This window comes from Desmodus rotundus, chromosome 10 (assembly GCF_022682495.2).
Source record: "Desmodus rotundus isolate HL8 chromosome 10, HLdesRot8A.1, whole genome shotgun sequence".
Taxonomy (NCBI): domain Eukaryota; kingdom Metazoa; phylum Chordata; class Mammalia; order Chiroptera; family Phyllostomidae; genus Desmodus; species Desmodus rotundus.
Genome location: NC_071396.1, coordinates 20,397,554 through 20,539,066, shown reverse-complemented (window position 1 = coordinate 20,539,066; position 141,513 = coordinate 20,397,554). Strand labels below are relative to the sequence as shown.

General features: G+C 54.3%; 1 protein-coding gene across 1 annotated transcript; it reads left to right on the top strand.

The window, feature by feature from the left end:
- Nucleotides 1-53,096: 53,096 nt before the first annotated feature.
- On the top strand, nt 53,097-129,765 carry SLC35F3 (solute carrier family 35 member F3). The gene is made up of 7 exons (XM_045196659.2): nt 53,097-53,463; nt 68,823-69,138; nt 114,788-115,007; nt 122,840-122,965; nt 124,747-124,939; nt 125,699-125,788; nt 128,329-129,765. The coding sequence occupies exons 1-7, from the start codon at nt 53,388-53,390 to the stop codon at nt 128,562-128,564; spliced, it is 1,257 nt and encodes a 418-aa protein (XP_045052594.2). The 5' UTR covers nt 53,097-53,387; the 3' UTR covers nt 128,565-129,765.
- Nucleotides 129,766-141,513: the final 11,748 nt, after the last annotated feature.

Here is a 141,513-nt window from a genome sequence, read left to right as displayed (position 1 = left end):
CCAGAGGAGAAGTCCCCATACCCCTTTGGAGAAAATAAACAAACGAGTTTGCACACGTCAGAGCTGACAGGAGGAACAGCATGACTTTGCCAGCATCCCGCCCCCTGCCCCCCACAGGGCGGCACAGTGTAGGGCAAAATAAGACTGTGCACGATAGCTCCCATGGTTTCTCCCGAGGGGGAAAGGGGAAGCCAGTGAGTGACACCTGGTGTCCCCAGCTGTGCAGGACTCTGACATGAGGGACTCAGTTCCGTCTCCCCTGGTGTCCAGAGGATTAAGTTCGGAGCTCCATGGCCGGGGGTGGGGGGAGGGCGGTGGTGGAGCAGGAAAGCGACAGTAAGGCATTAATTCCCAGCAGGCATTAAAGGGACACAGTTCCTGCTGGTGGCATTCTGGACTCCACCAGGAAGCCCGCCCACGAGCCCTGGGGAAAATCTCACCCATGGGCCCTCCCAAGCAGCCCACGGGCACCCCAGTGCGCCACAGGCCAAACCCACCCCTTCCCGCTCTGCACTGGCTCCCTGCGTGTGCTTCGGAGGGGGCTGGCAGGAGTGAGCTCGGGCAGGCAGAACACAGAGCTCATGAATAAAGCAGGCGGGGTCTGCAGCCCAGGAAGAAGCCACACACTTGAGCTGTAGTGCCACCCTCAGGAGCATGGGAGAAAGGCTCTCAGCCCCGACCCGGAGCCCTGGTTGAGCAGGGAGGACGCCCCCACTGAGGGTTCTGCCGCAAGAGGGGTGGGCAGTGCGCCTGAACGAGGCTTTAGACTAAATGGACCTAATGGACCTTTCTCCAGCGTTCTGTTCAGCAGCATCAGAACACACGTTCCTCTCCCAGTGCACGTGGAGTATTCTCCAGGATGTGTCCTCCGATAAGCCACAAAGTAAGTCTTAGCGGACTTAGGACTGAAATCATTCCAAGTATCTATTCTCACCACAGTGGTATTAAGCTAGAAATTGATAATGAGGAAACCTGGAAATTCTAGAAACGTGGAAATTTAACAGCGCACTCCTTAATAACCGATGGGGTCAAGAAATCAGAAAAAGAAAATGTTTTTGAATATCAAAATAAGTGAAAACAGAAACACAACATACCAAAACCTATGGGATGCTGCGAAAGCACCTCTTTGAGGAAGTTTGTAGTGATCACTGCGTATATTAAGAAAACTATTCTTACCCCGGCTGGTGTGGCTCAGTGGATTGAGTGCCAGCCTCCGAACTAAAGGGTTAGTGGTTTGATTCCCAGTCAGGGCACATGCCTGGGTTGTGGGCCAGGTCCCCAGTAGGGGGCGCAGGAGAGGCAACCACACACTGACATTTTTCTCCCTCTTTCTCCCTCCCTTCCCCTCTCTCTAAAAATAAATAAATAAAATCCTAAAAAAAAAAACCTATCTCAAATCAACAACCTAAATTTATACCTAAAGGAACTAGAAAAAGAATAACGTAATCCCCAGATTAGCAAAGGAAGGCAATAACAAAGATCAGAGCAGAAATAAGTAAAATAGAGACCATAAAAACAATAGAAAAGGTCAAACAAAACCAAGAGTTGTTTTTCTGAAAATATAAGCAAGATCAACAAACCTTTAGCTAACATGAGAAAGAGAGAAGACTCAAATAAAAAATCATAACTGAAAGAGGAAACGCTTCAACTGATACCAGAAGTACAGGTTCCGGCAGAAGTAACAGCTGCTCAAGTGTGGTTGGTAGGGTAATAACATAGGTGTAATAATTTATAGTTTTAATTTGAACATTTCACCTAAAATGTAAAAGGTGTGCTTGAGTGTGATATTGTTATGTTACAGAATGGCATGCTTATGATTTTGTAATAAAAGATTTTGTAATTAAAAAAGGAACGTTATTTGTGCCAGATCCTGTATATAGGATCGTGAGAGACTAGTATGAATAATTATAGGCCAACAAATTGAATAACCTAGGAAAAACAGATAAATTCCTAGACACATACAATGTAGCAAGCAAGACTGAATCATGGAGAAAGAGAAAATAGAAATAGAAGAAGACCAATAATGGGTAAGGAGATTGAACTAGTAATAAAAAACCTCCCAACAAAGAAACGCCCAGGACCAGACAGATTCCCTGGAGAATTTTAGCAAACGTTTAAAGAAGAATTAACACTCATTCTCCTCAAACTTTTCCAAAACACTGGAGAGGAGGCAGTACTCCCAAACTCATCCATGAGGCCAGTGTTACTCTCATACCCAAGGCAGTTAAGGTCAGTCCGAGAAGAAAACTATAGGCAGAGATTCCTAATGAACATAGATGCAAAAATTCTCGAGAAAATGTCAGCCACCTGAATTCAGCAGCACATTGAAAGGCTCTTACACCACGACCAAGTGGGATTTATCCCTGGGATGCAGGGATGGTTCACTATTTGCAAACCAATAAATGTGATAAACCCCATTAAAAGAATGAAAGGTGAAGATCATATGATCCTTTTAATAGATGCAGAAAAAGTGTTTGACAAAATACAACCTCCTTTCATGGTTAAAACTCTCAGCAAACTGGGTGTAGAAGAACACACCTCAGCACAACAAAGGCCATGTATGACGAGCCCACAGCTAACGTCGGATTCAACGGTGAAAAGCTGGAAGCTTTGCCTCTGAGATCAGGAACGAGACAGGGGCTCCACTCTCACCACTGCATTCAGCACTGTCCTGGGGGTCTTAGCCAGAGCAACCGGACAAGACCAAGACAGAGAAGGCGTCCAAATTCAAAAGGAAGAAGTAAAATTGTCTCTATTTGCAGATGATATGATCTTCTGTAAAGGAAAGTCTCAGGCTCCACCAGAAACTGTGAGAACTAATCGATGAATTCAGCCCAGTTGCAGGATGTAAAACCAACGCACAGAAGCCGTTGTGTTTCTGGCTCTAACAGTGATGGGTCTGCGCTGAGCCTGGTGGGCCGCCTCTGCTTTGGGCTCCAAGTGTCCGGGACTGGCTCAGGGCTGTGGGCGAGCACACACAGGGCTCCACTCTCCTGTGTTCCCCTAGGCAAGTGCTCGTGTCTAAGGAAGCCAGGGGCCAACCACGAGTATTCTAACGGGTTGGAAAAGTACACTCCACCCCTGTGGGGCGGACGCTGCAAAGTTCCAGACAAGCAGCGGGGAGGGAGGAAGTGGGACCTGCAATCCGATCCACCACGTCACCTGTAGTGTTACCTACCACCTGTAGTGTTACCTACTGAGGGAGGGGAGCGTCTTGGTTGAATCAGTATCATGTACATGACTGTGAAATTAGCACAGCCGAGGAGAAGGAACTCAGACCTCCGATTTAACGTAGACCTGGCTCCGTGGCATTTCTAACTCCAGGTCCTCGGTCGTTTCATTTCATCTTTGAGCTGTTTTCTTAGTTATAAGGGAAGATTTACAAATCAAACGAGAAAGCACAAGAAGGCAGCTTGCACATAGTAGGTAAGCAGGAAAAACTGTCCCTCTTCCACTGTTTTATTCACGGACGCAGAGTATAGACTGTAAGTGAACCGGACTAGCCTGAGTGAGCAAGTTCTTCTACCTTCCCTGCACGTCGTAGTTGGAACGTCTGTGTGCCTGCCTGGGCGCCTGCCTGGCGGAGCTCGCTGCAGGCAGCAATGCCTGCAATTGGCTCTCTTTTCTCCAGGTGTGAGGAGCAAAGCTCTCTAAGAAAAAGAGGCTGCTTAAAGGCTATTATTTACTGAAGCAAGCTACTGAAAAGTCTTCTATTCTGAATCTTGAGTTAAAAATATTGACCACTTCTAGTAAAAACCTCACATGCCCAGAAAAATCTGTTGCTTTTTTCTTTTTTTTAAAAAAAATACATGTTAAAGTACAAAACACGAATGAGGTCCCTGATTGCTCTTTGTAACGGTGCGTTTTGGTCTTTTGGTTTCCCTAAGTCTCTGTGTCTCGGATGATGGCTGGAGTTACTGGACTATGGACACCGATGTTCTCATCACTTACATGCTTTGTTTCAGGCAGCGGGGGCCTGACAGAACCTCTTGCTCATGAAGGGTTTGAAATGCCTGGCAGAAATCGTGGGGGGCCCGGGGGGACGGTGAAGAACATGCCCCGTGTGAAGGCCTCTGCTCTGACCTCACCGCACCAGGCAGCCCCACACAGCACCGGCGTCTCCGCAGCAGAGAAACCGCGGTGAGCAATCTTCTTGCAAACATTACTTGCGGTAGGAGTGAGTCAGGCCTTTGGCCCCGGACCAGGATCCAGAAATTCTCACATCACCTGGAGACTTCTGGAAGCAACCCTCTGCTAAAGATCTTTCCTCAGAGTCTTAGGGGAGGAAGAAATTGTAGAGATCGGCGAGCAGTAGGGAATACAGATGAAGTAGATGTCCTTTCTGGAATCTTCGCTTTAGAGCCACATAGGTTAAACCTAGATCCTTGCCATCCTTAGTCTCAGAGAGGCAGGGCGGAAAGTGCCTGGAAGCGGGGACACCCTGGAGCCGTCCGCAGCTCATCCCCAGGGCTGAAGGTGGCAATGCAGCCGGGTCTCAGATTCCCGGGGGACAGGCCCTGAATGTAGGAGGGGTGCCCTTGCCCTCTCTCATCGCTGTTTCTCTGTGCTGGTGGTTTCCTTCTTACAGATCACACTGACCTCTAGCGCTTTTATCTGTGTGTTTCCTAATTCATTTCTCATCCTAATAAACATTTACTGAGGGACAGCTGTGTGCCAGGACCGGTCTAGGCACCAGGATTCCACGTGAGCTCGTCATTGTTGGCTCTGAGCAGTGGCCTGGGGAGGAGGACAGGACTGGACGCTGTGCCCTGGACACTGTAGGAGGGCACAGTGGACAGCACCTGGGCTCTGAAGTCAGGAGGTGGCAGCCACACAGGACCAGGGCAGCTCCCCAGGGACGGAGGTATTTGAGCGTGGCTCTGAACAGGGGTGAGGAGCGACAGGCAGTGGGGTGGGGCCAGAGGCCTGGCCAGGCTGGCAGGCCGACGGCGTGAAGAGGAAAGTCATAGAAATAAGACTGGAGAGGGAAGTTGGTTTCAGAGGCTCGAAGTTCCCAGAGCTCAGGGTAGGGAACTTGAGGAGAAGGCGGGGAAAAGGGGGAGGTTTCTGAGTAGAGGAAAGATAGAACATTCCGGCATGTAGCTTATAGGTTGGGTAGACAGTAGGATATCATTTTGGATCCCGTAATTCTGGCAGAGCTCTCGGGTGCCTGGACACGCCTTGGTGGCCACAGGAATACCAAGGGGAGAGTGACTCTTAGAGACATTTCCAAGGTGAAGTTCATGCAGTGTGGCGATGGATTGAAAAGGCCATAACAACCACACCGAGTCCTCAAGTCAGCTGACGGGGCCCTAACAGGAATGCCAGCGTCAGAGAGATGTGTGCCCGGGGCAGGAGCTGTCGGGATTTGGGTTCCAGACAACGTGTTAGGTTTTAACACAATATCTTACACATAGTAGGTGCTCAATAAACATTGGCTGAATTAATTGACAGATGAATGAACTTGTATTTGAATACATAGTTAATGCAAAAAATATGATAAATTCAATCTTTCTAGTAATAAAAAGAATCGAAAATACGATAACCTCATACAGCAGGTTCTCGAATAACATTGTTTCCTTCACGGTAATTTCAGCATTGATGAGATGCTATAGGAACTTAACTCCGGGTAAAATTGGTAACATTGGTTTCGTTATACATTGTTTCACTTAAAGTCACAGTACCTATGAGGACATTAAGTGAGGACTTGTTGTACAATTTTTGGACAAATAGTGCAGTTAGAATAAAAACGCTAGCTAGGACACGGTGAAACAGCTTCAGCAAGCTGTATTCCTAGGACAGAATTGTGTTTGAAAAGATGGAAAGACTCTTATTTTTATGCTCCTGGGGACAATCTGGTCTCAGCTCGATCGTGTTGACAGTGACGATCTCTGCATGGTCTGCATTTACAGCGTCACAGGAACCTGGGGAAGCAGAGAAGTTCAAGGTAGAAAGTATGACATATTTTTATAATGAGAGGAAAGAAAACCACTATCATTTTACAGAGAGTGAGTTTCACTTTGGGAATTGAGCGCCTGCTCCGAGTTCATATGGGCTTGTTCCATTGGCTGGTGGGAAAGGCTTCTGTGTTTTCTGAGGGCTCCTCTCTGCTGAGCCCTCAGAGTGGGGGTCGGGGGGGGGACACTAGAGACCCAGGCACCCTCCCCGGGCCTCAGAAGGTACAAGTGACCCAGTTCCTCCTCACTCCTGGTGCCTGCCTCTTCCAGCAGCCTCCGGGGAACCGCGTGCCCAGATGAAGCCCCAAACCTGAGACGGGAGCAGCTGAGGATGCCTCCAGGGAAAGAGAAATAGAGGAAGCAATGTGATGGGGCTGTGAGGACCAGGTGAGACATTTAGGGGAGGCCAGGCTTGTGGCCTTGTGGCTCCGTGTCCCACAGAGTCCCCGCCAGGACTCTGGGGGAGACAGGCGGGTGGGAGTAGCGTAGCTCTCCTTGAAGCAGGGCGTGAGCTACAGGTAGGTCTCCCCCATCCTCGCCTTGGCTGTCTGGTTGAACTTGCTTAGACCCACGAACTTTATTCCTATCGTGAAAACAATGCACGGAACTCCCCATTCCTCTCACAAAAATCGTGCAGAACTAGAAATGCTCTTCTACACCTGTTTGCTGGGGGGATCTCAGCCAGCCTCTCTCTTGCATTGTCTTTGAAACCCTGCCCAGTCTTTTGGAGAAGTATATAACTTGATTCTCTAATGGCTGGTTCTGGGAATAGCGGTATCTGCTGCGCTGAAAGTTTCAGAGGGAAGCAAGGAAGTCTCACTGTGATTCCCACACTCATCCTCTCTGTCCAACTGCAGATTAAACTGCCCCGGTCATCAGAATACGCATTTGGCCTTGGACCCAAGCCACAAAAGAGTTAGGAGGGAGCCAGGTAAAACCTGGCAGTCCTTCTGGAGATGCTTAAATGTTTGCTTTCTGCTTGCCTTTCCAGGAAATTTCCTTTTTGGGGGGGCCGAGGGGGAGCTCTGAATACACCCACTACAGGCTAATATCTGTGTGATACGTCCCATTGAGTCGGCTCCGACTCCTGGTGGCCCTGCGAATGAGTGACGTCCACAGTGTCCGGCCCTCACAGCCCCACCCGGCTCCCAGAGGCTCAGCCTGTAGCTTCTGTCATGGAGTCAGCCAGCTCAGGTTTGGTCTCCCTGCCGCCTGCAGCCTCCTGTGTTTCCCAGGATTATTGTCTTTTCTAACGCAACTGCCTCCTCATAACTGCCTGACGTAGGACGGCTTCAGTTCTGTCATTTTAGCCTCCAGCGATGTTTCTGCTCAAGTTTGGAAAGGAAAACAAATTTGAAAAGTGTGCACTTGAATTTCAGGGAGAGGCTTAGGATCCTTTTTTTTTTTTTTTTAAGAAAGATTGCTTGCTCTGGCTGGGTGGCTCAGTGGGTTGGAGCATCGTTTCTACACCAAAGGATGTGGGTTTGATCCCCGGTCGGGGTGGGCACTGGAAGCAACTGATTGCTGTTTCTCTCTCTCCCTCTCTCTCTTTCTCTGTCCCTTCTGAGGATTAAATATATATATTTAATTATTTATATATATTAATATATATATAAATATATATATATATTTGTTGTTGTTGTTTATGTGCTCCTTTAAATGCGAAGAGAAGGAAGTGAATAACTACATACTCAGTATGACTGATTTATCTTTAACTATAAACTGACACATTTATAAGAGGTTTTATTTTAATTGAATATAGTTGGAGGAGAGCGTTGCCCAGTACTATATGACAGCTAAAATATCTGTGAGGTGTGACAGACTTGGCATGGAAAATAATTTCCTTGTTTGTGGAGAATGTAAGTCCTTGCTTTGATGTGCTGAAGAAATGTCAGCCTCGGAACTAGAGATTTACCCATCCCGGAGCGTTTTCGGTGGGAGCGAGAAAGGATGCCCTCTCTTGGACATTAGAGAGCTGCGAAGGGGAATTTTTCATCACTTAAATGTGCCGACACAAGGTGGCGCTACAGGAGTGTCTTTCCAGCCTGTTTTCCTTGTTTTATTTAAGTGTTCAGAAATGAATCATTTAAAATGTGTTGGTGCTTGTCTGTGTAAAGGATCATTGCACGGGAGACAGGTGCTGAGCTCATACAAAAACGTGGCAGGAAAGTGTCCGCACGGTCTGTTAAATGGCACCCTGACCCCTGGCCCTGCAGAGGCACGGTCACTTTGCATGCTCTTTCGTAGCTGCCTGGTGCCTGGGCTGGTTTTTGCTCCAGTAAGGAAGAGGGTAAGAATCTTGACCTTGACAGGAAGGACCTTGACTTTGTTCTCGGGCTGCTGTATGTACTCAATGGGCTGCCCAGAGGACCAGAAGGGTGGCTGCTTTCTGATCGCCCCCCCAAAACATATCCCTGGAGGTGTCCCTCTCCCACATTCACCCCTTACTTCTATTTCCGCCTGTGTTAGAGTTTGGAGCTTCAATTTGTTGCCCTAACGTGCCACTCACTCCTGAAGTCCAAACAATGGGGAATGAGGCAAACCTGGGAGCAGTCACCGTCCCCCCCTTGGCAGCCGTGAGAGGTGTGCAGCGGAAGAGGGAGGAATGAGGAGGCCCAGGCCCAGGGAGGCTCCGAGACTTGCCCAAGGTCGCACTCCAGTGCTCAGAGGAGCTGGAACCCTCCAGACTGAGAGCTGTTTCCCTGTTTGCTCCTCCTTCAGTTAGAAGGGAACAGTGTTTACTCTTCATTGGAGGAAGGTGAGGAAACTGAGGCTGAGGAGCTTGGAGTGAACTGTCTACATTGCAGTGTGTCGGTTGGCTTTGCCGGGGGATCAGAGGCAAGAGTTGGCAGAAACTCACGCTACCACGGGAAGCTTCTGCTGGGCCGAGGCCCACGCGATCTCCACGCACGCTGCCGCAGCCCACAAGTTAAAAAAACCCGCCAGGTAAAGGCACTCTGCAGACTTTCTACGGAAATGCCATTTTGGACACACTTGTAATACAGGACATACGTGTTTTTTATATCATCATTTGATGCCAATCTGCCCTCCTTTCAATGAATAAAAAGGAATAGTGATGCCCTGGCCGGGTGGCTAAGTTGGTTGGAGCATCAGCCCCATACACCAAGAGGTTGTGGGTTCGATCCCCAGTTGCAGTGCATGCGGGAGGCAGCTGGTTGATGTTTCTCTCTCACATGGATATTTCTCTCTCTTTCTCTCTCTTCCCCCCGCCCCACCCTTCTTTTTCTCGCTCTAAAATCCATCAGAAAATCTTCCCTCGGGTAAGGATTGAAAAAATGAAAACAGGAGGGTGTGTTTGGTGGAGGGAGCTAGTGAGCAGAATCCTGCCTTTGTGCAGAGCCTGCCTCTGGGTCCCAGATGCTCAGCTCAGGCAGGACGCTGTGCGGGCACAAGGAAGGAACGGGTCCCAGGCCGGCAGCAGGGGCCCACAGCGACGGCCTAGGTGCCGTGGGTCTCAGGACTGGTGGGAGGGCCTCTGCAGTGAGGTTTCCGGGTCCCGAGGTGGGTGCGGGACTCCGGCACCGCTCCTGGGTGCCTGCTCTAGAGGGTAATCTGTTTTTAACCGAATGGGAGTATTTATTGCCAACGGCATGTGGGGAAGAAGAGTCTGGTCTTGGGAAGTGAGCCCAGGCCTGTAAAGAAAGCAAGGCCCTTGGTGTGGGGACCCTGTGGCTGGAAACCTGACAACTACCCTGTGGTCGGCACGCTAGACGTGGTCCCTTCTCCACCACATTGGTCGCCGCAGCACTGATGGTGTTCACCAGTCTGGGTGCCTGACCTCAGCGTGGCTGCTCAGGTCTAACGTGTTACTCTGATGAAAAGATCCATGTGTATACCGGATATGGAGGGACCTCTTGCTCACTGCGGTGATGGGAGGACATCTGCGGTGTCCTGGCGCTGTGGACGTGCTTCAGCAGCTCAGTCTGAGGCAGCTGAGAACAAAGGGTCCCCTGCCCTTCCACTGGGCAGTGAAGGGTGGACATGGCACCCCAGGGATCGAGACCCTGAAGGGGTGTGACTGCGCGTGGCAGGAGGTGGCCCGGTACACCTGAAGCATGTGCCCGTTACAGCTTCACGAGTATAAACACCCCTTACGATTCTTCTCTGTCCCCCCAGCGCCCTGCTGCACAGGGCGCACCGATGCCCGTGACTCCATGTTGAGTGTGATGCTGTTGGCTGGGCAAGCTGCCGGCTGGAGTCTGGTTTCCCCAGGTGGCCGCAGGTGCGGGGTGGGTGAAGCTCTGCAGAGCCTCTCCCGAGCACACAGCTCCCCGAAAGCACGCCCTTCAGGCCTTCCCACAGCAGGTTGCTGCTGTGTTCTGTGATTCTTAGCAGCATGCTTGTGTCTGAGCACTGGCTTCCATCCCTGGATCCCCCAGGTTGTGTTTAGGTATCTATGGCCTCTGGTGTTTATGGTTCAGGCATATATTTCTCCATAGGAGTGAGTTTTAGCGTCAACCGGCTGACTATTTCCACTCCTGCAGTTCTTGTAGCAGTTAATTTACAGAACTTTTCTTTCCTTAATTAGCTTCTGATTCCCTTAATAAATATTTGCTAAGATTCTTTGCTAGAGTCTAGGGAGAGAGAGATGAGTACATCAGGGCTGCCTTTGCCAAGGAGCTTAGAGTATAGTGGAGGAGACACGTGGAGAAATCAGGGTAACAGCTCAGTAAGCATAATAATGGGGGGTGCCCAACTGACTGTCCAGTGAAGTGATACAGAGAACGGAGGGACGGTTGGCCAAGAGAACGAGGAGTACGTGGCGCTGGGGACAGGTGGGGCGGGGGGGCATGTCAGCCTGTGGAATAGCATTTGGAAGGCTGAATCGCACTTACTTTATAATCATCCCAGCGGTGCTGGGCTTCCCGTGTGATGTTATTCACGGTGCTCTCTTAGAAGGAGACCTGTATTCATGGTATCCTCCAGGTTGACGAAAGAAAGAAATACTAAATGGCACCAGACTGGGGGCCAGCTTCCCTCATAGCAGCCTGGGGGTGGGCGGTTCACTGTGTCCTGGGGCGGGGGGGAACACTCGTCTCCTGTCCTTATCACACTGCAGAGCTGTAAGTGGGACACTAGGGCTCTTCAGTACCACCAGGGACAAAACCCGCTCTGGATCCTACCTTGTTGATGGAGTTGAGGAGCTCAGTGGGTCAGACTACCAGGCAGTGCTGGTGTGTTTGGAATTTGTGGGTCAGCAGACAGTCTCCAGGTCCTCACTGCATCCTACTTTTCCCCTCGCGGTCAGGGCCTGAGAGGGCGATTGTACCGTCCATCCTTCATTACGAGTCTTTCCCCCCGTGGTCTGGTCTGCCGCTGCTTCCCCTGCGTGCAGGTTGCCTTGTCAGAGGTGACATGTCTGGGTGGCTGCGTCATCCTTCTCTGGGCTCCTCTGCCACCCCGTGGTCCCCTGTTTGCACCTTACGACAGTTTTGGTCTTCAGTTATACTCAGCTGCCTACTGCAAGTGTACCCCAGCTTTCTTTCTAATGTCATTTGCGCGGGGTCTGTTTTAACAGCTTTTACTCTCCATTTACTTACGTCACTTTGTTTTAAGTGAATCTCTATAGACATGGAGTTGAATCTTTCTTTCCCCCTTCTGGTGGTTTCTAGGTTTGTTTAACCGTTTACATGAATGACAATAAGTGTAATTTTGGAGCAGGTGTCTGCGATTTTATTTTACATTTTGCATTAATGCACTTGTCTCCTGTCCTGAGTTCCACTGCGCAGATGAAGTTTTCTTCAGTGTGTTCGGAGGAGACACGTTCCTCTGATGCTGTCACTGAACTTAGGACCTCCATTGTTTGGGCTCATCGGCGTCACATCCCCCCAGTGAAAACGCCTCTGTTCTAACGCCCCTTGAGTCTCTCCCATCCTGCTACCCGGACCGTGCTTTTGCCATCGCCAGGATTTTTAGTTCTGAATTTTTATGGATATACTTTGTGTTTTCTTCGATCCTACTTTTTCATTCTTAGAGCTGAAATAAAAGTTACCAAAGTATTTTTCTCATCTTCCCTCCCAGGTTTTTTATAGTGTCAATATGGTTTTTTTCCTCTTCTTGTTTGAGGGTTTTCTGTAAGTGTGTTTGCGTTGGGTCTCAGCTCCCAACACCTCGTACGCCCAAGGAGACTCTGCCTCATAATCAAACGGCAGCTGGGCTGGGTATAAAATTTCAGCTCAAGGGCCCTTAAAGATGCCCCTCCACTGTGTTCCTAGTGCTGCAGCTGGGGGTCCTGGAGTCATTTTCTTCCAGTTTCCTTGTAGGTAATCTGCCCTTTTTCTAAAGAGACTAAAATTTTCCCCTTGTCTTTAATGTTAAGTTTCAGGATGGACTTACCCTTATCTCTCCTGTTTGGCACTTTTAAATTCTGAGAAATTATAAATTTTGCCCTTTCTGGGTTTGTTTGTTTTTTTTGTCCACCTGGAATGTGTATTAGCAAATATTGGTATTTCTACTTCTATGTTCCATGTGTCCTAGCTTTTGCATTTCCTAATTCTAACTTGCTTTGTATCCCGTATATTCTGTGTTTATTTAAAGTGTTAGAATATGAATAGCTAGTATTTTTACTTAGTTCTGTGTGACGGGTCCACATTGCTGCCTCACATTTATCTTCTTAAGCAGAGTTATTATACTTATTTTAAAGTTTCCCTACATCTGTTTTAGTAACACTTCTGCTTCGGGGGCTGAATATTCAGATTTTTGTCTATTTCTGGTGTTTGTGCTCCTGAATTAGGGACTTATTTCGACCTGTGAGCTCATGTCTCCTTTGGGGGATCAGTTAGTCTGGTTAATTATGTTGCTAAAGCGGCAAAAGTCGGTTTAGTCTGGGGGAGTTTTAGGGTGGGCCCTGGCGTCACGGGGCCACTGCCCACCCCTCCCAGGCGCCCCTCCCCTGCTTAGGGTCTCACTTACAAATCCGCGGGGCGGTGGTTCTCAGACCTGCACGTGCGCGGATTCACTGGAGAGACAGCCGGGACCGGTGCGGCGGCTGGGGCTGGGCCTGGGCCTCTGCGTCCGGCGCTGCGTCCAGTCCCCCAGCGGTGGGACCAGGCCAGTCCCCCAGCGGTGGGACCAGGCGGCCCCAGGATGACACTTTGAGAAGTGCTGGGCTGGGGAGGAGGAGCGGGCAGGCTCTCTGGATTGTCCAGCGCTGGTCCTGAGGGCAGGAGGGGAGAGGAGGAAGGAGCGATTTCCCAAGGGCACCTGGAAAGTGCTCACCGGTCTTCTTCAAACGTTCGCCCCAACAAGGTCCGGCACCGCCAAGCTGTCGCCGCGCACACCCCAGTGGCCTGGCCCAGGTGGCTGATGTCTGCAGCGAGGCCGGGCAGTGACGCTGTCCGAGGCGACGAAGGAGAAAGGCAGAGGCAAGGGAAGGTCCTTCGTGGCCCTGGGCCCTGGGCCCTCGCTCTGCCACCTCCAGCTGCCCCTGCAGGGCCCCGCACAGGGGCTCCCGCAAACCTCACACCCTTCCGGGGGTTCTCCACGGTTTGGGCTGTGAATCCCTCACCCTGGCTCCTCCAGGGCTGATTGCAGCGAGGGGCAGCCTCTGTGGAGCTCTCCAACGGGAACTTCACTCAGAAACCCTGTTCAACGTTTCCTTCTCCAAGTTTGGCCTGAGGCGGAAAAGCCACACGTTAGAAGGAGCAGGAGCAGAGTGACCCCATCAGAGAGCCTCCTGCTCTGGCCTCCCTGACAGCAGGGCCTGCTCCCAGGGTGTTGGGAAGCCTGACGGAGGGAGACACCGCTGGTTCACATTTTAAGAAGGTCACTCTGCAGATTTGTAAGGGATAAATGGTGGTTTGACAAAAATTAAAGGAGGAAGGCCAGGGCAGAGGCTCACGTGATAACCCGTGTGACACAACAGTGCTTCAGGCGCCGGTGGTGAGGAAGACAGAGAGGGAAGAACAAATCTAAAACATATTTTGGTGACCAATAAATGATGCTTATCTAAACAACGGAATAATTTTCAGTTCTAAAAGGAAATGAGCTACCAAGCCTTAAAAAGACATGGACGTGCCCTGACCGGTGTGGCTCAGTTGGTGGGGCATCATCCCACAAAGCGAAAGGTCGCTGGATCCATTCCCAGTCCCGGCACATGTCTGGGTTGCGGGTTCGGTGCCCGGTAGGGGCACGTGCAAGAGGCAACCAACTGATGTTTCTCTCACACACTGATGCTTCTCTCTCTTTCTGCCTCCCTTCCCCCTCTCTAGAAACAAACAAGTAAAATCTTTTAAAAAAGACATGAAGTAACTTAAATGCATATTACTAGAGAAAGAAACCGATGTGAAAAGGCTACATACTGGATGGTTACGCTATAGGACGTTTTGGAAAAGGCAAAACTGTAGTGATGCAACGCAGTCCGTGGTGGCCAGAGGTGGGGGGCGGGAGGAGGAACGGGGAGCACCCAGGGTTTTTAGGGCAGTGAAAACACCCTATGGCACCGTCATGGCGGACACGCGTCATTGCACACCTGTCGGGACCTACGGAATGCACGCCCAGATGAGCCCTGATGCAAACCACGGGCATGGAGGGATGGCGACGACGTGTGAGTGTGAGGTCCTGCGTTCTAGCGCGCCCCGCTCCGGCGGGGGCGTTGCGGGGGTGGGGGAGCTGCCTCTGTGGAGACCGGGCGTATGCATCTCTGCACCTTCTGCCCGGTTTTGCTGAGTGCCTAAAACGGCTCCAGAAAAACAACGTCTCCTTAAAACACATTTTGGAGGCAGATAGAGTAGGAAGAACTGATGGACTGGATACGGGAGTGGGAGAAGGAGAGAACCCAGGACGCCTTGCTGGTCTGGGGCCTGCGCACCTGGAAGGAGACTGGTGCCATTGGCTGAGATGAAAATCTGGGGGACCGTGCAGCAACGTGAGGAGGGGTCAGGGCTGGTGGGGGGGAGACTTGTGGTTCGGTTTCATACAAGCGAAGGTGTTCAGCGTTCATGTGGAGGGGCCAGGTAGGGGTCAGCAGGTCGGAATCATCTAAGGAATTGTGGGGGCAGGAGGGTCGGGGCCTGGGACCACGTCCCCAAAACAGTTTCCACGTCTGCTAATGTTGGAGCGCAGCTGGCGAACCACCGTGAAGGCACGGGGACAAGATTGCAAGGTGAAGTGCGAAGGTGGACCCAGTGAGTTTCCGGTCCCAGCTTCCGAGGGTCTTTCTGTGCCAGAGTCTGATCTGCCTGCTTAGTTTTCCCCACAGCTTTGGCATTTTTAGTTTCTATGTGCCACTGAAGGCCCGGGGTGGTCTTGAGCGTGGCGAGGTGCTGTGACATATACGTGGACGGCTTCCACGCCCTTCCACTCAGTCCCGAGATTCCCTGACAGCCGTACTCCCATCCATCTGCTTGTCCCTGACGACTTCCTCCAAAACCAAAGTACACATCCCTGAACCTGTGCATCTCAGGACACCCACGTGATGTGCTGTTCCCCGCCCCCCGCCACGCCGCAGCACCGCCGAGGGCCGAGCCCATGGTGGGCACGTCAGGAGGAACGTGGGCTGCCTCCCATCACTGCCCGAACCGGAGCTGCCCTTTCGTGCATTTAGAGTGTGGGGAACTTTCCTGCAGGAAGTCAGTGCAACAGACACACACTTAAAATGTCAGTGAGGGAATGAATGCTTTCTATTTTGCTGCATAGAATTCATTGTAACTCCCCAGAACAGCCCAGTCTCAACCTAGAAACCAAGTCCTTTCATCAGGCTGAGTGGCAAACAGGCCGTGGGGGGGGGGGCGGCATTTTCTGCCCCCATCCAGGGAGAGTCCTGGTGCCGATTTCTCTGCCGTAGAAAGTTCCAGGCTGCCCCATGCCTGCCCGTCCTGAGCCTGGGGGCGCGGCCCTTGTGCAGCCCACCTGACCAGAAGCGAGCCAGTGCTCGACTCCCCCACACCTGACACCCGGCCCATCTGCACAACTGCATTAATTCTCCAAAGGCTCGGCTGGCGCTCTGCGTTTACACCGTCCTCAGATGTAAGCGGTAATTCTCCACACTTCCTGAGGCCGAATGTGTACCAATGGAAACTCCTTGTGAATACAGTAACCAATGTGCTTTGAGCTTCTTAAGGACTAGCCTAATTAGTAGGCTAATGAGTTAGTAGGAAAAGGTGGTACTAGCTTTAAGACTGAGCAGTTGGAAGGGCTCACTGGCGACCTTGACTTTCTCTGGGCTTCTCTTTACCTCCGGCCAATGCTACACTGTTTCCTCCTACGTGTTTGCCGGGTTCATGTGTCCATGCCTTGTCTAACTCTGTGTTAGCTGTCCTTAAATGACCTCTGTGCGATCCCACGATGTTAGAAAGTGTTTGTTCACTTGCTTTTTCATCCTTCCCCCTCCCGAGTCTTACTCCATTGGATAACCTCATCAGAGCACATCCCACACCTGCCAAACGAAATCTGCTCTGCTATTTAAAGCTCTGCCAGGTAGGGAGAGGATTCCAGAAAGATGACAGCAGTGGCCCTGTATCTTGTCAGTCTGTGCGTATCCTCACATTAAAGGGACAAAAAACCAGATATCAATGACCAAAGCCCACAGACACTTATAACAAACCCAATGAGAAAATATCCCCAGGACCTGGGATACAGGCAGGTGGGCAGGCCGTCCACACGCCACAGGTCCTGGGCACTGGTGTCTGGGAGGGAAAGAAAGACGCACTGGGGCGGCTGCTGATGGGGGCGGGACCAAGGGGACCCTCCAAAGCCAACAGGCGTTCTCTGTTAACAATAGGCCACTTTAAGAACTGCGCTAAAACAGGGCGGGGTTCCCTCCCTCCAGCCCCACCTCACTGCAAGGAGCTCGGGGCGGGGAAGGACGGAGGGTCTGGGACCTTGAAGCCCTATGGATGCTTGGAAGTGACCTGCAGGGTCCCCACCTAGGGCAAGCCCGCTCAGGAGGGACAGCTGGGGACCCACAGGGAGGAAGAGGAGAGAAATTCCACACCACGGCTGGGGAGGGGCAGAGCCAGGAAATCCCCGAGAACCAGCCGCCACGTGACTACACTGCACACGCTCAGCAGGAGTAAAAGCCGGAGGAGCTAGAGAAACATTCCTGAGTTTCATCTCGGTCTAAAAACTCAGAAGAACAAACGTTACTGAGAAACGAGCAATAGAAACGCATTAAAGGCAAATCACGTACAAGGTTATTTTCAGAAAAAAAGAGGCTAAGGAGCAGAATTAAAAGCCTACATGGTAAAAAGTGTGACAGGCCCACAAGCAAAACCAAACGGTAACCCAGCATTTCAAAACAGGAGAAAGTTACATAAGCTACAAAAGAAACAACGAATCGGGATTAGCAACACGCGGGATGAGGCGACACGTCGGGAAGGCACTGGAGATAAAAGAAAAAGTCATTTCAGAAGTTAAGATTACTCTGGAAGGCACATAAACAAAAACATAACATAGAGCCTTAGGAGAAATAGCAGGTAGAAAAGAGAAAAGTTGAAAAGAAGAGAGAAAAAGAATTTGATAGAAAATGGCAAATATTGAAGATGAGCAAAAAAAACCCCCACAAAAAACAAAAACAAAAAAACCCCACATGGCTAATAGCCATGTTCTTCAAGGAAAACACCGAAGCAGTGGAACAGAATAAACACTGAAAACTATAATTCAGGAAAACTTTCTTGACATACAGAAAAATCGGAACTACATTTGAAAAGAGCATTCTGTGTATGTGAGAAGAAGGACCCCAGAATGATTAATGCAGTTTACGTTTTCTTGTAAAACAAGTGGATTTTAGAGAAAAAGGAAATAAATCCTTTGGGCAAGTAGAATATAAGGGTATCTGATTTAAAAGGGAAAGAAAAAGAGGAATACCTTTTCAAAACGGATACCAGAGATACACAGAGTAACATATTAATCCCCCGATGGAAAGGAAGTCTGATCGAAGGATTACCTACAAGTATAAAGGTCATACACGCTTATCAACATGAAAGAACCCGGGGATATCGCTCCCATGAACACTTCCGGAGGGATCCTCCAGGCACTAGCTCCAGACAGCCAAGAGACTAGAGAGAATTGGCATAAGAACTGGCGCCGGGGTGAACTTGGAGGGTGCAGCACATCTCTGACAATCCGGGAGCGCACCCAGAACTCGAGAGCGTCTCAGGCGTCCTGCAGGTGGCAGCACCGGGCAGGTTGTTCAGGCCCTGGCGGGTGTGACCCAAGACGATGCACGTGAGCGATTACCATGCGCTCTGTTTTATCTGCCATCCCCTGTAAGAAAGGAGATCAGATATTACAGGCTACCTTAAATCAAATCCCTGAAGTCTTGGGTTCGAATTGGAAGTCTCAACGCAAACTCCTGCGTTTTTCTGTGCGTGTCCATCTATCTATTTGCATTAAAATAAGTTCTTAGTTCAGTGGCCAACCCAGCAGCCGTGAGCATCCCGCATGCGCTAACAGAAGCCAGGGCCTCTCGGAGAATCAGCTGGTGCTGGGTCTGGGAAGGGAACGAGTAGGCAGGGTGAGCCCCAGGCTGCTGGCAATGCGGGATCGGATCTCGAGGAAGCGGCCCCGGACCTCAGGGGCCCTGCAGGGGCGCCACGGGCAAGTTTAGGGAGGACAAAGTCTATGTGTGACATTGCTCCCCCCAAATCCAGCCATCAAAATTAAAATGTTAAAAATCAGACTTTTGTCAGATTTTTTATACTTTTATATCAGCCAATTTCGTTCTAATACATGGGGGCGGGGTGCCACCGTGGTCGTTTTAGCGCCCAGTGTTTTGAAGGGTTTAGCCCTACCTCCTTCGGGCTGTCCGAGGGCCCCGGTCCAGCATTAGAGGGCCCTGCCCAGGTCCTGACAGACGGACTCCACCAGGGACGAAATGAGCAAGTGATGTGTTTGATTGTTTTCCTGAAACTTTATTTCAAGGAGAAATAGTGCTTTAGGACAGGTTGTCTGCTAAGGGCTCTTCCCGGGACTAGTTCCTTGACCCCTTCTTTTGAAGGGTTCCGACAAACTTCCTGTCCCTCCGTGTGAAAACTGAAACTGCCGTTCACTTTGCTGTTATTTTACGTGTCGAATCAGGCCGCTGGCCGACCCCTGCACCGTGGCCATCCCGAGCACGTGTGCACTCAAGGCCTCCGTGTTAGCGGTGGAGACTTGGGCAGAGAAGCCTCCGGGGCTGGCCCAGGGCACATGCTGCCCCCTCCTGGGGACTCTCAGGGACTCTCCACGGCTCTCACCAGACACACCTCGGTGTGTACATCACACCAGGGTGTCCTATCTGGACTCTCAGCTGACGGGTGCATCCTCTCTCTGCCTGTCCCCCACTGCCCATCCTCAGGGCAGCCTCGGCCCACCGGCCCCCAGGACTTGTCGACTCATCCCTGGCTCTACGGGGCCCACACCTGCCTCTTCACATTCTTCATTCTGTGGGCAGGATTCCATTCCCTGGAGACAGGCTCCAACACCCCCCCGCCCGCAGCAGCACCCTGGGAGCCCCGTCCTTCCCTGACAGGTGCTCATGGTGCCTGTGGTGCAGACTGACAGTGACATCACAGTGAGGGGAGCTCAGAGTGCTGGCCACATGTCCTCCCTCTCCTACTTGCTCAGAGGGCGTTGTCCTCCCGGAGGCCCAGGAGAGGAGGGGGCTTCTCGGCTTCCGGGAGCACAGCTGGGCCTCTGGCCTCACAAGAAACCTTCAGCAGCAGGAGGAGAGGGTCACGAGGACCCTGGGCCAACACACTCTTGAATCTTTTCTTCCTGCAGGAAGACTGTCTCTCCTGTGTCCCTGGGGTGAGAGACAGGACTGGGTACAGACTGCCTTCTCCTGCCTCCGTCGCCTGGCACACTTCCATCCCCCACTCACTGCCCCAGCATCATGCAGAGCTAAAGGGGGTCCGGGGTCCAGGAAGCTCGGAGTGCGCAGCGAGGCCACGTCTCCCCAAACCTCCCTTTGGGGAAAAGACCTTTTCCCTTGGGGCTTCTCTCCACTTGCCCTTTCCAGCCACCGAAGCCTTAATACCTCAAGGCTGTCAGTGACGAGGACCAGGGGTGTCAGAGTGAGAAGTCAAAGGGATCTCGAAGGCTCAGTGCAGCCTGCTGGGAGGGTGGCAGAGCAGGGGGCCAAAGCTTTATGTCACAAGGCACGTCTGTTTGCATATGGCCCTGGGGAACCTGTGTGTGGTGTGAAGGAGGCTTACTGTGGCCGTATTCTTCCTAATAGTGATGAGCCCGCATGCGTCTTCCCGGGTTTCTATACAGTGCTGAGCGTAGTGACTCTGTCCAAAGTGGACTTTCTAGGATATAAGTGGTAAAGGAGCCAGGGCCGCGTCCCCACGACGGACGGCCACCTGGAAACTCTGGGCTCCGCATCGCAGCTGCCGGAGGGGCCTGCACCCCGCTTGGCTCCCTGGGGGCAACCGCTCTCTGCCTTGCAGGTTGCTCGATGCCTTTGCCCAGAAAGATGTTCTGTTTCTCAGGCCTCACAACATTTTGAACTTTCCCCGGGTTTTTTTCCTTGCAGTGTTTGGTATTTCTAGCACAAACTGCCACCTGTAATGGGATGGTGACATTAATACAGTCATTCTCTCCTGCCCACCATCATACGTGGTCCTGCAGCACACGGGTTCTTTGCTGGGCGCTGGATCTCAGGGAGGAAGAGGAGGGAGCCCTGTGGCAGCCTGCACAGGGGACAGTGGCAGGCAGGTGGGGAGAAGGAGGCAGAGGCAAGGACGGGAGGAGGGAAAGAGTTCGAAGAGGGGACTCAGGTCTTGGTTGGCGGACAGAGAAGGACAAGCACAGGTAGGCGAGGGGCAGGTGCATTGGCAGTGCCCGGTGGGCAGCTGCCGTGCGGCAACCTTGGTCCGCTTGCCGTGGGACACGTGCATCTCACTGGGTTTCCCAGAGGAAGCTCTTTCTGTAGGGGAGGACCGGGAACCAACAGCTTTTCCAGGGTCCCGCAAACAGGTGGACAGTCTTCTTTGTAAACTCGTCCGCTGAACTTGGCCCTGCCTCCCTGCAGCTCAGCTCCTAAGAGGGTCCCCTCTGCTGTCCACGTCCCTGAGAGTCACTCCCATCTTCCCTTGGCCCAGAGCTGGGAGGGGAAGAGCTTATTCAGACACCGTGAGCTTTCTTTTCTCAAGTTCAAAAATAAAAGCCCTATTTCTCCTCAAAAACAAAGAGAAAAATCTCTCCATCCTAAAGGGGAAAAAACTGATTAGATGCAAGAGAGACTGTAGGGAAAGGCCCTGAATTATAGAGATTTTCCCCGCCAGCCACTCTCTGTGAGTGGGGAAGAAGGAGGCCACCCGTCTGCTCGCACGGAGGACCAGGTGGGGCCGTGGGCACTGCCCTCGGTGACAACATCCCAAGGGTGCTGCTGGCGCCACCCTCAAGGACAGCTGTGTGTAGCCATTGCCGAGACACAGAAAGACATTTTCCTGACATTTTGCAGGAAGATACCATGATACTTTGAAACAGTATCTTTTTTATTTTACAAAAATAACATGTAGGAAAAGTAGCAATGTCTTTCTGAAAAAAAGAAAAGCCAAAGTCTCAGCTTGCCTTCATCATACTATGTGTAAAGAGACCAGTGGCTGAGCTGTTGACAGGACCCTGCCGTGTGGACCTGTGGCCCCAAAGTACTGAGCCGGCACCCTGCTAGGAGGGGCCCCTTTCCTTCTGCAGTCCGCTTAGCTCTAGCCTCCGTTTTTAAAATAGACTTTATTTCTAAAGCAGTATTAGGTTCCCAGGAAAATTAAGAGGAAGTTACAGAAAGTCCCCGCATATACCTCCTGCCCCCACACGGTCACCCAAAATCCGCAGTTGATACTAAGGCTCACTCCTGGCGGTGTGCATCCCCGGGGTTCTGACCAATGTACAGTGACGAGTGACCACCGTCACCGTGTGTCCTAAGTAGCCTCCGTTTTAATAAAGGAGAAAGTGAGGTTCCATCTCCACCACCACGTCTTGTCCTGGCAGTTGGGCAGCACAGTCCTGGGTGGAGCTGTGTGCCTGTCCCCAGGGGGAGCCTCCGTCTAGGAGGGCATCTGGCAGGGATAGGCTGCAGGGGAGGCACAGCTCCAGGGCCTCTGTGTCCTCGAAGTTCATCGGGAGGCAGGGGAGCCCCTCGACCCTGGTCAGGCAGAGAGTTGGGTCAGCTGCACTAAAATGGGGGACTCTGGCATTTTTAGGTCTTTTCATGAAGTTGAAAACCCTCCCTCTTGCAGGCCCTTTCTTTGTGGTTCTGTAGTGGGGCTTTCATGGGGTTGAGGAGACCATCAGCAAGAACATGAAGCCTGCCGGGCTTCCCCTTGATTCCACGCCCTGCGGAGGCGGGATGTGAAAGCACGCGGGCCTCCTCTGCTTAGCCTGGCCGTTGCCAGCCTGCAGTGAGGACAGGGCGGCATTCCCTCTGTCGGCCACTGTTCCAGGGCACCCAGGTGACTGACACCTCTCTCCGGACCCAGGTTCGGACCCACAGACCAGGCCTGCTCTTCGCTGAGCTCTCCTGCATCTCCGACCCCTCGGCTCCCACTCCGGCTGTAATGGAATTACAATGAAGGTGACAGCCAGCCTTTCAGAGCCTCCTGGTGCCCCTGTTCCTAGGTCCTCACGTCTCATTATGTCCCCGCAGCACTTCTCTGGGGAAGGCATGCCTGGCGTCGATGGTTCTCACATGAGGCCAGAGAGGCCCCAAGAGGCTCAGAGAGGTGGAGGAGATGCCCGGGGCCCCACAGGCCACGTGGGCCGGAGCCCTGCCAGGAAGGCAGCTCCTTCAGATGCCCGGGCAGAAGGCAGTGGGCAAGTGACCACATGCAACACCCGGCCAGTCCACGCCAGGCAGACTTCTCCACCCAGGTCAACCAGTACAGCTGCCCCCCTTATCCGAGGTTTCAGTTCCCCTGGTCTGCAAATATTAAATAGAAAATTCCAGAAATAAATAATTCATAGGTTTTCAGGTATACACCCTCCCGAGTAGCGTGATGGCATCTCCTGCTGTCCCGCTCCGCCCTGCTGGGACGTGAGTCATCCCTCGGTGCTCCGACGCTCCCACCTGCTGGCCGCTCAGCAGCAGCGCCTGGGTTTTCAGACTCCCGGGAGTGGAGCATCATGGAGCGTGTGTTCAGGAGCCCCTGCTTACTTAGCCATGGCCTCCAAGCGCCAGGGCGGTGGGGCTGGCCGTTCGGATCTGCAACAGAGAAGCCGGGACGTGCCTCCTTGCAGGCAGAAGGTGAGAGCTGTCACCTTAAGAAGGCGTTTTGCCACCTCACACCTTCACAAGAAGGAGGGTGAGCCCAGGACAGCAGGACATGGTTGGAGAGTGAGGGAGACCACATCCGCGTAACTTTTCTTGCAGGATGTTGTCAGAAGCGTTCTGTTTTATTGTCAATTATTGTTGTTAATCTCTTACTGTGCCCAACTTGTAAGTTAACCCTCACCGCAGGCGTGCACGGATAGGAAAAAGCGTAGCATGCGTAGGGTTTGGGTCTGTCCCCTGGGGGACTTGGAATGGACCCTGTGGATACGGAACTGTTCTGACTCCCCCTGGTGTGTGGCCGCAGCCGTCTCATCCCTGGAACAACCCCTGCCGCGGGCTCTCGGGACAACGGGACACCTGTCACTTCTCGAGCACTGACGCAGTCACCGTGGAGCGAGGACCTCTCCGTGCGGCGGGGGCGTGGCCGTCACAGCCCCGTTTCCCAGCAGGCAGAGGGAGAGGGGGATACTGACGATGTCCCTGTGCCCAGAATCCACCTCATTTAACCCCCACACTTGGCGAGGTAGATGTCGCTGATGCCATCGTCGAGGTGACCACGCTGGGCTGAGGCTGACTGGCCTCAGGTCCCCTGGGGTGCTGTCCTCCAGCCCAGCCCATGTGTGGTCCCCAGGTGCAGAGGTCAGCAAACATCTGGAAAGGGCTGGCTGGGAAATCTCTCAGGCTTTGCGGGCCACGTGGTCCCTCTCCCCACTGCTCGGCTCTGCCACTGTGGCCCTAAGCAGCCATCGACCACACCTAAGAACGGGCTGTGGCTGTGATCCCCTGAAACTGTACTTACAAAATAAATGGTGGCCAGATTAACTGCTGGCCCAAGGTTACCAGCCCGGCCTGGCCCACGAAGCCCCTTGCAGTCAGGACCCCGTGACATCGCCAGCCGCCCTTCCCTCAAACCCTGCCGCAGCCGAGGGCCAGGCCCTGTGCCTCTGCCCCGAAGATGAGTTTCAGGGGATTTCGGAGGATCTGCGTGACCTCCACCTCCTGCTGCAGGCTTCTCAGAGCGCCTTCAATGGTCAGGGGTGCTCCCCCGGGGTCTGCATGGCTGGGGGCCCTGCATACCCCTGCCTGCCCCGATGTGCAGACTGCCCCACACACACCAGCCTGGCTGCCTCCCCATTAATCTCTTCCCAGAATTAGTGAGGCGAGCTGCAGAACTGATCCCGGCCAGCGAGGGTATGACATTGTGGCCGCCACACAGCTGTGATCCTCTCTGAACGGCTGTTCCAAGTGGACAGGACAGGACAGCCTGCCAGGGGTCACCGTTATTTACAGCAGTGGCTGTTAATGGCTCTTGGCCTGTGGTGCAGTGTCTCAGATTCTGCTGAGCGCTGCCAGGAAGGCCGAGTGAGAGTTCAGGGCCTCGATTGGCCATCCCTGTAGGCGGTGAGGCTGGAACAGTGGCAGGGGGCGCCCCTGGACCCCAGAGACAGCTTTGGGATCTCAGGAAGCTGACCACGTCATCAAGGGAGACCACCCACGGGGACTCCCTCTGACAGCTCACTGTAGGCTGAACCAGACGCATGCCAGACCACCCCACCCCTGCCTGCTGCGAGCCCGGGGGTTGGTTGGTTTGGGCACACGGAGGAGCGGCCTGAGGCTTGGCTGTTGTGGGGCAGCTCCTTGCCTGGTTCAGGGTCACAGCTCGGGGTCACAGGTGCGTCTACCACGTGGTGTCGCAGGTGTTGCTGCGTCTCGGTGTAGCAGCTGCAGTTAGGCTCCGGGGTCCTCACCCCAGGTCCATAGTCAGCCAGCCACGTGACATCAGCAAGCCACTCCCCTCCCTGGGCTCAGCGTCCCCACTGGCTCCTCTGGGCCCCAGCGTTCTGTGGTTCTTCAGCGACAAGCCGCTGAAGGAGCACTGGCCTCTGCCCAGAAGCTTCGCTGGGTCCCCAGTGCTCCTGACTGCGATGTCCCTCAGCGTAACGCCTTGTGTCCTTCCCGCTCACGATGCCTCGTTGACCACGGGGCCTGTAGTCCCACTGCACGGAGCAGCCACACACCAGCTTCCCGGGGCGTCCAGGTTCAGAGGCCACCGCCCCTTCTGTGGTCCTGTGGATGGTCCCAAAGCCCCGGATGCTGGTAATGAAGGGGAAGCGTGTTCCCCCAAGGGGCCACTGTCAACCGTGTGAGTCCCGCCAGCCCTGCTCTCCCTCAGCCTCTACGGTTAATTGTGTATGTCCACTTGGGTGGGTGTGGTGCCCAGATATTTGGCCCAACACCAGTCTAGATGTTGTGAAAATACTTTTTAAATGAGACCAACATTCAACTCAGTAGACTTGGAGTAAAGCAGATGGCCTTCCGTAACATGGGTGGGCCCCATCCAATCAGTTGAAAGCATTAGGGGGACAAAACTGACCTCCCCAAGCAAGAGGGCATTCTCCCGCAGACGGCCTTTGGACTTGAACGCAGCATCAGCTCTTCCCTGGCCCTCCAGCCTGTTGGCCCGCCCTGCCAGGTTTGCCAGCCCCACCATCACGTGAGCTGGTTCCTTAAAATTGCTCCCGATAAAGAGGTAGATGGACAGACAGACAGACATCCTGTTGCTATCGGTTCTATTTCTCTAAAGAACTCTGACTAATAAATACCTCCTCCCACCTGGGACTGGACAGAAGGACAGAACTCTGAGCGGCCAGTCACACAGCCCCTGTGTGCTGGGCGCTGTGGGGACTTCCCGTGTCCCCGTCTCACTCTGTCCTCAGGGGCGCCTCCAGAGGCCGGCGACCTGTTGCCACAGCAGAGGTGCACCGTGAGGCTGCAAGAGGTGTGTCATGCGCTGGTGACATAGTTCAGGCTCACTCTCAGCCTGGCTGGTGCCCGTCAGAGCTGTTTCTGCTGCCTGTGCATGGGAGCTGGTGGCCAGCAGCCGGCCCGGAGGGGAGACTGCAGTGATAATAACACACACACAGTGGCCCGATGTCCTCAGAGGCCACTGGCAGGCAGGCGACCCCGGGTGTGGTCTCGGGATTGTTCAGGGAAGTGCGCAGGAGCAGTTCCTGTGGTTGCTGCTGCCTCCCCTTTCCTCCCCGTCACTTGTCACTTGGACATGGCCCAGCCAGGGGACAGTTGCCCTCTTGGGATCTTGGCCAAACCAGTCCTTGTTGGGTGAAGCCAAGAATACAATCAAGAAATTTAATTTGCAAACTCATGCTTAGCTCACTGAGAAGTTTCTTCCTTCCTGTAATAATATAAATAGGTTAGGTGTCTCCCAGCCACGGGACTCTTCATTCTGCTCACCCTAACCTGGTGGTCCTCCAAGTGTGGTCTCCCCATGGGGAGCCTCAGCATCACATGGGGGCTTATTAGAAATGCACGTTCCCAGGCCTCAGTCTCGACCTCCGGAGTCAGACACCCAGGGGTGGGGCCCAGGCACCGGGTCGCAGTGAGCCCTGCAGAGGACTCTGCCACCTGCCTCCCAAATTCAGCTGCGCACCTAGGGACCTCTGAGGAGTGCCGATGCTCCGGGCCAGCCCCCAGGTCCTGCTGGCCTGGAGAGAGGGAGAGAGCCTGGCCTTGGGGACCCTGTAAGCCCCCTGGTGATTCTCGCACGCAGCAGGCTGCTTTGCATAATGGGGTGACATGATGTGACGTATGTTGAGGTGGATGTGAATGCCTTAGCAGAGGGGAGGGTCTGGGCAGCGCCCAGTTCTGTCCGCAGCACCGAGGTCGGGCTTGGCACCGCATGCACCGTGCAGCTTAGCTCAGGAGGGAACAAGTTGGTGCTCTGACTAACGACCCAAACCACAGCTTCTGTGCTGGGCCCTGGTCTCCCATGTAGAGAACAGAGTTACGGTCCTCAGAGAAAGAAGGGGTGTAGGGGGCCAGCCCCCCCTTGCCTCGTCTCCATCTGACGGGGGTGGGTTCAGCGTCCAGGTTAACGCAGGATTCGGGTGCCTGTGTGTTTACCCCCCACGGCTGATGAGCGGGCCCCAGGGAAGCGATCTGACAGTCTGGGCTTCTGAGGACACGGGTGGGTGATGAACGCACCATCACTCTGAGGTGCCCAGAGCTCCAGCAGAGGCAGTGGGAGCCCCCAGCCTGGCAGCTGCCAGGCTGCGGTTCAAATCCAGCATCATCAGCGTTCTTGCTCTGTGGCCCAGGGCAGCATGGTTGTCTCCTCTGAAACTGTTTCTCCACGGAAAACACGAGGCTTCCTGTCTCCGCCTCGCACTGGTGTTTTGTGATGTGTTGCGTCTGCGGAGATCCCAGGGTGCCCCCGCAGTGCTGGAGCTGACGCGTTGCTCGCTCCCGGTGGCTGTGGGTCGAGCCTTCATTCGCTTCTTCAGCTAGAACCCACTCCACCCCAAGCTTGGTCGCCTGAACAAGTCCGCCCTGCTCAGGTCGCCCCAGCGAACGTGCACGAACCTGAATCTCAGGATGTGTGAAGTTGGGGTCCAAACCCTGAGGCAGCTCTCGTCAGACTCTGCTGTCTGTGACAACTGCCCGGGAAGCCTGCGGGGGATGGCTGATCCTGTAACGAGGGCCTCTGGATGCCCGAGATTCCCGTTCTGTCCACGGGCCCGGGTCCCAGGACTGTGCCTTCCAAATGCATTCTGCTTGCAGGTGACTGTGAAGTAGATGGTCTGCCAAGGTCCACCCGAGGAACAGGCTCAGAACAGCCACCCGCCCTCCTGCAAACTAACTCTCATAGCGCACAGAACGTGGCATGTTTTTTCCCACGAAAGCTGCAGGAAGCCCTCTGCGTCTTCCAGTGGCTGTTGTCTGCAGGCCGACTGGGCCCTGGCCGTGAACCCCAGTGTCTGACTCTGTCTGCTCTCGGCCGTCTTCCTCCACGTCTGTCTGTCTGTCTGTCTCTTCTCATGCTGTAGAGACACTGGTCATAGAATTGGGGCCTGCCCTCCTCCAGCATGACCGTGTCTTAACTAATTCCATCTCTAACCACCCTGCTTCCCAACCCAGTGGCACTTTGAGGCACTAAAGGTTAGGACTTCAACATAGCTTTTAGGGGCGCAGTGCAACCCCAGCAATGGGCCAGGCCTGAGGGAGTTCCAAGTGTTCGGGTGGGAGGGGGTGTAGGAGAGGTGGGTGGGGAGGAGGTGAGGAGCCCGAAGCCCCCGGGAGGCACAGGGAGGTGCTGGCAGGCAGTGGCCCCATGGAGGCACTGGGCCCTGTCTACACACGCAGGTTCCTCTCCTTTCCCTCCAACCCCATTTTCTCCCTGTGGAATCTCTTGGTATTTCCCTCACGTCTGAGGACAGACAGCCCTGCCAAGCAAGAGAACAGAATGACACGGACTTTTGTCTGGTCAGGTTTTTTACTGAACAACCCAGGCCACTTCGTTCCACCAGAAGCCACGCCTCGCGGAGCTGGGAACCGCTGCCGCCAGCTCAGGCCCGTGAGGAAGGGCTGGTGCCATTCCCAGGGCAAAGCTCTGCACGTGCACGCGGCCGCACCCACACGCATGGCGCCCCCTGCAGGCACCGAGGAAAGGGGGCCCAGGGCCTGGGCTCCATCAGCAAGTGGGCGCCAGCCTCCAGGAAGGCAAGGCCGTTTCTCCGGGAAAGCCCTGCAGTAGCAGCTGCTGTGGCAAGCATCCGGCTCTGGCTGCCATTACCATTCCTGCTGTTTCCTCCTGAGAAGTGGGCAAATTACTGTTCAGCTTCCAAGCCCGAGTGGTACTGAGTGTCAAGGAGGCCAAAGGTCCAAGTCCTGCCTGGGGACCCCTGCTCCGTGAGAACGGGGCACAGCCTCTCCCGGGCCTCCGGGCCGCCAGCGCCTCTGTCCCCTTCTCGGCCAGCCTCGACAGTGCCCAGGCTGCGCCCGGAGGCCCAACTTGGGGTGAGGGTCTGTGCTCTCTGGCCTGCCACCCCTCTCTGTCTTCCTCCAACCTCACTGTGAGTCACCGAAAAGGCAACGCTTTTTCACTCAGCAAGTGTCTACCGAATGCAAGCTTTGTGCAAGGCAATTAAGTATTTGTTCCCGGGCTCTTCCCACTCCCGTGAGAAAGTTCTAGACTGGAGTCCTGACCTCCTACTCGGCCACCTCCTTGGGAACACAAGGGACATTTTGATTGTCACAAATGGGGCTGGGGGTGCTAGCGTCTGCTGTAGAAGTCAGGAGGCTTCTGAACGCACTGCAGGGCACAGACCAGCTCCCACAGCGAGGAGCATGGGCCCTAAGGCCGGCGGTGCTGCGGTGGAGGCGGCCTGGTGGGAAATGCTTCTCCCATCCACCTCCACCCCTGCTGCCACCCCAGCTGACCCCTCGTCTCCCCTCCCGCGACACGCCTGCTCTACTCTGGCCCAGTGGCCTTCACTGCCGTCCTCGATGCGACCATCCCAGGACCCAGGCACCCACCGCGCCCTCTGTCTGGAGGCCCACTCTCCAGGAGAGCATCCCAGAGCTGTGTCTTTCTGTCACCCGGGTCTCAGGTTAAGGGCCACCTCCTCAGTGAAGCGCCCAGGTGCTGTCATGCCACCTGCTATGCTCTCACCTGGCAGCCAGCAGTCTGACCTTCATTATTTGTGCTCACATCAGTGGCCCTGCTGTCCAAGGGATGGACGCTCCAAGAGCAGACCCCCTGTGGGTCAGTGACGTTCCCTGCCCAGCTCTGGGTAAGTGCTGAGAGACTGAAGCGACCAGTGACCAGTTGACATCCGCCTAGTCCCCGTGTTTAGGATGGACTGGTCCTCCTGTGTCCCATGCAGGCGCACTGCGATGTCCTGCAGACACACTGGACCAGCCCCACCTGCGGCATCGCTGTGCTTGCGCTCACTGGCAGGCTCAGAAATCCCTCGTCCCATAAGCTTCTGCCACCTTGCGCCTGTGGACCCAGCTCTCTCCCCACCCCAGCTTACCCCGCACCCAGAAATGAAGACAGACCTTCCCTGGTACAACATCTTCCCTGGGCACAGGTTGGCATCTCACAGCTGCCCGCATGGATTTCCATGTCCTTACCTCTGCTGACCTCCAGCCTCCGTGCTGGCCACGAGCCCCCACCTTCCTTCCAGTGTCCAGACTCCCGCCTGCCCTTCCTCAGGTACTGCCTGCCCTTCCAGCTGGTTCCCAGTTGAGACCTCATGATGCCTTGCAACGTGGTCAGTGCCACAGCCCCAGGAACACACTGATCATCTTTAAAATCTATTTATTTGGAAATTTAGACTCACAGAATATTGCAAAAAGGAGTATGAGGCGGTCCCGTCCGCCCCTTGTCCAGCTTCCCCCAACAGTGACATCTTACCTAACCGTGGTACAAAGCCGAAGCCAGGAAACCATTGCTGGTAAGAACTGTTTGCTAGGTTAGGACCTCCTTCAGATTCCCCAGCAACCATGTCCACACTATTAGGGGCCTGTGTCCCACTACCTAAGGGTTACGGTATCCTCCTCACCAAGGAGTGGGGCTCCTCATCCGGCAGTCCATCAAGAGCTGGGAGGGGAGGGAATGGGAACTACATTTTCAGCTCCTGCTTGGAAGTTCATAAAGGAGAATCACGAAAATAGGAAACACTCAATGATATTGTTACAGAACAATGGCATTGTTCTCGGTACTTTGTGTATCTCAGCTCATTTAGTCCTTGCAGAAGTGCCGTAAGGCAGGTACTGCTGTCAGCATCCCAGGATTACCAGTGAGGAGCTAGCGGCACAGAAGGGGTAAGTGACTTACCCCAAGTCACACAGCAGTAGGGAGGCAAGCCAGAATCTGGGCCAGCAGCCTGGGGTGGGGTCTCGGCGCTTAGTCACTGCCCCCATCTCTCCTTGCTCTGTGAACCCACATTTCCTAATGCGGGTGCACACAGCCAGGGGCGCACGCAGACAGGGGCGCACACAGCCAGGAGCGCACGCAGCCAGGGGTGGCAGAACAAAAGCGCTGACTCAGCACAAGGCCAGAGCTGAGGAGAATGGAACAGCGCCACAGCAAAAGCAGCCGTAATAAGGACCAGAATGCAAATCCTTGGGAACCATCAGGATAAATGTGGAATCGAAAATACCTTTGGCTTGATTGTGGCTCATTCTGACCACAGCGCCAGTGGGTGGGAAACCTGTGGATTTGCCCACTTCACACACACCATGATTGAAATAGCGACTATTTATGGAGCACCTGCCATGAGTCCAACATTGTTTGTGCGTTCCAGAATCCAGTGGATGGATTCACCCCGACATCTCCATGGGAGGTGGCATTAGCTCCTGAGGTTCAGGACGGCCTCGGGGGCTGAGCACACCCATCCCAGCCCGCGGCACTTGGTGTGGGGACACCGTCATGTCTGCAGAAACCCACGGCCCAGCCCGAGGTCCTGCAGGGTCCCCGAGTGTGTACGACAGGAGACTGCCGGCCCCTGTGGGGATGGGCAGCCTGGAACCCTCTGGATGGCATGTCATCAGCGAGGCGCCCTTGGACCTGACCCAGCAAACAGCCCCAACACTTATCCACCGAGAGCAGCACTCTTCACCAACCACGGGAAAGCTTTCGCCGAAAACGGCGTCGGCACCAAGAACGCTGTCAAGAAATGTCGGGTGGGAATGAGGAGCAGAGGCCCAGACCCTCGTACCTCGGGGTCGGTCCTGGTGCAGACGGTGGGCAGCTCCAATGGGCTGCGTGCCGTGGGCAGAGACACCAGCAGACTGGTGGGAGGACTTCGCTCTTTCCCACCCTCTGCTCTTTAGAGATCTGTGAATTTCAGGGTTTTCTCGGGCTCCGAGTCGGGTGTGCAGTCTCTGCCTGCAGTGGGCTGTCGCCATAGTTACCCATCCAACAAGCTTTTCCACTTGTAGGCTCTTGCTTCAGTGTGCGATTTTATTAAACTCTCTCATCAAGGAGGCACTGCACTGTCTACTCTGGGAAAATCCTCTTCATTTTGATTTTTTTTTAAAAAAAAACAATCTTTATTAACTATTTATTCTCTCACCATGTCCAGACAAAGAGGACAAATAATTGTTATTTTTCATTCTTAAAATTCATCTTAATCACCTCTTATGTACAACGAGCATGAAAAAAGACATTTTTTTTTCATCCTTTGGTAAAGAAAAGCAGACTGGAGCAAGAAAAGGCGGTCAGCTGGACGCACCCTGCACCCCCACCCAACTCATCCCAGGTCTTGGCCCACACCGATTGGCTGGAAGGCGGGGTGAGTCAGCAGGTCTGAAAGGCCATCCTTGGTTTCCAGGCCGCGGAGGATGCGGCCCAGAGCTCAGCTGTGTGCAGAGCGCAGATCCAGGACTGGATGGCTAAGTGGGCAACAGGTCTCAAAGCCAGAGACACCAGCACAGCCACTGGGCCCCCAGCAGGACAGCCAGGTCAGTGAGAAGGGCCAGGTCACAGGGAGCAGACCCTCTGCTCGTCCACAGTCAGTGCCTCAGGCCACACTCTTGCACTTGGCCTCTTCCTCCCTCGAGTGTCTCCCTGCCCACCCTGCCAGACCCTCTCTCTGCTCAGCTCTGAGCCCATCCCTCCCTTTGGACGTTCCCAAACCTCCTGAGCCCCTCCTGCCAGAGAGGTCGGGGGACCAGGAGGCAGAGTGAGGCGCTTTCCTGGGGCATCACTTCATCTTCCCGCACCATATGCTGGAGTCCCGTGGAAGCCCCGCCTGCCAGGAGGCCGAAGGGCCTGCTCACTTCTGCTTCGTGGGCCGGCGTTGCCGTTGTCCCCAAGGGAGAGTCTCAGAGTGCTGATTGCTGGGGATCGCAGGTGGTCGAGGCAGTTACTTTTGGAGAAGAGGAAGCCAGGGCATCTCTTCATCCAATGGCTGGATTCTCCCGTCCTCTATGGGAAGACAAGTCTCCAAGCAGAGACAAAGAGAAATTCTTTGAAGTCTTGAGTGGGGCGTTGTGAAGAGTCGCCACAGGAGACCCGGGATCCACTCGTGAAGCTGTGAGGATCCCGCAGCGCCCCCCGGCCCCAAGTGTGGAGAACACGCTGGTCCCTCAGGCACCCCGTTCCCAGTGTCTATGAAAGAACAGCCTCCCCATCGGGACGTGGGGACAGTCCTTCAGACTGTCACTCCTATGAGACCCCCGCACCCAGCTAGCCCACAGGACAGAATCCACCCGTGTGGGTGGACAGGCAGCCAAGGGGGCAGCCTTCTGTGCTGTGAACCATCCGCGTCAGAACCAGGCGGCTCAAACAGGGCTGCTGCTAAAATGCAGGTTCCTGGGCCTCACCCCGGACTACTGAGTCAGAGCTTCTGCAAGGGGAGACCAGGAGCCCGCCTGAACATGGAGTTGCTCCAGGGTCTCCTTAGTTCTCTGAACTCTGACGGGCGCTCTCCCGCAGGCTGCCGGTCAGACCTCTCCCCACCCCACCACCCCCCCGAGGGGGACAACGGGAATGTTGTCCCTGGGGTCTGGAACGCCGGTTTGGGTTTCGGTCTTCACGGTTTCAGGGTGATCGGGCCAGGTCCCCATCCCAGTGAGTGGGGACGGTCCATGCACGGGTCAGGGTCTGGTGGCTCGAAGTTATAGCACAAGAGACATTTTCTCTCTAACTTCTTGCCCCCGGACATTCTAGTGTCACACAGCTGCCGTCCAGTCCCGCTTGTCGGGGGCGTCCTTGAGTCGCCGGATTTCTCACCCACTCCAGAGACTAAATCCACGCCCCGGGAATGTGAAGACTGGAGTGTAGATGTTTGTTTCAAAAGAGGAATTCCCCAAATATTTGCACAGTGGTAGCATTTTAGCAATAAGGGCACAGTCCCCAAAGGACCATCCTCTGAAAGACTGCAATCAGTAGGGTTTATAGTCCCACTGTGTGCTTGGGACACGCTGCTTATGACACAGAGATCGAGGCTTGGGGGTACAGGCAGGACCGCGCTCCCCACCCCTGCCCCCGAGCTCCCACCTCCAATGCCTACAGTCAGTCAGGATGGGACCTCTTAGCGTGACTTAATAATAACCACACGGTGCACATTTGTCTGGTGTTTTCCACCAGCATTTACACAGTTTTTCTCATTGACCTTCACTGCGGTCCTACACGACGGGCCAGCCAGCTTCTACCATCTCCTTTGTTTTTTAGAGTAGTTTTGGGTTCACAGCAAAATTGAGCAAGAAGTGCAGAGATTTCCTGCAATGTCAGAGTTGGACTATACCACTCCTTTCTGGGGCGTGGACACTGGTGTGCAGCTGGGCAGTGACTCAGGGTGACGGGTCAGGCCACATCTTCAGACTCCGGCCCCGCACTCCCTCCGCTGGACCAGTCCTGTGACCTCCAGACCTGGGTAGGGTAGAATTAGGCCATGGTTTTGGTGTGCAGAAGAATTTTAGGGACTGTTCCAATGAAGCTGAAGGTCCTCATTCTTTTTTATTTTTTTTAATCTTCATCAAGGACTTTTTTTTAATTGCTTTTTTAAGAGAGAGAGAGTGAGACATCAATGTGAGAGAGAAATGTCAGCCGGCCACCTTTCATATGTGCCGCAACTGGGGATCGAACCTGCAGCCTTTCGGCGTGTGGGATGATGCTCCAACCAACTGAGCCACACTGGCCAGGGCAAGGCCCATATTCCAGATTCCCATCTCAATGACGCTAACACATGGGAGCTTAAACCTAAGGCAGAAAAAAAAGGCTTTGTTTTCAAAATTAAACCTTAATTCGTGGGACAGCAGGCTTAATGCAAATGTTCAGAAATCCTTCACTAATACCTGGCTTTCTTACCAGTACCGAGGGGGAGTACATCCAGGTGAAAACACGGGTTTTAAATGAGCCCACGGGCATGGCATTAACTCCCTTGGGGTTTTACAATTCGGGGTCCGATAAAGCAGAGAATAAAGGGAGTGAGTGGGGGGCTCTGTGGGGAATGAAGCCACGTCACCTGAGCCCGGCTGCAGCGGTGGCATCGGGATGCTTTGTCGCAATGAGCAGCCGAAGCAGGTAGCTCCTTCCCCGGCCCTCCTCTTCCTAAGCTCTGTGGGGCAGAACTTAGACTCGTGGCAGAAGGAAGTTTCACCAGCTCGGCAGCAGCACCCAGAGCTCAGTCCTAGAACTGTTCGTACTGGATTTCTGTGTTAGACTCCTTCCTAGTCCCCCATCACCCTCCAGAGAGTGAGGGCGAGTGGGCGGGCACGCGGTGACGGCCTGGGCTCCAGTTCGGTGCGTCTGTTGGTTCCGCAGGTGACGGCAGATGGTCACTTTACCATCTTTGAAGAAGGTGATTGATTCTTCACACCAGATCTCCTGGAGATGGCTGCATGGTCTGGGGCCACTGTGCCCTGTGTTTCCTGGGGCGCACGTCTGAGCTTAATCAAGTAGGGACAGAGGGACAGCGGCCTTGACCTTCAGGGTTTCCTCAGTCCTGCCCTGAGGAAGGACAGGATCGGCAGGAGGAAGACATCGCGTCTGCGCTTCTGCATTTCTCTACACGATGGGATTGCTCTTATTTGTATACAGTCACACCCACCGCCTTTTCCCTGCTGCGGTCTGGGTTTTAAGGCAAACAATTCTCTGAAGAAAATACATGCTGTTTTTTATATAGGCAAATATTTCAGAGTGGCATATTTTAATTTTTACAAAAAGACTCTTCTCGTGTTGTCACTGTGAAAATCTGGGGCACCCCGGACGTGGCACGGGCTGTGTCTCCGCTGGGCATGCATTCAGACGAGGCGAGTCAGTGCTGCTGATGAAATAACACTGCCACCGAGGTCCCCATCTTTCTGTCAGCCACGCCTGCACCCAGAGTCTGGCTTCCATCAGGAGAGGGCTGGCTGTACCTCGTGGGGCTCGTTCAGGAACAGTGGTTGTGGCCACGTGAACGCTCTTGTCTCGTGTTTGTAAAGCCCCTAATTTAAGTGCAGAGCACCTTCCTGATGAACCCCTGACAGAGCTGGGGGGGGCGCCCTGCCCCCACTTCCTCCGCCTGCCCCTTCATCTCTTGTTGGACAGAGATGCAGCTCCTCGAAAAATGTAAGTAAGTATTCCGTCTTCTAGCCAAACGCCCTTCCTCTGTGTAAGGTGGGTGTTTTAAGTATCCCAGCTACTTTTCCAGCTTTGCTGCAAGGTCTACACAGCCCAGCGGCGCTTGCCATGGAGCGCTAGCGAACTGACCCAGGCTCTCAGACCGGTGGCTTTCATCTTCAGCGCTGATGGGGAAGGCAGCCGAGACGCGAGTCCCCAGTGGGCAGGACGTGTCAGCTTTCCAGTCTGGGAGACCCAGCATTTCGTCTCCTTTTCATCAGCACCCACATAGTGCCTGGCACATGGAGGGGACCAGTCAGTGCGGCCACCAGGCTACAGCAGATGGGACCAGGGGACCCTGAGGCCCATCCCGGCTCTGGGAGGACCCCAGGCTTGCACACAGCTTCTGGGGTCAATGCTTCCTCATCCCTCAAGGAGACTGAGGATACAGCTCCACGGGCACTGCCCTCAGTGTGGTGGTCCCTTGCTGCTCAAAGTGTGGTCCTCAGACCCGTGATTCTGACATCACCTGGGAGTGTGTTAGAAATGCAGAACCCCACAGCCAGTCCCAGACAGACCTGCTGAGTCAGAATCTGCACTTCGACAAGACCCCCGGGTGTTTGGTTTGCACACGAAGTCTGAGATGCGTGCTCTAGAGAACTTGCCTCGGGGAATCGGAGAGCGGCCCTGCGGCTGGAGCCCAGCCACGAAGTCATGACGCATCCAAACAACAGGTCGGGAAAGCCTAAGACTCGCGTGGCGACCTGACAAATTCAGAGGAAGGAGGAGGAGCGTTCGGGCTAAAGGGGTCAGGAAAGCATTCTCTTAGCTGCTTCGGGAAGGTGGGTGGGACTTCAGACAACGGTCAGGAGGCCAGACCGCGGCCTGGTGGGAAAGGAAGACCCACATGCATCCCGGGCTTGGGGAATCACCAGCCGTGGCACAGAGCAGGCACGTTCCCAGGCTTTCGGAGTGACAGTTCACTCCAAAGAGTAGAAAGAGGCAGCCGAAGAAAAGCGGGTGTTCAGGAGACTAGCAGATGCCTTTCACCTGGTGGCTTTGAATGAGGCCGCGATAAAGGGTCCGCGTGTTAGATCCTCAGCAGCTTCTGCTGCCCCTGAGGCATTGGGACTTTGCCTGAAGCTGATGGAGCTGCCACATGGGGACGCACTAGGATGGCCTCTGCCCCAGAGGCTGAGCACCCCTCCCCTGGGGCCACCCTGCAAGCCCACCCTGCTTTGTAGAAGAATACCCGGGGGCACAGCAGGGGCTTGGAAGGGGATGTTTGGGGTATCCTAGCATGTGCAGCGAAGGTGTGGATTCTAGAGATACCTGATGCTCTGGTACTGGCTGAATTTCCGACCCTGCTTTTACAGCATTGGTTTTATTCTTTGTTCACCCTGCTGTTCCTGGATTAAGATGCGATTTCCCCTTGTAATTAGTGCTGACTTTTCAATCCTTTCCCTGGATTTTGAGTGTCCTGCTGGTTTTCACTTTCACGGTCCAGGAAAAGAGGACTTACAACAAAGCCTCCCGTGTTACAAGCTTACTGGCAAGGCGGGGGGCTGTGCGCATGCTTCATCCGAAGGCAGCGTCTTACAGGAGGCTCCCCCTGACAGAGAGAGACAAAGAGGGACCCCAAGGCCTGGGCTGCAGGGACGACAGCCAGCTGACGTGCTCACCTGCAGGTGTCCGCTGTGTGGCTCCGACAGGCACCGGCTCCCATGCTGAGTGGGCCACTGCTGGCCGCTGTTGCTGGGTTTGGCCGGCCAGACTAAGCAGACCTTGCCGGGACCTGTGTGGCTCAGTTGGTTGGAGTGTTGTCCTGTAACCAAAAAGTTTAAGGTTCGATCCCTGGTCCGGGTGCATACAGGAGGCAACCAATCGATGCTTCTCTCTCACATTGTTGTCTCTCCCCCTTCCTCTCTCTCTAAAAGCGATGAAAAATCCTCGAGTGAAGATTAAAAAAAATACTCAGCAAACTTTGACCAACCAGCATGTTATTAAAACGAGGCCGACAAACAGAGCCAATGCTCGTACCGGCCCCCCATCTGCGGATGCTCAGCCAGCCCCCAGCCCAGGGCTGACTTGGCCCCTCTCCTCTGAGCCTCAGACAAGCAGGGTGCCCCCTGCTAGCCCTGCTCTCTCCTCCTGGTCTTTCTCTCCGGGGGTCATCCTGGCTCCCTGTCTGAGCCTCAGCGTTTCGCCTCTTAAAGCTGCATGCAGCTCTAGGCAGCACGGGGCAGGCCCACCACAGCTCGGGAGGCAGGGAATGCGGAGGAAGGAGTGACTGCAGGACCCGCGGTCAGAACCTTCTCCTTTCTGCCGCTTCCTCTGTCCCTCTCGGTCTCCAGGCCAGGCCTTACCAAGCCGTGGCCCCGGGCCCTCGCCCTCAGCACACACTCACAACCTGCTCAGCTTCCTCCGCTCGCTCCACTCTTGTGACACGTCCTCCCTCTCTCGTGTCCCCTCTGGCTAGAACACTTCTCTCCCAGCTCTTTGAAAGCCTGGCTGATTCTCCCTTCAGGTTTCTCATTCTCAAAGGGACCCCCCTGACACCCACCCGCCAAGGACATCACCTGAAACATGAGCCCCACCAGGGCAGACAAAGGAAAACTCGACAGATGTGCGTCGAGGCAGTGGAAGATTTCGTGCGGTGATGACTGACAGGCGGGAAAGCGCTGAGCCCCATCCTGCTTTGTGCAGAGGGGACTGGGGTGTCTGAAAAGGAGAGGGAGGGGCCATGGGGCCTGGGCAGAGTCAGGGGACGAGAAAGTTACAAGAACCTGGAAGGGGTGGGTCTGCGTGAAACCATCTGTCTTTGCTAACTGGCATTGATCACAGAGACTGGGAGACAGGTGTTAGCTGGAACGAACAGGCAATTCCCTGGCAGCCTTGAACTTTCTCAGGCAGGCACTTTAAGGGGGCTCGGGTCATCCCAGGGACGTGGCCTTGAGCTGTTCGAACCCATACCAGGGTTTGTTCACGTCCTTATGGACCAGGGTTGAGGCCTCGTTGAGAACAGGGCTCAGCGGATCCTGGCCGCAGTTTGGTCACAGAGAGAATCTTTGTCCACCCCAGCCACCCGCACGGTGACACAGTGAATAAGCATTGGCTGGATCAGTGAGCAGGTGAGTGAGTGACAAACAGCAGGGGAGCAGGGGAAGCCCTCCGTTCTCTGCCCTAGGGGGAGGGGCGCAAGGAGCCACTCTCTGCCTGGAAAACCCAGGATGCGGGGGGCTGCGGTCCTGGTACAAGGAAGGAGCGTTTGCAGAGACGTGTCGCAGTCCTCCGTGACCTTGACTTTGTATCGTTGATTTGAGGGAAAACACATTTCTAAAGAACCAGCCTCGGGTTGGTTGTGAGCGTGTTGGAAGCAATAACACATCTGTTGTGTTGCAAGACCAACCAGAAAAACAGAGGCAGCTGACGGACGCTCACATTTTTTACTCTCGAGGTCAGATAGACTGAGTCCGGGTCAGCTAGGCAAAGCCTGGTCACGATGACCGTGCAGCTGTTGGAAACCCCTGCCGCATCCTCCCCTCACCTGTGATGTACTGTGAACGCAGGAAGATGCGATGACATAGGGAACCCACCCGCACTCCGGGCCAGGTGCAGGGCGGGTGGTCATCCCAGACAGCTGAGCGATTTCACAGGAAGCGGGGAGGAAAGGTCTAGAACAGCCATCAGTAGGTGTTCAGACACGACGATCGGCACCTTCTGCTCACGTGGGAAATGTGTTGCTGTGGAAGCCTTTCGCGCTCTCTTGCTGATTACCTGGACTGGCGGGAATACCTGTGCATTTCTTTCATTCGGTGAAACTGGGGCTTGGCGGCAGATGGGAGGATGAGCCCTTCGTGGCTGCTGCACAGGGCTGGCAAGAATCTGCTGTAACATCTAAAGGGCTGTGGACGCGGCCTTTTCGAGAACCGAGCAGAAGCTCAGCAACCCCCTTCTGAGCAAACATTCCGAAAAAGCGAGTGCCCGAAACCCCAGGGGTTGAGCTCTTCAGAGAAAATTCACAGGAGGACGCACAGTCAGTCCAGCGGTATGTTCAAGAAATGGGGCGAGTGCTAGGAATTTGCCGCGTAGCGGAGGTGGAAAGCTAGGTAATCACGACCCTGTCCTCCAGGAGCTCAGAGAGCAGTCCCGGAGAGAACACTTTGGGACAAGCAATCACAGCACCTCTGGGGTGGGGGGACTCCTCCGTGCTGGGCTGGGGGGAACGGGTCTGTTATGAAGTGAGCATAGGAGACCGGGGGTGGCCTCAGGTTCGGCAGGGTTTCGTTTTGTGTATTTGGTTTTCATTGCAGGTCTCCCCACGGCTTTTAATGGGCTAATGCACACTGTGATTCGGGGGGCAGGGTGTACTGGGTAGCATTCCCCACAGCCCCCACCCCTGGCCGCGAGTGTTCCAGGGAACACACTTTGGGAACTGCACATGCCGTCTACGTTCTGCCTGCACACAGTGTCGATGGAAGTGCACGAGAGACCCGCTCTGCCTTGGAGAATCAGGGAGGCCTTCTCAGAGGAGGGTGCATCTGATCTGGGTCATCAAAAGTGAGCAGGCGGAGCTTTCCATCCACAGGGAGGTGCAGGTGTCGGGAGAATATCTGCGGTGTCATAGGGCTGGGCCTAGAAGATGGGGATGTGAGAGGCGGGGGTAGACGAGAGAGTGTGGGTTCACGTTGTAGAAAATGAGTATCCATGGCCAGGGTGTGGGGGCTTATCCTCTGCGTTAGTGCTTCTCTGTCCTCAGAAACACCTGGGAACCTCCAGGAACACAGATGCCGAGGTGCACCTCACCCCCCCAAGACCGTTCAGTCGGCCACAGAACGTAGGTTTTGAACGGATCCGATGGGCAGCCAGGGGTAACCCCCCGCTGCGTGTGGTGGGGAGTGACCTCGGAGTTGAATGAACAAGTCAGAGCCCTTCCTCCCTCCTTTGTTACTGTCTTCCACCTGTCCCCGTCCCAACATTCATATCAGTATCAGTGCTTTCTACGGGTGAATAATATTCCACTCTGCAGCTGGACCATGTTTTCTGGTTTCCCTCATCAGTGGGTGGACATTGGGGATGTTTCCGTGTGGGGCTGTTAAGAATACTGCTGCTGTGAACATTTGCCTGTGAGTCTTCACATGGACACAGGTTTTCATGCCCCCCGCGTGCGTATCTAGAGGTAACGTGGGGCCAGGTAACAACGATGTTGGACCCTTTGAGGGACCACCGGGCTGCCTCTAAAGTGCTGCATCAGTGCACGAGGTTTTCTTCTCCATCCCTCCTCGCGCTCGCTAGCCCTCCCGGGCTGCGAAGTGGTATCTGTGGTAGTTTGACGGTGTGTTCCTGACGTGTGTTGATACTGAGCGAGCATCTTTGTATGTGCTTCTTGGGCCCCTGTGCATCTTCTTTGGAGAAATGCCTCTTCAGACCCTTCACCCATATATTTTTGTCATTTGTAGGAAGATTTTAGAGCAGCTTTGACACATTCGATTAATGACAGCACCTTCTCTGTACCCCGCGCAAATCATTTTTTTGTGCTTCACTTGCGTTTTTACCTTTCTTGAAACAGTAAAGCACGTATACTGAAAATGTTGCTTATTTTCTTCCATTTTCAACATTAAAATGGCCACACAAAAAGTCACCAATTTTTATGGTTTTTTTTTTTTAAATGCACGCTGATAGGACAGCTGTCACAATACCATCTACCAAAGCGATTCAAAGGAAGTTAAAGACAACTGTGTGCTGCTGGAGCCGTCTTAGGGGAGAGAACAAGCGAACACCTTGGCCGACCCAGTAACACCGTGCAGGGTACCTTCACTGCCCTGAGCATCTCTGCGCTCCACCTGTCTACCCCTCCCCCACCCCTCCTCTGGCGGCCACGGATGTTTGCACTGGCTGCTCAGCTCTGCCTCGTCCACAGTGTCATCTAGTGGGAGCCACACAGCATGTGTCCTTTCAGACCGGTTTCTTTCCCTTAGTGACACGCGTGGAATGGTCCTCAAGGACCTTTCGCGGCCCGATGGCTCATTTTTTAGCACTGAGTAGTACTCTGCTGTCCGGGTGGGCCTAGTTTATTTATCCATTCGCCTACGAAGTTGAGGACATCGTGGTGGCTCCCAAGCCTGGGCACCTGGGGATACACTGCTGCAAACATCAGCGTGCAGGCGTCCGTGTGGGCCTAAGTTTTCAGCTCCTTTGGGTAAATGCCAAGGAGCGTCATTGCTGGATCTCACGGTAAAGGTGTGTTTTGTTTTGTAAGAAAACACTCATCGGCCTCCCGCAGTGGCTGCGCCGTGTTGCGCTCCCACCAGCCACGGGTGAGCGAGCGTTCCTGCTGCTCCGTGTCCTTGTCAGCACTTGGTGTTGTCGGTGTTTCGGGTTTTGGCCGTTCTCACGGGTGTGTGGTGGTGTCTCACGTTCGCTGTTCAAATTCGCAGTCCCTGACGACAACTGATGCAAAGCATCTTTTTTCACGCTGGTTTGTCCCCTGTGGATCTTCTTTGGTGAGGTGTCCAGAAGGCCTTTGGCCCATTTTGTCATCACCTTTGCCTGTTCGTCAAGTGGGTTATTTTGTCTTTTTATTGCTGCATTGTCAGAGTCCTCTAGTATTTTAGCTACAAGCCCCCAATCAGACATAGGATCTCAAACCCGTTCTCCCTCTTTGTTGACTTTTCACTTTCTTGATGGCGAGAAATGAGAGTTTACTATTTGCCTCCGCCTACCTTTCTGGCAAACTGCCCAGAGCCCTGCGTGGCCCAGCTCGCCTTCCCTCCGGACCCGAATGCCCCACCTCCTGGGAGCACGCCCTGGAGCTGGGAAGCCCTCACCTTGTCTCTTATATCTTGGGACTGAGACTTTTTTCCCTAGAGGCACCGCTTCCTTTCCTGAAAACAAGGAGTCACTTGAAAGGCACCGCGAATGTCCTGAATCTTGTACGAAGCGTAAAACCGAAGCCCGAGAACTAGTGGCCTCTTTGCGTTCCGGAAGCTTCTATGTAAGGACCAGCTCCCAAGGATCTAAAGCACTGTCGGCTTCTGAGCAGCTGCAGCTGCGAGACGGCCCCTCACTGGCCCCCGGGCGCTGCTGGGGGTCTGTTTAGGTCGCTTCTCCTCACTCTTCCCAGAATAGCCACGGGGTTTTTGTTTCTTTCATCCACTTAGTTGATTCCCTCTTGGCCCAACTGCGGGGTGATGTGCTAGGTGATTTCCAAAACGCTTTGCACCTCGGAGATGCTGCACCTTTAAACAGCTCCCAGGCCCTCCTTCGCTTGGGCACAGTGAGTCCTCTGTAAGCCATGCCCAAAGTCCACTAGCCGGAAGGGGTGAGCTGTCAGCAGCGGAGACCTCACGCTGTGAACGGACCGGGTTTGATGCTGTCTGACCCCAGCACAACTTGATCACTGCCGCTCAGACTCATAGAGAGGACTTCCCTGCAGAGCAAACTCCCGGGTGCAGACAAACTCACGCTTTCCTTTACCAGTTCTGGGCAGGGCTGTGGGTAAAGATTTTGTAATGAAAGTGGGTTGTTTTTTTTTTTTTTATCACAGTTTATGCTCACACCTTAAGCTTACACGTTAATGTGTAATTGGCTCCAAGCACAGTAGCAATGAACCCTCTGAGTGTTATTTCTCCCACCTTGTTAGTGAGTCAAGTAAGGCCTCCCGGGTCAGTGGGTGACAAGTGCCTTGCATTCTGCCAATGCAGCCTCTGGAGGCAGATCTACCGGCTACAGCCTTCCTTCGCGTCTTCGGTGTCTTAGGTTACTACTAATCCCAAATTAGAATTCTGCTATCTATAGCCTTCGATGCCAGCCCGGTTTGAACAAGCAGTCAAGGTTAAAACAGAAGTCGATGAGCCGCTCTCGAATTTCCCATAAGCTTCACCCGGAGCGGCCAACAGGGTTGGTCCTCACCCCCGTGAGCGAGGAATGTGAGGCTTGAACATGGGCTGCCACGGCCCATGTCCCTTTGATGGTGTGTTTTTTGTTTATCGTTTTCATTTTTGTAGTTTGACAAAAAGGCTGGGCTTCAGGGAGGGGCTAGGGTGAGGATGGGAGGGGGCGCGCTGTAGGCCGTAGCAGGGAAAGAAAGAGAAAGCGTGAGAAGAAGCGTGAGATGGAATGATGTCACCGTTTGCCCGTTGGAGCTTTCAGGAGGTAGAGAGAACACGTCAGACCAGATAAACCCATGCCGCGTATTCCCGTGAATAAGCGATATGTACACACAGCCCCCTTAGGGAACTCCGAGTCTGACAGGTATGTCTAACCTGTGCCCTGACGATATGCGGGAATTTGCTGGAAGAGTGAAAGCGATGCGCTGCGGGCTGTCCTTCTGTTCTGCCACCATCGTGGGAGCACCGGCCTCCCTCCGGGGCCGGAGCCTCTGTAGGTCGAGCACCTGCCATGGCAAGGCGCCTGGTTGCCACACAGCCCAGCCAGGGTGCAAGGAGGTGGCAGTCCTCCCATCTAAGACACGTCTGAGGACGAGCGAAGAGGTGGGGGAGACGACTGGGGGGAGCCCACCAAGGCGGCATACAAGAGATGAGCATCATAAAAAAGCCATCAGAGGTGGGGCCCGGCCCGAGGGAGGGCTGGTGACTGTCACCCAGGCAGGAGCTCAGGGCCACGCTCCCTCACTCCTGCGGGAAGAAGTCGATGCTGAATGAGCAACAGCACCTTGCTCACTCTCCACTTCTTCACTGGCATGCTCTGAAGATGCCACAGCAAGGACCTGAAAAGGCTGCGAGAATCCACATCAGTTACAATACGGAAAAGGGACCTGCATGTACCTTGATGTTACAATAGACGCTTCCAAAAGGACAGGGGCCAATGGCTTTAAAAGCACGAACCCAGAAGAGTTTTAAATAAAAAGAATAGGAATCGTCGAACTATTCTGAGGGAAAAGGCAGTTTCACGGTTCACGGGGCCCTCCCACGCGGGGGGGTGTCTCCTCTTCCGTCTGTGCTCCCATCCTTGCGCACGAGACACACGTTCAGACCTTCGCAGCTTCCTCAGCATCGAGCTGATCTCAACCCCGCCCCCTGCGGAGGTGAACTTCTGAAAGAAGATTTAGAGAAGTCTCTCGGAGAAAGTGAATGAATCACTATCTTTATTTATGGTAGTGGCAGGGAAAAGTGGTAGCCTATTTATTTTTTTCTGAATACATGTGTATACACTCACACATATATGAGGGGGGACCCCCCAAAAAGCAGAATTATCTTCTGGAGGGCAGGCCCCTTGTAGTTAGTACAGGCTTCCCCGCTGGGTGAGTGTTCTAGGAGCCCATCTGTATCGGTGCACCAGTGGGCATTGTTGTGAGAGCTGAGTTTGGCTTTCATGAATTTCTGTTGAAGACTCTTTCAGTGTACTTGCCCACTTCGTGACGAGTGATGTACCAGCGCACCTGCCCACACCGCACTGAGTGTTCAGCAGTTTTGGACCAAAACTAGCACGACCCCCATGCCCCACCCTCCCTATTCACCCAGTCTCGCCCCAAGTGACTTTTTTTTAAATTTCCCCTGATGAAAAATGTCCTCAAAGGGAAATGTTTTGCCGATGTGGAAGAGGTGATACAAAAAACAGCAGGAACACTAAAAGGCATCACAATCAACAAGTTCAAAAACTTTTGAGCAATGAAAAAAAAGTCTCAATAGGTGTATTACATCAGATGGAGAGTACTTTGAAGGTGACTTAGGTTGAAACATGGAAGAAAAAACACAAGTTTTTATAAATAAGTTCTAGGGTTTTGAGTCCCCCTGACACACACACACACACACACACACACACACACCACGCGTACATTTAACTCTCTGAACCCCACCAGGAGCTTTAGAGGGTTTGGGGGCTCGTCCCTCGCCATACGCTGTACAATCGTTTTGGCGAGGAGATGGGACAAACTGCCTCAGGAGGTACAAGATGTACCTCCAGACCTCTAGCCTCTTCTTGCTTTTGTCCAAAATTCACGGGACCTTCTCTTTGAGCCCAAAGCAAAGAACAGCACAGCTTTTGCCTTCAGGAGGATTTTGGTTTGTTTGCTTTTGCAGAAAATGAGATGTGTTCCTCACATCCAATTAAATTTCGAAACATCTCTGTCCCTTGGCCCTGCGCTGCCTGGGCTGACCCCTGCGGTCCCTGACGTGTTCCCAGGCCCCCGCACGCCCTGCGCCGGTGCACGGGTACGGTGTGTGGAGCAGGGGAGAGAGCGGCAACTCCCCGTGCTTATTTTTGGGAAGACACAGCTGGAGTGGTCTGTGGGCTGTGAATCATGCCCTCTGCTCTGCCAGCCAGCGGCCTGCTCCCTGGGCTGGGGGCCGGGGGCACCACTATCCAGAGGAATGTGCCTCCTGGGGGCAAAACGAGCCCTGGACAAGACTTCAGAGAAGCGGTCTAGGCCGCAGGGGGACTTTAGTCACTGGAAGTCCACGGCCTTCCTGTCTCTGGGCAGGAAGGCGGGACAGTGCTGGGCGAGGCGTGGAGCAGCTGCTGGGAGGGAAACGGAGGCAGGCACCTCCGTGGGACACTTGGTGATCCCCCCTACAAGGACATGCACTGCATAGCCTCCCTGACCCTGGGGGCTTCCGGTGTCTTTAGGACACATGCAGGGGCAGGGCTGGCCAGGATCCGGGGCCCAGTGATTTCCTAGAGCCCCCAGCCTGAGCGGGAACCTGAGCGGGACCCTGAGCGGGACCCGGGGAGGAGAGCCAGGTTCTCCGAGAGGAAGGAGCCAGTGGGGTCAGGCTGGTGTGAGGAGTGGGTCGCAGCACAAAGCGGGTGTAGGCTGCCTGGAGCTCCTCTAGGCAACAAGTGGGACTTCTGATCCTCGAAGGGCTGTTTCCTCCAAAGCTGGTTCAGGAAGCTGACCCCGACAGCCCCTGCCCTGCTGGCCAGTTCCTGTACCTTCCCGCCCAAGGGAGTCCTCATTCATTCATTGAGCAGCGCTTATGGGGGCCCTGTTCCTGAGCGGGTCCCTGCCTCACGGCGTGACAGCCTGGCAGGCAGCTGAGGTGAGCCCGCATGTCACCGCGGGGCCAGGCAGAGACATGTAGGGGTGGCCTGTGTCCAGAGGCAGCCCTGGCCTGAGATCAGGATGTCAGAAACTGTCTGCCCAGCCTGGAGCCCCTGTGTCCTCCCTGAAGGTGACCCAGGCCTGTGGGTCTTGGCACACCCTGCCCTAAGGAGCGAGAGAGAGGAGCAGGCTCCTGCCCAAAGGCACACGTCCTCCTTCTTTTGAAACCAAGTCTGATGGCCGGTCCCCTTGATGCACCCTTGGAAACAAACCCCAGCCAAAGCCGTTGACCAGGCTCCGATGGAGGTCAGTGTTCTAGCCCCGCCCACCGGACGAGGAGCCGAGGACTGGGACAGGAGTCCAGCTGTGGCTGGTGAGTCATCCGGAGCGCAAGCAGGCAGCTATTTCTGAACCAAATGGCATCCGATCTCTCTCCTGACCTTGAGCCCACTGCCCTGGCCTCCAAAGCACTTCCTCCGAGAGGGAGCCAGGGCGCCAGAGCCCGGGCAGAAGCAGGGCAGCCCGTAGGGTCCTCACTCCTGGTACCAGGCAGGCGGAAAGGGAGCAGGGTGAGAGGAGGGAGGGGCAGGCAGTTCTAGAAAACACTAGAATCCTGGGCCCTGTGACTCCATCCTCCCTGCCTCCCTGCTTCAAGCACCCACTCTACAAACCTCACACCGTGGGAGTCACCAGAGATTCTCAAAGCAGGGGTGGGCCCTCCTCACAAGGAGCCTGGAGGGAGAGACCAGAACCCGCGACCGGCATGTTCTGCGTGCCTACTGTTCACCAGGCCCTGTCAGGGGCGCCCGACACTTTGAGGGGTCCATGGCTGTGATCCCCATTTCAAAGACGGCATGGCTGAGCAGGGAGACATTAAGCAACTTGCCCACTGAAACCGTCCGCAGGCAGCGGCCCCTCCCCGCACTGACTCACAGGGTGGGAAGGGACTGCGGGAGGGAGCTTGCCTGCCCGTTTCCCAGGGTAGAATAGGCTCGTGAGCACCTGTGATTGGGGATCAGCCATTGGGCCGTCCCTCTGCACCATTGCCCACGCTGGCACCCAGCTGGGTCTCTGAAGGTGCCAGGAGAGGGAGGCACAGCCCACCCAGCTGTCCACCCAGGGGCTCCCTCCTGGCCATGCTGCTGTCCCTGGGCAGCTGCCCCTGCTCAGCTCCCGCCATGCCACGACCTGGGCCTGCAGGGGACCGCACCTGGTGCCTGCCCCTGAGCGCAGGGCCCACAGAGAAGGCAACATACGCCCCACCCACACCTCTGTGTCTCTCCTTTTGCTCATCATCGTCCGGGCTCTGGGCCCAGCATGACCCCTGGGCCGGCCGCTGTCCGGTCACCATGGAGCAGCCCTGGAGGGACCCCCCGGGGGTGCGTCTGGACGCCCCCTGCTAACGCCCGGGGATCCTGCCTCTTGATGTCCTGCCTGGAATTCCCCAACCTTGACGTTCTTCCCTAGTGAACGAGGGGAAATCCTACGGGGACCCTAGCGGGTCAGAGCGGGTCCTGGTGGTGCCCTGGCTGAGGAAGGGAAGGCAGGGAGGGCTACCACGCACTCTGTCTAATGGGTCCCTGCCCTTGCACTTGGAGTTACCAACAGAGGTTATCCATCATTCCTGCCAGATTGGGGGACGAGCTGCCCAAAGACAGGGATGCATCTCTCTGAGCCGTGAGACCTTCTCTCGGGTGGGAAGACGCGTGCTCCACTCTGAAGGCCCCTGTGTTCGGGTGGACACACCCTGCATCCTGGAACTACTTAAGGTCACCGCTGGTGAGCACTGGTGACCACGGAGACGGTCTGCTACCCTCGCGCTGTTACACTCTGAAGGACTATGGGGCAGCGTTGCTATTTCAGAGAATTGGTTGAAGTGGTCTGCTTCTGACTGTTGGAAATCCTAGCTGGCTTCTACATTTTTTATTATTTATTTTGAATGGAGTAAGTGAAGAGCCTCGCATAGCTTACAACATCTAATATTTAACAGTATTTTTCAAACCTCATAGATTATGGCCTTGAGTAGGTCATGATAAAACCAACTTAGCTGATTAAGGTCGGCATTTTTTTTTGCAATGAAAGAACAGAACAGAATGAAATGAGATGAATAGACTAGAATAGAATAGAGGTGCTAACACGTGGTAAGGGTAGTATTTTATCAAATATTCAAGTAACTTATGTATGTGTTTGTGCCTGGAAATATATCTCCCGATTTTTAAATTGATATATAATTTACAAACAATAAAATTCACTTCTTTAGTGTACAACTCTAGGAATTTTGCTAAATATTAACGCATTTCTATCTATGTAAAAAAAAAGTGAGAAACCACGTCAATCAAGAGTCTCCTTACTAACTGGGGATCCTCCTGAAAACCAAGGTCCTTTGAAGATCCTTGGATGCTGTGACCGTCGTCTCATCTAGGAAAGTCTAAAAGCTAAGCAGGACCCGAAACAGGGTCCAGTCCGTGGTTTGCAGAACTGCCTTTTTTCAATGAGGGCATTTGTGTAAATCAATCTAACGCGGAACCCAACAGACCGAAGTAGAATGCTTTGCACAGAGACCAGCAAACGCAATTTGAAAACTGCCAATGGGGTCTTCCCTCCGGCACCCAAGTAGGGAAACTGAGGCCAGAAAAGGCTGAGGGGTTGCTGGGGTCGGCCCCCGTGCCTGGCAGAGCTGGAGCTCCCAGTGAAGCTGCTGGCTGTCGTTCACGGCATTTCCCTGCTGTCTCGGTCGACTCACAACCACGAACACCCACCAACAGAATCGATGCCCCCCCGGGATGGTGCGGCGGGATGGCGGGCACAGCATCCCCCCTTCTCAATGACCCTTCCAGGCCTGCCTGCCTTTCTCTTCCCAAAGGGCTGGGCCCCACCTAGGGGAAGCAGGTGAAGTGTAGCCCCTTGGTGGTAGGAGAAGCTGGTGGTTCCATCGCCCTTCTCGTCTGGGACTCCTCTTGCACTCCCTTTGTCTTCGGTTCACCAGTGGGAGTGGGGGGTAGGCAGGGAGGCAGTTGGGGGTGGGCCACGGAGCGTAAAACTGCCGGTGGTTTGTAAGCTCTGCATCAAAGGCTGGCTACTCTGTGTCTCTTCGGTGAACTCACCTCGGTGTTTGGACCGTGATGCTAAGAACACAAAACCCAGCTGCAGCTTGTGCGTGTGACTTTCTGTCCCCGAGTCAGGTCCCGACAGCCCAGCTCCAGCACAGAGTTTGAAATCGCTGGAGTTCTCCGAATTCCGGTGCACACTCACACACCAGCACCCAGCACATTCTAGGACAATTTTTTATTGATGTGAGTTTTCAAGTAGGTACCCCCACTCCCAAAAAAGGCATGCACCGAGAATGTCTGTCCTGGGATGGCCGAGCAGGAACTCCTGATTTAAAAAGTGTAGGAAGGTCGTGGGTTTTTTCCCAGCGGTGGGGGGGGGGGGAGGTTAAGAAGGAAGGTTAAGACTTTTTGGTTGAGACAGAAGGGGAGAAAGCACACAAGGCAAAGAGAGTTAAGCACAGAAAAAAAGATACAGCACTGACTACTTGAAATTAAGGGGAGGATGTGGAGGGGACAATCGGTCCCTCCTCTTTGATTAGCAGAAGTTGGCAGACGAGAGGAAGTGATGACCTGTGTGGTGGGGTGGGGTTTAGGTAACAGTTATTTAATGAGTGAAGTTAGGGATATTTAATAATATTTCATTGTTACCTATTTGACTTGTAATAGCATTGCAGTGAATAGGAAGTACATATTGAAAAAACAAAAGACAGATATTTGCTGGGTGCTTTCGTTGTGACCTGCCCAGTAGAGTGAGTGTGGACAGCCGGTCTGAGGTGCTGCGCATGTGTGCTTTGGGGGCACATGCAGTAGAAGTTGGAGGCCAGGGGAGGCCCCGGGAGCCCAGGTCCCCCAGGACGTGGTGCGCATGAGCAGGGCGAAATCTGCCACAGCCACGTTCAAACGAAAGGAGATGCCTTGACATGATCTCCCTCCTGAGTGGGAGTCGTTGGGTGGCGTTTTTGTGTTTTTATATTTATTGTGCAGCAGTGCCCCCTCATCTGCAGGGGGACGTCCCAAGACCTGAAACCACAGCGAGTACCGAACTCTGTTTACACTGTGCGTTTCCTATCCGTACCCGCCTGTGATAAAGCTTAACTTACCGGTCAGGCACCGTGAGAGGTTAACAGCAATCACTAATACTAAAATAGAACAGTTACGACCACATGCTGCGATCAAAGTTACGTGCATCTCTCTCTCAATACCGTTCTCTCCCTCCTTGTGGTGAGGTGAGGTGAACGGGCAGACATCGTTTATTTCTGGAATGTTCTATTTACTATTTTCAGGCCACTGCTGACTGTAGGTAAGTAAAGTCACGGAAAGCCGGACCACAGATGGGGTGGGGGGGCTGCTGTACAAGAGAACGGCAGAGCAGTTCAAAGTGCAGGTCCCTGCTCAGCCAACTACATGCTCTGTAACCCAGGGAATTTTAGCTGACCTCTCTTAGCCTCAGTTTCCCCAGATGTACAACAAGGTGTCCAGGACCTGACACAGCTTTTGTGAGTAAGAAATGAAATGATTTTTGTCCAATATTTAACGCGATACGTGATGCATCATGAGGGCCCAACATCTGGGTACTGTTAGGGGACATTGTCTTAGCTACGGTGTCATTGCGGATCGAAAAACGTTATGAAACAGCACATAGGAATATTATGTTTTAATAAGAAGGTCCTCTTAAATATGAGATTCTTTTGCTTTAAGCTTATTTGTTCCTAATGCTCACAAGGATGGGGATGGCTTAAGGACTTCCTGTAGTGTCCTCTCTCCAGGTCTAGGGGCAAGTGCCCTGCGACAGGTGTGTGGTGTGGAGGTTGCCACTAGAGGGCACTGCAGAGACCCGAAAAACCCTTGGCTATAGCCCTGAGAAATTAGCCCTGAAAGCTCTGGATTTGGGGGGACTTGGGGGTCATTCTGTTCATCGCAGCTGTTCAAGAGGGCAAGTGAAGTAAGTGCTCTACAAGAGAAACTTCCAGGAACCACTTCTGCCAGAGACCTGGGGGTATGCAGGAGGCTGTCACCAGAAACAGCAGCAGGTGCCGAGCTAGGGAGACCCTGTTGCTCTGAGGCCACGGTCCACCTTCACCATTCCACTGAGGTACCCTTCGGGGGCGAGGATGGCATCGTGCAATAGCATGTCCCCTCTGGGGCAGGGAGCCAGGGAGAGTGGGAGGTTCTGACACTCCGGGTAAGGACTCCACAGTGACCGCAAAGCGCCCCCGAATCACCACGGACCCTCCAGATTCCCAGTGGAGGCGGGGCCGAACAGGTGCTTGGGCGTGTGCAAATGACAGGCCCTCGGGGTCCTGGGCCCACACAAGCCCTGTGCACCCAGCTGCAGCGACAACGGCAGGGCGATGGTGCACCATTGTGGCATAAACGCACCTGGGGACTTGGGGTCACTCGGGACTCCCCTGGGCAGTGATGCAGCAGGCATACCATTGCCTTTGGACCAGCATCACTGTCCAGGAGCCCACCACTGGGTCTGGGAGGAGCAGTGAGCCCCGCCGGCAGAGGCCAGTGCCAGCCCTGCTGCAGAAGCAAGAACTGGGAGCCGGCAGAATTGACGCCTTCTCCGCCTCCCGGGTCCCTGGGCCTCGCCAGACTGGGGGGGTGGTGCGGGGGCAGAAGTCTCCTGGAACCTTTGTTTTCTCGTGGCTGTTTGCTTCTGTGGACTTTGCTTCTTCGTCTCCCCAAAAGAGCTGATTCCGGGGACCACACAAAACAATGTACTTCTAGACTCCAGACTCCCTGGCAAGCGAGGGGTGCGTTCTTTTTTCCGACTTTTACCGTCAGCCAACAATTAAAGAATCTGCACAGGGAGGAGTCAACTCTCCACCCAGAGTCACACACCTTTTCTGAACTTGTGGAGTGCGAGGTCAAGTTCTCAGGCCCCCTCAGTGCTCTGGTCCTGATCAGGGCTGCTTCAAGAGCTGGTGGCCGGCCGGAGTCTGCCGGGAAGGCTGCAGCCAGGACCAGGGTCCGAGGGAGGGACTGGCTGCGGGCCAGGCGTCTGGGGCGGGGGTGGAGCAGGTGAGCCCGGGGTGGGCGTGGGGAGCGCACTTGGCGTGACGTCGGAGTTTGCGGCAGCCCAGGCGGGAGGCTGTGCGCGTGTGGAGTGGCTGCGCGGCCGAGAAGATGTGCTCCGCGGGGCAGCCGCCGCAGTGAGCTCAGCGACAAGAGCGCGGCTGGCAGCAGGGGCAGGGCCTGGGCGGCGAACCTCGCGCTCCTGCACGGGGGAGGCCGCGGGCACCGAGGGCGCTCGGCCGGTCCCAGGATGTAGGCGACCGTGGCTCCTGCAGGCGGACGGCTCACCATGAAGAAGCACTCGGCCCGGGTGGCCCCGCTCAGCGCCTGCAACAGTCCGGTCCTGACCCTCACCAAAGTGGAAGGTAACGCCTGGGGTGGGGGCGGAGGCCTGTACCCCGGCGGGGTAGCGCGTTTCCTGGCGCCAGGCCACCAGGCTGCCTGGCCTGAGGGCCGCTGTTCCCGGGGAAGCGTCCCTGCAGTGCAGCTGCCTGTGGGGGTGGCCCCTGGCAGCTCCCGGGCTGCTCGGAGCCGCTGCTACGGGGTCCGAGGGGCTGCCCAGGGTGCCGCAGCCACCGCGCACGGGCTCCCTCCTGCGCAGACCCCCGCACATCTGCGCGGCAGCGGCAGCGGCAGTGGCCTCAGCGACTTCCTAGCCTGTGGCGCTGGCGAGCGGGGGCGGAGGGTTCCCCAGACACTCACCGTTGGCCCCGCACTCACAGACACTTGCGTCCTAGGTTTGGAGCCTCTCCTCCTCAGGCAGATCCCGGTGTTGCTGGAGGGGCCACAGGCAAAGAGTGCTCCCTGTGCCCTGAACCTCCAGCCCCAGCTCCTCCGTGGGAACTGGCAGGGCACGCAGAGGAGAGAGACGCCACCACCTGCCTGTAAACATGTTCTTGCCCCCACTCAGCGGTTGCGAGGCAGAGACCAGGCAAAGGAGCCCACGGACTGCCTAGAGAGCCAGCCTTACTCAGACACAGCCTGAGTGGGAGGGACCTCGCTTTCCCATGTGGGGGAGGGGGAAGCAGAGAGAGACCCCTCTCAGCCCCTAACCCTCCCCCCAGGAGGCAGTGGAATGGTCAGGTCTCCCAGGGCTGCCGAGGCAGCCAGGTGAAGGCTGGGAAGGGCCAGTCCCAGAGCGGTGGGGAGAGGACGTTGGAGCCCCCAGGTCCAGGCCCTCACCTGCCCTGAGCTAGGAGCCCAGTTCAGGCCCCGAGTGCAGGGTGGCCCCGGGGCTCCTGCCTGCCCGGGGGCTGTGGCCTGGAATCAGGACCCCTGCTTGATGTCTTCCGAGGACCCTCTTTCCCCATGTGAGTTCTCACTTGTACCTCAAGACCAAGGACCAGTGGGGCCAGACAGAAGCCCCCAGGACAGATGGGTGCCCCTGCCCACAGAGGCCTGCCTATAGCCATCCTGGTGCTGTGTCCCCATCCCTACAGGTGGCAACTATGAGGCCCAGCAGGTGGACTGACCTTGGCTAGTGGGTGGGGAAGCCCAATTGGAATCCTGGGCTGGCCGATCCCCAACCCATGCTTTCAGAACATCATTTTGCACTAACTTGAGACTACTTACCTATTTGTTATCATTTTGTATCTTTAGGAAATTCATTTTTTTCCTTCATCTAGCTGTCCCCTCCCCTCCCCCACCCCAGCCTTAGGTAAGACTCAGTATCCGTTGTCTACGGCGCCTGGATTTGGTGCACCTGTTGCCTCTGCTGGAAGGAGGGGGCATTCCCAAGCTTCACTGGGGACTTTGCCCAGGTGTGCCTGTGAGCTGGGGAGAGGAAGGGTCAGCCCTCATTTCCTTAGGGGAGCTGGAAGGTTTGTTCACTCATGGGGTCCTCGGGGAAGTTCCCCCACCCCTGCCCCTACCCCCACCCCACCATTTAAGTAAGGCAGGTGGGATCTCCTCTCCAGCTTGGGCAGGATGAGCTGAGCTGCACTGCCCCGGACAGAGGTGGGGAGGCCTCCCAGGCTGGGCCCCGTGACCTCAGATGGCTGCAGGGGGCAGTGAGTGGCAGGCCAGGAAGGGTCGGGGGGCCCCTTCCCCACTCCCTCGGGCTGTTGCCAGCTGAGCTTTAGCCCCTGTTCACCCCAGCGGCCTTGTTAGCAAACCATGGGCTTGACTTTTTAACCCGCTGTGGCGGGCGCATAAGTATCTGTGGGTGACGGAAAGTGGATTAAACTGAGCGTGGGACAGGTCAGGGCTCTAGACGGCCCTCTTTCCAGGGGCCGTTGGACTTGCAGGAACTCTGGCCTCGGTTTCCTGAACCACAAAGTGGAAGTAAACACCCTACCTCTGCAGCCTCAAAATGAGGGGGGTAGGCGGCAGTGCCTAGCAGGTGCCCAGCACACAGTAGGTGCTTCCGACCTGCCAGGCAGTCCTCCAGTCGCAGGCTGTCTCACACCTTCAGTACCTTCTTCCTGCCCTCAAAGAGTAGGTGTGTGGGTGGGGAAAAAATACAATAAAGGTTAAATTTTTTAAAAAGGAGTAGGTGTGTGGGGACAGTATCTAGAAGCATCTGCCAAGTTCTGTGACACTAGAAAGCCCTTTCCATGGAAGACACCTGTCTGTCCCTCCGCAAAGGACAGGCCAGGGCCTTGGACGCCTGCACTCCAAGGCCGGGGCTGACGGGCAGCTCTGTGCCTCTGCCTGGCGTTTCTCCTGGTTGTCTCTGTTGAATGTGACTTTGGGTCTATTTTTTGAAAGCATCCGCATCCTGTGTGCTTATTTGGAAGTGTTGAATCACTTTTTTGTCTTGGATGCACAGGGCACGGTGGTCCCCGTGCTGTGGCTGTTTCCGTGTGGCTGGCAGACAGGACAGCCCCAGGACGCAGCCAGTGAGGACAATGAGTTAGCATGCGGAGCGTGTCTTCCAGGGGGAGTCACCAGCCTGCAGGACATATAAAACCCAACCAGAAAATGCCATGCCCGGTGGGACTCAAACTCAGGAAGGCGGGGCAAGATGACGTTGTTTGCCTGACAAACACTTCATTCTGCTGAAGAAGTTTCAGTCTAGCGGGGAAAGAGACGACATGCAGACAGCTAAGTTACCTAGTGCCAGGTGGCAAGTTCAGGTTCAGAGCTAAGAACCAAGGGGCGCAGGGCCCTGATACTGAGCAGCCCAGGGGCTCTCCAGGCAGAGGCCAGGCACCTGGAGTAAGGAGCCACGTCAGCCCCAGAGGGGGGCTCTGTCTGGGGTGGAGGGGCGGAGGCTGTGTGCGGCCAGGCCAGGCAGCGCCCACCCTGGGGAGACAGCATCTGGGCCTCTGATGGGGCTTGAGGGTCTATCGGAGTGCGGTTTCTAGGTGGCGTCTGGCCTGTCCGACAGCGCCTCTTGTTTTCCCATCCTTCCTGGCTTCCCCATCAAGCGCAGATGCTGAGTATTGATCGGTGACACGTCCTCGTAGAGTGGGATTCACTGGGGCTGTCTGTAGTACACGTTCAGTAGAGGGACATTCGCTGGGGACAGGCAGCTGAGAGCAGTGTAATAACCACCCCACGGGGCCGGCAGCGTGCAGTGCTGTGGAAAGGGGGGCTGTGGGGCCGATGGGCTGCGTGTGGTGCCCATACCTCCAGCCGAGCCAAGTAACCTTGACTGATGACTGGAGCTCTCCGGGAATCAGTTCTGTCCTGTGGAAACCGGGGTGACGATACGACCCTCTTAGCAAGGGGAACAATGGCTGTTGCTAAGGAGCCCACCATATTGCAGGCATTTGCTTGGGGAGGTGGCTCTATTATCTCTATTCCTCCTAGAGGAAGGGCGAGCACGTTGTCCCAATTTACAGATGGGGACACTGAGGCCCAGAGAAGTCGCTGACACAACAACAAGCAGCTAGAAAGCCGGGGAACCCAGTGTCACATCCGTGTCTGCCTGACTCCAAACCATCGTGGAACCTTGGCATGGCCGCGTCCCACTTAAGTAGCAGTGACAGGGACCCCCGCTCACGGCGCCCTGCGAGGGCTCAGGAGGTGTTGACCCCTAAGCTCCTACCACAGCACGACCCGGGTGACTGCCGGGGCTCGCTGCTGTGGGGACACTTCTTGGGTCTCTGCTCCGGGACAGGCAGCCTGCCTCAGCTGTCTCCAGGGTCGGTGTGGCTACTCCGTCTGCATTAATGGGATGAGACTGTCCTCCAGGGAGGGCAGGGGAGGTTACTGTGGGTGGCCCCAGCCCCATGGGCCCTGTCTGAGAGGTGTCTTAAGAAGAACAGTGCCAAAGAGTTCCCATGCCCCCCAATATTTCCCAGGTTGGCTTGCCCTGGGCCCGAAAGCTCAGTGACAACAGTCGTTCATGTATCGATCAAATATGTTACCGGGTACGTGTGGGAGAATCAGCTGGCTGTCCCCGAGGGTGCTGGCTGGGAGTTCAGTATAGTCCTCGACCCGTCAGAGCTTCCAAACAAGCAAGAGATGTCGCCAATGCACAGAATCGTGGGTACACGTGCAAGTGCAACTGTTTAAAATTCCGCAAGGGGTATAAAATACGCGGTGTGTGTCAGCAGAGGGCGGGAGAGCCCACTTTGGCTGGGACGCAGAGGCCACTAGCGGCCCTCTGCCACCGTTACCCCTTGCTTCGCCAAAATGACATGCTGTCAAGGCACGCTCTTTTCTGCTGAGTATGGATGTGGCCTCGGGTCCTTCCTGTCACCCACCTCCGGGTGGTGACAACACAGTGGTGCTGACCTCCCTGGGGGCAGCCTCAGGGGGCCACGGTGCAGGAGGCTCCCAGCAGTCACAGGTGGGCGGTGGGGACACAGTGTTCCTGGCACAGGTAGCTCCATGGACGAAGGTGCAGCGTTAGGAAAGAGGTCACCTGGCGGGGACCTGCAAGGGTCTTAAGAAGTAGGGGGAGGGCAGGGCTGAGGCCAAGGCTGACCTCGGGCTGATGCTGGGGCCGCAGGAGAGTGGATTGAAACAGTCAGGAAGGGGAGCCATTGAAGAGGAGAAAGACGCTGTGCAAGCCTACGACCACCTTACAGAGCCGTGGTTCAGGATGGGCCATTAAACAGATTTCGTCCGTCACAGTGAGTGTTGTTACTAAAGGAACTAAGATGGAGTCAGAAATGCCGAAGTGTGTCTAGCACACGCAGTGAGAATCAAGGCCGAGCCCTGGCCAGTGTGGCTCCGTTGGTTGAGGCTGCAGGTTCGATCCCCGGTCGGGGTATGTGTGGGAGGCAACCCATCGATAGCGATGTTTCTCTCGCACATAGTGTTTCTCGCTCTCTCTTAAATCAACAAACGTATCTTAGGTGAGGATTAAAGAAAAAGAGTCGGGGTTGACCTGTGACACTCATGTCAGAGGTGTGCATGCGTGCACACTCAGGGAAGGCAACAGTGGAAAAAGTTTGACAAACTGCAGGAGGGTGTCCGTGGAGACAGGGAGCCATGGTGGGAGGTGACTGCAGTCCCCGAACTTGAGCTGATGGTCAGGATCGTGTGGTGACATTTGCTTCACACTTGTCACGCACCCTCGACTTGCATTGCGTAGTTCTGTCCTCGGATGCCCCTGTGCACCCCTGTGTGTGGTGGAGCTGTGCCCACCGTACAGGGGAGGGACCAGAGTCCAGGGCCATAGGTACGTCGCCCTGCGAGGCCACTGCTGCCTGGCCCGCCTGTGCCCTACCCCCTGCACCTTCCACTCGAGGATAAGGACAGGGCCGAGGGGGAGTGGCAGGCCGTGCTGGCAGAGTGTAGGTAGGAGGGCAGGAGAGGGGGCCAGGAAGACACCCTGAAGACTGAGTCTGAACGTCTGAATGCAGCAGTGGGGGTGCATTCAAGGGGCAGATGGGAAGTCAGTCTGGAGGGGGGAGTGTGAGGTGGGTGGGGCCTTCAGGGGAGGCAGGTAGCAGGTGAGGAGGTGGGAGAAGGCATGGTGAAGGCTGGGAGACAAGTCAGGTGGGAGAGAGGTGACTCTGGGGATGATGCTGAGCCCTGATGGCCGCGTGCACAGGGAGAGCGAAAGGCAGAGGAGAAGGCTGAACGTTCGAAGCAGCAAGGAAACCACAGGAAGGATCCCAGAACGAGGCAGTGGGAGGGGGGAGCAGATACAGCAGGTGCGGGGGGTGGGGTGTAGCAACAGTTGTAAGTGGGGGCTGGTCTGCACACCAGATTGCAAGGGCAGGTGGTGGCAAGGGAGGAGGAAAGCCGGTCAGGAGCGTGGTCCAGGTGTTCAGTGGAGGGAGGGGCAGGAGGCTTACGGTGTCTTTAGCGGGAAGGGCAGAGGTCTTTCGAGAGCCAGGTGTTACTGTAAACGGGGGCTGGAGGCTGGTTCCAGGACAGGTCTAAGGTGTCCCCAAGAGGAGGGTGATGATACAGCATTGTCCTGGAGGAGGCAGAGGGAACAGGCGGAAAGAGAGGGGAAAGGCCTGGAAAAGGAGGGACCGGGAGACGTCAGAGACCGGGGAGTGTGGAGGTGCAGTGGGCGCCCTGACTCTGGTCGTCTTCGTGAGGTCAGACGTGGGGCTGTTCGCAGGCATGACGGATGGGACTGAGGGCTGGCAGAGGCAGCGGGGGGTTCAGAAGAGCCAGGAGAGATGCGATTCATAAAAGCCTTTTTGGCGAGCATTGCGTTTCCACTGGTTCAGACATCGTGTGACTTGGGATGCGTGCCAGGGAAGAACACTGCTGGAGGGTCAGGACAGGCATGTCACTCCCGCTCCCCACCAGCTAATTGTCAGCCGGGCGTGTACGCTCGCCTCCGGGAGTCCAGTCTTCTCTCTACTGAAAACAAAGGGGATTGGCATAGGTCTTGCCCTGGCTGGGTGGCTCGGCTGGTTGGAACATCGCCCCATAAACCAAAAGGTTGTGGGTTCGATTCCCGGTCAGCACATGCGAGAGGCAACCGATTGATCTCACATTGATGTTTCTCTCCCTCCTTTCCCCTCTTTCTAAAATCAGTGGGCGTGTCCTCAGGTTAGGATTGAAAAAAAGAATAGGCCTGGCCTTGGCCCTGCCAGCAGGAGCATGTGACCAGTCTGTTAGGTTGCTTGCTCGTTAACGGAGATCGGCTTCTCTGCAGAGCTCCGAGGGAGTGAAACCCGGGGCAAAGAAGAAATGTGGCCTGTGTGTGTCTGTGTGTGCATACTTGTGTGTGTGTGCATGTGTGCTTTTCTGTGTGTGCACGCATTTGTGCGTGCACATACGCTTTACATGTGTGCCTGTGTGCATATGTGTGTGTGACTGTGCCCGTGTGTCTTGTGAGTGCCTGTGTGTGTGTTATTGTGTGTGCACGCCTGTGTGCATGCATGTGTGGCTGTGTGCTAGTGTGTGCCTGTGCATGTGTGTGCCTGTGTGTCCAGGCGGAAGCACACGCTTTCCAGGCGGTCTTTGGCATTAGAGCAGGGGGGAACACCAGCCACATGAGTGCTTGCTCCATGAATCTTTAGCAGCAGGAGCCACTGGACTTGACAGAGGACCCCTAGGGCTGGGGCAGTGCAAAAAGAGGCACAGAAAGACCCAGAGAGCATGCTCCTTCCACGCCTTGCCTGGGGCAGCCCCGGCGTTTTCTCAGAAAAGCCTCACTGACTGGATTGGGCTCAGCCATGTCGCCCTCAGTGGGCGCAGGAGGCTTGGCCCCGGGTGGGTGATGAAGCCGAGGAGGACAGTTCGAACCTCAAGGCAGACCCCCCGCCTCCATCCCTGACCGAGCAAGCTTAGTCCTGCCTCAGACGCGCGACTCTGCCGAGCACTGGAGGCATGTTCCAGAAACCAGTGTCTTGTTCTTCATAACCCATGCCATCAGTTAAAACACTGCTCTGTGCTCCAGCTCCCGCCAGGGGGAAGGCACCAGCCCGCCCCCTCCCCGCAGAGCCCAGACTGCCCGGAGGGGCGGCCTGCACCTGGTCAGCCCTCCTGTAAAAGCTCCGCTCCCCCGGAGTGCTGACCGCCGAACTCTGGCCCACGTGGAAGTTGGAGGAGCCTCCCTCGGACAGGGGGAAACATCAGAAAAGAGGAGAGCGTGTGTTTATCTGTGCTTGTGCGTGGGTCGTGAGCCAAGGTGAGTGCCTGCTGTGTACAGAGGCCTCCTGTGGATGGGAGATTCCAGAAAGCTGCAGGATCCCACATGCAGGGAGGGCCCGGATGAAAACCGATTGCTCAGGCTCCAACGTTTCCCGACCTGGCACGGAAACAGGGGCCTAGCCCCCAGCAGGGCACAAACAGCGTTGTCTCACGCTCACCCGCATCCAGTCATTCCCTCGCAAGTCACGTTCGCCTGAGGCCACAAGCATTCCAGGCTTGTCTTAAACCCACTGCAGGCCGCTGTTATTTGGACGCTTGGCCATTGTTCTGCAGCCCCTAAGGAGCTGCGGGGTGGGAGCAAGTGCCAGCCCAGGAGTCTGTTTGCTGAGATGGTGGTGGAAGCGGGGAAGTGGCCCAGGTCTCGGCCTGATTCAGCCCAGCTCTGAGGCTGCTGAGGGCATAGCTTCAGGGAGTCTAGAGAAGCCGCCCCCCACCCCACTCCACCCCAGAGCGGCACCCGGGCCTGCGTCCACAGCAGGGGAGTAACTGTGGTTTCTACGAACAACTCCGTGGCGGCCTTGTCATCTGCTGTCTCCACCCACCGCCCGGGCACCACTCACAGCAAAGGCTTCAGGCCTGCGAGGTGGCACCTGTGCTCCCAGCCTCGGCCTCCAGCATGATTCCTCCTCCTCAGAGGCTGTCAGACACCCTCTGTCCTGGCGCGGCCACCACCTGCTGCACAGTGGCAGCCCTGGGCCCGCGCCACTCACCTTCCCAAGCACAGCACCGTCTCCACCGTCACACCCTGGGGGAGTCTCAGCCACGATGACAAAGAACCACAGACGGGTGACTTAAACAAGACATTTATTTTCTCACAGATCTAGAGGCTGCAAGCTCACAATCAAGGTGCCAGCAATCTGGTTTCTGGTGAGGGTTCTCCTGCCGGCTCATTGATGGCCACCCGCTCACAGGTCCTCACAGGCCCTTCCTCCCTGTGCCAACGGAGAGAGCCAGTGAGCGTGCTCCCTGCCCGCCGCCTCTTCTCCCCAGGCCAGCAAGCCTCTCAGATCGGGCCCCACCCTTATGGCCTCATTGACCCAATTACTTCCTTAGGGGCTCCATCTCCAAATGCAGCCACACTGGGGGGTGGGGCTTCAACGTATGAATATGGTGGGGGGAGGGGAACAAAACACTCAGTCCATGACATTGCAGTGTGGCAAGTCCCAGCCAGAGTCCTCCCCCCACATTCAGGCTCCCCCAAATTTAGAAATGGGCCTGTGCTCTGGAAACCTGAAGTCCCCCTCAGTGATGGGCAGCTCCAACCCGGGCTCCAACCCCTACTCAGAGGGGAGGATGGGGACGCTGTCCATCCCTGCCGCCCCTGTGGAGCCCACCATGCCTGCGGTGCATCTCAGCCGCTTGCCGCCCCGTGACCTGGATGGGACACCTCTCCGGGCTTCAGCTGTCTGGTCTGAGAAACAGGGACAGTCACACCATCCGCCAGCATCATCACAGGTGAAAAACGATACCTAAGACCTCTGAGCAGAGAGCGCTACATAGATACCAGGTGTTTCGCCGTCGCTTGTCCCTCTGCTTCCTGTGCCCTCGCCTCGTCCCGAACTCAGGGTCAGCATCCAGTGTCGACCGTCTGTGGATTTCGGTCTGTCCCCGGGACCAGTGCTAGTCAGGAATGTGACTGGGGCCTCGGCCACGTGTGAAGAGCGGGAGGATTTTCTGACCCCAAGCCCCGGAATCCCAACAGGCGGCCTGGCCCGTGCAGGGAGGGGTCATGGGCCGGGGTATGTGAAATGGGGGGTGCCATGGGACACCCGGGGGCTGCGGCGGCCTTTGTCATGTGACAGCCTCGTCCCTTTCCTCCAAACCACTGCGTCAAAAAATCACACACGAATTTCCTGAGCAAGTATTTAATGAGCAGATGAGGTAAACAAAACCCAAACTGCATTTTTGGGAGATGACTTACACTTGCAATGGCCAAGTGTAAACACAAGCTTTCTCCCCAGCCCCTCCTTTTACAAAAGCTGTGGGGCGGGGGGGGGGCCATCCTAAACCGACGTCAGTGCGCGTCAGTGGTCAGTAAGTGGAGAGTCGTCCACCTGGCCTGCTTCCCCCACCCCTGGAAAAGGGGGAGGTCCCTGAAAAGGGGGAGGTCCCTGAAAAGGGGGAGGTCCCAGAAAAGGGGACAGTTCTAGCTCCCAGAGCAGCTCCCAGCAGCGTCCTGATTGGATGCAGTTGGAGGCACTGAGGCCACTGTCACGTGCACTGGGCAAGCCCTTCCATGCGAGGCTGTGTCTGCCTGTGCCCACAGTGGGTGCCAACAAATGTGTGACAGATGAGCGGCCTAAACCCTGAACATGTCCACCCAAGAGAAATGAGAACATGTGAGTCACACAAGGCCCTGTGTGTGAGTGTTCACAGGGGCATTATTCCCAGTAGCCAAAACAAAACCACGCACATGTCCATCAGCAGACGGATGGGTGAGCACAGTGCAGAACGTCTGCCCGGTGGAATACTACGCAGCTGTGAAGAGGGGTGGCCTGCTGACACTGGCTGTGACATGGGCGAACCCCAAAGACACTGGGATAAGTGAGAGGGCGGATGCAAAGGCCTACGTGTTTTATGAAATATCCAGAATGGCCAGATCTGTAGGGAGAGAACGCAGATTTGTGGCGGCCTGAAGCTAGGGGTAGAAACACGGAAGGATTGTGAATTAGCACAAAGACTGATCGTGAGGTGATGGAAATGTTCAAAGACTGGACAGTGGTGATGGCTTCACAATGCTGTAAATTTACTAAAAATCATGAAGTAGACTTCTCCTTAAACAAGTGAATGTTATGTTTATGAAAATCAGCCTCAAAAAGAGCTATAAAAATAACTGTACACATCCCATTGATGGAGATGTCATTGGGAGGGGCCTCTCCATTCTCAGTGCAATGCTAGCTCCTTTGCTTTCGGGAGGGTGGGACGCGCCAGCCCGAGAGTGGCCTTTGACCCCAACTCCAGGCCCCCCTTCCTCTGAGATGTGACTCAGGCACGCTCTCAGCGCAGACCTCCCAGACAGTTTCATAGAGTCGCCAAGGGTCCACTTCTTCTCGGGCAACCTCAAAAAAGCAGCATTTGTGTTCTCCGGAAAGTCTGAAAGAGCCGTGTTATGGGAACTTTGAAAGTACATGATTTTTCAATTTTTCTTGTTTTCTCATATAATTGACTTTCACAGAATAAACATAACAAGCACCCAATTCATCATTTTCTCGGGGGAAACAGGGGCTGGCTCATGAGATGAAGGACGTGCCTTGGCCCCGAGGGACTTGGCAGCCACACCAACCGCCAGCTCACCAGTCGTGACCTGGAGGCTCCGTCTCCTGAGCCTGCGGGTTCCCCTTCTGCTTGACTGAGGAGCGTGAACACTTTTAAATCCCTGGCAGGAGACAGGTATCGCGTGCGGCTTTGCAGGTGGGGGCACTGAAACTGCCTGACTCAGTGATGGCTCAGAATGCAAGCTTGTGCCCAGGTGCGGTCACATCCCATCGTGCCATGGAGTGTGCGCTGGGCCCGGGAGGATGCTCTTCCTACACATGTGCGTGCACACACACCATCTCCAAAACACTCCATGGAAGCAACTCAGGCCACCGCGCAGGGGAGAGCCCGCCGGTCCCCCACGTTTCTCAGTGGTTAAGTGGCATAACCAGAGCCTTCAGAGGCGACAGCAGAAGGGAGACGCTTGACTCCACAACCACAGCACCTGTTGGCACAGCCGGGGTTCCATCCAGTCTGCGTCGCTCCCAGAACCGCTGGCTAAATGCTGGGTTGGAGTGGAACATACAAATACTGGGATTGTGAGTGGGGAAGGTATTGGGACTGAGGGGGACAGACAGCACTTCTCCTCGTGTGAGGGTGGCCAAAGGGGCTGGGGCAGGAAGCGGGTGAGGCTCACGCAGCATCCACTGCTGTCATAAAGGTGGGGCACTCATCAAACTGGAATCGCTGGGCTTGCGATTTAGGAGGGGAGGGAAGGGAAACCAGCATGTCCCGCACGTGGAGATTTGAGAGGCTTTCGAGAAAGGAAACTGGCCCCTCAAAAGTCATTCTCTCTACATCTGAGTGCAAATTGGACAGCTAGCTCATTGCCAATGACCCTGAGGATGGTGCACATTGCGGGGGTGCTTTTGCAGCATTTCACATAGCGGGGAACAAACGTGTCTGCTCACCAAATTCATTGCCACTCTGCACGGATTCTTTAGTTTTCGACGTCTGTTTGTCATGGATAGTGGGGCGTGTGCTTCCTAAATACAGTAAGGTTGGCATCTGAACTTGCTCTAGTCCCTTCGGCCAACCTGGCTGAATATCCGACCTGTTTCATGGGGGGAGCAGAGCCAGACGGGGCGTCACAGTGGATACGGGGTCTCAGCGTCTCCCTCACTGCCCCTGCAGGCCCAGGCCTCACTCTGCCTTCTCTGCCTGTCTCCCTATTATCGCCACAGCCCACGCCGGTGACACCGTCCTCGGAATTTCTACGACAGTCCAGACCTGTCCGTTTTGCATGTAGTGGTCTGCAGTCCTTTCACAGGGCCGTTGGCGATTCCCAGACTGACTGCAGCTTCCTGAAGAACATAGTCCGTTTTATATTTATTGACTGGCCGCCCAACTCTCGGCAATGGGCACACGCTTCCCGGTGACTTCCTAGCCAACCGAAACGCCGAGGGTGCGGCGACTGTGTGCAGCCCCACGGGAATGACAAAGTCCTTGCTGTTGTGCCGGAGGATGAGTGAATGCTGGATGAAAACAGGGCGTGATCTATGTGGGGGGGGGGGCGCAGGCACAAAAGATGGGAGAAATGCAGCACGGTACCAACAGCAATATCTCAGGGCACAAGATTACTAGAGATTGTTTTTATTTATGCTATTCAGTATTTTGGAGAATATTTGTAAAGAATAGGCTTAGCCCTGGCTGGTGTGGCTCAGAGGATGAGTGCCAGACCACAAATCAAAGGGTCACCATTTCAACTTCCAGTCTACGGCACATGCCTGGGCTGTGGGCCAGGTCCCCAGTAGGGGGCGCATGAGAGGCAACCACACATTGATGTTTCTCTCCCTCTCTTTATCTCTCTTCCCCTCTCTCTAAAAGCGAATAAAATCTTTTTAAAAAGGAATCTTTTTAGCTTGCATGAGGTAGATCTAGTTTGACAGAAGTGTTGGGAATGAGTAAGGTAATGCAATTGATAAATGGTTGTTATTCTGAGAGGCCGTGAAATAGATGGTTCTCTATGAATTAGGGTTTGGGTGTCTCTGCTTCTTTATGGGTTCATCCCAGCGTCTCCCAGTGTGCGCTCTGAGGGACGCCCGTCCCACCACGGGTGTCACATTTGAACAGCAGGGAAGCACCCACTCTGTAGCTGCTTTCGGAAAGTCACAAGGCCCATTAGCCCTGAGTGTTCCTGCAGCCAAGGAACCTGTCTCTGCCGTAGCTGGTGTTTCCCAGACTTTTCTGATCACAGAATTCTTTTTCTCGTAATGCCTGGTAACTGCATGACACTTGGGGAATACCATTCTATCTTATTTTTAAATGATAGTGTAGGTTTTAGTTTCAAATGTCTTCATTTCGCTTCGGTGTTATCACTCGTCCCCTGGGTAAATGATCCAGACAGGGTAGAGGTCAGACAATAGTGTGTTCAATCCAGATCTATGGGAGCCTTTTAACAAGCCAGTGCTACATGATTTGGTGGTTTTCTCTTCCATCGTAACAGCGACGCAGCATCAGCCATCACTACTTCCTTAAGTTGTCAAACTTTGTTTCCCGTGACGAAGAACCAAGTGTGAAAACGTGATGTGCACCGGAATTCCCTCAGCCTCGTCCAGAGTCCAGTCTCAGTGGGATGCCAGGACTGTGAAGCCACACTTGACTTCCACACGGGCTTTTTATCTCCAAAGCTACCTCTCCGGCATGACTTTTTGGCAGGGATGTGGTAGTCGAGAAACCTCCTAACCCTCAAGGCTGCTTAGAAATGACCCGAATGAAAGGTCACAGAGGATGACCCCAAAAGTCGGGTCTCCAGCGTATAAACTGAAACTGAATTTGCCCTAAGTTTCGGGGATTCTGTCAGCAGTTGAAACGCCCTGGTGGCTGCCTGCCTTTGTCCTCCTCTGCTTCTCCCTGCCCTGCAGCCCGTGACACAGACAGACAGACAGACAGCGTGCTGGAAGCCCAGAGAGTGGTTAAGCATTGGGTTCTCCCCTGGGAGAACTTTCTGACTAGGACCTACACATACATGAAAAATAACAGGGAGAGGGAGGTTAAATATTAGCGAAGGTGATGAAGCACAATGTAGAGGGCGTCGTGAAGGACACTATCTCTCCGTGACTGGCCTCTAGCTAAAACGGGTCACCCAGGGCTGGCAGTTAATGATGACCTTCGCCAACACCTGCACAGCAGAGGACTCGAATCAGGATTTTGCCCCGTAGAATGATTATGTGCCAGGAAGCATGATATGCAAAACTTCGTTTAACGTGATTAAAGCTACTTAAAGAATTATTAAGTTTAAACAAAATACATAGAGTGCGTGTGACCCAGCATACTTTGTGCCCCCCTCCTGCACCCCTACAGTGGGCCGGCCTCTGAACGCTGTGTGCCCCTGGTGCGGGGTGCCGGGCCAAGAGGGAAAGGCAAGTTCCCACCTCCTGCAATGTGCATGTGTCCGTGGCTCCACCTTGTGCAGGCTGCAGCTCTGGGCCACTTTCCACCTGACTCACATCCACACAATGGTGAATGAAAACCAAACAGTGGAAAAGAACACCCTTGCCACCTTCTCGTGGTCTGTGGGAGCAGTGCCGCCCAGCCTGGTTTGCAGAAGTCACACGCGCTGGAGCGAGGCCTTCCACAGCACCAGCCGCCCGAGGCTGTGGTTTTTAAGTGGGACTGGAGGCCATGGGCAGGAAGCCAGTCAGACCAAATACAGAGATAAGAGGGAAAAGTCCATTTCTGCCATACATGCAAAATAAGATGAGAATCTTGGCGTCAGTGCCTTTAAGTGACAGACAGGGTGTGGCTTCTGTCCAGCCCTGGGAGCTTTAAGAGGTGAAGGCCTGGGGCTCCCTCAGGTAGGAATCCTGGACCTGGGCGCTGCCCTGGGCCCAGGAGCACAGCAGCTCAGGCAGCAGACACAGACTGCAGGGCACTATTTCCATGATTTTCTTGTGTCCTGGGGAAGTGTTTCCCAAGGCTTGAAATGCAGATTCTGGCTCTGGGGATCTGAGGTTAGGCCTGAGATCAAGCATTTCCAACACGCCGTGGAGGGTGGGGGGAGGATAAGAAAGCCAAAGAAAATCTCTTCAATTTAAGGTTTTTTAAAGATTTTATTTATTTATTTTTAGAGAGGGGAAGGGAGGGAGAGAGAGGGAGAGAAACATCAATGTGTGGTTGCCTCTCACACGCCCCCTACTGGGGACCTGGCCTGAAACCCAGGTATGTGCCCTGACTGGGAATCGAACCTACAATTCTTGGTTCACAGGCCAGTGCTCAGTCTGCTGAGGCACACCAGCCAGGGCTCTTCTATTTAAGTTTTATTTCAGGAAGCTCCCCATCTTCTCTCCGGGGTAGCTGGCCATGACCAAAGCAGTGGGTGGGTGCCCTGGTCTCTAAGTTTTGTTTCAAGGAGCCACCTCCCACCCCCTCCCCAGGGCAGCGGATTACACCTTCTGGGCACAGGGAAGGTGTGGAGCCCGCTAACCTGACCACCCTCTCTCCACAGGGGAGGAGCGCCCCCGGGACGGCCCGGGCCCCACGGAGGCAGCGGCGGGGGCGGAGGCCGGGCGGGCGAGCCGCCGCTGCTGCAGGTGCTCGGGGCCGCGACTCCGCAAGCTGACCTGGGGCCTGGCGGTGGTGGTATGCGTGTGCGCCTCCTGGGCCGGCTCCACGCAGCTCGCCAAGCAGACCTTCCGCACGTTCGACGCACCCTTCACCCTGACCTGGTTCGCCACCACCTGGAACTGCTTGTTCTTCCTGTTGTACTATGCAGGCCACGTGTGCAAGGCCACGGAGAGGCAGTCGGTGCAGCAGCGGTACAGGTAGGCCTCCCGGGGGTTCCCTGGGCTGCGCTGCTCTCCCAGGGCCGATGCTCCTGGTGCGGGCACTGGGACAGGCCAAGGGGACAGTGCTGACAAGTCACAGCATCACCTGATGTCTTAGTGGGATGGGATCCAGGATCCGAATTCTCTCTCCCACTGGCAGGAGCAGGAACACCTGCTCCTCCGCCCTCGATCCTGGGAGCTCCTTTATATGCAACAGGAGGCGGCATCCTCCAGAACGGCCTCAGGCAGGTCCCAGGAAAAGGTGGAAGCAGGGAGCTCAGTGGCCCCATTACCCTCCTCAGGCTGGGGATCGGTGGAGCTAGGTGACTGGGCTGCTTCCTGCACTCAGCTTCCCTCAGGCATTCTCTGCAAGGACCTGATTTCCTGTCCCCCTCCAACGCGAGACGCCTCCCCTTTGCGGGTGTGGCTGCACGGATTGAGTGCCTGGCCGAGTGGCTATGAAAACCAAAGCAGCATCTCGACTTGGCCAACTTCACTTTCTCAAGTGGAGTCCACTGGTTTGGTGTCCCTTTCAAAAGGAGACTGGAAACTTGGCCCCAGCCCTTCACCTTCCCAGCCCTTCTCCGGAGTCACGCTGTTGGTGTGAGACCAGGCTCCTCACCGGGGCCTGTCATTCGGGCTCATGGTGGCCCAAAGTGGAGGCCCTCCCTGGGTAACAGCTTCCTGCCCCCCACCCCCAATCAGAGGTACTGAGAAGAAAAACAAAACAGGGAAGAATGCTGGTCGAGGTGATCAGTCAGGCCCTGGAAACTCACTTCTCATCAGTCCCAGTGTGGGAAAACATTTGAAAGTTAAAGGCTCTCCACCCCTGCCCCACCGCCCTCCCCCCACTTTGCCACCACCCCCCAAACATGCACCCTCCACTGTTGCTTGTCCCATCTCCCGTCTTCTTCAGACTGAACTGTGCTCCGAAGTCACCCTCGGAAGTCACAGGATAACTAAGCGCATCGCTGGGTCCCAGGAGCGGGGAGGTCTGGGAAGGGAGGTCTGTACCCAGCTATGAATCTCCCTGGGAATCCACCACCACACACTGTGTGGCATCGGACGTCTTTGACGTGAGGAGGGAATCTGGACCGGCCCCTTTGGGAGGCTGGGTTGCAAATCGGAGCTCTGCTTCTAGAGCAAGGGCTGTCAGGCAGCTCGGCTGAGTCACAGGCCAGCCTCACATGTTCCCTTAGTGCAAAAGGACTCGGAGTGACTTCCGGAGACAAGGCATGCAGGAGCCTGGAACTGGTACCAGAACTGGAACCCAGGCCTAGGCAGGCTCGGTGTTGACTTAACCAGAAATTGCTAAAGACACGCTTACCGCACCTCCCCTGGACAGCCGCCAAACGCAGACTGAAACGATCTGTGTAGAACCTTCCACAGGGCCCAGATAGGGCTCCTCAGGCAAGAGAACGCTAAGGGCCTGCTCTTAGTCCCAGAGCAAAGCAGGGAGTCGGTAAACAGCGCATTTAACAGTGACGTAGCCCTGAATGGCTTTAATCTAATCAAGAGTTTCGCCTTTCTCTGCACGGACTAGGATGCTAGCTGCTGCTGCTGCCCGGGGCTCACAGACAGCGCACGGGCCAGTTCTCGAGGGAGATTTACGGGGGGGGGGGGGGGAGCAAATGGTCTTGCCCAGCCCCCTGCAAACCTGCTGGCTGCCAGAGAGCCTCCCCAACGGGCAGTGCCGGTGGCTGTCCTACACATGTGTCCTAAACATGACCGTCGCTCCTGTAGGACAAGACAGCACTGCTGGCCACTCGGGGCCAGCCCAGACCACTGGCCGAAATAATGCAGAAGGAGCCACACTCAGTGCTGTGTAAGGTCGAGATCGGGGGAAAAATGAAACGTCCTGGAGGCTGATTGGTTAAACTTAGAACGGTATCAATTCCTGATTTTAGCGCATGTGTGTGCTGAAAGTATCCTGTAAAAAGTAGCTGCTAGGGGAAGAATCAAGACAGGCTGGCGGTGACTCCCCATCAGCTGGAGAACAGCCGAAGGCAGGCAGGGGTCGTCATCATCATTGTAACTTGATTATCAAAGCCAATTAAGACCTTGCCTGGTTTCTGTAATAGAGCTTAGCTCCGCCTCTTTAAAACACTCTTGTGGTGGGAAGCAGTGTGAGAGCCCCTAGCTGAGCAGAGCTGCTAGTCCGCCAGCCCTTTGTTGGGGGTGTTAGGTGAGTCGTGCCCCCCACTGGAGGGTGAAGGGAGATTCCCTCTCAAAAAAGGGAGAGAGAAGTTCCCACGTCGCAGGCTTGGGAAGTCACGGCTCTGTCCGTGATCAAATTGAGGGTTCTTTAAACAGATGGTAGGATTCCCAGACAGCAAGAAAAATTAAATCACATCTTTCATTTTTGCACCGTGTCAAAATTAAGGCCAGAGCGGGGAAGATCTGGAGTCAGCCAAGGAGATGTGCCTCCGGCTAAAAGTGCTCCGGCAGGGAGCAGGGTGGGGAGTGGGGGGACGAAGGTGGAGACCTTCCTCACAGAGAGGAACGCAGGGCAGACACACCTGCCTTCCCTGTGGTCCTCGGGGAGCAACCAGATGGACGCTTCTTCTCTCCGTGCCCTCCCCGCCCAGGCGACTTCCCAGCGGGAGCTGGAACGTCAGCCTGCGCAGAAAGGGGAAAGCACGTGTGTGCTGCCTACCAGCACAGAGCCCCTGGCACTGCACCCCTGTGGGTCGCCTGGACCTTGGTGAAGGGCCCACACTGATTTTGTACATCTGCGTGGCTCCAAGATTCTTTTTTAAAGAGCTCCCAGGGTGCAGGCGCCACTGGCCCTTGAGCTGCGTTTTGGCTGTGAAGGCCCTAGAGCTGTTGAGTCTTGGCTGCAGGTTTTAAAATGCTGATGATGTGACCAGATGTGACCGTACCGGGAAGAAGTGACAAGTGACTTGCTGGGGACCCTGAGGTTGTTTGAGCCCTGGTCCTCTGCCACATGTGAGGGAGGGGAGTCTGGGCACCTCTGATGCTCGTGTGTAAGTGGAAGGTGAGGGTTGTGCACTGCCTTGCACGAAAGGTTCTTGTGTGATCGGATGAGACACCACATACACACGTGCCCTATAAACCGTGAAATGCCGTAAAGACGGGAGGAACCGCCACCGTGTTGTGACCTCCTCTGTGGGGACATCGAAGGACGTACCCGTGCCTGGGTCATCCGCCGCCCCGTGGTGGGTCTTGAAGGAGCACTGACCCCCCACAGTATGAACATGGGGCCCTGAGTGCGGACAGGGCCTCCGAGCACCGCCTTCTCAGTCACCGGGCGCTGCGGTGGAAATCGGAGTGTGAACGTGAAAGCCTAGCCCAGCTGTCCTGGGTGTTCAGCCTTACGCCGTGGTCACCCCACTGAGCACCCAGAACATCCTGGGGAAACGCAAGCTCCTCCCTTCCCCCAGATGATCGACACCCCACCCCCACCTTCCCTGTCCTGGCGACAGCTGGCCCCGGGGATGCCCTGAGGAAGCGCCTGTGCCTGGGACCAGGGAGGGCTCTGGCCACAGGGATGCATGTGGGTGTCGTGGACACTACAGATGTGACCTGAAGGGGCTCGGTTCCCAGGAGTCTCCTGCACAGCCGGGTCCCAGGGGGAGGCACTAGGAAGGGGCTGTGCAGAGCAGGACAGGTGAAACCACAGACAGCCTCTGACCTGGGGCAGGAAGAACAGCTGCTCAGGTCCAGGAGGCAGAAAGCAGACCCCGCAGGTCAGGGCACTTGCCCTGCCTGAGGTCTTCCAGAAACTTCTGCCAGTGGTGACCCCTTTTCATAAGCAAATGCTGGACCTTCTGCTGTCGTGCAGCTGCCAAAAAACGTGAGCGCATCAGTGGGGACGGGAGTTCTCCTCTGCCTCCTGTGCCAGTGTCAGCCTCCCAAACGCCAGGCAGTTAGCTCTGCTCAGGGAAACGCTGAGAAGCGTCTGAACCCAGAAGGGAGGAGGGCGGTCTGGATGACTCCCAGCGTAACTCCTCCCAGGCCCTGTGTGCGCGCACCCGTGCGTGTGTGCGCGCACCCGTGCGTGTGCGCCTGCGCAGACTTACCTGGAACTGTAGGGCCTCCTGCAGCCGTGGCGTTCGAAGTCTAAGGAGCAGAGCGGGGCGATCGCACTCTGGGGGTTTGTTCTTTCTGGAGATGTTATTGGGCCCTTTTCTGGGCGGGGCCCAGGGGACCCAATTAGAGTGGTTCCTGTCCCTAGGCGCGTGCCCAGCAGGGGTGTCATGGAGCCACAGGAGGTCAGGGCTGTGCAGGGTTGGGGAGGGCCTGGGTGCATGGTCCCAGCGCAGGGTGGGAAGGTCTCAGGGGAAATGGCTTTGGAGCAGTCCCTCCAGAGACGAGCATTCGGTCCTCTGGGTGCTGCGTCCTGGGCAAGCAGAGTGGCATAACACAGAGGGTGGCTCCCCAGAGGCTGTGACTCATGCAGGGGGCTGGGGTGAGGGGGACAGGGAAGACCGGGCAGTTAGACGAGAGCAGCCCCTGTGAGCCTCACGCCTGCAGAGAGGCCTGACCCCTGGCGTGGTAGTCCTGTCAAAGGTCTGGGCAGAGCAGGACAGCCACTGGCCCTCAGACACGCCACCGCGCTGCCTCTCTGGAGGCCAGAAAGAGAGAGCGGGCGCTAAGGGCGTGCGGGCGGGCGGCAGGCTGGCTCTCCCAGCTCGGTGCCGGGACAGGCCCACCAGGCCCTTGGATGGAAGGGGAAGTCAGACTGAGGCTGGGAAGGGCCCGGGTGCAGGACTGCACGCGGCCGGGCCTTCGTTCACCAAGCAGCCGCAGACGTTCGGAGTAGTAGAGGGCTGACCGAATTGTGGCCGCGTTCGTAGGGTGGACTCCGAGCACTTCCCGAAACGGGCTGCAGAGTGTGTCCCCTTCACGACAGAGGCGCAGTGGGTCTCGGGGTTTTCGCTCCTGTTACCATTGTCGTCATTGGTGTCATAGTTGTCATTGTTGTCATTGTCGTCGTTGTCGTCGTAGCCATTCTAGTCGACATTTGTTGTTGTTGTTGTCATTGTCATTCTCGTTGTTTGTTGTCATCATCGTTGTCGTTGCCACCATTGTCAGTTGTCGTTGTCATTGACATCGTCATTGTTGTCACTGTTGTCATCACTGTCATCGCCATTGTTATCATCATTGTTGTCATTGTCATCATCATTTTCTTCATTGTCATTGTCATTGTTATCATTGTCGTTCTCGTCGTTGTTGTCATTGTCATTGTCATCATCGTTGTCATCATTCTCATTATCATTGTCATGGTCATCATTCTCATGGTCATTGGTGTTTGTTGTCATTGTCGTTGCCATTGTCATCGTTGTTGTTTGTTGTCATCATGGTCGTCATTGTCATTGTCGTCCTGGTTGTCATCGTGCAGGGGCAGGGCACCTCGTCCCTGAGCAGTGCGTAGCGAGGACTCTGGCGGGAAACCCTGGAGAGTTACAGAGCCAGGCCGGGCTTTGAGTCGTGGCCCCTCCCTCGGCCGCAGCAAATTCTTGTGTTGGCGAGAAGCCTTTCCGCTGCCATTTTCTTGCCGGACTCGGGCATTCTGAAACGAGGCGGGGCCAGTGCTTCCACAAGTGTGGTCAGGTGTCTCTTGGGTCTGTGGGGAACGCCGAGGCATCGCCGAGGCAGCTCTAGTCAGCACCGCCGCTGCTGTGTGGCCTGGCCTTTCTGACCCTGAGCCCCGACACCCTCTGACCTGCCGCTCCATCCTTAGTTCTTCACGGGCCGGCCGCTCGGCGGGAAGCGAGGAGGCAGGATGCTCGGTCCAGGAGGGTGGGCATATTCGTTGACTCCGCAGAGTCGGCCAGGGTTGTCCAAGGGTTGGGCACTGTCCTAGGTGCCGGGGACACAGCTGTGACCCACACAAGTGGAAGTCCCTGCCTTTGTGGGGCCACAGAGAAAGAGGAGGCTGGACTGGGGATGGGAGTGGGGGTGGGGGGCAGTGGGGAGGCTCTGAGGTCAGGCTGGGGCCTCTGTCTGTCTGAAGGGGCTGTGGTTGCCCCCGCAACCCCCTGCCCCATCCACATACAGACACCTGAGTTAGGCCTCCTTACTTGTTAAACAGTGACTTTCAAGGCCAAGTCTGTCCGAACAAAAGGGATTGTTGTGCCGAATGCCAGCAGGGACAGGACAGGGCCTGGGTGTCGGTGTGAACCCGCCGCAGCAGGGCTGGCCGGAGGGGACAGCGTGCATGCAGTCCTGAGTCTGGGGGGGAGAGAGGTAAACTTAGGTCTGGAAGAATACAGATACAGGGGCGGAGGAGGTGGGGGGGAGAACGTCTGAGGCAGGTGCAGAGCCCGTAAGGAAGGCGCATCTGCTGCCTTTGGATGGGTTGTGGGCACCGGCTGCAAAGCTCCTGCACAAGCAGGATGCGGCGGCGTCTGGCGGTCAGCTGTCACTGTAGGTAATATTGGAAACAGCCACCTGGGAGTTAATTCATAGTGCCCACGTGCGCTCAGGAATGGGAGCAGTCTTTGGTCGGCTTCGGCCCACAGCTGTCAGCTGGTGAACCCCCGCCTCTTCCCGCCACCCTCCCACCGCTGTAGCTTCATTAGGACCGTTCTGGACTTTTCTCTCGCCCCTCAGTGACTCATCATGGTTTACTCCAGCAAGCCTGCATCCCGACAGTGACGGCCAACTCTGACCGCTCCCGGGGGGGGGGGGGGGGGGGGGGGAGGGGCACTGGGAGGCCACGTTCCCAGCATGCTCCTACCCTTGAGATGCTCACAACCCAGAGGGTGGAGCCACCCTGGGACCCCAGGAGGCAGGAGCCCGGCGGCAAGGAAGCCTAACCAGCTCGGCCTCAGCAGGACCCAGCTGCCCGGCCCAACCACCAGCTCAGAAGCAACATGTCCTGTGCTCAGTGTGGCTCTCCACCTTCACCTGCGCCCTGCTGGAACTGGCGTATGGAAAACCGGACGGACTTTTTGGCCAACCCAATATTACATTCCTCATAAGCTTTCCTCAGCGAGGGAATTGGAAGCCTATGGGAAAGGCGCTCACCGGAAATTGTTACCCCTGGGTTTTAAAGCAAAATCAAACTAAATCCTCCTATGTAGACAGCACCTATGCTGAATGCTTCACAGAGTCGCCCAGACACATTTGATCTAGTTCAGGCGAGAGCCAGAGCGGCCTGGGCCACGCGGCCAGGCACCCTCGGGCCAGTCCCCCCCACTCCTCTACCTACACCACTCAGAAGGTCCGGGGCTGCATGGGTTGGGGATCAGCACCGAACATCCTTGGGAAACTCCAGATGCGGTTTCTAGCCGAGGCCAGCGTAGCCTAAGAGAGACCCCAGCTCTCGGTGGGTCCCCTGAGTCTGGGAACCGGTGGCCTTGGCTCCGGGAAGCTGTCAGTCACTGGAAGTGCCTGTTGGCTTGGTGGCCACGCCCCGTTCCGTCCAGCTGATTTGTCACAAAAGGCAAAAATCAGACCAGCCGGAATATACTGCCTTTTCTGATGCTTGTGCAAATCCTATCCTGGTACTTTCTGGACCTTTTTAAATAGAATTATCGTAATTACATTTGCCTGTCTGGCTGTTTTCTACTTTAAGTGGAGCAAAAACAAAATGAGTTATGTATTTAATGTAACATTTAGGGGTACATTGGGATCCTTTCTCACATCTAAGTGCCTCACTTTATGGCACGTTTAATGAGTTACTCTCAATCACACACATATCATTAATTTATAACAAAATAAATTAAAAGCACTGGAAGCTACAGCTCCCCTGCCGCTGGAGCACGTCATTAGCATCATTTTATGGCGTTGTTTTGCTACATGTCTCTCTCGAGTTGGGGGAGGCTGGGGATTTGTTCAGAGAAAGGTTTTAAGTGCTCCACCAACAGAATGGGGACGGGCTCGTTAATATTTTTATTATGAATTGCTGTTGGGGGGGTGGTTTTGGTAATGCGTTTTGGTTATTTTTAAGCATCTGGTTTTATGAAAGTCAGGTGAGCGCTGGTGTGTTTAAGCCCAGCGCAGAGAGGCGCTTGTTTCTGGGGAAGATGTTTTCTCCCACGTAGGGAGTGGAGAGAGTGACACGGTGGCCTGAGGGACGGGACTGCCTGTGCATTCTGCAGAGCCCCTTTTTGGGGGGCATGTGAGGCTACACAGGTCTTCCTCAGAGAGGAGGGACAGAGCCCTGTTGGATTCCTGGCCACGCCCCCGGCTGGTGGGAGTCCTCAGCAAGCCCCTGGTCTCTCCGAGACCCCAGCCCCTCCTGCCCTGTGTGGGCTTGTGAAGAAGATCGGACCTGTCTCCCAGCCTCCCTTCTAAGTTGGGCCAGGTAGCTTCTCTCCGAAGTGGCATGTGTCAGTCAAGGCAGATCAGGAGCAGGTGAGGGAAAGAGCCTCATCCAGAAGGAGAATCACCATCTGGTGACAAGCCACCTGTCTTCCAACCGCACTTCTGCTGTGCCAGCCTCTGAACTGAGGGACTGACCAGCTGTCAGCCTTATGCTCAGTAACATGGTCCCCGTCCTGCCACACCAGCCCACGGGGTCCGAGTCCACCTGAAAACTTACATCTCCAAACACGCGCCTTGGACATCCTTGCTACCCAAAGCTTCCGTGTGGCTTTATGTTTCTTCCGAATGGAAGAAAAAGTTAAAAGCATATCCGGACAGAAAACGGCAGTCTGTAAACAGAAGGGCAGGGACTACGTCTGTCTGCCCCTCCGCACGCCCCCGGCTCAGTGCCCGGCACAGTGCGCTCGCGGTGGGGGCTGGAAGGAGGGAAGGACGGAGGGAGGGAAAGGAAGATGTTGTCCCCTGGGCATGGTCAGTATTGCCGTCCTCACTGTCACAGCAGAGGCGCGCTCCAAGGGGCCAGCCCTGGGGGAGACCCCCACCCTCACAAGGAGCCATGCCCCTACCATCCAGAACGTTAAACAGATCCGATTCTGAAACAGCGCTTCAGTCCTAAAACAGTTTTAGAAAAGACGTGTTTGGTTATCAGACGTGTTGGGGAAACTGGCCGGGTCTGGAGTAAGTGGACCCAGCTCGGGGGAGGCCCCTTCCTGCCGTCTGACTGAAGGCAGCCTGAGAACCCAGCTCGGGAAGGTTCGGTGTGGCCTCAGACTGGCTGGAGCTTTACCCTCTCCTGACGCAGCAGCCTCGTGGCAGCCCAGAGCGAAGGAATTTACAGGGTTTCAGCCTCTAAGGTCTCAAGAGCCTTGCGATCACTTAACCTGCTATGAGATTTGAGAGTTTACATCTGTTCTGATTACTGTCGCTGTTTAACAAGCGACCCCCAACTTCATGGCGTGCACACCCCTTTTGTCCTACCCTGGGACTCTGTGGCTCGGGAATCCCCCAGGGCATTGGGGACGGCCTTTCTCTGCTCCAGGGAGCCGGGAGCCCCCCCCGGGGGGGTTGCCGGTTGGGGCCACACAACCACTAGGGGCTACAGTCATCTGAGCGTCTCCCCTTGCTGTCCGCTGTGCCCTGCTGGCTCGGCAGGGGCCTCTGCAGGTGGCCTGGGCTTCCTCACAGTGTGGCAGCCCAGGGTCGTCAGCCTGCTGTCTGGGCGGCTCGGGGCTCCAGGATGTGTGTCTCAGTAGGTGTGTGGCCTCGCTCCTTCCTGGACCCAGCCTCAGAGTCACCAGTGACACAGCCACTGGGCTCTTTCTGTCCAACCTGCCCGGTTCCCAGGGGGGCATAGACACCCCCCCTCAGTGGGAGGGTGGCAAGACCCCTGGCAGATGGGGCCATGAAGTGAGGGGGTGTTGTTTCCACCACCTCTGGAAAGCACCATCTGCCACAACATCTATAGCAAATGTGGTGGTCAGGGGCGTGTGGCTATCAGAGAGAGGCAGTGTCCCCAGGCTACACACAGCGACCGGTGCCGGAGGCTAGGGTCCAGGAGGCTGGGCATCTAGCGGCCCTGGAGGAGGGTTCTGTCAGGGAAGCAGTGGGGCCTCAGGGAACGGTCTCTGTGCCGGCTTCTCCGGAAGCCAGTGGGCGTGGGCCCGCTCCCCTTCAAGCGTCTGACACCAGTGGGGCTCCAGGCCCCAGCTCCGCCCCAGCCCTCCGAGGCTGCCTCAGCCCTGGCCTTTCTCAGAGAAGTAGGGCCTTTATCAGTACATCAGAAAATAATGTCAGCCCCGAGGGCAAAGGCTAATGACCAGTGAGCACAAACAGGAGACAGTGGAGCTCCACCCTGGAACTGGCAGGGGACAAGGACAGGAACCTGAGGTGCGCGCTGGCTGGGGAGCCCCCTGACCCCTTTCTCTGCGTCGATGTTCCCCTCTAAGTAGTGGGCTCATTTTGTGGGAATGATGCTGCAGGCCACTGGCCACGCAGCCACCCTGGCCCAGGCACGCCCTCGCACGCGCCACCCTGCCAGGAGACCTAGCCTCCGGGGACCCCACGGAAGGTAGAAACCACCCTCTGCGGAGCTACAGCGTGAACAGAAGCTGCTCCGGAAGTGACAGGGGCAGCAGGACAGCGTGTCACCGTGGCTCTGTGGATTGAGCGCTCTGAGAACAGGGGCCTTTGTGTTCAAGCCTGGTGTGTGGGTGCGGAAGAAGACCAGACAGTGCTGTCGTAGGAGCCAGGGCAGGGTGCAGGAGCAGCAACAGACGCAGCCGATGTGCTGTCTCCCTGGGGCACCAACCACAGCTGGGTCCCAGACCCGGCAGCAGCTCCAGGAGCGGGAAATCAAGGTGGAGAGGCAAACAGGGTGCAGAGCCGGCAGCGGCTTCCTGAGCATCCCCCAAGGCTCTGTCCCGGGAACAGAAAAGAGGGAGAGAGAAATAGAGCCAGGGTTTCAGGGTTGTCGTTCACTGGGTTGGTTAGTTGGTTGATTGGTGGATTCACGTGGTTGGTTGGTTGGTTGACTAGTTAGTTTGTGGTTTGGGGTGTTTTACAGGGAAACGCTGCATAGAAAAAAGATTCAAGAGCTGCTCTGGCTTTGCCCAGAAGACACCAACTTTTGTCCCCAAAATATTTCTCTTTCTCTTGATCAGACCCTAAGGCCTGAAATGTGAGTCTTCTCCTGCCAGACACCATATGCTGGTCTTTGCTGCCACTTTGGTGACAGACGTTGTCCCATACCCCCTACCCTCCCAGAGTCATGGCCTTCCCACCCCGAGTGCGGGCCAGGTGGAAACGTCACCTGAGTGACCACAGCGTGGACTCTCAGGTCCAGGTGAGGGGTAGTCTGGTCTCTCTTGAGGGAGTCACGTGTTTGTACGTGGAGCAGGAGGAGGGCAGCGAGGCTACTGCTGTGGGGGAGTCTTAGGGAGTGTGCCAGGAAGCAAGCTGTCCCCGTGAGTAAGTCACAAACTCCTGAATACCTGCGGGAGATTGCTGATGGCCATGGGGCGCTGTGCACCCCCTGGGCGTGGCGGTGCCCAGGCCGGGCAGGTCCCACCTTCCTATGTCTGCCGGCTGCTCTCCTGAGAGGCCTCGGCTTCACCTTGCACGGGGAGACCCGTCCTAGCCACCAGCTCCAAGAGCAAAGACTCACATCCTTCCCCTCGGCTTCCCTCTTCCTCTTCATATATTTCTAGCTGCTTCCTAGTGTTTCCTCTGTCCCACATAGGAGCTTCCTTCCCCCTGAGGAGAAAGAGGGACCCCTCCCGTCCCTTCCCTTCTCCTGCAGCAGGGCGGCCCGGCAGGTGCACGTCTCACACCACTGGGGACCCGTCAGGCAGGGGAGGTGCCTGCCCCGGCCTCGCAGGTCTTAGCAGATTCCTGTCGTCTCGCCTCTTGTGGCGCATTTGGCAGCCATTTCGGTGGGGGCCTTGGGCCCTCCCCCATCCATGTACCTACCGAGTGCATCCTGGCATGGCGTGGAGGTCACAATCTCTTAGGGTCACCCCAACTGCCTGCTGGGGGTTGGGGCAGCGAGTCTGTGGGAAGGGGACATTGACTGCCCCACCCCCGGCCAGGGCCCGTATTGGTCAGATCAGTTTGTGAAATGCGTGCTTTTTTACTGCAGAACCTCTTGGTCTTCAAAGCGTTAACATGCCCGGGGCAGGGAACAAGGGAACATGGGTGTCTCCTGGCAGAGTGAGTCATAGAGCCCGCGTCCCACTGCCTGTAACCCAGGGGCTGGCATTCTCGGAAGCGCATGTTTGAAGATGATACTTAATTATTCCAAATAAAATAAGAGGTGCATGGTCCCTAAGCTGAAAAGAGATTCGTCACGGGGCAGTTGGTGAGCCTCGGGGTAGAACACAGGAGAGCGCTTGGCTGGGACAGAAGGAGAGGCCGGAGGAGGGTGGGCAGAGCTTGGCCGGTCCCCCACGGAGGGGCTGGGGACGCATCTCGCTTCGCACAGGAGACAGTGCCAGAGAGCTCCAGGGGGAACAGGGAGGATCAGTGGGCTATTCCAAACGCTGACCTTGCTGGAGCCTCGTTAAGCTAAACTCTGGGCCTCTGATAAGTGGCCTGCCTTCTTTAGGGCAATTTCTTTGCTTGGGAGGTAAAGGAAAGAACTAGGAGCCGTGCTACTTGATCTATAAGGAAAACAGCTCAGTGACGGAAGGTTACAGGGTCACAAGAGGGGTGACGGATTCACGCTGAATTTATGGGAGGGAAGCACGTGTTTGGGGGGCGTGGAGAGACCCTAAGAGGTCATTTGAGGTTGGCCCTAGGCCCCTTAGGCTGATAGTGGCGGCACCAACCACATAGCAACAATGTTAACGAAAAGAGCCCATTTACAAGCTCAACAAAAACCATTTTAAGTCCCTGGTAATAAACATAACAAACTTTTATAGGACTGCTAGGAAGAGAACGTTAAACTCTCCTTGGACTCAACAACATAAAAACGTCAAGCCTCCTCCCTACGTTCATTTCTGAATTTAATGCTGTCCCGACGAAGACACCAAAAGGTTTGTTTGAGGAAGCGGAGAAGAAAACCCTGAAAAAAAGGAGGAGCGTTGTGCAGGGAACTAGTGACTACAGGTTAAACTCCGCCAGGAAGCCTGGGGGTTAAAGCCGTGTGGAGCCGCACGTGTTACAGACGCCCGTGTGACCGGCACAAAGAAACACCCCAGAACATCCGGAAGGGGCCCTGAGACGCACGGCCTCGGCAGATGCCGCGTGTGGTGTCTCCCGTAGTGAAGGGAAGGTGGACTGTTTCGTAAGCGATGCTGAGACAACTGGGAAGCCATCTAGGAGAAAAAATAAATTTGACTCATACCTCCTACTCTAAGCCTACATAAATGCAAATGGAATTTTGGTGTAAAACCAGAAATTTTATGAGTACTAGATAAAAACATGGGATAACCCTTTTTTTTTCTTTTTTATCCTCACCTGAAAACGGTTTTTTTTTCGTTGCTTTAGAGAAAGAGGAATAGAGAGAGAGAAACATCGATTGGTTGCCTTCTTATACACGTCCTAACCAGGAATCGAACCTGCAACCTGGGGATGTGTCCTGATCAGGAATCGAACCCACAACCTCTTGGTCCGCAGGATGATGCTCCAACCAACTGAGCCACACAGGCCAGGGCAAAACCTGGGATAATTCTTTTAGTACCTTCGTTTTGTTGCCTTTCTTACAATGATACAAAGTCTAACATTTTTGTAATGTAACAAATTATAAATTAAACTATATTTTTTCAAAAGTTGGAAGACCACTGCTTGGCAAAAAAATAAAAACCACCATAAGCAAAGTGAAATATAACAAACTGACCAACTGGGGAAAATATTTGCAGTTTATATAGACAGAGAGTTAAGCAATCTCATAAAGTGCTTCCAAATCTACATAAGAATGACCAAGAGCTCAGTACAAAAATGGGCCAAGCGTGTAATGGGTAGTTCATAGGAAGGAAAGTGGAAATGGCTGTAAATAGATGGAAAAAACGCTCGATGTCACTCATTTGAGAGAAATGTGGATTAAATCTGATTTTCTTACATGTCAGATGGACGCCTGAGGAACTAGAAAGGCTTGGTAACCCCTGTGCCGGCAAAGCTGTGAGCAAAGCGGTACTTCGGTGCACGGCTGGGGGTGTAAATGAGTCGCTGGGTGTGGGGCACTTTGTGAGCGGTGCCTCTCAAAGTCGCAGACGCACACCCGCTCTGGCCTCGCACTTCGCCGACAGGCATTCGCATTAGGAGATGCGCAGGTAAGCGTGGACCACTGCACGTTGCAGGCAGCACAGCACATCATTTATAACTGGCTGAAGGTCAGAAGCAACCTCAATACTCATCGGGGGGACTGGCTGAAGAGGCTATGGTTCAGGTGGACAGCCGGATGCTCTTCAGCTGTAAGCGAAGAACAGGTGCTTACCACCTGTGCCAGCTGAAGCCACTCCCCATCCCCTTTCGACCCTTCCCCCACCTCCCTGACCTCGGTTCCCATCCAAGGTACCATCGTGGATGCGGAATGGACTTGCCACGTATTGAGAAAGTTCTCACAGGTATGAGCCCTGCTCCTCTGTCCGCCAGCTCGGGGAGGACAGCCGTGGCTCTTACACGTTGTTTGGAGGCCCCGTGTAAGCGAAGGCGGGCAGAACCGGGCCCTCGCGTGTGCTGTCGTGGAGGATGAAGGGGCGCAATCACTCTGTGGGCAGTTTGACAGTGTCTATTGAATTCTAAATGGCCGTTAACCACTCGATTCCACGTCTAGAAACTCGTGCTGTTGGCGCCCACATGTACAAGGGTGTTCGCTGCATTCGTTATAGCTTCGCGTCCAGGGCTCTGAGTGCAAGTCGAGTGGCAGTGGGAAAGCAGGTCCTAATGCCTACGCCTGTCAGGGGGTTGGCTCCTTGCCCTCCATGCAAGCTCGTCACTGTCGCTAACTTGAGCATCAAGTGGCTGACTTTACGGCAGTGGAAGAAACACCAATTGCTGGTCAGTCCGTGAAAAAGAAGGGCCCTTCAGAGCCAGTGACCTTGAACTCAGTCTTGCCTTCTGTCTTCCAGGCTGCAGTCTAGAATGCTAGCTTCCCGGTGATGATAATGTGGTGCTCAGGGTATTAACCATCTCAGGACTAAGCAATGAAATTTCTCACGGTTATATTCTCTGTGATTCAAGCAACTGAAGAAATTTACTCAAGGGAAATGAACTGAAGAAAAAAAAAGAAAGTAGTTTTTTATCTTAAAGAACCGAAATAAAAGGTAAAAGGCTAGGAGAGACAGGGAGTCATGGGGTGCATGGTTGTTTTGAAACATATCCCAAATTCTTTGATATTCTTGCCCCCAAGAGGTGGAGTGTAAGTGTTCTCCCCTTAAGTACGGGATGGACTTCGTGACTCTGCTACTGAACAGAAGCTGGCGGGAGTGGGGTAGGGGATCGGTGGTCACCTCCCTTGCTTTCTCTTGCATCATTGCTGCGGGGGGGGGGGGGGAAGCCCGCTGCCCTGCTGTGCGCCTGGTGGCCTACAGCGAAGACCCCTGAGCGCGGAACTGAGGGCTCCTGCCAGCCCCTGCTGACATCTTCGCAGCAACTGTGTGAGAGACTCAGAGCTGGAAACACCCACTCCCCCACTCCCCCACTCCCAAGTCCCTGACTCTCAGGAATTGTAAGATGCCAAGTGCATTTCCTTTGAGCTGCTGAGTGTGGGGGTAACACGCTAGTCAGTGAGATCTGTTCAGTAGGAAACAAGGTGCTTTGTTGACAGTGGTCCCCATCCTTGCTCAGGCAATGGCGTCATCAAGCCCGTGGTCAAAGACTCTGTGTGGCGAGGGCTCACGGAGCCACGCCAGCACTGCACGCCCGGCTGGATACTGGCGGAAGCTGCAGCATTTGCTGGGACGGGGAAATCTGGAAAATTTTCAGTTGCAAGAATCTTCCAGTGCTTTTGAATCTTCCAGAGAGCATTTGATTGCTCTGTGTTTTACTTTAAATTTCCATCTCTCATATCCTTCATCACCAAAAAGATGTGATTACTGACTTTTTGCATACATTTCCCTAGTGAAACCGCATCGATTTAAATAAAATACCCAAGGCTTTGGCAGATTAGCTAGATGGGCAGATGGGATGGATGGATGGATGGATGGGTATGCAATGACAAGGTTATATCTCCAAGAAATATTCAGTGGAAAAGCAAAGTATGCTAATTATATTTGACAAAAAAATTAAAAGAAGAAAAAAAGAATAGATATTTGTATTGCTGGCATATGCATTAAAAAATCCCTAGAAGAATAAGCAAGAAACTGAAAGCAGTGGCAACCTGTCAGTGGCATTGGAACAGAGCAAGTGGCTGAGTGGCATTGTGCAGTCAAAGAGAGGTGTGCGCGTCGTATAAAGTGGACAGAGAGTGAGGGGCACCGAGAGCATCCCTGACTGACCGGGAGGGTGCTGATGCGCTCGCAGGTTTTCCAGAGGGCACAGAAAACGGCAGGAGAGGCACACCGGGGCCCAGGGCCCAGTAGGACACCGGCACCCCAGGAGGAGAGAGGCCTTGTGAGAGACACGGGCACCTTTTTGGTGGTTCTGTGTGAGACCATAACAAGAAAGGCCGGTGCCACCCCTGCTGCGGGAAGCTGGCAGAGTGCTGACTGGAGACAGAAAGTAGAACAGCTCCTCCTCGCTACCCTTCTGCTTCTTACCTGCGGAACCTGGAAGCTCTGCTGGTACCTGGGCCTCTGAGCTTCTCCCATTTCCAAAACCAGGCATCGCACAGAGCTGACATGTGCGGGGACAAAATGCTGCTCTCTCGCCTGGGGCTCTCTGGGTTCGTTGACTTCTGCAAAGTCTGGCCTTGGTTGCTTTATTTTATTTTATTTTATTTTATTTTATTTTATTTTATTCTATTGTATTTTTTGATTTAATGACCTGGAAGGTACTGAACTTGGCTTGACCACATTCCTGTGGGTTGGTTGTCTCCTTTCTGCTTTTGGTTCCTTCGAAGCCCAGTGTGTGCCTTCTGTGTCCTTGTTCCGTTCACACTCTCCTCTACTGTAGAAGCTCACGCGGGACCCCATTCCAGCCTCATGGAGCTGGCTTCCCCAGACCGGCTCCGTCAGCCAGCACTGCCTCCGCTGCCTGGGCCTCTGCTTTCCAGAAGCCACCTGAGTGCAGGGGTGGGTTTCACTTGTTTCTTTTTTTTAATCCTCCCTGAGGATATGTTTTTATTGATTTTAGACAGAGGGGCAGGGAGAGAGAGAAAGAGAAGGAAGCATCCATGTGGGAGAGAAACACTGATTCGTTGCCTCTCACACACGCCCCACCCAGAGACTAAACCCACAACCTACGTGCCCGACCGGGAATCCAACACGCAACATTTTGATGCACACGATGACTCTCCAACCAGCCAGGCCACCGGCCAGAATGTGGGTTTTACTCTTTAAATACCAAGCCGGCTTCTCTGATCCCAGAAGGATAATCTTCAAATGGAGTAATAAAATCTTTTCCAAGAAGAGGTCAGAACCTACGAAAGGAGAGCTACACTCAGCCACTCTAAGCTTCTTCAAGTCCTCGGGTCCGAGCTCACACTATCCCAGCGTCATGAAGAAGCTGGCACACAATTGTGGAGGATCCTGTATGAACAGAAAAGATTCTGGAAGGTCATTTTCCCACATGGTGGGAAGTGAGGTTCTCTACGAAACAGGCGTGACATTGTCTCACATAAAACTCACGCATGGATTATTACTCGATTCGTGAGCACTTCATAAAGACGGGCGTAACCGGAAGCCAGGGTGGTTCATTTACAAAAACATGCCCCGTTGGTGCGACTCCTTTGTCAGCGTGTCTGAGCCTGTCGTTACCAACCTGCGGGGAGATACCCGGCGCTGACACCTTTGAACGAACCTGCTCAAACATTTGTCAGGAGCTCAGATGCACAGGTGTGGTAGAAGTCTTTGTTATCCCACAATAACTTCTTTCATCCACTGTATTTTAAAATGTCATCATTAACTACAAACTTCTGCTTCATTAAAGGCACTGCAAAGAGAAGGAAAAGATAAGCCTCAGACTGGGAGAAAATGTTTGCAAAGCAGCTGATAAAGAACTGGTACCCAAAATGCAAAAAGGACTTCTACAACTCAACAATAGGATCACTTCCCACCCATTGGCATGACTGTTATCAACCACAACCAGAAAACAGAAGATGACAAGTATTGACAAGGATGTAGAGACATTTTCCCCTAAATACTCGAAGTTTAGACTGTTCTCATTTAAGCTTCTTTGAAGACACTGTCCTTGTTAAATGTCCCTCCTGTGGCTGCTGTATCTTCTCAACCCTCTGGCCCTCTTTGATCTGAAGCTTCAGTGGGACCTGGCCTGCTCTTCCATGCCCCTGCCCTTGGATTACTGTGTGTTTGTTGTCTGTTTGCTAAGATTTGCCATTCACCTTGCGACTAATCGCCCTGCGTTTGCCCTCAGCCAAAGACGTTGGATCAAAGGATGGAAGAGGAGCTGGCGTTCAGTGAGGACGGATGCTGTTTGAGTGGGAGGCACTTTTATGTTGTGCAAGCAGTGGCTCACAGGGAACGACTTCAGGTTCGAGTGAGTTTTGCTTCCTGTACGGCTGGGTAACGGCAGAGACGGCAATAACCGAGGTGTGAGAGTGCAGAGCCGGATGCATTTTTAAAATCAAATCCGTAGAGGAAACTGAGCTGAACTGATGGCTGAAGCCGTGGATGGCGCTGTCGGGATTCAAACAGATGTGGACGAGATGGAAGGGATCAGCCTAAACCAGCACGGGGAGATGTAGTTAATAAACACGGCCCGTAACAGGACCTGTGTAAGCTCAAAATGCTGATTTCGAGTGTTCGGTGCAGGCGGCACCCGGGCTTGTGGCGCCTGTGCTTCCAGGGCAAGCCTTGGTTTCACCGCGTCCCCGGGTCACGGCGAGCCAGTGGCCCCTGCAGCGCGTGAGCAGCTGGTGGCAGCCTTGTCTGGACTCCTGGAGCCCGCCCTCCTGGCTGCTGGAGATGAGAGCCGTGCTGCCTTCTACCCACATGGGACCATGGGGCCACTGTGTCCTGTTGTGAGCTCTGCTCTTCGAAGGATTTTGTGTCCAGAGGAGGGGGTGTGGGACTACAGAGGAGAGGGGCACTGAATGCCATTTCAGACGAAGAATGTTTGACAGAACTGAGCTTGTTGATCCTGGGCAAGGCGAGACTTCAGGAGAGCTGATAGCTGCCTTCAGACCCTCCAACTGAAAGGGAGAATTCTAGCATTTTGTTGTAGGCAGATGACCTCTACGAGTCCTTCCCCTGGAAGGTTCTGATTCTCACTGTCGTCTTAAATCTTCACTCTAAAAGGTCTTTCTCCCACACACGGTGTAAGCCTTAAACAAGAGCGTGTTGCTGTGGTTTCCAAGCAGGCTCATTGCTCCCCACTCCCGTTAGCCGACTGAAGCCATGGCGAGGGCAAAGGATGAAAGGGGGTTTTTATCCAGTCCCACCTGAGCTGCCTGCAGGTCACCGAGCCGCTGAGCAGGTTCCCACCCTCTGCCGATGAAGGCTCGGGGCGCAGCCTCTGGGGCAGCATGGAAGCCATCTCTTCAGGGCTGACCCCCTTGTCCAGCAGACCTGGGCTATTTTACCTGGTGGCTATTTCTCTGTTAGTCACGCTGCTCACTACATCCGTGATCTCTCTGTTTGATGCTAATCTCCTGAGCCAGTGAAACCACAGCTCTGATGTAGTGAAGTCAAGTTAATTCGGTCCCTTTCGCTGGGAGTTCATTTTAACAGAGCGAACGGCAGGATTCTGAGCTATCCCTGACGTGGTGGTTTGCTAAGGAAACGGATAGTGTGGGTAAGCAGGCCGGTGTGCCGTGTCCAGCCTCTGTGTTGCGTCCTGGGGAAGCCCATCTGCTTACAGTAGTTGTCACGGCAATTCAGTGTTCTCTGTTCTGTGCAGAAGGCCCTTCCCTGCTGGTTACTGTGTCTCAGCAACTCCCAGAGTCGAGTGCGTCAACCCAGACGGTTGGCTGAAGCGCAGATTCCGGGTTCGGGGTCTAGGCTTTCAGATTCCTTCTGCCCAGAGAGGACCCTGGGCTCTGCATTAGAACCAGTGCTCCAGGCGATTCACATTTTGAGAAAGGCTGCTGTGTGGACTCAAGAGCGAAGTATGGCCTATTCTTCTTTAGTATGTTCTCACTTAAAGAAAAACCCTGCCACCCTGGCCAGGTAGCTCAGTTGGTTACAGCCTCAACCTGATAGGCCCAGGTTGTGAGTTCGATCCCCGGTCAGGACACGTACATATAGCGGTCAAGCAGTGAATGTGCCCATGAGTGGACAACAAATCGATGTTTCTCTCCCTTCCTGTCTGTCTAAAGTCAGTAAATTAAAAAAATTTTTAATGAAAAAAACTCTACCAGTTTAGACCGAAGGAATTAAGTTTGCCTCTGTAATGCAGATATGAATTCAGTGATAACTAAGGAAAAGGTCTGGAGGTATGTTGCGGAGTTTTGTGCTCCGTGAATTTTGCTCAGCATCCCAGACAGCCCGCTGGACTGAGGTTTGCGTCTTTGATTCCAGCGCCCTTCATTTCAGGTCTTCGGTTTGGGTGGTGAAGACGCACTGGCCTGGGCTGGGGATTAAACTGGGGCTTGGGGTATGGAATTCAGACACCTGAGTACTGTGGGCAACTCACTTCATCTTTTAGAGCCTCGTGTTTTTCTCTTATTGAGATGGGAAAACAAAATCTTAACTCACACTAGGATTAGTTGAGAGTTGGCGTCATTTTGTGAGCGAGCCCATGGCTCTTGGGAGAAGCCCCGAACCCTGGTCCCTCGTGGGCCCCTCGCTGCCCGGCGGAGAGCAGGAATGGGACGCTACTGGATGTCCCTGAACTCCCCTGCAACTGCAGCCCCCAAGCACACACAGTGCACTGCCCTCTGAGGGACGCCATAAAAAACCAAAAGGTCAGCGTGGGCAACTTCCCTTTTTTTTCCCGGAGGCCAAGCCAACAAAAATGGAAAGGTTTATGGAAAAAATTATTTTTCTCTTAGAAATGAAAATCATTTTATTAAGTGCCGTTTTGGCAAATGCAATGCCAACCAGGGCTTGGGACTGGGGGACCGTCCATCCAAGGTGCCCCCACACCCTTCTCCAGAGGAGAGGAAGGGGTGTGGCTGGCCTGGAACCCCCGTGGTAGTATGCTGGCAGGAGTGAGGGCTTGCTCATAGGACACTTTTGCAGCACCCCTAGAGGACATGCACGGATAAAGAAACTCAGACAAATTAGAGAATTTAATGTCATAGAGCTGGCAGGTCGGGGACGCCAGTCCGGGTCTGCTGGCAAGAAATCTTTGCCGCTGGGTCCTCCCAAGACAGACGTCTCTCCAGCCTCCAAGCTCTCTCCCCAGGTCTATTACCTGCTAGGTACAGAGGGGGCTCTTGGTGGGCAACAAATATTTCCTTAGCACTAGTGAGCGCCGGGTTCTGTGTGAAGTGTGGGGCTAGAGTGATGACCGAGACGCAACCTCAGCTCTCCGGGGCACTCTGCAAAGGGCGGGCGCTGGGCAGACCTGTGCTGGCCCCGTGTCTGTCTGGGCCAGGTGTTCGTTCGTGCGAGCCGTGGTGTTCTCACCTGTGGGGTGGGGTGGGGTGAGTGAGGCTGGCCTACGGGGCTGTTAGCTGCGACAGTGAGAAATGATTCCAGGATAACTGCATTACTGAAGGGCGCCTGTAGGAGCCCCAGCCCAGCGCCTGGCGTGGGGTTGGCACTCAGGGATGGTGGTGACTGACAGCTGCGGGGGGTTGCAGTGGCCGCTTTCTGGCCTGGCTCTCTTGCAGGAGGAGGAAGAAACAGCTTCACTCCCTTCCTTATTTTATCGCCTCCTATTCCCCCTTCCTGCTCCTCGGGGGTCTTCTGAGACTTGCTTTTGCAGACTCAGGCCCCGAGTGCCTAAGGAAGCCTTGCTCATGGCTGTCCCATCGGCCCAGGTCCTGTGGACGCGTTGCGCTGTGGTACACGGCAGCTTCGGGTGCCAGTTCCAGAACGAGGTTCTGGTTGTGGCCCCAGGGCAGGAGGAGAGACGCTGGGTGGTGCCAAGGCACCGGCTCTAGTCCCACCTCCTCCTTCACTCCCCCAGGGGGGGTCACTAGAGCTCAGCCTGCATTAGGGAAAAAGGACTGTTTGCGTTCTGTTCTGACATTAGGTAGTTAGATGAAGCTGAGCTATTGTCAGGCAGGTGGCTTTTAACTAAAGGGCTGGGCCTTGGAACAAGAGTGGGCTGTGTGTGTTGCCAGGTTGTCACAGTTTGGGTTACAGTTGGTATCTGGGGCAGGTGTGCCCTCCGTCACGGGGCTTTGCTTTGGTTACTTTGCCGATGGGATCACACACACACACACACACACACACACAGAGTTGCTGGTGAAGGAAGAGAGTTGCTATGTACAATAACTCAGATGACAGCCCTGCTCCCTGCCCAGGCTGCTCCCTGCAGGGTGGGCCAGCTGGGCTCCCCAGGAGGAGGGGAGAGGCAGGAAGAGGCGCGACTGGGAAACCTGGGAGCTGGGCACTGGAGTTAGGCAGGTTTCGGTTCCGCTGAGTGAGAGGAGCCAGAGTGCTTAAAAGAGATGAGAAGAATTCTGAAGAATAATGTTAGAGAGAGCTGGAAGATTTTAAAAGAGAACAGACATTTCTAGCGAGAAATTTAATTCTGACTGAGATCATTATTTAGGATGCAAAATAACCCCTCGGTTCTACCTTCCCAGTGAAACCTTAAGTAAAATTTACCTTGCTGATTTCCGTGCTGTGAGCTCGTTGCTGGGGCAGTGGGCAACGGGGTTCTGAGCCTTGAGCAGAGGCTGGGCGGTTCTCAAAGTGGGTCCCTGGGGCAGCAGCGCCCCCTCCTCAGGAGCTCATTGGAATGCAAATCCTTCTGTGCCACAGTTTGAGACTTGCCTTGAACTCATGAATTTATGGATTTTCTCGTCAGCCAAGGACAGGGAACAAATCAATCACAATTCAAACATGGCCATCCGTATCGCTCAGACGCGTGTCCTTACAGGTCGTCATTTGCGTGTGTTAATTAATGCAGCTGAGGCAGTAAGTACATAAAATCTTGCATCCTGATATTTGTCATTGAGCAAGGTTGTGTTTAGTGATACTCAGTCTTCGTAGCCATTATTTTAATGATAGCGGGATATTGGGATGCGGTTTCCAAACAACACATCGTGATGGTTTGAAAGCTTCACTGTGTGCAAAACGGCGATGCGTTTGTGGTCAGGCCAGTTATCGGGGTGCCTGGGCCCCACATCTTAGCTGGGAGGCTTTTCCCAGGAATGCCTCAGTTATGCCTGAGCTCCTTTCCTAGGGCTCCCCACTTCCAGCTCCACGAGTTATTTTAATGTCAGTTCCTTATTTTAATTGAATGTATTGAGGTGACATTGGTTAATAAAATTATATACAAGGGGGAACCCCCCAAAACGGAGTTGATTTATTAAAAATTGTGTATTTATTCTTACACGTTTAAACTTCAGTCACCTTCCAAGCACTCTGCATTGGATGCAGTACACCCATCGAGGAGTTTTTTCCACTCATCGGTTTTGATGCCTTTTAGTGCTTCTGCCATTTTTGTTTCACCTCTTCCACGTCGGCAAAACATTTCCCTGTGAGGACTTTTTTCATCAGGGGAAAACAAAAAAAAAGTCACTCAGGTCAAGGTCAGGTGAATAAGGGAGGGTGGGGCACAGGGGTCATGCTGTTTTTGGTCAAAAGCCCTGAGCACTCAGTGCAATGTGGGCAGGTGACTCATAAATCACCCATCATGAAATGGGCAAACACGTTGAACGAGCCTTCAAAAAAAAAATTCACTGAAGCCAAGCACAGCCTCTCACAACAACGCCAGCTGGTGCACTGCTACAGATGGGTTTCCAGAACACTCACCTAGCGGGGGAAGCCTGTACTACAAGGGGCCCCCCTCTTGTAGGTTTCAGGGGTACAACCCTATAACACATCATCTGGGTGTTGTACAGTGTGCTCACCACCCCAAGTCAAGTCTCCTTCCAACACCATTTACCCTCCCTTTACCCCCTTCTACCTCCCCATCTCCACCCCTCCCCCTGTGGTCAGCACCGAGCTGTTGTCCAAGTCTATGAAAATGTGAGTTCTGACCTTCCTGATGCCTGTGGCCCAAAGCCAAGTATGTTGGTGCGGAGGAAAACTTAAAACTTTTTATCAAGCACTACCTCAAACACTTACAGGACATACGGGATCGTGCCGTGAACCTCTCCATGCTCCCACATACGCAGTTACCAACTCACGGCGCATGGCGTCTCACCAGTTTCCCTGCCCAACTTGCTCCTGCGTTAGTTAGGGACAAAGCCCAGACACGAGGTCGTGTCACTCATCCACTTCTCAGCGTGTGTCTCCAAAACGGGAGGACTGCTGTGCCGCCATCACCTCCATCAGCCCCAGAACGTGGTCACGTTCCCAAACCGAAACGCTGAGCCCATTCAACACTGGCTTGCCTTCCCTCCCTGGCCCGGGGAACCACCACTGCGCCTTCCGCTTCTGTGTACAGTAATCTGATGACTCTTGGAGCCTCATTCCGGTGGAATCATACAGTTTTTGTCTGACTGAGTTATTTCCCTTGGCAATACGCATCTTACTATCCCAGCTCGCACTCAGCATGACTGATGTTAGGTCCTTAAGGTTTATTCATGTGGCATCGTGTATCATAATTTCCCCCTTTTTTAAGGCTGAATAATAATCCGTGAGGTGTGTATAGGTGCATTTTCTCACCCGTTCTTCCGTCACGGGCATTTGGGAGGCTTCCACCCCTTGCTATTGCGGATGATACTGCTATGTACAAATGCGTGGCTGTGCAAACGAATCTGTGAGACCCTGCTTCGCTCCTTTTGTGTATACGCGTGGAATTGTGGCAATTCTATGTTTAACTTTCTGAAGAGTCACCGTGCTGATTTCCACGGCATCTGCACCATTTTACATTCCCACCAGCAGCTCGGGAGGTTCCAGTTCTCCACATTCTCACTAACGCTTGCTGTTTTCTGGGGTTCTTTAAATAGGAGCCATCCCATGGGTGTGCGGTGAGACCCCTTTGCCGATTTGAGTTGCACTTTCCTGGTGATGAGTGATGTTACACATCTTTTTATACGCTTACTGGCCGTCTGGATGTTATCTTCGGAGGGACGTCGATTCAAGTCCTTTGACCATGTTGAATCGGGTTATTTCTTGTTGTTGTTGCTATTGTTGAGTTATAGGAGTTTCTTTAAATATGCATTCTGGGTATTAAGCCATTATCCAATGGATATTATTTGCAAATATTTTCTCCCAGCCCTTAGGTCGCTTTGTTTGGTAGTGGCCTTCGGTGCACAGAAGTTTGTCATTGTCTTGGAGTCCAGTTTATCTATGTTTGCTTTTGTTGCCTGTGCCTTTGGGGTCATATCCAAGAAATCGTTGCCAAATCCAATGTCATGAGGCTTTCTCTCTCTGTTTACTTCTAAGAGTTGTATAGTTTTAGGTCTTAGGTTTACGGGTTTGATCCGTTTTGAGTCCACTTTTGTGTGTAATATAAGGTAAGGATCCAAATTCATTCTTTTGCACCTGGTTTCCCGGCACCATTTGTTGAAGGGATCGTCATTTCCCCACTGAATGGTCTTGGCCAATGTTGGGATCATTTGGCCACATACGAGGCCTGTCCAGAAGGTATTCAGCCAGGTAATATGAAAAATAGAGTCATTTACTGAAGATGATACAAGAAGCATTATACATAGGACAATGATGCCTCAGTCCCCTTCAAAGTAGGCACCTTGGGACCTCACACAGTTCTCCCAATTGCCATCAGCTGCCCCATAGTATTTGCCTGAATCTCATCAATGGTCTGAAATCTCTTCCCTTACAAAGGTGATTTTAGTTTTGGGAAAATCCAGAAGACGCAGGACACCAAATCTGGGCTTTAGGGGGCCTGAGTCACCTGGGTGATTTGATGTTTTGCCAAAAAACTCTGCATGAGACATGATGCATGAGAGGGCACGTTGTCGCAATGAAGCTGCAGTCACCAGTTGCCCATAGCTGCGGCCTTCTGAATCATCCGAATAGTTTCCATGGAGGAATGTTCAAGCTTAATGCAAAATTGGATGCAGATTCATTGCCCTACTTGCTCAGTCATTTTGAATGTGATGGCCACACAGGACACATGCTCACTCAACAGCGTCTACTGCCCCCACTGACTAGTGCGGTGAAGTCGTCATTGTTCATGCATACTCATTCCAGTCCACTCTCCTTGGCTGCCAATATTCGCTTCTACAGATCTAATATTTAAATGAACATTTTAAAGAGCAGGCGTCCCACCATAAGCGACTGGATGGAGCCCTTTGACAGGAGTGGAGCATTTCCTGGTACGGAACTGTCAACAGGAGCAATAGAAGGCCCTCACCCTTTGCAGGGCTGGTTAGAAGTCTCTTAGATCTAGCCCTGGCTGGCGTGGCTCAGTGGATTGAGTGCTGGACTGTGAAGCAAGGGGTCGCTGTTTCCATTCCAGGAGGAGCACGTGCCAGGGTTGCAGGTCAGGTCCCCAGTAGGGGGCGTGTGAGGGACAACCACACACTGATGTTTCTTTCCCTCTCTTTCTCCCTCCCTTCCCCTCTCTAAAAATAAATAAATAAAATCTCTTTAAAAACGTCTCTTAAGTACTCAAAACCATGGTTACTGAGAGCTGCGTTGGGGGAGGCTCCTACGAAGAAACTGAGCAGGACAGAACAGACCCACCAGGAGGCCCATTTTCATGATCAAGTACAGAGCTAGCCCATGCTGAACAGTCAAAATTATCTGTCCAGGCTACTTTCTACCCTTCCTTTAGGACCTCCGACCCATTTTGTCCCAACCCCCACCCACCTCTCCCCATCCCTTTCATAGCCCCAAATTGCGCCCCCTGGTGGGCCGCAGGGCACACTGCATCTGTGACCATCAGGGCTTCATTTAGAAACCTTTGCCCATGGGCACTCTGTCTCCCAGGATAAGTTGAGTTTCCAGGGCTGTGCTGATTTTTAAATCCCCTTTAATGTGTGAGAGCTCCCAGTGAATACCTTTGTTCTCCCGAGTGGATTTGTTTCAGTTAGTTCGGTCATGCAAACTTGTTGACCTCTCAGCTCATCCCACGCCAGGAAACCGTCTCCCAGGCCTTGTCTTGTGCCTGTGAGTTGGAAAACTGCCCCAGCCTTGGAGAGGGCGCAGCCAGCCTAGAGGGAGTGGGTCCGCCCCACTCGGTCGATAAAGGAGTGCTCAGGCCCTCTTGACTTTCCAGAGGTAAAACCAAATAAATAAATCTATCAAGTTGTTTACATGTCAAGAGACAGGCTGGGGTTTGGGGGTGGGGCGTGGTCAGTGATACAAGCAAATAATTTTAGACTCGGCGTTCTCACGGTGCTGATCTGCGGCAGTGTGATGCTTTCAAACCATACGCCTGCTGTTCAGGTTACATGCTCCTCACTCAGGCCCCGCAGAGTCCTGGGAGAAGCTGGCGATTGCCCACAGACCTCACTGCACATTCCGGAGGCCCAGCCGACCGTGGTGGATGGCCAGCCACTCTGGGCTGCGCTGGGGCCGCCCAGGAGAGGGAGGCCTGATGGATTGCCCCAGACAGCACTCATCTTGCTTAAGGGAAGCGCAGTGTCCAGCAGCACCAATTTCACGCAGGACCTGAAGTGGACAAAGGTGGCCTGTCCCTCAGAAAGAAGGGTCTTCTCCCTAGCAGCACGGCTCCGACAGCGGGATAATGTGCGGTGAGCCGAGCCCGCGGTGCGCTTTCTGGGGTCCTGATACTGTGCCTGCGGAACTTTAGTGCAAAATTAAAAACTGGATAAAGTACAAATCATAGGCTTCCAAAAATAGCTGCCAGGAGACTGGCTGTAACTTTAAAGATGGGGGAAATGGGAGTCGATTTGGCCCACTGAGCGACCCAGTGGGTACCACAGAGGTAGATTTCCCACGCAGGTTCGGCCACACAATTGTGAAGAGGTGCCAGGCAGACACGAGGGCTGAGAAAAGGGACTGTCGTTTTGTACCACACATCAACAGTGTGGTCATTCTTTATTCCCCAGATAGTTAGGAAAAAGTCACTGAATCATCACTGAAATTGACACTGAGAATATGTACAGTCTGGTCTTGTCAACCGCTGGATTCCTTCCTGGGATTAGTAGTGAAAAGTCCAGCCTTCTCTGCTTCAGAGCTGCTTCCTTCTGCAAAACAGAAACGCTTTCTTCTTTTATCTTTACTTTTACTGGTGTGCGTGAGGTCCTTTGAGACCCATAAGGGAACATGGAAAAGAGGCTATAAAATTTAAAGTGTCATGGGTACTATTTAAAATAAAATCTGGCCTAAAGCAAACTCTCCTCATCAGAGATTCCAGTCTCAAGTTTCACTGTAGCATTAATAGACTTTGCTTACAAAGAAAAACTAAAATATTGCTAGTGAGCCAATCTGGCAGCATCATACCGATGAATAACGATAACGCCTTGACCTTCAAAGAACTCAGTGATTGAGCTCTGCTTCATAAATGTGGGAGGATGCAAGCAGAGAGTGATGAAGCCCTTAGTATTTAAGAATCGCTGGCTGACCATTTGACTGGAATAGTCTGGAACTGGATGCTTCCGAGAGGGTGGGAAGTAGGATGATAAAAGAGCAGTGGGCAGTATCAGCGATGCTTCTGCAAGAAGGTGGGAAAGAGGACTTCAGGGTTTATTCTGTCAGCGGAACAATTCACTTCAACCGTGGACGACAGGACCAGGAAGGTAAGTAGCCCGTCAAGAACATCCGCAGCTCCACCTCCGCATCACGCTGTGGGGTCGCTTCCTGCGGGGGCCTCCTTGTGTGTGCTTCCTCCCGGCATGGGAAGCTGCCCTGAGACAGGTGGGCTAGAGGGCAGGGGGTGGGGGTGAGGGCTGGGGGCAAACACTGGCCAATCCCACCACCGTCAGGCGGGTTGTGGACAAAGAAGCAGAGGTGGGCAGCCTCAGCTCTCTTAGGGGGCCTTCCACCTCCAGAACTGTGTCCTGTGACATCATCAGGCCACTGTCTTGCTCTTCGAAAGGTCTTTAGAAAGCAATGTCAGGTCTTTTAAAAGCCCCACGTGTTCCCCACCCTTCTTTCCTGTCCGTAGTGGTGGCCTTTGGGCTCCAACTGAAACGTCGCCTGGCGGCAGATGCCGTCTTGTGAGGCCCGGTTGCCTGCCCCTGTCTGTTGCTCTGGCCTGTGGCTGCTGCCAGCCTACCACAGCAGGGAAGCTGCCCTGGTGAGCCACGGGGTCAGTGTGGGGCCAGAATTATCACGTGGCCTTCGGAGTCCTCAGGGGACCTGGGATAAACCCACCAGTGCCTGGACCGACCCAGCCTGGGCCAGGTCTAGATCGCACAACTCGGAGAGACTGCACTTGGCCTTTCTCACTTCTGCCTCAGCTTCCTCCTCCTGTCCCTCGGATCCCGCCTGCTTGCCAGGTTCCTCCGTATTGGCCCACTCGGGCTGCCCCGGCCTGTTTTTCTGTAGGTGGATATCCCTCCTTCAATGCACTGATCCTTATCTGCCGCGTTATTTCCAAAGCAGGCTCCTGACTTCCAGCGGCGTCTTCACCTCTTTTTACCGCCCTGCGTGGAGGCCATTGCCCGTGAGGCGTCAGGGTCTGGGCAGTGGGCTGCTTTGACTCGCCTGTGTCAGTGACCTGGGGAGGGCCTGGCCCAGGTGTGAGCGGGCCATCAATCACATGATGCAGATGATAAACGGGGACGATCTCGGGACAGGTCACAGTGGAGGCCGGGGTGGCTCGAAGGCTTTCGGAGGGGTGGCTGAAGCCCACACAGAAGGAGTAAGGTAGGAATGGGCAGGGCAGACATTTGAAGGATGCCAGGCCTTGGCGAGCGATGGCGAATTCATGAAAGGACGTCTACGGCTGTTGGAGATGCAGGGGGAGTGAACAGCCGTCGGTGTCCGCAGCCTCAGGCTCCATATCCGCTCCACAGGCGTCCACGTCGAGGAGGAGGTGGGACTGACCAGCAAGCGTGCCTTTGAGCACTCTTACTCATCACGCACCACTCACTGACGTGCGCGCAAAACAGGCCACACTCTAGGACGCGGTGTTTTGGCGACCTTCATCACAAAGGTGATGATGATCATACCCGATGTTTAGTTAGTACTTAATCCACGCCAGGCACTGTCCTCAGTGCTGTGCTCGTTCCAAATAGCGGAAGCCTTGTCCAACCCCCGTGGAGTGGACGCCTTCATTTCCCTCAGGGTTGTCATCACTTGCCCAAGATGACCCATCTGTGAGGGGGCAGAGTCAGGAGCTGAGTCCAGGTGGTTGGGGCCCAGAGCCCACCCTCCCGCCCATTCACGCCTGAGGCAACGCCGGGGAGGAGATTCCTAGGAGCTGGGAACGGTCATCGGTTTGGCATTTCATCACTCTTCTTCGGTCAGTTACGTGGAATACCTTCGACATCGTCTAAATGAAAATGAGGGAAAATTCTCATTCCGTCTAAGTCTCTTATTTCAGAAATGCTGTTAGGGCACACCCTCCAGGTCCCCCGGCATGACGTGGCCTTGGGCCTGAACGAGCCCTCGGCGCCTGTCCCCTCTCACGTGCAGGGAGACTGCCCACCAGCATGTGTGCGGCTCAGAGCAGAGACCGAGGGCCGATGACAAAGACGAGCAGCGGTGGTGCCCGGAGGGACAGTCTCCGGAGGGACAGTGCCCGGAGCGCCTCCCAGCGTCTCTCTGGTGCTTCTTTGCACGAGGCACGTCTCAGGTCATGCCTGCCACTGCAGCTCCTTGTGCGTGCTTCCCGACCAGCTCGGCAGGAAGCTCCGTGAAGTCAGGGTGTGTCCCACGGCTCTGCACGTATGGTGAGGGCCCGGCCCAGTGCCGGAGACACGGGGGACCATCGAACACAAGCCGGGGTGGGCAGCGGCCTGGGGCCCGGGGGGATGAGCCCTGGTCCCAGCATGCCTGCTGTCCAACAAGCGGGCCCGTTCTCGAGGCAGCTCAGTGTGTGCCCTGTCTCAGGTCTGTAAGTGGCTCACAGGCTGGGAGGAAGCCAGAGGACAAGGAAGTGCCGTGTAGATAACAGGTAGGGATTTTCTGTGAACCAAATGAAAACTGAGGACGACTCTTCCACCCAGTGTGGCTCAGGAGGAAGGATGGACAGGGGAGCCTGGACTGCGGTCCTCTCCCCTGGCCTAGTGCTGGGCTCCGTGTAGTCCTGAGCGAGTCCCGTCTTCCTCCATTATTCAGCGGCCTCATCGACAAAACGGGAGGAGAGTCTTAACACGTCCTTGTTTTGTTCTGCTTAATTTTTATTCATCAGTTATGCAACGTTTTATTCATTTTCCTCTTAGTTTTTTTGAGGCATAATTGACATAGAACGTGTTTGTTCTCTCGACAAACAGCTGCTGCGGGTCTAAGATGCACCAGACGTGGTTCCAGTCTCCGGCAATAACACGGCAAATCAGACAAGGGGCCTGCCCTCAGGGAACATGTGTTCCTGTGAAGACGGCAGTGAACAGATGCATGCACAGGAGCCCACATGTACATACACTGTTGCACACCCATGTGTGTGCACTGGTGCACACAGGCACACATGTACACATGTGACAGAGGCATGTGGGCACATTAGGCATGCATGTGCGTACAACCGTGCACACGGGCACGTGTGTGCATGCACGTGTGCATATAGGCACACACGTGTGCATATGGGCACACGTGTGCATATAGGCATGCTGTGTGGCTATGTGTGTATAGGTGTGCATGTGCATGCAACAGTGTGCACGGGCACACACAGGTGCAGAAGGGCGTGCTATGCGACTGTACACGTACAAGCACACATGTGCATACGACAGTGCACGTGGGCACGTGTGCATACAATAGGTGCATGTGAGCACAGGTACGTGCACACAATTCCACATAGGAACACATGCATCCGTGCACATGCACGTGTGTACACACTTGCACTCACACAAATCCACGTCCAAATGTACACACACACTTACTCTCAGGTGTGTACACACGTTACACATATGTGTACGTGCATCCATGCAATTTCACGTGGCGTGGGTCCTCTGAAGCCAATCATTGGGGAAGATTCTGGGCAACAACAAGCTCAAAGTGAGAAGGACAGAGACAGTGCAGTGGGAGGCGCACAGGGCGTGGAGAAAGGCCATGGGAAGAGGCTGGGTTCTACTCCAGCTGCAGTGGGAAGCTGTTGTGAGGCTGTAGGCAGAGGAGGGCTTAGAGAGCTCCGTGTGTGCGAGTCTGCCAGGTTTTCATACGGTATTATCTGAGGGAACATATGTCTAATCCAATTTTCTGGTTTTAATGATAAGGAAATAAAATCCGAGTAGGTTGAGCCCTTTACCCCAGCCAACAGCCAACACTGGGGCAGCCGCCCACCTCCCCCCGGGGTTCTGTCCACTGCAGTTCGCTCTGTTCCTCTGGCCACCAGCTTCCCCAGCTATGGGGCCCACAGGGTGGCTGCCCACAGCTGCTCACCCAGCGTGGACCCAGTCCATGGCTCTGTGGGGGGCACCCTGAGCCATCCTGGCAAAGACGCACTCCCGAAGCAACCTTAAGTTGCAGATGGTTGCCTGGCACGGCTGCTCCCAGCAGATGGGTGAGGCATTCCTCCCCCGCGGAATCTGGGGCTGCTGTGACAAAGTCGCTGGGCTCCAGAGGTGACAGGGTGAAATGAGGGAGCTGCAAAAGTCACGGCAGTCCAGCTGTCACCTGCAGGCGCGAGGCCTCCAGAGCTGCATTCCCAGAGACTCCGTCCGAGCCTCCCTTTCTGAGGAGCACGCGGAGGAGCTGAGTGTTTCCCAAAACATGACCAGCGGTCCACCCACAGCTAAGTCACTTGGACCTTGTTAAAGTTCAGAGCCCCAGGTCAGAGTCCCAGGACTTGCTCAGCCTTAATTTTGGGGGGTCACTTGTTTTGAAATGTTCTCTGACTGACACATTTCCAAATTTGACTCCTTGGTTTCAGCTGTTGGATATTCCGCTCTGGTTGAGTCACCATCATTAACCCAACTAAGTATATTAGCTATTGTTACCCAGAAAGCGCGGGGTTGTGAAAATTTTCGTAAGAATTGGGACACCAGAGCCCCTAATGGCCACAGACACGGGCCTTGGGCAGAAGTCGGACCTCTGTACTTTGGACCTCGGGCAGAAGGCAGCACTGTCTCTCCCACGCCCGACCCGTGAGACAGTGGGTCTCATGAGGCAGTCAGGGCTCCACCCACCACGGCAGGGCTGGCAGACGTTCTGAAAATTGACAGTGAAAACTCGGTTTCTGTTGCAACTCCCGAGCTCTGCCCTGGCAGAGTGTGTGCCACCGTGAGGGACGTGGCGGACGAGCGTGGCGGTGTGGCTGTCACACTTCAGCGCAGGGCAGCATCGGGCTGGGTTTGGCCGTGAGCCAGAGTTCACAGGCACTCGGGTCTAAGGCGCTCAACATGTAGAACTCAAATATGTGATTCCTGATAAAAGCCCAGACTCAGAAGGGTGAGCTCCTCACATCTGGCGCAGCCACATGTGGCCCGTGCTGTGCTGGGGGGTGGGCCACAGGGGTGTGCCATCGACGGCAAGGCATCCAGGACAAGAGTGCTAACCATCCTCCGAAATTCCGCACCGGAGGGACAGGTCTATGGGACAGCTGCCGTCCGGTCCCCGCCCCCTCGAGGGTGAGTCTGGAGGGGGGTGACGGCGATGGTGGTGCAGGAAGAATTGGTGTTGGCTGGACCTTGGGCGACCCCGCGGCGGTGCTGCCCACTCCAGTTCTGCGATGGCGAAGGTGTTCTTTCCGTGTTTTCAGATACTCTGAGGGATCCTGTACCAAGGTCAAACTACTAGTTTTTGATTGCTTTAGAGGCAGAACTAGAACTTTTGCAGGCGGGCTGGACATTGCAGGCCATGGTTGGGAATACAGACGGGGCGCCCAGTCTATTGAGTCCAGCCCTGCTGCACTTGGACCCGTGGGCCCCGTACCCCTCAGCCGTGATTAGTAATAGGACGCTGCTGCCACACAAAGGCTCCGTAAGGGAAGAACGTGTCAGTCTGGGGGCTCGTCACTAGTGGAATGGCCTGCATCCCCAACTGGCGGCTTCTGGCTCCTGGAAGTGACTTGTTCTGCACTGCATTGTCATTTGGGTGCTTTTCTGCTAAGATACCTTGTTGTGGGGCTTGGTCAGACTGGGGCGTGTTTTTAAACACAGATGGCAAGGCCAAGGGTAGACAAGTATGTGGTTTTTAACTTCAACCCCCCGCTCGGGGAGGGCTCTGGGCTGCCGTGCTGGAGGCGAGGGTCTGTGCCGACCGGGGCCGCCATCCATGTGGAGCACCCAAAGGAGACCCGACACAGAGGACAGGAGGGGCGAGGGGCACTGGGAGAGCGAAGGGGCCCGGCCCAGCATGGCATGGGAGTGGGCAGACAGTGAGCACAGCGGGCTGCCATGGAGTGAGTGGGCCTGGTGAGTCGGCTTCCCTTACCGGCCTGGTTGGAAACAGCAGAAAGAAAACTGTGTGGCCAAAGACAGTCTCGCAGTTGAGAACAAAGACTAAAAATGCTAATTGCAAATTGGTGTCGCATCCAGTTATACCATCAGAACTTGGCTTTGCTACATTATGCAAATGAGCGATGTGTGTTTTTATTCCACCGCACATCAGGTGGACTTTCCCGGACTAGGCAGCACATCAGACACCGTCACCAGGCCATCCTTACTCCCGTAACAAGTGACCGTGCCTGTGCGTGGCTGTCCGCGGCCCCTGCTCCTGAACCGGCGTGCCTGTTCTTGCCGGGAGACATCTGCTCCTGCCTGGCTGGACGACCCGGCCCCGCCCCGCCGAGCCCCGCCTAGCCCCGCCTTTACCCACGAGGCACCACTTCCCTTACAAATAGAACACATTCACGTTTTAATGGCAAAGTGTTCTCATTCGCTTCCTGCCAGTGCACCATGAAAGGTCCCTGCCCTGTTTTTAACTGGCAGCTTCACCCAAAATGAGGATGCTCCGTCCATCGTTTGGGCACCAATTTTTCACTGTTAGGGGCCTACACACCTTCACAGAACAGAGCGGGGCTATAATTAGAGTCAGTAATGGCTGTGTTGTAACCTTTTACTGAGATTCATCGCAGAGGGAGTTTGCCCTGTAACGGAGACAGGCTCTGCCAGCCTGTTGATTGGCAGCCAGTGGAGAGAAGACGACCCAAGAAAGCCCTCCCACCAGCAAGTCCGAGAACAGCATTGAGCTGTGGGCTTCCTGTAGAGTCGGATGAGCAAATGGTGGGGCAGCCCTGAATTGCAGACAGACGGGACGCAGGACGACTTCCCAAAGCCAGGGCAGTCCCTTTACTTTGTGGGACACTATGAATAGCCACGCTTCAGAGCCCTCATCAGGTGCCCGCTCGGTGCTCGGCCCAGCCACATGCTCTCTCTCGTTTGCACTGGGCAGTTACCGGGGAGGGAAGCAGTGCCGCCCTCTCCTTTTTATAGGATGGAGGAACCGGCTCAGAGAGGCCGAATAACTTGTCAGTTGTCACAGGCAGACTTTGAACCCATGTGACTCCGGCCGCTGCCTTGCTTACCCACTACACCAGCCTCACCCAGAGCTAACCTCTGTCAGTGTGGCCAGGCCCCTGGAACACCACCACGAAGTGCCGGCTGTCGCACATGGCAGCCGTGTTCTGTGCCAAATGTCCTAAAGGCAGGAGCCAGCAGAGGTCACGGTGGAGGCGGCAGAGTCCCTTCCCAGGCCAGTGTGACCTTACATGCGTGTCATAGGCTCAGTGGTGTGGCCCCCAGCTTCACCTGCTGAGGTCATAACCCCCAGGACCTCGGAATGTGACCCTATGGGAGTCACATGCAGAGGGAGGACCGTGTGAAGACACAGGGAGAAAACGCCACCTACACGCCCAGGAGAGGAGCCCCAGAAGGCACCCACCCTGCCAGCACCTGGAGCGGGGACTTGCAGCCTCCGGACTGGGAGGGAATGAAAGTCTGCTGTCTGAGCCGCCCACTGGGGGGGTGGCCTTCACTGTGGCAGCCCGAGCTGACTTGTCCACATGGCCTGAGGCTTCTCTTCCTCTTCGTCCCCAGACGGCCGAGCGGAGACTGGGCCTGAAGTCGGTCTATCAACCGTGACATTGCACTGGAAAAACGGATTTCACGACGTGTTAAAACGGACTATTTGCAAGTCTCAGAACAAAATACAAATACCTGGTAGCTTCAGGTGGACTCTTTAGACACACGTCTTGGAGCCTGTGTGTGCAAACAAAGCAGGCGGCTCAGTTTTCTTTCTCGGACTGGAAGGGCGTCTGCGGAAAGTGGTAAAATAACCCGACCTCCCAGGTGACCTTCAGGACGGCTCAGCCTTTCACTCAGAAACAGAGGCCCCACGCTGTCGGACCCTGGGAGTCAGCCCCATCGGGCGTGTGTGACAACCGCATGCGCTTTGTCTGGGGTCACAGTGCATTGCAGGGGCCCAGCCAACCACCTGCTCATCTGTTATCAGTCATGCCAGATTACTGTCAGAGCCGGCCAGCAGAGGGATCTTCGCTGCGAGTGGTGAGAAGCCACCATGCTTTGTGCTCGCCTCAGGCAGGGCCTCCTTGCATCCAAGAAGCAAACGACTGCAGGTGGCCCTGGTACTTTTCACGTGTACTTTAAGGCAAAAGGCAGAAAGCATCAGGAGCGGGTGGAGGACGAGACAGGAGCACCAGGCTGGAGGTGGGCTGAGAGTGGCGGGAACATGGGGCGGGGGGGGGGGGGGGGGGGGGGGCGGCGGGGAGGGGAGGGCGGGCCCGGCTGGCTTGGCCCCCAGGAACCTCAGGCAGCACTCATCTGGGGAGGGCTGCAGGTCCGGTGGCTTGTGCGCATGTGCCCGCCATGAGGTGGGCAGAGACCTGTGCGGCCTCGAGGCCCCCGTCCCTGCTGGCATGCTCCGTGCCTGCCTGCTGCCCCGCGTGCTGTGTGGCAGCCACTCATCACATGTAGAGCCAGAGCACGCACAGCCATGGCTGGGACAGTTGGTCCCTTCCCAGTCTGGCTGAGGACAGCAGGGGAGCCATCTGGCTTCTGACCTGTGGCCACTGCCAACCAGGGCGGGGTCTCAATTCTGGGCATAGGAAACATGGTCAGGGAAGATGGGCTCCCGAAATCATTGGCTTCCTGAACCGCCACCAATGAAAACGATTGTGATACTTGATGGAACCTTCTGAGAGGCTGGAGTGGACGTGAGACGCCGGACACGAGTGTGTGGCCCACCCAAAGCCCTGCCCGAGGGGCAAAGGGCCTGCACGTTCCGTCTGTGGGGCCCACACGGGGCCAGGGTTGATGGGCTCCGAGTGAAGGACATGCCGCCCGGGAGGCCCCTGTGTCAATCAGGCTGCCTCCCCCGGGCCCAGCCTGCGCCCCAGGGGTAACTTCCAGCTTGAGGGTTTCGGGCTGGTTTCTCAGCTACTAGGCTGGGAATCACATTCTCATAGAGAGAGTGTTGGTGTAAAAGGAACCCAGAGGTCATTTGAACGGGTCCTGCACATCACAGATGACAAACAGAGGCCTGGAGACATGTAGCTAACGAATTTTCAGATTTAAGACTCCCAAGTCCTATTATCAGGTTCCCAAAGGGGCCCTCAAGCAAAATCCTGCCTCTGGACACCTCTGTCACCCTGAACAGATGGATGTCCTTTACGTCAAAACCCTCCACTTTTTGGAAAACAGAGACCTGAGTTTTTCTCCACCAGAGCGGGTTGAAACGGAGCATTTTAGACCCTGGGCGAACGCAAAGGGACACAGACAGCAAGTGTGGTGGAGTGGGAAATAGAAGGCCCGTTGGAAGCCCCAGAGGTAAAGAGGACCCCTGGGGATGACAGCTCAGCAGCTCTGTGGGTGCAGGTCTGAGTCCAGGTGGGAGGAAGCCAGAGCAGGAACTCAGGTGTGCCCTGGAGTTCTCTCTGAGCTACAGAAACACCCCAAGGAAAGGAAAGCTTGCGGCCATTTTTGAACCCGTGAATCTCCGGGAGTCACTGTGACATCTTCAAGGGTGAACAACGCACCACGTGTCTCCAGTCCCCAGCGCAGGCCCAGACAACATGTGTCTGGAAAGGCCCTAACGTCCAGTCTAATTTATTTTAAAAAGGGGCCCTCGGCGTGTGCCACAGAAACCCCTCCCATGCTGAAGAAGTCCGTGCTGTTCATTTGGATGGAGGCAGTTCTGGCAACGGAGGTGGGGCGGGGGAGAGAGCGAGACAGACAGACACACAACCACCTTCAAGGTCAGAGAGCTCGCACCCACAGCCCAGGCTCCCGGCATCGACCTTGAAAAGCTTCACAGTTAGTACACGCCCACTCGATCCAAGACAGCACATCGTGGGATCGACCCGATCTGTAAGCCCTGCTGTCCTTGAGATGCGGCAGAATTCCATTGCCCCTTCCGTGGACGTGGTCTCCTTAGTAATAACCCTGATTTTTCAGCCCGTATTGAGTCTGTGTCATCTTTGTTTTACCGCAGGTTTGAGATCAGGAAAACACAGCCCGTTCTGATGCTGACTCGCACAAATCTTTCCCTCCCATTGGTTTGAAGGAAGCCTGTTTTGGAAAGCAGGAATTTGTTGATAAATGTGTGCCTGTGGTTTTAAATAGTTTTGACACAGCTCCTGAAAATAGCCTAGAGCGTTGCCCACACATCTGCAGAATTAGTGGCAGGAAATATACCCTAAACCAGGACGCCCAACCCTGCAAAACCCAGCGAGGCCAAGCCCCTGACTCCCAGCTCTTTGCAGGCCCTGGTGGCCGCAAGCTCTGGTGGCCTCAGGCCCTAGAACCACACCAAGGGCTCCGTGGTGTTTTCTCCCCATGTCCTGGCTGCAGACACGGCAGCAGCCACTCTCTCCACGAGGAGAATGCCCCTGGAATGACCGCTACTGTTCGGGCTCCACTAAAATGAACGTGGGGAGCAGGGGTGGTGAGTTGGAGCCCCTAGTTCCAGACTGAGCCCTGCTACCAGCTACCTGTCACCTGGCAGAGCTCAGAGCTCGTCACCTCTGTGCCTGAGCGACATCTGACGTCAGGAAGCCGGGTCTCCAACATCCCTGCCAGCACAGGTGGGCCGCGGTCTTACATGATGGCCACTTCCTGAACTTTCTAGCAATGTAAATGCACTGATGTTGGCAAAATGGGCCTAGAAATCAAGAGCTGAGTTTTGCTCACTCACTCACCTTGTAGTCGGGTGCTGTCCTAGGTCCTGGAGGGGGGAAAGGGGACTCAGACACAGGTACCTTGTTTTTCTTCTTTTTAACTGTAATTTTATTGTTGACACTCTTGCAGATGTTCCCCGTTCCCCCACCCCACCCTTTGCTCACCTGCACCCAGCCCCCCCCTTCCCTCCGGCCACGGCCACGCTGTGGTCTGAGCCCGTGGACGGTGCATCTCCGCTCTTTAGCTAATCTCTTCAGGGAGAGGCCGGCGTGCCATGGGAAGAGACAGTGATGGGAGCAGCATTTACGGAACTCTAGAGATGCGAGGGGCTGGGCACGGGCTAGAATGGGCAGGTGTGCGGCACACTGCGGGAGTGGTGGCTAGTCCAGGAGGAATCCCCGGAGGAGGTAGGCACCAGGTAGCTCCGTGAAGGGCACAGCAAGGCAGGGGTGACTCTGAACTTCTGAGCCTGGCGGAGCACGGCACTGGGCAGAGCCAAGTTCAGTCCAGAGCAGAGAAATGCCTCGCTTGGTAAGGAGGCGGAGCCCCGGTCTTCACCCTGCGGTCTTTGCTGGGTCCCCGCCAGCAGCCAGCTTTAGCAGACAGCTCCTTGGGACAAGTTGCGGCTCGTGCCCCCTTACGCCCCCTGGGGGCGGGGAGCGGGCCTGCAAGACAGCTGATGAAACAGCTCGTTGGACGCCACAGTACTCCCTGCAGAGCTTGGGCTTCCGTCGTTGCCACGATGGCCACTGATCCGTACCAAACGCCACTGTCTGCCACGGTGGCAGAGGCAGAGCCGCTGGTCACGGGCCCAGGCCTCCATCTCTAGTCTCGGATTCGCGGTCCCAGGGTGGAGGCCGGCGGGGCTGGGGAGGGAGAGCCGCTCTCCCAAGGTCTTCAAGAAACTGCACCAGATTTCGGGACTTTCTGCTAGTGCTCCTTGTGCACTGGTAGAATCCCAGATCCCTGAAAGGTGGTGTTGGGAGAACGAGTGGGCCCACATGGGAGCCCTGGGTCCTCCTCTGGTGGAATAGTTACTAGAAAGGTCTTCCTTGTGGTCAGCTAGCTGTGCTCCTTTCTACGCTCCAAAGCCCAAAAGGACACCCAGTAGGAGGAAAGTGGGACCGGCCAGTGGACGAGTGCCGTGTCTGCAACAGCAGTGGGGTCAGCTCTGGGAGTCTGCGGGCACCATCCGACCCCATGTCACCCCAGCATCCTTGTGAAGTCTGGGCTGCAGCCGCCTTTCGATGGCCGGGAAAGGTACAGAGGACATCCCACACCTCCTCCACTGTGCTAAACATCCCTGTGTTGTGAGCCTGTGGTCCTGGTTCCACACCTGCCAGCTCAGTGGAACTCAGCATGAGCCGTCCCGGACATGGAACTCGTGCAAAGGCCCAATGTGGACGTGGAGCCCAGCAGCTGCTCTCTCCGGGACTCAGTGAACAGTGCTCGGCACTGGCCCTCTGCTCCTCGGGGCTGTGCTTCATTGAAGTTCGACACTTCCGGAGCCACCAATTCCACGTCTGCGCTAAGGACCCTCAGCAGAGCCTGTGTATCCCCTCTCTGCACAGGAGAGAAGTCCCATCCGGCCCCAGAAGGTCCCGCGGTGTCCCCACTGCAGAAAACCTTGCGGCCGGTCGCTGGGTGGGGTGGTTCTCACAAGTAGAGATCCTCGGAGCAGCTGTATTCCATGTGGCCGAGTTTGCACGAAGTCTCTAAAACAGGCAGAATGGTTTCTGTACCAGGAGGCTCTTTTGGACGCGGAGGAAATGCTGAGGGCCCACCCTTCCGAGGTGGCCACACTGCTTCAGCTGGCTGTTCAGTCTCCATGTGTAAAGAAGCTGCTGGCCATCCTGTTTTTGCTGCTTCAATCCATCCCCCCCCCCCCCTGGAGGCATGAAACCCAGCATTGCTTCATTGGAACGAGCAGGTCAGCCAGGAGCCCTGTGGACAGGACCTCGCGCAGGGAGTGAGCACTCTGCACTTTTCAGATTGTCTGCTCCTTGAGTGTGCGTGCAAAGCAGCCGGCTGGGCCCCAAAGGAAGAACAGATGCCTGCGCAGGAGGCTGGGAAATTCCTAGCCGGTGGGACAAGCAGGCAGTCTGCTTCTTGAATGTCCCCTCGCCAAGACACAGCGAAGGGCGGATCATTCCAGGGAAAGCCTCAGGGAACCAGCGTCTCTGCACGCTGGGAGGGCCCCCCTTCTCTCCGGTCCCTTCTGAAAAGGACATCGCCACAAACATCAGAGCGGAACTACGTTTTCCTTCCTCTAAACGTCTCAAGCACGTGTTTTCAGAACTGGTCAGTAACTAGACAGACAGACAGGTAGATGCCATTTCAACCAGACACATAAACAATTGCTAGACTCGCTGCTAGCAAAAAACTCTACTAGTCACTTAGAAAACCTACAGTGTAGGAACCAAACTAGTAAAATAACTCATCTTTCCTAAGTATGCTGTGGAAGTTCATCTTCGTTATTTACTTTTAGGAAAGTCTTCACAATTCGATTCTGGAACACCGGGGCACACGCCGAGGCTCAGCCCGGCCTGCCGTGGAGGGGATGTGTGACGCTGAACACCCTGTGCAGACGCGGCCCCTCTCCATGGGCAGCGGCAGCTCGCATGAGAAAACCCTTCCACGGGAAAATTTCCAATCCATGTCCGAATATTTTCAAAATAAGAGCCTAATTCATAGCTTTGGGAACTGGTCTTTGCTGCTTGTGCCCGCTCAAAGCTCTAAGTAAATGAAAAAAATAAAGCCAACCACGATATCAACGCTGGATGCCACCATAAATTTGGTGGTTTTATTTCCTAATCTCAGAGTCTCCAGCTTGAGAAACATTCAAGCTCCCAGGGGCGGGCCTTCCTGCTGACGCTGGATTTAGCACCTTCACAACCACCTGCAGTCTGCTCACCGGTCCTTGGAACGGAGACTGCGGGTGGCACAGGTTACACCAGTCTGCCGCGCTCCCCGGCCCTCCCTCCACCCACCTCCCAGGAAAACCCTGTGCTGTGTGCTGAAGTTGGGAGCTGACCCCTTGCGGGTAAAATGAGCATCCAGGCACACCCCAGGGGCTGGCGCCGGTGTCCTGCGTGACACAGTTAACTACACAGACATGCCCTCTTCTCGGGGGTCACAGTGGGCTTCACAAGCTGTCCTTCTATACCCCCCCACATTCCATTGGGAATACAGTTGTTCTGTAGGGAAAATTCTGAAAGTTTTGTAGAACTAAGCATGAATGTATTGGCCATCTTTTCATCAGAATAGGAAAATTTGTGAATAATATGGTATCCGAGTGTGGCTGTCCGGTGAGAGGTAGGAGGAGGCCCGTGGGGTGTGCGGAGCTGGAGCCAAGGGGGTGTTTCAAGGAGGAGCGACGACAGTCAGAGCCTCCTGAGAGTAATGTGAACACTGGGAAGGGCCTATGGGATGTAGCAACTCAAGGTCACGAGTAAGCCATTCCAGGGGTTTGGGTGAGTGGTGGGAGCAGACCCTGAACCCCTACCACTCACCCAGCGCTGAATGGAGAGGCAGCCCTGGGGGGACTAGGGTGCGGGTGACTTCTGAAACAGTTTGGCTCCGGGAGAGAGCGGGGAGGGGAAGGGCTGAAGAGGTGCTTGCTTGCTGTAGGGGATGTTTTAAGGTTAGCAAGCTCTGACAGGTTTAAAGGGTGACGGAAATGACGGAAAGGATCGTGAAGAGAGAGGGCATCTCGGGAGCCCTGGCTGAGGAGGGAGCGCAGGCTGCAGGTCTGGCTCCACCGCGGTCTGAACCGGAGAGCGGCACTCGATCCGTGGGTCTGGGCGCAGGCGTCCTTCCCGGTGACTTGCAGGGCTTCTCCGCCTGGTTTTCAAACTGTGCTCTCAAAGCTGCCTCAGAAGCTCGGGTTTCTGCTCCGGCCACAGAGACTGGGCCACTCCCTTACATGTTTTTAAATATTTTTTTATTTTTAGCAATTTAATACATGCACATACTTTGGGAAAGCAAAATGACAGCTAAAACATTATTATGAAAAAACAGCAACTCCTGCTCACTCGCAGCCACTCCCAGTTCTTGTGGATAGTTCACCTGGCATTTATACCAACCTGCCCGAGTCACACGCTTACCTCTGTGTTTCCTAAATGTGCATGCCCCCTGATTTCTGTCCCACCCCACCCCTCTTCCTGATTCTTTCCCCTCAACATAATGCTTTCCCGGTTCTTGGGCGGTAGTGGTCTCGTTATTACCTGATTGCGAATGGTGCTCCCTGACCCCATCTCCCTTTGGGGACAACCTGGCCTTCGACCAGCCAGCAATATCTTCCTCTTGTGTCTCATTTACCTTGATTTGCATTAGCGATAGCTCTTTCCTTCTAAATATTCCACCACCTCAAAAACCGATCAGTGCTTTCCCTGTGCTCCCTAACCCCGACTTTCCAGCGGACTCCCTCCCAGGATGTCCTGGCAGGACTGGTCTCTCTCGGTGGGGAGCCCCGCCTCCTGTTGCCATGGCTTCCTCCCCAGCTGAAGTGTATTAGGACTGTCTTTGGTCCTAAAACAGCACAAGGCTCTCTAGCCCGGGGTCCAATCATCTTAGCCTCATTGGAACTAAGATCCATCAACCGAGCTATGACCCCCTGGCCGTGAGACCTCGAAGGGCCAGCAGAGCTCCACTGGGCCCAGAGGCCCTGCCTAGCAGTCTGCAGGACAGTGCCCGCTCCCCACTCCCCGATCCCCTCTCCCCTCCCCACTTCCAGGCAGTAACTCAGACATCAGTCCCCAGCGCTGGCTGAGCCCCGCCTGCCGCCTTTCCCACCACTTCTGCAACCAGCTCACTTAGAGGGGATGGAACGTAGACCCTCAGATTGATGCCGGAGGGCCCCTGTCACCACGTGGGTCCTTTTTTGTGAGAGTGAGTCAGAGGGAAGTTGGATGTCCTCCTCGCGGTGCGTTCCCATAAGAAGGGTAAGCTCTTGGCTGAAGTGGTTGGCATTAAAGGCAGGAAAGAGCACTTGTGTCCCCTGTGGGTCCCCCTCAAGGGACTGGCCTCACTCTGCGGCCACTGCAGTCACGGCACAAAGGCAGCCGTCCCGGTCCCGGTCCCGGTCCCGGTCCCAGTCTGTGTCCTGGGGGAAGGAGACTGCTCTGTGAGCAGGCGCTTGAGAAGACCCCATAGAGAATGCCACTGAAAATCACGTGGCAGACGGAAATACCTGCCTGCTGGCCAGGTGAGAGCTTCACTTACATAAAGCCAACATGAGGTTGATTCAGTGGAACTGATTTCAAAGTCAAGTCAGCGGTTCAAATGTTTTACCTGGGGCTGGTCCGTTTAGAAGCAACGTAGGGCTGAGTCCAGTGAAGGTGATGACGAGTTTTGTTTCTTCTGTGGGTTGAGGGTGAGAACCAACAAAATTACATTGAAAAATCTCACCAGTTCTCTTCTGACTGTTTTTTTTTTAATTTTCGTCCTTTACTGCTGCACTGTACTATTAGGCGGCAACCACTCCCCACCCTGGCCGACTGGGTGTCTAGTTCCGCCTCTTCTTTCACCAACCCCTGTCCTCTCTGGCACATCCGCTGTGCTGGTCCACGCCTGTGAGACTGGATGGTGACAGCTGGAGAGGGGTGGTAGCTGTGGGGGACTGGTTGTTTGGGGGGGGTGGCAGGTGTGGGGGGTGTGACAGTTGGAGGGGGCAGGGATGGCTGGAGGGGCGGGGGAGGGAGGAGCCGTGTGTCCCTGCGCGTCCGCCTCCAGGCCTGGCTCCTTGGGCCCCGAGGACCTGTGGTCTTCACGCCCCCACAGTCCCAGCAACGGAGAGCCGCGTGTGGGCCAGGCCCCTCTCAGGGCACTCTCCACCTCTCCGCCCGCGGTCTCCTCTGCCGTCTCCTGCTGCGTGTGCAGAGTTGGCTCGGTCTTTCTTAAGTGCTTTTCTGACGATCGGCGGCCCTGCCCCTAGAATGTAGGATGGCATCGAGAACCTTCCTCTCTGCCGGCTTCCTCGCCTCACTCTCACGCCGCCAAAGCTCAGATCCGCTTTCCCACCCGTTAGGCTCTTAGACAGCATGGACACGGGAACTTCCACATGGTGGAACAGCGAACTCTCCGACAAACGGCCTCACGGAGAGAATGTGGGGACTGCGAACGTGTCGTAGTGCCGCAGCCGAAGTGAGTTAGGTGTTCCCAAGGAGGGCCACTCCTGCCTGGTCACAAAGGCAGGTCCAGTGTGGGGCAAACTCTTAGAAAGTATGTTTCGATGATTCTCTTCAAGCAGCCACCCTCCTCTTAAAAAACACTCTAGTGGCTAGTGGCTTCCTTCTCTCTCTAAGCAAGTGACAGGACCCCTCAGCCAGTCCCCGTGGAACTGGCCCTCCTTCAGGTCAGACAGTCCCAGCATCCCCCTGCGTCTTGAAGCGTCAACTGCAAACCAGACACAAGAGTCACGAGTCACAACATCAGACCCTCGTGCGACATTTTCGCCAATGGACAAAAGCAATCGGTGAACAGCTTACATTGAGAGCTATTGATAACCAATGATGAAAAATAAAAAGATCCTGCTCCGCCCTATATTTGCTTTAAGAAAGACCGGGTATAGGAACATATACGCGTGTAATAACACTGCCTTCTTTCCTGTTTTAGGGAATGCTGCCGATTTTTTGGAGACAATGGCTTGACTTTGAAGGTGTTTTTTACCAAGGCAGCCCCCTTTGGGGTTCTGTGGACTCTCACAAACTACCTGTACTTATACGCAATAACGAAAATAAACACTACGGACGCCTCTGTGCTCTTCTGCTGCAACAAGGCTTTTGTGTTCTTGCTCTCGTGGATCGTTCTCAGGGACAGGTTCATGGGCGTGAGGGTAAGTTCCTTGCTACCTGTCTCCTCCCCTCACTCGCGTCCACCAGCCCCGCCCACTGGCTTGCTCAGCTCCACGTTCGGGACCGTAAGCCTAGGCTGCTGACCACGCAGCTCAGGGGCCCGTCAGAGGGCCCGGTTCTTGGTGTGCCTCGCCGGCCTTCTTGCTTGCGAACCATACTAGACAAGCATTCATCAAAGCGCCTTTCATTTCAAGCATCTCAACAAGCATTCCCTACAGTGCGTGCCAGGCGGGGATCCAGCCTGGGTGGGGGTGTGCCCCCTGCCCCACGTGCTCAGCCCTCGCTGTCTGCTAACACCATCACTGTCTGCGCAGGACAGACCCACGAGCCACGGCGGCCTTGGCAGGCCTCAGTCTGGACCATGCACTCGGAGACAGGGTGGACGCAACACACTCGCGCTAAATCCAGCTGTGGAAGGACAGGCTAGGGGGAGCGAAACGACATCCCTTGAGTTACCTGTTGTTGTTACAACCGAGACCTAGTAAATTCCTTTGAAATCGAATCAAATTTAGGATAGTCCAAGCTTATCACCGTTGCATGAAATATGGTAAATGCAGATCAAATACAGAGGGACTTGCCCTCAATAAAAGGACAAGGTGACATTTAGTTTTGACCGAATCCTGGTGGCTTCTGCTTATCTCCCTCTAGTGGCCAGGAGCTGCTATTGCCCTGTCACCACTTGCCACAAACAAGGACAAAAAGAGGATTGGGCCATGGCTAGTCAGTTCTTTCCTAGTTAGAGCATCTGTCACTCCCTCCTTCCACTGAGCCCGGGCAGGCCTCGCACTAAGCAAAGAGCCCTTTGCACGGCGGTTTCCTTAGAGCGAACCGTGCTGACTCCTGGCAAAGGACCACCACTGGGCCCTATTATGTCCTTCCCTCCTGTCCTGGGAAGTATGACATCACCCAAATGGCAGATTCCTGCCCACTTACCAACTCAAACAGCAGCGGGACGTGAGTCAACCGCTGGGCAGTATTTTTAGCTTGCAGTGAGGGAAATTTTGTTTTAAGGCTTAGTGTTAATTTTGGAATTAAAAGCTCACTGTGCTACCACCCAAAAAAAGCTTTCAGCAAATAAATGATCTGATACATCTCCCGGAAGAATGTTACCGCTGGGTAGTCCCAGCAGTAACCCAGACAGCCTTCCCGGCTGAACACCGCAGACATGGACGCCCTGGGGCCCGCCGCCACCCACTCTCGCCCTTAGTGACTTTATTTTGAGGCAAAGAGCCAAGGAAATGCATGGAACTTTCTGGTGTGGCTCTGACATGTAAAGCAAATTGCAGAAGGAGACCCTGCTCCTGGGAAGAGCGGCTGTGAGGTTCATTCTGCATGTAAGCGCAAGAAAACAGAAGTATTTTGAGGTTAAGAGAAGGCGGTGCGAAAACACTTGAAATCCTCCTAGATGCACAGAGAACAGTGTGGCCCATCCGATCTCTCCTTTGTTATCAAACGTGGCTAAGGGGCTTCCCCTGTGTCTGCAGTGATACAGCCTAACCATCCTGGCCACCTGGTCAGCTGGGCCTGTGCTGGCCATGGAATACTGATCACCGTGCAGGGTTGAAGCTTTGGCAGCAGGCCAGGCCAGAGCGAGGGTCCGAAGAGCCGGTGTGGGTGATGGAACTTGGGTCTCTAACAATCATCACTCCTCTTAGAAGGGTGTGACCTATCCCCTAAGAGTGGCCCCCTCTGAGTCGTGGTGGGTTTCCCTCCTCTCGTCTTCAGGAATTCAGAGAGCTAGCAAAGTCTGTGAGACACCAGCAGCCGGCTGGAGTGACTGAAAGTTTGTCGTTGATGAGCAGGTGGAGATGTTCGCCCAGGATAATGTCTACCTGGTGCGCGGGTTCTCTTCTCTCAGACACTGGATCAGCCGGCACCTTCCACTGGGTTGTCTCCGCAGCCTGGAGGGCGCTGACACCGTCCCCGTCCTGGAGGGCTGAGCATACAGGCTCCAGGCACCCAGGCATGAAGGGGCGGAGCATCAGGTTTGTGGGGCAGACGGCAGAGAGGACGCGGGTCAGTAAGACAGTTACTGGGAACAGGGGCTGCCTGTCCTGGAAAACACGGACAGGCCCAGGTCACGTGGGCAGAACAGAAAGAAGCAAGTGTGTCTTCTAATGCGGGGCCAGCCCAGCCACTCATGGCCACGGTGGTGGCTGTCGAAAGGAGCCTGAGCTGGCCTGTGTCGTCCTGTGACTCTGAGCTGATGTGTGTTTTCATGTTTCCTGGCTCTTCAGACTCAGGGATTCTGACATGACAGCCACGCTCCCGTCCAGGGGCAAGTCTGGGTCTCAGTTCCACTCTCACAAGCTGTTGAGCCTGGGGCAAGTTACTTAACATCTCTGAGCCTTAGGGACCTCACGTCAAAACAGAACGTTCATGCTCATCTTCTAGAATGGCTGTGAGAGTGATACGATGCACACCTGTCCCAGAAAGCTCAACACACGTTATCTCTGTCTCAGTTGGAGGGGTTCGGTGCATCAGCCAGTCGCTTGGTTGGCAGTGGCCTTGAAGGAGGCAGTTTGTGTAGGGAAAGCAGCCACGGAGTGGAGCAGTCAGGACTCTAGGGCATGATATATGGCCCCTTTCAAAGCCGAAGCCCACCCAGCCGTGGTCAGTGGCTGGATGAAGAAAGAGGTGACTGAGCGAGCCCAGCCCAGCCCGCATCTTGGGGGAAACTGAAGATGGGATCGTCTGGCTGTTCAGATGCTGTTCCTCGCCATCCAGTGCAGCTCGGGCCTTCAAACCAGGGGGTCTGACGAAGGAGCAAGGAGACCAGCTACAGTCATCCACGTGGGGATCCTGGACTTTTTCCACGACCACTTCAATCTCAGTCAGGGGCCCCCCAGAACGGCGACTCCAGCCTCTGACCCTGACTCCCTTCTGTTAGGGAGGCCACCCAAGCACAGCACAGGAGGACACAAGAGCCTAGGGGAGTCCTGGGGGGCCACAGCCCAGCCCCTTTTCTAGTCTCCGATGTAAGAGAGATATACTAGAGGACCTCCAAAATTCCCCCAAATGCTAATATTCTTTGAGTCCGTAAGAACAGTCCAGGAGACTTCTGGTCAAGATGGAGGAGTGGGGAGATACACTTCACTTCCTCACACAACCATGGAAACAATGACAACTTGATCCCAAAACAAATACCACCCAGAACCGTCAGAAAACCACGCTGTATGGAAGTCTGACAACCAGCGATTTAAAGAAGCCACACTCATCCAGATGGGCAGGAGGAGCAGAGTCACAGGACAGATGGAGAGGCGTGGAGACACGGCGTGGTGTGGAGAGGTGGTGGCAGCGGCAGAATGGATGATCCCACATCCACGTGTGGGTACAAATCAGGACAGACACCTTGGGAGGGAGCAATCCCAGCCCCAGGCCAGACCGCACAGCCCGGGGTTCCAGAGCCAGGAAGAGAAATCCCCATAAGTTCTGGCTGTAAAAACCAGTGGGGGTTGGGGTGGTGGAAGAAACTACCAGGTTTTTAGGAAGCTCGGCTTAAAGGGACCGCAGGGACTTAGAACGTACACAAACCCACCCATTCTGGGATTCACCTCCAGGGCAACAGCTAGAAGGGAGCCAGTCACATATGGGAAGTGACTGGGTGCAGTGACTGGAAATGGGGCAAGTGTCAGGCAAACCTACAGAAGCCAGGCAGTGACACTGTCCCCTCTCTGAGCCCTCCCCCCCCACACACACGCAGAGCCACAAATTGGTGAAGTGGGTTGCCCCACCCTGGCGATTACCTAAGGCTCCACCCCCACACAACTTAGAGGGTGTCAAAGCAGCTCTACCTAATACACAGAAACAGACACAGGGAGGCTGCCAAGTTGAAGAGACAAGGAAATATGACCCAATGAAAGAACAAAACAAACCCCAGAAAAAGAACTAAACGAAACAGAGATAGCCAACCTATCAGATGCAGAGTTCAAACACTGGTGATCAGGACGCTCAGAGAACTCACCGAGCACGGCAACAACGTAAAGGAGGAAGTGAAGTTACACTAAGTGAAATAAAGAAGCAGCTACAGGGAACCATCAGTGGAGGAAGCCAGGATTCAAACCAGCAACTTGGAACGTAAGGAAGAACTAAGCATTCGACCAGAAGCACAAAAACAAAAAAGAATTCCAAAAACGAGGATAGTATAAGAAGCCTCTGAGACATCTTCAGACATATAAACATCTGAATCAGGGATGCCAGAAGGAGAAGAGAAAGAGCAAAAATTGAAAACTTATTTGAAGAAATAAAGAAAACTTCCCCAATTTGGTGGAGGAAATAGATGTAGAAGTCCAGGAAACACAGAGAGTTCCAAACAAGTTGGACCCAAAGAGGACCCTACCAAGACACATCATAATTAAAATGCAAAAGGTTAAAGATAGAGAATCTTAAAAGCAGCAAGAGAAAAGCAGAGTTCCTACAAAGAACACCTTACAAAGGAGTTCCCATAAGACTGTCAGCTGATTTCTCAAAAGAAACCTTGCAGGCAAGAAGGGGCCAGAAAGAAGTATTCAAAATCATGAAGGGCAAAGACCTACATCCAAGATGACTCTATCCAGCAAAGCTATCATTTTAGAATGCAAGGGCAGATAAAGGGCTTCCCAGGTAAGGTCAAGGGAGTTCATCATCACGTTACTACATGAAACGTTAACGGGATTTATTTAAGAAGAAGAAGATCAAAACTATGAACATTAAAATGACAACAAAGTCACAACTATCAACAACTGAATCTAAAAAAGCAAACTAAGCAAACAACCAGAATGGGAACAGAATCACGGACACGGAGATCATTGGGGGGGAAAGGGGTGAATGGGGAAAAGGTGCAGGGATTAAGTACAAATCGGTAGGTACAAAATAAACGGGGAGGTTAAGAATAGGATAGGAAATGGTGAAGCCGAAGAACTTATATGCATGACCCATGGACCTGAATGAAGGCGGGGAATGCTGGAGGGAGGGGCAGGCAGGGCAAAGGAGGAACAATTGGGACAACTGTAATAGCATAATCAATAAAATATTTTTTTAACTGTCCAGGAGTTGGAAGGGAAAGTGCTAGAAGAAGTATATTTAAACATTAGCCTGCTCTTCCCCTTCTTCATTTTCCAAAGCTGTCCAGATCTGAAATATCTGTAGACCGGCACGCATTCAGCAAGAGCAGGGGGCGGTGCCAGTCGGGAGCTGCCCCGCCCTCCTCACTCCCTCCTCGCTGCTCAGGCTCAGACCTGGCTTCCCCCCTCCCGCAGCCTGTCTCTGATAGAGAAGCGTGGCAGGGGGGTGAGTGTGTGGGTGAGTTACTGGGGCGCTGGGTCCCAGCCCAGGGCTGGGCAGGGAATGAGGCGGAGCCCCACACCAGGTGAGGCCACCTGCTGGCTTGGGGTCTCCTGCGCCTGTGCTTCTTCCTCTTCTCCAGCTAACGTTTCCCCAGCTGAAGCCCAGATGGCGCCTCTCACCCCTCTTGGTCCCATCCATCCGGATCCCCCAGTCCTTGTCGGAGGACAGTTCAGTGGGATGCGAGGGGGCGGGAGGCACAGGAACATGTGAGAAGGGAGAAGCAGGGGAATTAGGGGATTTCAGTTACCTTTATTTCATCCTCAGACTCGGGGCACCCCGCTGTAGAAGGTGAGGGCCGTGTGGGACCACAGGTCCAGCATGACTCCTTCCAGGAGAGGCCACTTTAGGGCAGGAACCCCGACATGTTACAGTGCAAAACGTACAATGTGCACGTGCTTTCTAAGTATAGACTAGAATCGTCGAAGGGGTGTCAGGCTGATTTCCAGAGGGTGGGTGCCCCACAGCCCCAGTGTTCGATCCTGTGACTGTGCTGGACCCCCTTCCCCGAGGCACAGACGAGGGCATCCTGGTCTCCCAGTGCCACCTGGCAGAATGAACGCACAGGGATGGGGCTCCCCACGTGTGGGCGAGAAGGTCGGTGGCCACCGCCTTCTGTATTTCTGCCCCTTCCCTCAGCTCTTCAGCACAGCTTGGCTCGGGCGAAGCTTTCAGCTGTTTGTTATTTAATCAACAGAGAAAAGAGAGAGAGAGGTTGGGATTCTGCCTCGTAAGACTCCAAGAAAAAGTTCCCCAAATTTCAGCCCTAAGTTGGAAAGACTCAGGTTCCTTCAGAGATGCGCCGAGTCATCTGACATTTAGCGCCTTTCTTCCCTCTCTCTCCCTCCTTTTTCCAGTTCCTTTGGTCTCTGTCGACCCCTGATGGGGAGCCAGGTTGAATGGCCCTGAGCTGCACCTTTGCACGACCTGGTCTGCAGCAGAACTGCCCCCTGCCGCCCCTCCACCGCCTGCTTCTTCACTTGCCTTTTCTTGTTCTCTTGGGGGGAAATCGCTATTGACTCGCTGTTTCTTTCTCTTAATGCGCCCAGTGCACATGGCATTTGACCATGGAATGACATGCCATGTGTGGAGCAGAAACTGCTAAGCCAGAAAGAACAGCAGACGGACTAGGGAGCGTCCTAGTGGGGGGTAACGCCTCCCTCGGGAGCCTCAGTGTTTTGGGCGGTCATGTCATTACGTGAGGATACAGCAGCAGGGGCACGCTGGCACGAGCCCAGGCGCTGTCTGAGACTCGCCTATATTACCTTCACTAACCTCAGAATTTGACGTTTAAACCAAGAAGGAAACTTCAGTTCCAACCTCAGAGTACAGTCGGCAATGGCTTCCCGTGTGATTCCTACTTTCCTGTTTAGATATACAAACACTGACTTCGCCATCAGGCAGACCTGACCTTTCGTCCCCCTGCTCTGCTACACGCTACACACCTGCTCCGTGACTTTGGGCACAGTCCTTAGCCTCTCTGAACCTGTGTTCATGTCTGTAAAATAAAATGAAAATATCTACCTATTTTGAAAGTAAAGGAGAAAATGCACAGAAAACACGACGCAGGACCACGCGGCAAATGTCAGCGATTTGTCGTCGTTACCGACAGCTGAGGCCGAGTTTGAATGATCCGTAGGGGAAGCGATGCCCGTGAATCCAGGAGTGGAAACGTGTGTGCACATGTCTGCTCTGCCCTCAGTCCCCACCCCCCAGTGACACTGAGGGAGCCCCGTGACCCCTCAGATTAGAACTTGGGTGACGTTTCAGGCTACGTCATCTTTCCTTTGGGAAGTGCCAGAGGCTTTACCTGTTGTGCCCGCTGCCTACTTGGCTCTGCCCTCGGCAGTGCCCCCATTCAACCGAGAGGTCTGCACCAAAGGACCAGGGCTGAGGGGAGTTGTGGGGGAGGCACCGGCCGCAGCTAAGAAAAGAAATGGCACCTCTAGGGTTGGGACACAGTCTATATGGCCTGGACAGGCAGGTGACACGTGCCCGACAGAAGACCCTATTGCTGACGAGGGAACCGGGGCCCAGATGTGCAGTCTGCACTGGGCCCGGCTGTCCAGATGGGGAATACAGGAAGGCATGGTCTCAGGGGCAATGCCGGGTGCCGTCCAGGTGCCATCCACCAGGCCCCATCATGGCCGAGTGACCGTCGCCGGGATGATGGCCACCTCCTCCTCAAGTTTCCCAGAATCAGGGCGACCGGCCACCATGTGATGCTAATCACAGTGCCCTCCTTGCTGCCAACTCTTTCGGGGTCTTCGGCCGTGCCAGGCTTTGTCCCCGTCTTAGCAGGAACGAACATGTAGACGGGGTGGGGGGTGGGGCAGCCTTTGCTTGCTGTTCCCCAAGGAAGGACAGAAAAGCAGACCCCCTGCCCCCTCAGTCACTGAAGTCTCATGACAGTTCAACTTCATGGGCACTCAGGTGGCCCGTCCGATCTCCCCACCACCGCCCTGACCAACATCTGCTTCCTCCCATCCAGATTGTGGCCGCCATCCTCGCCATCGCTGGCATCGTGATGATGACCTACGCGGATGGCTTCCACAGCCACTCTGTCATTGGCATAGCACTGGTGGTGGGCTCCGCATCCACATCCGCCCTCTACAAGGTAAGGCACAGTGCGGCTCCGGGAGCTTCTGCAGCAAGATTGCGGGTGTCGGTGGCCGGCCCAGCCCCTAGGGCACCCTCGGCCCTGCTCACCGTGCACGGGCATGCTGCGACTCCGCCTCTGCCGCGCTCACCGCTGCCCACGGCTGCAGCTCCCCAGACCTGCCCATCCGGGGCCAAACCTTTCAGCCTTTGGGATGAAACGGGTGTTGGCCGTGGGTCTTCCAAGTGAGATTAGTGAGGCCGTGGTTCGGCGAGGACTGGAGAAGGGTCAGGGGCTCCAAATGGCAGCTCAATGTTCAGGAAGATAATTCCCCACCAGATCGGACGTGAAGGTTTCAGTATCTGGTGCAGCTTTGTCATTAAATTATTTACCACACGCCTTTGGCGGCCACCAGTCCTCAGCATGTGCGTTTCAAGCAGCGTTTGGTGCAGTACAATACCCTGGGGATTATAAGACGTTTTCACAGAGTGTTGGAAGCCTCAGGAAAGCGTGTCCTAACTGCAGGTCTAGAGAATGTGACTTTCTCCGCTCACACCCTGTCTATGCCCCCCAACCCCGCCCCCCTACCATTTCTCCCCTGTCCCCCTAGCTCCCTCCTGTCCAGGAGAACGTAAATGTTGTCCGCTGTCCAGGTTGGGAGCCTGGTCTGGAGGATCCAATGAAAAGTGAAGTCTTAGCTCTGAGACTGGTTGGCCCTTTATGGATCCAGAGAAAATTAAGTATTTTAGAAAGTTACGGGAAAAGGCAATTTTTCCAGCTCTGTGGGAAAACACAGTCCATGGTTTTAGCTTCATGAGCTCCCTGCCCTCCCTGCCAACAGACAGAGGCGCACATGTGGCTCCCCTCTCTGAAGCACGTGTACAAGCCTAGCACCATTCGGAGACCTCAAAGCCACCGTCCGATTGTGTTAAAGGGCCTCACTCGGCCTCCCGGACTTGGCGCATGCTAATGGGAAGCGGGAGCGTATGGACCGCAGTTTGTGGTGAGAGCGGATTCTGTGATTGACGCTTCCATCTCCTCCGCGGTCCTTGTCCAGCAGGGCCCGGAGGTGGAGGGCTGAACGCGGTTCCTCCCTGCCTGTGCTTCCTGCACGGAGACCCGCAGATACCCGGGAGACACGTAAAGGCTGAGAAGGGAAGAAGCGGGGAGAGAAGGAGGGACACACCTGCAGAGACTCAAACTCGACCACCAGCTCACTAAACACAGGGCTGGACTAGGCTCGGCTTCCGGCCACTGCAGTCATACCTGGCCCTCTCCTTCTGCTCTTTCACCTACGGCAAATGGACGGGTGCCTGACACTGAGACCCATGCCGTGTCTGGGAGGGGCGGGCGGAGCCACGAGCCATGAGTGACCCGCTGTCTGTCCACCCTCCATTCACAGAAAATGCCTCCACAGCGGGGCCCTTTCTCCGGGGGCAGCGGCGTTCGGACTGTGCGGTAGGAAGTCAGAGATCAAGTGTAGGGTCTGGAGAGGGCTGTGCCATCGTGGCCGATACTCTCGTGTGTGTGGCTGCCTCCTCTTCAGACGCTCTGAAGCTGGGGTACAGTGTTGTGAATATGATGCTGACAGGTGGGAACCCCTGATTCCTGAGGGGGCTGGAGAGTAGTACGGGCCCAGCGAGCAGAGGTCAGACCCCCGCGCATTTCCGAAGGCCTGGCAGGCAGGGTTTACCTGTCAGGGGCTGTGTGCCCCGCGGCCCAGCCCAGGCACTGGCTGCACCTGTGGCCAGGTGGTGGCCACGGCCGCCTTCAGCCCTCTGCTTCTGCTTCCTCCGCAGGTCCTGTTCAAGCTCCTCCTGGGCAGTGCCAAGTTCGGGGAGGCCGCCTTATTCCTGTCCGTCCTGGGTGTGTTTAACCTCCTCTTCATCACCTGTATCCCTGTCATCCTCTACTTCACCAAGGTGGAGTACTGGACCCCTTTCACTGCCATCCCCTGGGGAAACCTCTGCGGATTCGCCGTCCTCTTGTTGAGTAAGTGGCACTCAGCCTCCTGGACTCCCCTGTGGTCCCCTGTGGCCCCCTGGCCCTGGGGGAGGAAACCGGAGGCCTGCTACCCTTACCCCCCTGTGCTTTTCAAGGTCGTTGTTTCACAAGGGAAGCCCTGGTGAGGATGATCCTGGATCCTGATTCCAGAACCACAGTGGCTGCCGTGGTGCCTGTGGTCACCATGGTTCTGGGTGGTGCACAAATTGCCCGGCGGGCCTCACGGCACCCGGTGATGCCAGCACACTCCCCAGGGGCTGGGGAGCAGCCGGTCGGTCATATCTGCCGAGCTCTAGAGAGTTATGTTAGAACATCAGCTCCAGAACTGTTAACACTGTCTGCGTTCCGTGGATAATATCAGCCATCCTCATTGTCAGTCATCCTCATTATGACCGATAAACAGCTGGTGCCAGGCAGACGTGCCACCGGGAGATGCCTCTTCATTTCCGTCTAAAAGCACAGCTCCTGTAGCTCCTGCTCACCCGGCCAGCCCAGGGTCCGGCTGGCACCTCCTCACCTGTTACCTTCTGCAGACTCCTCTCCCCTTCTTCCAAGCCTGGGGAGGGAGGAGAGCTGAGTAATCAGGGTGTCTGTCCTTGGTCCCCAAGTCCCGGAGCCCTTGCAGGAACCCAAGTTCACCGGGTCAAGGCAAAGGGCAGGGGACGGAGAAGCTGGGGTCACACAGGCCACGGACGAGCTGAGGCCAGGGCCGCGTGAGTAACTCCCATGTCTTACTCTCTACCTCAGCGTTCAATGTCGTACTGAATTTTGGGATTGCTGTCACGTACCCGACTCTCATGTCTCTCGGAATCGTCCTCAGTGTACCTGTGAACGCAGGTGAGTCTGTCAGGTGTCCGTATCTGCTTGTAATAGGCAGGCGCACACACTCACAGCACACACACGCACATGTGTGCACACCCGCTCACATGGAGTCCTGCTGTGCCTGGTGTGTGCTGCAGGCCTACCCTTGTGTGCAGACAGAAAGCCCTTCGGCGACGTGGTGATGTTTGTTACGTACGCAGCGCTTTCTCCGCCGTGCATTGGCTTTCGCTTACCCCACGAGACACAGAAACGGTAAAGCCATCGCGATGCTAAACGGTGTGGGAGCAGGGATGAGTATCATTCATATTGATAGGAAGTATAGAAAAATGTGTGGCAGGAAAAACGTTAATGTTTGCCAGTGACTGCCCCGGGGGAGAAAGCTCGCTGGGGGTGCAGCAGACGTGATGCAGAAACGTGTGTGTAAACTGAAGAATGGGATTCCTCACCCCCACCTCCCAGAAGAGAGAGGGAGACCCCTCTGCAGCGGGTCAGGGCCTTTGCTTCCCGCGGGCCCTCGTCATGCACCAGCTGGCAGCTCTTCCAGACACCAGACATCACCGGGCACTCACCTCCTCCCGCCTCCTGGCTCATGCCGGCCTGAACTTAGGATTCTCTTCCCCGAGTCCCCCGGCCTCACCCCGACCGCCCTGCGTAGCGTGTGCTCGGCCACGGAGGGGTTTGCGACTTGCTTCTCCCCAGACCATTAGAGGTCAGTCTCCCAGGCAGTGGCAGACACCCACCGGTGGCACACACTGCTAACACTGCTGCAGGCACAGGCAGAGCAGCTCCTGGTTTTGAAACCCTTCCTGAGATTCGGTGTCTCCCCTTCTGCATGGCACATCTGTGTGCACCTCGCCCGGTGCTGCCGGCCCTCCAGCAGCGCCTGGGCAGCCGGGCTGGGTGTCAGGACAGGCACCACCTCTGGAGCACAGGGGTCCCAACTCATCACCGCTCTGAGCGACCCTGATCAGCTGGCTGCTATGAGAAGCAAATGAAATAATGTAGGAGGCAGCACTTCCACAGGCAGAAAGCCCTCGACCCCTGGGGGAGCTGGCTCAAAGTGGCCTGGCCAGGCCGTGTGCAGGCACCTCGGACTTCTCAAGAAGAACCTGCCGCCCCTCCCTCCCTGCGTGCTCTCCCGTCTATGCGGCCCCGTCTATGCGGTCCCACAGCGTTCTCAGTACGAGGAGGCAGGCTGCAGGCAGCTCTCAGACCGAAGCCCCCTGCGACCGCACCCCACAGCCCATTGTCTGGTGAGAAATCAGAATCCCTTCCCCTCCCTTACCTGCACCTGACGAGGCTTACCGAGGTGGTGGGGACAGGAGCAAAGGCGTCCGCCTCTGTCTGGCCTGTCGGAGCGGGGCCAGCACTGGGCTCGGCCACCCCCAGACCTCTGTCACTGTGTAGCTCAGGCGTCCGGCCGGCAGGCCACCCCCACCTGCTGAGTTACAGAACGCTCTCCCCATGTCAAAAATCAAAGTATTTCTTAATTACAGTGGGATGAAAGACACATTTTTATGTCACAAAGGTGTTTTTCCTCACGTGTAACTTTTACTCCTCTTAGTCTCTTCTGGCCCGCCCTCTGGACAAGGTGAGGGTCGGGGGCAGGAAGTAGAGGGACAGGGGTAGGGTGACGACCAGGCCTCGAGCTGGCAGCCGCAGAGCCGCCCCCGCCTGGAGACCTGGTGCGCCGCTCTCTGGCCAGTTGTTTCCCAGAACCTGCGCACTCTGAAGAAAGCAACCCTCGCTCACAAGACGATGTAAGGGAAAAGCAACCTGATGTTACAGGCTGCTCCAGACTTGGTCTGTCTGGTTTAGGAAGGCAGGACGGGGGGCGGGGGGGGAGTAGAGGGGAGGGGGAAGCCCGTGCGTGACATCCCCATGCTTTTGATCTCTGGGCTCTGCAGAGAGTGGTGGGCTGGGTCTTTATTAAGCGAGGTGACGTGAAGCCTGTCTCTCCCTTGGTTCCCCACCTGATGCGTCAGGAACGAGCCCTGAGCTGCGCAGGCCTTTCACAAACCTTAATAGTCGGTGACTAGAGCCTCGTGCCAGCGACATCCTGGGGTGGACCAAACATTTATATTTATTATCTTCACAAACCCAGTTCAAGTTTGGTCTTCAAAACACAGATGTGCATTATGGTGAAATAGTGCCCTTTAATTATACGAAGAAAATATGCCATTGTAGAGAATGTGAAAAGTACCAAAAATATAAAGAAACTACCACGTTTTCATCATCGGCCGCCCAGCGGTGGCCCAGTGGAGCTCTGGCACTCCCAGGGTGGGGCCGGAACAGGTCTCCAGTTGTGAGTGTGGGAAGCAGTTTAGTCCTGTACTGTTATTTGTTACCTATTATTTTCCACACAGACAACTATGAACCTGCTTTTGTCCCCAGCCCCAGGTGTGTGCACAACAAACCCGTCTCCTGTCAGGTCGGTCGGGCACTGGAGCGCAAGCACCAGGCCTCCTGCCGGAGTGGGGGACGGCGCAGGGGCCGGAGGCGGGCCCTGCCTGCCTGGAGCCGCCCGCTGAGTGACGCGCTCTCTGTCCCCGCAGTGGTGGACCACTACACCAGTACCATCATCTTCAACGGGGTCCGCGTCATCGCCATCGTCATCATCGGCCTGGGCTTCCTCCTGCTGCTCCTGCCCGAGGAATGGGACGTCTGGCTGGTCAAGCTGCTCACCCGCCTGAAGGTGAGGAAGAAGGAGGAGACCGCAGAGGGCGGCGCCGCCGACCAGGGCTTGGGGCCCCCCAGCAAGAGGAGAGGCCGCCCCTCCTTTGCCCGCTGACCACAGGCTCTGGGACTCTCGGGGACGCTGACGCTAACGATCGGGAGGTCTGTTCCCGGTGGAACCACAGCTGGTACGGTGTACATACCTGTACAGTTTTGGTAACCTTGGTAAGTTACACGGTATTTATTGGCATGTCCGATTTGCTTGCTCTTGTTCCCATCAGACCTTCCACTTCAGGCATCAATTCAAAGCGAGAGAAAAAAACAGGAAGAAAGTCCACTCTTTTTAAATGAATGTAAAGCAGGTTCCAGTTGTCCGTGCCCAGGTCGTCCCGGACAGCGGGCGTTTCTGACCAGGCAGGGCGAGGGTTTTGAATCCTAGCAACCGAAAATTACATTGCACACTGTGATTACTTTTCAGCTGTGGTAGGTCATATATATATTTTTTAATACCAGAGCTATACTCTTAATTTTATGGGATCTCAATGAACCCAAAGATAACTCAGTTAGTTCGGGCGGACAGACAGATGTGAAGAGGGGATGCAGGAAAAGAGAGTGGACATCAGAAACCATCTCTAGCACTAGTGGGCGGCGGCAGGTGGCGGGGGACAGGCCTGCGCCGGGTGACGTCGGGGGAGGGGCAGGCAGTCGGAACCCCCGCTGGCCTGCTCACATGTCTGTGTAAGGTCACGCCAGAGGAATCACAGTGCCTTCTACAGAATTTCCGTCTTTACCTATGTGAAGCGAGGTGACATTGTAAGTCACTGGCGCCGTCTTATAATTTAGATGTGGAAATCTTTAAAAACAAATAAAACTATACATTCTGTGTGTGTGTGCGACAGTGACGACGCGGATGACCCATGTCCTGGAACGCGGTTCTCGGTGTGCCGTGCGCGTACAAGGCAGGCTCCGCAGGAGGGGACTGCTGGGTGGCTTTTACTTCATGACCAAGACCGAAACATTATTTACGGAATCTGTACATCCTTTTATGAAACTTTTCAGCACCAGGCTGCTTACTTACACAACTTAGCTCTGCCAGAAAGTTCTATCTGTGATAGGACTGTAAAGAGGGACGAGGGGGTAGAGTTTACTATTTTTGAAGTTTACATTGTTACATACGAAATGGAACCCTTGTTTTGAAATGTGGTCATAACCCAAAGGTGCACTCTGTAACCACGGGGTCTCTCGTTCCGTAGGAGCAAGGGGCGTTCATGACCCGAACTTTTTAGCCAATTACTATTCTCAGTTCCCATTACCTGTTTGGCCAAACAGATGAATAAACTATTTAAAAAGAAGCGTTTGGTGCTGTCTTGTGGGCCACACGGGTGCGCTCCTACCACACCAGTCCTAACACGTCCTCCTGGCAGGCCCCGCCTTCCTCCACTGTCCTGCCCGAAGCCACACGCCTGCCTCAAGGGAAGAAAAGTCTCGCTGTAAAGGCAGGTGTGACTTTCACAAGCGTGAAGTGCAGGGCAGTCAGCCCGGCCGTGTAGAGAGTAAGGCCTGAGGCAGCGTTTCTGTCCCCCCCCCCCCCCCCCCGACGCCATGTGCTTTCCCTCCACCAGAGGCCTGCTGCCCTCGGCTCTGCCCTGGGCCTCGAGTCTGGCTCCCCTCCCTCCACAGACTCGACCCACTGCTCAGCGGGCAGTGGTCGCTTATAGCTGCCTTGGAGTGGCAGCCTGGGTCCTTCAATGGACAAGGTCCTCCCACCCGACTGCCACCCCTAACTTCCATTTTGGGCGTCCTAACCTAATCTAGCCCCACGGAGAACTTGATCTGCCAGCTGTGAGAACGTCTACCCTGCAGTTCCAGGCAGCTGGGGCCATGGCTGCGAGGTCCGAGGTATCTGGTTCCGCAGCTGCAAAGGGCCGGGTTTGCTAAGGGGGTGGGGGTGTGAGCAGAGAGACGGCGAGTCTGTTCAGGCCTCCTGGCCCTGATGCCCACACCTAGAGCGTCCGCACACCACAGACCACTGGCGACACAGGGCCGGAACCAGGACGGTCGAGCGTCCAGGGCAGGGCACTCCCTGCCCAGGGTGCCCTGTGTGCTCCGAGGGGCCGCGGGACTCGGGACCAGTCACCTCCGCGACTCTGTCTGGGCCCCAAGGCCCTCCAGGTACCCCAGGGAGCCAAGCAAGCATATCCCGTGTAAGCCATAACGTGAAAAACTGGGAAACCCTACACTCAAGCAGATTTACCTCATTCTCCCGCTGGGCGAAAAAGCCTGTGGAGACCTAAGAGAATTGAAAGTAGGGACTCAAAGAGGTACTTGTACACCTGTGATCACACAGCGTCACTCCCGGTAGCCAGCAGGTGGAAGCGACCCACATGTCCGTCAAGGGATGAATGGATGAACGTGCAGTGTATCCATCAATGTCACTGTCATGTACAAGATAAGAGATGGCAGGCCAAAGCTGAGACTTGGTGCCACGCAAGCTGTCTTCTATAGACGTAGTTACAAGCAGGATTTTTATTGAATTGCATTTGAACATATTTCTTAGAGGAGTTTACTTTGTCTCGCTGTATGGAGCTATAATGATATATAATGTATAGGTTTACGGTGTAAACACAATGACTTGATATTTGTATGTATATTGCAGAATGGTCACAACAATAAGCTTAGTTAACATCTGTCAGCTCACAGTCAGTTTTCTGTGTGACGAGACCTTTCAATCTCTGTTCTCTTAACAGCTCTCAAATACGCGATACTGTTAACTGTAGTTACCATGTTGCGTCCTGTGACTTACTTCTAACTAGAAGTTTGTGCCTGTAACCGCCTTCCCCCACTCCCGCCCCCACCCCCACTCCCTGTTCCTCTATGAATTCCGCTTATTTAGATTCCACCATAAGTGAGATCACATGATATTTGTCTCTCTCTGTCTGACTTACTTCACTTCTAATGCCTTCAGGGGCCATCCAGGTTGTTGCAAAAGGCGAGATTTCCTTCTTTTTTGTGGCCAAATAATATTCTCTCTTATAGAGGCACCGCACGTTCCAATAAAGAACATCCGTCCATCGGTGCACAGGGAAGTTGCTTCCAGGCCTTGGCGTTGTCAGTAAAGCTGCGGTGAACGTGGGGAGCAGGCATCTCCGCAAGATGGGGCTTTTGTTACTCTCAGACGTGTTCCCAGAAGTGGAATTACACACCCTATGGTTGGTCTATTTTTAACTTCTTAAGGGAACCGTATGCTGTTTTCCATAGTGTCTGTACAGTTTGCGTCCTCTTCGTTTGCTGCATTTTAAAGGCATTTGAGCCAACATTTTAAAATTGGGAGATCTCACATAAAAAATGTGGATTTCTGAGGTCTCTTAAATGACTTCTCTTGAAAGAAGCTTCCAGAAAGTTAGGCCTGCATTTCATAAGCAAAAAGCAGCTGACCCCTAACCCACACCATTCACAAGTATCTGCAGGGGTGTCTGCGGTGGCTGTGGCTCATCCCCATCACTTACCTGGGCTCTGTCAGCCGTTGGGATTGCGCCTTGCGCTGCACGGAGTTTGGGCCCCAGCACATCCGGTAGGACAGCAGATCCCGAGGGAGGCGCACACACAGACACCCGCAAACGGGGCCTGAAGGGGCACGTCCACCAGTGTCTGTGGCAGGAGATACGGCCAGGCAGATGAGCAGCGCCCAAATCATGGATGGGCCTTCCCAATGTGCACCTTTTCCTCACTGACCCATAAACGGACCACGACTAAGGGGCCTGCCTGGCAAACCGCCCACGGGGAGGTGTCCCTCCTTCACTCGGCACCACGATGGGGCTGCAGGAGGGCCGGCCTCCGCCTCACTAGTTTATGAAGAGCAGAACAGGGGCGCTCGCACACCGGGCAGCGGAGCAGGCTGGTCCGCATCAGGGGCTGCGCACGGGCGCCGCGCGTGCGATTAGCTAATGGAATCGAGGGCGGGCTGCTTTCAATACGGAGAGGTGACCGATCGATCCAGCAAGCAGCAACGCAGACAGCAAAGAATCAATACGGAGGGCACTTCAGCCCCCCGGGCGGACAGGGCTCCGAGCGGGTCTCCGGTAAAAAGTCAGCAGTAGAAAAGGCAAAACCAAAAATAGAAACTCCTTTAACTTATGGGAACTCAGAAGTGTATGCTATGCGGCTGACTTTATTAACGTTAGAATTAATGATAGATGTTTGCAGGCAGCACTGCAGATTTCCAAACAAGTCGACCACAGGGAATCCTAAGAGTCTTCAGGCTGTTGCCCGGTTATTTTACATGTCACTTATGATGAGACACAATCCTAAAAATTCTCTGTAAATGTTCAGGAGTCTGTACTTACCCTTTCGTCTTTACTAACTCGTTTGTCACTGCCCATGTGCATCTGGAAATTCTTCTAGACATTTAATACTAAAAACTAAAGTGACTTCTTCGTCACCTATGCTGTTTGGTCCGAAGCGTTATTCTACTAATTAAATTGAACATTCAGTACAGTTCCAGCTTTACAGAAAGGAAAAGACATAGCAGCAACTGCGACAAGTCAGTGACTTCCCTCTTGGCTCAGCCTGTGCCAGGTGTCCTGCGTGGGCGAGTGGGAGACCATTCCTCAGATCCGCTTTGGATTCAGGTCTGCAGCTCTGAGCTCACCTCCCTGGTCGCTGGAAAACCCTGGTGGGGGTCACTCTTCTGAGGCACAGAGCACCATCTCCATGAAGGCCTTTCTGAAATTCGAAATCAGTCTTTGGTAAGGGCTGTCCACCAAGCCCATTCATTTATTTAACTAGAATTCTCTTCAATGACTAGCCAGTAAGTCACCTGAAACGCCCCGAGAGAATGGGACGTAGGGCAGGTAGGCTTTTTCAGAGTCAGCTCTTGAAGCAATAGTGCCGCACTAAAAATCCCCCTCGTGCCCTGGCCGGAGGCCCAGTTGGTTTGAGCCTCGTCGTCCTGTGCACCAAAAGGCTATGGGTTCCATCCCCGGTCAGGGCACCTACAGGAGGCAACTGATGTTTCTCTCTCTCTCTCTCTCTCCCCCTTCCTCTGTCTCTAAAATCAATAAACATACCCTCAGGTGAGGATTAAAAATAGATATAGATTATATATATATAATCTATATAGATTTATAAATATATAATAGATTATAAATATATAATCTATATAGATTTATAAATATCTATATATTTATAGGTATCTATAATATATATCTGTATATCTATATCTTTATCATCTATATAAAAATCCACTCCGCACTCAGTGGTTTATAACAAGTGTCTGCTCCAGGTCCTTGCTCTGCAGGTGACCACACCTTGTGGGTGGAGGCTGGGTTCCCCCAGCAAGTCTGCAGAAGAGGCTCCTTCGGGCTCAGCCCCCAGCTGCCAGCAGAGGCGGAGCTTGCTTCCAGGAGGGGTGCAGGTCTTCCCACCGATGTAGCTGCCCTGGTTGGTTTTGTTTGTTTTGTTTCTTGTCTTGCCTCTGCCTCTTGTGGATTTAACTGAGCATTTGATATGGTTCCATTTTCTTTCCTTTCTTAGTATATCAGTTATACTCATTTTTAAGCTTTTTGAGAGGTCGCTCTACAGTTTGCGATATACCTTCTCAACTCACTTTCAGTATACATTCCCAACCGCTTTCAGTGAAACTGTAGCACTTTACATAACCCTCATTCTTCGACTCATCTGTATCATTGTTTCGTTTCATTTATATATAAGCATATATATCCAAATATATAAACCTAAGATACATACGTAAGCATACCTAATTGAATACATTGTCACATTGTTGCCTTCTGGTATGCCTTGTAACCATTTCCTTGAAAGCCAGAGATGCTGCACCAGGTGCCTTCAGTGATGTGGCGGTGCCTCTCCAGCGGGGGGAGCTACCGGCCTGTGACCGGGTCTCCGTCTCAATGAGCCTCACCCCTGCACTGTGGACTTTTCAAAGGGCTTTTCTCCCCTGCCTTCCCGGACCGATGGCTCGCAGGGCTGGTATCTCCCTTCCCCCAGTGAGTCAGGCTCTGATGATGAACTACTTTCTCCCGGGGGCAGCCTTTGGAAGAAGAACAGAGGGCCTTGGGAATTTCACACTGGTTCCTTTCCTCCTCTGCTGCGGGACGCCTGAGGGGATTGTCCTCAGATACTTGTTGTGAACTCCTGGAGGTAAATTTCACAGTGCTGTGGGGCCCCTAGGCCAGGTCCCCTGGAGTTTTGAACTTGGCCTCGTGGGCACTGAGCTTCCCGCACTTGTCAATTGCACTTCCGGTTTCCCATCCGCCCTGGTTCCCATGGCCGTTTCCACCTGTCTGGCCCTGTCTGCTCTGATAAGTTTTCTCGGGGTTTGTCTGTCTGCCTCTCCAGGGCCGGGCGCAGTGGTGTGCTCAGCGTCCTTGCACCTGTCCTACAGACAATAGAAAAGTTGTTCATTTTTAACCTGTCCAGCTGTTACTTGCTGCTGGGATGGAGGGGAGAATTCCGAGCTCCTTGCTATGTGCGGAGCTGGAAAGCGGAAAAAGTACTTTCTCTAAAGGGGGAAGGGGGTCCAAAGGCAGAGACTTCAGGTATCAAACAGAGGAGTCCCGGGACGTAATGCACGGCACGGTGACCACGGTTGGTGTCACTGACGGTGCATGTGAAAGCTGCTGAGAGTAAATCTCTGAGGTTTCATCACGAGGAGGGAAATCCGTAGCCGTGTGGCGATGGGCGTCCACCAGACTCTTCTGGGGTCATCGCACAAGATGCACGTATCACATCATCACGTCACGTACCTGGCACAAATATATTGTATGTCAACTATATCTCAATTTTAAAAACTAAATAAAATTTTTTAAAAGTTCTGAGGTGAAGCAAAACAAATGATTACAGAAAACGCAGAACCGTGCAGACCCAGATGTGTCTGCCAATTGACCTCTGACCCCTCAGTGACAGGGCTGCCTCTGCAGGCTCCGCCCCTCCCCCCAGGGATCCCCTCCCCCATCTTGGCCTCACACAGGTTTTCAGCCTCACCCCCCACCCCCGCCCATACAGGTGGCCCTCGAGTGCTCCCACTGTGATTCATGGTTCTAAGCCTGTCCCTCACAGCCACCAACATTTTCATTTTTCACCATAAGATGAGCCTTGCCCTTTTGGGCCACTGTGTTCCCCTCCCAGCCACGGCCAGAGGCGTGGGACTCCAGCTTCTCCCACCCGGTGGGTCCGAGAATGTGTAGAGATTTAACCTGGTTCCCAGGGAAGATTGTGCTGTCATTGGCGAGGGGGAAAGTGCACCCCCTCCAGGCGAAGCCCCTTCCAGTAAGTCAATAAGCAGCCCTCACAGAACGAAGGGGAACCGCCTCCAGCTGGGGCTGAGAGAGTGGCTCTCAACCGGGGAGCGTGGCCCGTGCACGCTCGAGCTTCTGGTGCCCACAGCGTCTGTCCTTATTCTGTGTGGAGTTCACTCGACCCGCAAGGTGGACTTAGATGTTTGCACCATCCTGTTCTCCCAAACTTGCTTTTTTACACAAACGGGATTTCACCCTTGTGTATTTATTTGTTTCATAAATACTGTAACAACAGGGTCTGCATCATTGAAATAGTTCCTGTCTTCGAGAAACGTAGACATTAATTTGAGGACTATTCAGGCCACCAGACCTCGGGAGACAGCCGACTTGGGGGGCAGACTTAGTGCTGTTTGGTGTGGGGTGGGGTGGGAAGTACTCCATAGAGGAAATAACTTGTTCAGTTGGCCCGGACGGGAGGAATGGATCTCAGAAACAGGTGGGTGACGGGGCAGTTCAGGTGGATGGGAAAGCAGGAAGGGAAGCAGGTGTTGGTTAGGGGCAATATCTGGACTGGCAAACAGCTCGGGGAGAGAGAGGGGCATCGGTGGGGGACCGTAGGGTGTAAACTCTGAAACAGGCTAAGTCCCGGGGGGGTCTTCACTTGCAGAAACCTGTCACCATCCTATTAGATGACTGACATTCACAGTGTATCCCTTGAAATGTCGCATCTTCCCTGTCTCACCCTTGAATCTCAGCCTTATTATTTGGTTTTCAGTCAACCTCCAAAGAAAGTACTGAAATGTATCAAATAGATCCTTCTCAACACCTTCAGGCAAATGTAACTCCTTTAATATCAATCTAGTTAATACAAAGGCTTAGAGGATTCACAAGATTAATGAGAAACTTCATTTGTATTTGTGTCTATTGAGGCTAAATGAAAAGTTTTAAATCTGACACAAGGAAATAGTGAAGTAGAGTTTAAACTCAGCCAAGAAGCATGATTTTTATCTAAGCGAACCTGAATTTTATGAAAAATTTAAAATCTAACAGCACCAACATGATCCCTTGGTTGCCTAGGTAATAGAGCAGGTTTCCGTGGAAACCCATGGGTCTGTATCGAAGACACCCCTTGAATTTTAATGGTATGAAAGAGCATCATCTAAGAAATACTCAATAGTTACTGCCAACTGGAACTTTCTTGGTGATGTTTAGACTTCGATGCTCACATCTGTTAATAGTGGTGGTTGTTTTCGCCAGGAAAACGACCTTTAGACGTGCAAGTAAAATGCAAGTAACAGCTAAGTACTCTCTCATTTCCTCCTTACTCCACAGTTTCAATCCCCAGATGTGTTCTGATCTTTATTGTAGAGAAAGAAGCAGTTTCTAATCATGTTACCCTTTTGCATTAGGGGTGATGAGTGAAGTCATAAAACTGTGCTTCCTGGTTGCTCACCAGTGGAACTAGTAGATGGGTCCGCAGCCAGGCCATCATCCCGCGATGTTTCTTCCAAGTACGGGAGACAAAGAGTGTGATGAAAGACAGGTCTGTTTCAGAATACGCTTTCTGTTTCATGGAAGAGTTCTCCGAATAGACTGCTCTGCTCCGTATTTGGGGAAGTGCAGGGAACTCCTGTTAACCAAAAGCTTGTCTAACATTGCCTTGATGACTATTCCTACAAGCTAATTCACAGGGAGGCAGAGCATCCGCTGTAGATTTCCTTGCAGACAGGCTGTGATTCACAGCAGGTAAGTACAGACAGGTGAGTGACTTGCCAAAAGTCTTGTAGGTAGCAGATGGCGGACCCTGGACTTGAACTCCTCAACTCTGTTACAGGGAATGGGAGGGGCTAGCTTGTGTAAGACTCAGGGGAGGGGCCATGTTGACTTGCTGGGGTTTCAGCTCCCATGTTAGGCCTTCCATTTGGTTTCTAAAGGATCTGTTCTTTGAGAGACAGGCCTTAGGTGGTGAGGGGTGTGGAGGGAATGATGGCTGTGTTAGCGCTTAGTTGTCTTTTACTTCGTTTGAAACAGTTTTGTTAGATTGTATTGTGACAGCTGTCATATCAGTGTGCATTTAAAAGAACATCAAAATCGGTGAATTTTTGTGTAGCTGTTTTAATATTGAAGACGGAGGAAAATATGCAACATTTTCAGCATATTATACTTTATTATTTCCAGAAAGGTAAAAATGCAACTCAAACTCAAAAAAGACTTGTGCAGTGTATGGAGAAGGTGCTGTGACTGGTCGAAAGTGTCAAAAGTGGTTTGCCAAGTGTTGTGCTGGAGATTTTTTGCTGGACGACGATGCTCCACGGTCGAGTAGACCAGTCGAAGTCGGTAGCAATCAAACTGAGACATTAATTGAGAACATCAACGTTCCACCACATGGGAGAGAGCCGACATACTCCAAATATCCAAATTAATAAAGTTATGGTGAAAACGAAAAATGCATCTTTCATTTTTACAGAAAAAACCCAACGGACAACCCAAGAGTTGCCAGGGTGGCCGCTGTCACTGCCTGTGGGCACACGCATCAAAGCGCCAGCGTCCACACTTGCAGAGTGACGGGCAGCGGCCTCGGAGAAAATCCAGGCGGCAAAGAAGGGGCCGTGTGACCTCTAGGAACCCAGACGTTAAAGGCAGGGGTGGGAGAGAACGGGTCCCTCCCACGTGTTTGGTGGCAGTCCCAAACTGGAGTGACACGTAGGCCCCGTGAGCCCAATTACAAAGCGGGCTGACGGCTCAGCAAGATGGCTTTTAGCTTCTTTTGTGGATCTGAAAAGACCAGGGCAGGAAAAATCAGAGGATTCACTGAGAGTATCTAACGGCAGAGATGCTCGGATTGGCGGAAAAGCACAGACCTCGGTCAAGACTGAGCCATAAAGGGATTCCGAGGACCGGGCTCTGAAGGTAAAGACGCGTTAGGAACACCTTCCCTTCTGCGTCTATTGTCCCGCTTCTGTGTGTACAGGCATGACGTGATCTTTGAAATGCATACCTAAATATGTCCAAGTAGGTGTTAATAAGTTCAAGGTAAGAATCCTAGGTAACAAAAACAGTGCTTTTTCATTTCTTATTGGTACATAAAATAATGGCGCAAAATATGATCAATACATCTTAGATTTGATGAGATGTAGTATTATTCTTTTTAAAACCTTTCTTCCTTTATGTCCAAGATCAAGTGACCTCTAAAATATAGGAATACTAATAACTAACAGTTATCTTTTTCTTTTTCCGTAACACTTAGAGAATTTACTTTTTTATGTTTAGTGCTAGAATGCACATTTCCTTAAGGGCAGGGATTTTCATCTGTTTTGTTCTCTGATGTCTCCCAGGCCCTAACACAGTGTTGGGCACATAGTAAGTCCTCAATATTTATTGAATGAATGAATGAAAGAATGAATGAATGAAATCTTTGTGTGTGCTAGGCATTGTGCTAAGCACATTGCGTGCATCATTTCATTTAACTTTCACAAGAAACCTACTGTAGATATTGCTACCATCCACATTTTCAGCTGAGGAAACCCATGTAAATGAAGATTCCGTAACTGCCGAACGTCACACAGCTTGACACTGGGGGAGGAAGGATTCAAGCCCAGTCTGACTCCAAACCTACACTCGTCCACTACATTTTGCTGCCTTTAATACTGCCTGTGTTCCCCTTCTTGGTTTCTCTGGGCTCCTCCTGTACTTGGTGTACGCCTCTATCATTCTTTTTATTACTCATTATTCGAGGGTAGAATGGCCTAGGTCCCCTACTAGACCTTATCTGTCTTTATAGCCCCAAGACTAGCACAGCACCTGGCACTGTGCAGGTGCTTTCTGTCCATGAAATAAATGGGCTCTGCAAGCACAGGAAGCATGGCAAAAGATTCAAAGGTTCCTAACTGGCAGACCAAGGACTTGTGGACCAGATGAAAAGGAACAGCTTAGAAAGAGCAGCTGCTCTGGACAGGGAATCCTGGGGCCAGTGTCGAACGTGTTGGAGTGATGGGAGGAGCAACAAGAGGAGAGAGAGGCCCACTGGGGACTTGGAAAGAGAAAACTGGCCCAGAGGTTCTTTTAGGACTAAAACGTAGACTTGCAAGTCTTTCTGATAGAAGTGGTGCCGAAGCTGAGAGTGCACCTGCTCGCCCAGAAAAACGGTGCAGAGAAGAAACGGACGATGCGTTGGAGCACACCTATAGGTAAGAGCACACCTATAGGTAACAGGGGAAGAGCACAGAGCGCTAAGGAAATCCAGAAGGACCTCGGCAGCAACACTGACATCGAAGGCATCTTTCTCCTGTTTGTGTCCCTGAGTGGGTGCCTCTGATAACTGCTTTGTAAAGCAGTCAGATCGTAAATAAAAGTCCATGGGCAGCAACAGAAAAACAACCCACACGTGTTCAGTGCTCCTGCGTCTGTCTGGCCCTGGGCACCAGCAGCTTGGGACCTGCTGAGTTCAGACTAGAGCACGCCCACCTGCAGCCTCCTCTGCATGACAACAGCCAGGGCCACCAGGCTCCCACCTCCTCGCCCAGACCCCTCTGGGCCTCCGCTGCCCTGCAAACGTGAGCTGGAGATGATGCCCCCTTCATGCCATCTGACCGCACCCCCATTCTTTTACTGGCCCGTATTTTAGAAGGTGAATTTGGCCTTTGCATTTCCTATCCTGCATTGCTTTGCCCCCTTATCAACACCTCAGCACTTCTCTTTTCTAGTTTTTTCTCTGTTGCCTGAACCACTGTTTCTCCATTGGTGAACCCTTGGAGGTGAGGGCGGGCACTATTACCGCAGTTCACGTAACCTCGTTGGTAATACTTTGTGCCTTGGGCCTACCACTAAGCAGGAGGGACTGCTTCGCTGCACAAGCGGCAGTTAGCATGAGTCTACTGATTTTTGACCTAGCTGAGCACATAAGGTTTAAACCCATTAAAAATTTAGTCATCACATTATACGTGTTCTGTTTTTACCTCTGTGCTGTAAAGAGGAACTTTCTCGGGTCAACTACTCTATTTAAAAATCGTGACATACATCATTCATGTAGAGAAGGTAGACACACTCCTTCGGTTTATTTAAAGAATAATTATGAACAAACACCTGGGGCCAGGCGTGGACCACGCTCAGCACTTCAGAAGGCCCCTCTGCACCCCTCCTGACCGCATCCCGTTTCGCTTAATATTTTACTGCTCGCCTATGTGGACTGAGCAATACGGCTGCGTTTTGCCAGGCTCGGACGCTGACATACGTGCAAACACAGGGTGCTTGTTCTTCGGTTGACCTGCTTCTGTCACTCAGCACCGAGATGGAGCGTGTTGCCGCAAACCACCGGGGTGTGCTCGTCTCTGCTGCTGTGTCTGTCGTACGCCGCAGAACAACCAGACCATACATAGCCCCTCCTTTCTGTTGCCGATGTGAGCTGTTACAGCTGCACGTGTACAGCGGACGCCGCAGAATTACTCGGTATTGCCACCCTGTTTTGCAAAGCGGTCGTGTCGATGTATACGGCCGTCCCTGGGCGGGGACTCGCTCCTTCCTCCTCGTTAACACCGGTTACTGTCCGACGGTGTAATCTGTGCCCCGGCGGGCGCCAGCTGTTGCCCGGTCGTTCTACATTCCTGTCTGTGGCTACTAATAAGGACGTGCATGTGTGCAAGTGGGTCACTTGTAGTTCTCCTTCGGTATCGTGCCTCTTTAAGCCTTTTGCCTATTTTTAAAATTGGGGTCTCTCCTTCTTGATTTGTAGGTACTCTTTATATATTCTGGGTACTAATGCTTCCTGCATGGTATGTTTTGCACATTTCTCCTACAATGGGGTTTTGTCTTTTC

Coding starts and splice junctions, on each gene's coding strand:
- SLC35F3 (XM_045196659.2), top strand. CDS start 53,388: ATGAAGAAGCACTCGGCCCGGGTGGCCCCGCTCAGCGCCTGCAACAGT. Junction 69,139..114,787: donor TCGGTGCAGCAGCGGTACAG/GTAGGCCTCCCG, acceptor TTCCTGTTTTAG/GGAATGCTGCCGATTTTTTG. Junction 125,789..128,328: donor CAGTGTACCTGTGAACGCAG/GTGAGTCTGTCA, acceptor CTGTCCCCGCAG/TGGTGGACCACTACACCAGT.